Raw genomic sequence first — 144,179 nt, 5'->3', positions numbered from 1 at the left:
GATTTTTTTAGGGTAGTTGTTGTTACAGAATTCTAGTTTAATTACACTCTTCATGATTTCAATCCTTTCAAATTTCTATTGCTTTATGGTCTATGAATTTTGCAAATGTTCTCTGTGACTCAAATAGAGTAAATGTTCTGCTGTTGTTTATGTAGTATTCTAATACACATGAATTAGACCAAGTTTGTTAATCATGTTGAAATCTTCTGTATACTTTCCTTAAATCAAGAAAAGTTTTGGGAAGGACAGAAGAGGACATCTTAGGTCTTGGCTTAGCACTCCTACTTCTTGATAGAACCTAAGCCAAATGGGACCAGAGGATAGAGACATGAATGGATTGATGTCCATGGGTAAGTTTCATCTAGACATGATGTCCTATTGCAGGTATTTCTAAAACACCTTCACACCAACTCCTAGAGAGAGATGATCTCCTCCCACCTTCCTAGATGGGTTCCCTCTGTTAGTCTCATAGGGTGAGGGGATTTTGGAAGGATGAGAGAAGAGCTTAGCCCTGGGGTTATACAGGTGGGTAGAACAAGGCAGAGCAGTCCTTCATGTGTGGGAAGCCAGCCTATTGAAGACATGAGCTTCAATTTTCAGGATATATCTATTCTGTGTTCTGTTTTCATTAACTGTAGCTTCAAGTCCTTTGGGAAGGGCTATAATTTAGGTATTTGCTCCCCTAGTCTGGTCTCCTGTTTCCTCTTCCCCTTCTACAACTACCCACAACACACACACACACACACACACACACACACACACACACACATGCACACACACTATAGCTGGTGTCAGGATATGCTGTTTTGGCTTTGGGGGAGAATATAATAAGATGAAGCCTCCTAGAATTCCAGCTGTCATGAGGAATGGAGAGTCTTAACTTTGGGGTAAACACTCAAATAAGAAAGCCAGAGATGCTATGTTTCTCTGTATTTGTAGGAGAGGATAAAACCTCTCATGACCTTGTAAGTGAGGAGGAATATCTTGGCCACAGTTTAGGGTCTAAGCACTGCCTCTTTGCAAAAATTCTGCCTACTGTGGCCCAGAGGTCTTACATGGAAAACATTTGTCCATGCATATGTTCCTCAAAATCCTCTTTGCATAAACACACACAGTCCTGGAAATTATAGGAAAGAAAGGCAATCATTTTGAGGTTAGGCCAAGGCATCAAGCACTTCTGCCCAATACAGTAAAAAAAAGGGGGGGGGCTCTTCTGGGATGACCTCCCTCCCTCCCTCCATGGGCCTTCAGCCATTGAAGTCTTCTACAGTTGCATGTGATATTCCAGTGACCACCCTAAAACTGCTCTAGCTCCTTTGTTTTGGCTGTCCTATTGTTATTTGACCCAGCAATTTAATTTCTAGAAATCTTTTCCAACAAAAGAACTGGAAAATTTGAAATAACGTAGCAGTTGTAGAATTGATAGGAAAATCTTTAGTCAGGGTCAATATTACCATGATTTTGTGTACAAAGCTCCAGGCATATTCTAGGTACTCTAGAAAGAGCAGGTATTACCCTCTGGGCAAGATTAGAGAGTAAGAAAGTTTCAGAAATAGGCAATTTGGAAGTAGAATAAGGACAAAACTATGAGGCTTAAAAACTCCACTGAAATTCTTCCTCCTCTTCCCTAAATCCTTAACTGTCCTCCTTGGAATGACCTTTTCAAGATTGCTTAGCCACCACCATTACATTTTAAATAGCCATATTGATTTTTCTTTCCCTTTACCAGTGAAATCCTCCAGGCTCTGTTGACAGAGCAAAGCACAAGCTCTGCTTCTTTCAAGCACTCTTCAAACACAGTGCACTGTATCAGCTCTCTATGCTTTGGTTTGTGGAGAAAACAACTGGTAGATGCTATGACGTCTTTGCAGATTACCTGTCCTTTCCTGCCCAGTGTGGGCAAACCAGGGACAGTTGGAATTCACTTGGGGTCAGGACTTGGGGAGATGTGAAGGCTCCTTTTTTTTTTCCCCATGGTAAAGAAAGGGAGTTGGAGGAAATTCAGAGCTTTGGTTCACTTGTCTTTTCCCTTCATGCATGAGTTGTGCCTCACACACTCACTCTGGTGGCTGCTCTCAGCTTTTGCTGAGATGATGCCTAGGACACTGGATGCCAGGTTCTCACCTTCAGTGCTTGTGACTCAGCCAGAGCCCAGACATGTAGAAGGTGGCACATGGCCCAGTGACATACTGTGAGGACTGACCCTGGTGGCCTAATGCCACCTTCTACATGTTTGTTAGAAACACCTGCCCACTGGGTAATGTCTGCTGAGAATGTGGAGAGAAAGAGGTCACCCTCACCCTCAAATGCCCGCAGAGGGTTTTCCCCCTGGACCTCTGTGGTCAGCAACCCCTGAGTCAACCAATGTGGAGACAGAGGAGGGGAGGCAGAGTATAGGACCACATGGGAAATCAAGGTACATAGTAAGGAGATCCTTTGCTGGCCTTCCTTGCCAGAACAGAGAGATTAGAAGAACCTTGGAGGCAGTCTCCTCCTTGTACTGTGAGAACTACAAGAGCTCTGGATCTCCCTCCCTGTCTTCTTTCCTTCCTCCCTTCCTCCCACCCTCCCTCTTCTCCTTCCATTCATAAACATCTTTTTCTCAACATGTCTTCTGTTGCAGGCACTGCCTTGGGTATTGGGGATCCAATGGTGAACAAAATAGATTCCTTAATTCTCAGTCCAATGGTGGAGAAGTTAAGTGCTGTCCCAGAGGCTGGAGTGTCCAGGGTGCTGTGGGAGTGCATGGATGAGCATGTAGTGAGCTATAGGTGGTGGAGGGTGGGGGCGGAATTGGGAAGGACTTCTTGAATGAGGTAGAATCTTAAACTACAAATAAATATTAACCAAGCATAAAAGTTGACAGACTTCAAGGTGCTCATGCCACTCAGCTTCTTCCTCAAATGTTTTCTCAGTTCAAACCTTCCAGAGCTAAGAATAGCATCTCACTTTTGAAGATCCAAAGTGTCTAAATCTTACAAACTGAAAGGATGGTTTGGAGCCATGCAGGGCTGATAAAGGCAAATATAGATACAATGAATAGGCATTGATGTTTTATTTTTTTGATTTTTTTATAATAATAATTTTTTATTATATTATGTTAGTCACCATACAGTACATCCCTGGTTTTTGATGTAAAGTTCCATGATTCATTAGTTGCGTATAACACCCAGTGCACCATGCAATACGTGCCCTCCTTACTACCCATCACCAGTCTATCCCATTCCCCCACCCCCCTCCCCTCTGAAGCCCTCAATTTGTTTCTCAGAGTCCATAGTCTTTCATGCTTCATTCCCCCTTCCGATTACCCCCCTTTCTTTATCCCTTTCTTCTACCGATCTTCCTAGTTCTTATGTTCCATAGATGAGAGAAGCCATATGGTTTCTCTTATCTATGGTTTCTCTCATTGATGTTTTAAAGCAATTAATTAAACCAATGGAAATCTCTGGGCATTCAAAGCATTTTGCCTCAAGGTTACTATTAAATACCTTTGGGTAACATTCAACAAATATTTGTTAAGAGCCAGTTTTCTTCCAGGTCCTATTCTAGGTAATGGGATAGAGAGAGTGAAAAGGACAAACCCTCTCCCCTAAAAGACCTTATACTTTAGTGGGGGAAAATGGAAAATAAACAGCAGAGCCCCCTTTCTCTCTCTCTGTGTATATATCTATAGATAGAGATAGATAAATGTTTCACACACACACACACACACACACACACACACATGCACACACAGTCAATAGGGATAGTTAATATAAAATAGAGTAATTCTAAGTTTGTATTGTCCAGTATGGTAACCACTAGTCATACGAGACAATTTGAATACACTTTTAAATTAATTAAAATAAAGTAAAAAATTCAGTTCCTCAGTCTCACTAGCTATTTCAGTTGCTCAATACTGATATACGGCTAGCAGCTACAATATTGGACAGTGCAGATATAGAATATTTATAACCACAGAAAGTTCCACTGAATGATACTGTTCCCACTTAGCTGTTTGCATGGCTAACTTCATTTTCCTTTAATATTAAGCCTCTTCGATTGTGTTTGTCAGGGTTCTCCAGGGAAACAGAGCCAATACACATATGTAAAGAGAGATTTATTATAAGGAATTGGCTCAGGCAGTTGTGGAGAATGACAGGTCCCAAGATCTGCAGGGTGACCCATAAACTGGAGACCCAAGAGAGCCAGCTGTACGAGTTTGAAGGCCTGAGAACCAGGAGAACCATCCCAAGGCTGGCAGGCTTGAAGCCCAGGAAGAAGTTTACACTAGAGTCCGAAAGAGTAGAAAAAAGAGTAGAAAAAAGAGTAGAAAAAAGCTCATGTCCCAGTTAAAGGCAGTAGGCAAGAGGAATTCTCTTTCACTCTGGGGGGAGAGCCAGCCTTTTTATTTCATTCAGGTTTTCAAATTATTGTATGAGGCCCAGCTGCATTATGGAGGGCAGTCTGCTTTACTCAGTCTACTGATTTAGTTAATCTCATCCCCTAATACCCTCACAGAAACACTCAGAATAATGTTTTTTTTGTTTTTGTTTTTCGTTTTTGTTTGTTTTTAAGATTTTATTTATTTATTTATTTGACAGAGACAGCGAGAGAGGGAACACAAGCAAGGGGAGTGTGAGAGGAAGAAGCAGGCTCCCACCAAACAGGGAGCCAGATGTGGGGCTCAATCCCAGGACCCTGGGATATTGACCTGAGCCGAAGGCAGACGTTTAATGGCTGAGCCACCCAGGCGCCCCCAGAATAATGTTTGACCAAATATCTGGGTACCCTCTGGCCTAGTCGAGTTGACACATAATATTAACCATCACACCAACCTTAATTCATGGTAACACTACTGACTGTGACATTCTCAAGCACTGTCAGTCTACACCCAACCGTCTGGCTACTAAAATACCAACTCTGCTTTCATTTCATTTCCAAGGAAGTAAGTCCTGTCTCCAGAGGGAAGAAGCAGCTCCCACTCGAATTCTATTGCATGATAGTTTAGAGAATTTCCTTACAACAATATAGAACAAAGAGCTTGGATTTATGGTGACACAACATGGATTCAAGTCCCAGCCCTGACACTTGCTAGCTGTATCGCGTTGAACAAGTGACTTAACAACTCTGAATCTTGGTTTTCTCTCCTGTAAAACCAGATAGACAACACCACCCTCACTGTCCTGTAAAAAATAAATGAGGTAATGCAAAAGAATATCGGAGAGATGTGGGCTATGCCAATACCTCTATAACGTAACTTCGAAATGGGAGACCGTTTCACTGTGAGATGAGAGGGCATAGGATATGTTCTCTTCATCTTAATTTACCTCTAGCATACCTGCCATGTCACGGTAGATACGGAATAAAATATGAATGAATAAATGTATACATGAATTTTGTTCCCAATCATTTGTGAGCTTTTAAAAAATAGACACCAAATTTTGTCTTCCTATATTTAGTACCAATGCTATGTTCACATATTAAGCTTTTGAAAATGTCTTATGATAGATTATCAGTGTTTGGAATTCAAAAAAGAAGACTTTGTTCATACAATTCAAATCTTAGAGATTGACTACTCTATAAAAATGTGAAACTATTAGATATTCATTTTTGTGTCATTCCTCTTAGTGTGTCAGAGATTAAGATCACATCAATAGCTTTTTGTTACATTCATACCTTCCAACGACATTTTCAATTCTATAATTCATCCACTATAGAAGTCATTACATATCACTTGGGGAAAGAGAATAATTCTGTTTCACTCAAAGATAGCACGTTGGTCTCTTTTACTCCCTCTGATATCACCTATAAAATAATTCCTGATTTTCTATTTTTCAGTTTAGTGTGACCTTTCTCTGTAATGAATAAAAATGTGCTCATCAAGTAATCTCAGTGAATTTTCTTTCTGAAAATAAATGCCATGACTGTGAAGAGACTTTGCTGTATTAATGAAAGGAAGAAGGCTGAGTCACCAGTGGCTTATGATTCATTGACTTAGCAGGACAGTGAGTCAGTTGGGCCCTGACCAGAGATGGTGCATATGACAAGGGAGCCAGGTAGACCTCTGACTCTCGAGTTGCCAGTATGGAATGAGAGAGCAGATCTATGATCAGGACCAGAGAAGGGAGGCTCTGTGGGTTAAAGAGGTAGATGGACTTCCAGAGAACAGCCAAGTGGGCTTCCAACAGGGATGATCCAGGCTAAGGAAACATGTAAAGTTTCACAGAGATGGCAAAGACATGAATCAGTCACATGTGGGCTTGTTTGTGAAGTCTGGAAATCAAAGCAGCCCTACCTCTGGGAAAAGTTTGCAATGCTATAATAGAACAGTCCTTTTCAACAAAGTGCTTAGTAAAAGCAGAAATACTCATTTCTATGGGACTGAAAAGCAAGAAATACAATTGAGTTCAAGAAAACTAGAGGGGCAAGAAACATTTACCAAGCACCTACTATGTGGGTACCACAGAAATCATTCCATTTAATTTTCAACACTCTTAAGGATTATGGTGAAGCATAGGTGTTGGGCAGGATACAATACTGCCCTTTTTAATGATGGTGCTAAGGACAGCGCCATATTACTATGCAAACAGGGGACCCATTTCTGAGCAGGAAGGGATTCTTTTGTCATCTTCCATATACACCTAGTGGGAGTAAAAATGTTCCCAGCTTTCTTGGAGCAAAATTCAGCAATGTTATGCAAATTTGCCTTTGCTGTCTACAGAATGTGGATATACACAACACTATAGCAACAAGGATATTCTTTATGATGCCACTAATATAGAAAACACAGAAATGACTTGACTACATAAAATGAGACTAGATAAAGTCCAGAAAGAGTAATAAATATAATGAAATACTATTCAACCATTTAAAATGGCTACGTAAAAGAAAAAAACTAATAATGCAGTGTAAGAATGTGTGCAATACATGGTTACATGTAAAAGTGATAAAATAGCGTGGATAGTATTATACAATTATCACTAACACAATAATACTCTTTCATTATAGAATAATACCATGTGTACTATACAATGCATCATATTGGGCAGAGTCTCTTGATCATCTAACTAAATCTAAAGACTTTTTTTAAAAATCAGATTAAAATTTGCACTGCAATTCCTTAGATCTCAGCTCAAATGTGACATCCTTCATGGAGATTTTAGGGACACTTTTCCCTGGCTAGGATTTCTTTTTCCCTCCTCTGTGCTCCAGAGCAATTTGTTTTGACCTCCTTTGTGGAACATTGATCCTCCAAACTATGTTATGTCTTAATTCTTCTACTAGGCTGTCAACTCTTTGAGAACTTGCAGAATTCATCTCTTGAGTTTCCTTAGCTCAACAAAAATACACATTTTCTCAAAGTGTGAGAGTTCTTTTCTCCCGGCTCCTGTCCTATTGAATGTAAACCACTTGTTCTACCTAGCCTTCAACACCACTGCTGAAACTCAGCTGCTGCTCTTTTCTTGGCCTCATGGCCAACCTTCTCAACAGATAGCTAGCCTACGTGTACAGTCTTCCTTTTGTGGAATGTCAACTCTTCCACTCATCTGGACTTTGTTCCCAGTGGGGCCACCTTTGTGCAGGTGCTTCCATATCGCCTGCATCTCCTTCTTACAACTTTGCACATGCCTTGATTTTTAGCCTTCTTGATTCATTTTAAGTAGGCTCCATGCTGGGCCCAACATGGGGCCTAAACTCACGACCTGAGATCAAGACCTGAGCGGAGATCAAGAATCAGATGTTTAACCAACTGAGCCACCCAGGTACCCCCTGACTCAGTTTAGAAATGAGTTTTATACAGTGTAGAGTTCAGTTTTGTTTTGCAAGTTCATCTCTAAATTGTGTTCTTTTAATAGATGAGTTGCAACTAGTAGATTTTTTTTAGGATTGATTTGGCCTATTCTTAACTCCGTCATATGAGTTTATGTTCTATTTACTTGTGTATTATGTCATATATCTCTGTGGTCCATTTTCTCTGCTATTTGTTTTTTGTATTCCTTTCACAATTTACAAAAGTTTGTATTTTTATCCTAGTCATTACCTCTATACAAATGCCTTTTATAGTGTCCTTAGGTCCTTTTCCTTACTTAGGCTTCCGCTAATGATTTGTTCAATTCTAAATTATATACTTCTTTTCTTTTCTTTTTTTTTAAAGATTTTATTTATTTATTCAACAGAGAGAGAGACAGCCAGCGAGAGAGGGAACACAAGCAGGGGGAGTGGGAGAGGAAGAAGCAGGCTCATAGCAGAAGAGCCTGATGTGGGGCTCGATCCCACAACGCCGGGATCACGCCCTGAGCCAAAGGCAGACGCTCAACCGCTGTGCCACCCAGGCGCCCCTATATACTTCTTTTCTTAACTACTACTCATGTGGCAAGCAATTAGATTTTATTTTCCCCTTTCTATCTTCTTCCCCTATTTTAAGATGTTTTCCTAGAAAACATTTCTGTTATTTTATTTTATTTCTTTTTTAAAGATTTATTTATTTATGGGGGAGAGAGAGTAAGTGTGCATGCATGCGAGAGGGAAGAGGGAAGGACAGAGGGAGAGGGAGAAAATCCTCAAGCAGACTCCCCACTGAGCATGGAGCCAGTCACAGAGATCATGACCTGAGCTGAAACCAAGAGCCAGATGTTTAACTGACTGAGACACGCAGGTGCCCCATGTTATTTTAAAAGCTTAATAGGATTTATCTTGAATACAACCATTTTGGATCAATTTTCAACATTTAGAGTTAGACCTTCTTTTATTTTTGAAAATATTTTTTAGGGGCACCTGGGTGTCTCAGTCAGTTAAGTGGCTGCCTTTGGCTCAGGTCATGATCCCAGGGTTCTGGGATCGAGTCCCACATCAGTCTGTCTGCTCAGCAGAGAGTCTGCTTCTCCCTCTACCTTTCCTCCCAACTCGTGATCCCTCTCTCACTCTGTCTCTCTCAAATAAATAAATAAAATGTTTTTAAAAAAAGAAAATATTTTTTAGATTATAATTCCACATGTTAATTGCATTTCAAGTTGAAAGGATTCCTTTCATCATCGAGCCTTACATCGAAAACCGGGGATGTACTGTATGGTGACTAACATAATATAATAAAAAATCATTATAAAAAAAAAAAAAAGAAAGGATTCCTTTCAGGCCATATGCACTCCAATGTTCATAGCAGCATTGTCCACAATAGTTAAATTGTGGAAGGAGCCTAGATACCCTTCAACAGACAACGAATAAAGAAGATGTGGTCCATATATACAATGGAATATTACTCAGCCATCAGAAAGAACGATTACACAACATTTGCAGCAACATGGACGGGACTGGAGGAGATTATGCTAAGTGAAATAAGTCAAGCAGAGAAAGACAATTATCATATGGTTTCACTCATTTATGGAACATAAGAAATAGGAAGATCGGTAGGAGAAGAAGGGGAAGAAGAAAGAGGGGGTAAACAGAAGGGGGAATGAACCATGAGAGACTATGGACTCTGGGAAACAAAGTGAGGGCTTCAGAGGGGAGGGGGTTGGGGAATGGGATAGGCTGGTGCTGGGTAGTAAGGAGGGCACGTATTGCATGGTGCACTGGGTGTTATATGCAAGTAATGAATCATGGAACTTTTCATCGAAAACTAGGGATGTACTGTATGGTAACGAGCATAATAAAAAAATAAATAAATAAAAAGAAATAGGAAGATTGGTAGGAGAAGGAAGGGAAGAATGAAGGGGGGGTAAACAGAAGGGGGAATGAACCACGAGAGACTGTGGACTCTGGGAAACAAACTGAGGGCTTCAGAGGGGAGGGGGGTGGGGGAATGGGATAGACTGGTGATGGGTAGTAAGGAGGGCACGTATTGCATGGTGCACTGGGTGTTATACGCAAATTATGAATCATGGAACATTGCATCAAAAACTGGGGATATACTGTATGGTGACTAATATAACAAAATAAAAATTAAAAAAATTTAAATAGCAAAAAAAAAATTTTAAAAATAATAAAAATAATAAAATTTCTTAAGGCAGCTATGTACAAATGCGACCTGCCATTTTCTTTTTCTTTTTAAAATGCTTATATTTTTTGGGCCAGATGAGATCTGGGGCTAAGGAGTTTGGATAGCTCACTGGCTTTCTCAGTTCAAGACAACCCTCTCAATTGGTATGCTGATGTACAGTTTCTTTAATGGGTAGGGTGAGGAAGGAGGGAAGTTAGTTTTCTAATTTTATGATCCTTTGGTTTCTCAGTGACCCTTAATTTCCAACTCTTGGCTCATTCTTTTCATTCACCATGAAGATTCCACGAGATGACCTTCCCTTTTAGTCGCCTCTCTATGCCCCAGAGCAATGCCTTCCATTTTGATCCTGTGTCCTTCCACACATCTTCCTCTCAATTTCCCCACAGCCACCCCAATCCCATCCTACAGCCAATGCTCTAGCTTGCCAGGTTTCGGATCTCTTCTCATTTTTCTCTGCTTAGGGTAGGACCATCTCTTTCTGGTGAATTTTATTTTGTATTTCATCACAGCTAGGCTCCTGTTATCTTCTGCTTTCCATGCAGTCTCTGGCCATGTTCCATTTGGGTATGAATTTTGGAGCTGGCTCTGGCTTTGCTATTTTGAATATTTATTCTCTTACTTCCATATGAATTGATTATTTTAGTAGTCCTTGTCTCCTGGTTATGCTATAGCATGACTTACATATGGTTTCTTTGCTTTCTTTAATGGTCTATATGTTTTCTGGAGGATGTATAATAGATTCTAAATTAATGAGGGTATATGGCTACCATTATCCTTCAAAAACTAGGACTCCATTCACATCATTTTTGAGCACCTACACTCTTCAGAGAATCCCAAGTGTAAATCAGATACAAAGTTGAATTCTGGGATAAACTTGGGAGTATAGTATATTGGGGGCTTCAGAACCTTTCTGCTCAGCCTTTTTTCCATTCTTGGGACAGCCCTTGAAGGAAATCAGTGGAGCCCTTCCAGAGAGCAATATAAAGATCCTTGAACTTGATACTTACTACAACCCTTCCAAAACTAGGGATTCTATAGGTACATGATCCAGGAGCTTGCCATTGACACTTAACTAATAAGAAGATTCAGTTCCTTGGAATATTATCACATGCAGCTTAGTCAATTGATTATTTCTTGGATTTTCCTCCTCTTCTTTGTACTCCAGATTGTCTTGCAAGCAATCATAGAGATGCAAGGAGGAGGGTACACAGATGAATTCATTCCTGTGTATTGTGAACCCCTACCAGTGTGCTGAGCTGAAGTCCCTAATTGTTAGAAAAATTGTCACTCTGTTAGAAAGACTCCTGTCCCTGAAACAAAACTTTTTAAATGTTTTCTCAATAATCATTTTCTGAAGTCTCCGTGCTGGATCTGCTAAAAATGGCTCTACAACATTCCCCCCTGCTTCTTGCTAATTAGAGTCCATAAGCTTCTGTTTGCATTAACGAATTTTGAATTCCCTTCTGAGTGTCTGGTCTGATGATCTTGATCCAACAGTAAGAAACCTTTTCTAATCATGGTGCTTCTTACCATGAATATAATGCTCTCACTCTTTTCCCTAAACACTTTCAAATCCATTATCTCATCAGACCGTTCTCCTTGAACTTAGCTGGGCAGGCATTCTCAAAAGTGCTTTATTTTTCATAAGATAAAACTAAGGCCAAGAAAAGTGAAGTGAACGTGTTGAAGTTCTAGTTGAGAAAGAAGGCCAAGAAAAGTGAAGTGAACTTGTTGAAGTTCTAGTTGAGAAAACTAGATTTATAATTCATGTTTCCTCATTCTCAGACAAATGCACATTGTCCACTAGATTTCCCCAAATTTATAATTAATGTAGATTAAATTAGAGGGTGGCCTCTTTCTCTCCACATTCTCAGCAGACATTACCCAATGAGTGTTTTTAGCAAACATACAGAGGGATGCTCAGACCATACCACCAGGGTCTGTCCTCACAATATGTCACTGGGCCATGTGCCACCTTCTACATGTCTGGGCTCTGGCTGAGTCACAAGCACTGAAGGTGAGGACCTGGCATCCAGTGTCCTGGGCATCATCTCAGCAAGAGCTGAGAGCAGCCACCAGCGTGAGTGTGTGAGGCACAACTCATGCATGAAGGGAAAAGACAAGTGAACCAAAGCTCTGAATTTCCTCCAACTCCCTTTCTTTACCATGGGGGAAAAAAAAGGAGCCTTCACATCTCCCCAAGTTCCAGCCCTAAGTGAATTCCAACTGTCCCTGGTTTGCCCACACTGGCCAGGAACGGACAGGTAATCTGCAAACACGCCATAACATCCCCCAGTTGCTTTCTCCACAAACCAAGGCATAGAGAGCTGATGCAGTGCACTGTGTTTGAAGAGTGCTTGAAAGAAGCAGAGCTTGTGCTTTGCTCTGTCAACAGAGCCTGGAGGATTTCACTGGTAAAGGGAAGGAAAAATCAATATGGCTATTTAAAATGTAATGGTGGTGGCTAAGCAGTCTTGGAAAGGGCATTCCAAGGAGGACACACAAGGCCTTGGAGGATGCCATGCCCCAAACCTCAGAGGTGAAGGAAAGTCCAAGGAAGCAAACTTCCAGAAAAGATTGGATGTTTCTACATTCATCTTTCCTCTACCTCTGAATTGCCTTCCTTGGAAGATTTCTTACCACTGTCATCCTATACGGCACCAACAGTAGGTCCCGGGTCTGTAGTACCTACCTTGTGTCAGGTCTATTCAGCACTTAGTCTGTCTTGGGAATATGCTGAGCACTTTACACCTAAACAGAGATGCAAATATTATCTCCAGTTTGTATTTAAGGAAACTCACGCTCAGAGAGGTTAAGTAACTTGGCCATCTTCACACAGCTAGTGAGAAGAGAAATCCAGTTAAACCCAGGTCCGTCGGATTTCAAAGCACACACCCTTTACATATTAGCATGTCACTCCAGTGAAAGTCACCAGAAAACAGAATTCTCTGCTTCAGTAATTTGGAGTTGATTAGTAGTTTTGGAGCTTCTCCTAAGTATTTCGCTTGGGCATTCGGCTGTATTCAGTTCCAAAGCTGCTTATGGGTCAACTCACTAGTCATCTTGGCAAGGATAACGGGCATATAAGGCCCAGGCTGCAGAGCGGTAACAATTTTAGTTCTTGGTGACTGATTTAGTCTTTAAATTGCCTGAAGTCCTCAGTGCTTGGCCTAACAGTCAGGCTCCATTTCCCATTTAGGAGAGGGGCTGGTGCACACTGAGACTTTCATGTCCAACTCAGAATTTGAAAGGGAACATACAAGCACCTACAAGTTGACTGTTTCTCTTGGATTTTTTCTGTATCTATAAAGAAGTTCTGAGGATGAGGCTATCAGTAGGAGTGAAGAGAAGGTGGGAAGACAGCAGTGGCAAGCCTGATGTAGTTTCAAGAAAGAGAGATTGCAAGAAAGAGAGAATGCAGAAGTAAAGGGCGGACCTGGGAGATGGTTGGTGTCTGCCTTTATGCCTGTGGGGGTAGTGTGACACGATGATGGAGAGCAACCACATGTGTGACAGGGGGATTTCTGTGGTGAAGCTCACCGTGTGATTAAGCTCAGTAGCTCCATGGGGCGCCTGGGTGGCTCAGTTGGTTAGGCATCTGCCTTCTGCTTGGGTCATGATCCAGGGGTCCTGGGATGGAGTCCCACATTGGGCTCCTTGCTCAGCAGGGAGCCTGCTTCTCCCTCTGCCTGCCGCTCCCCCTTTGTGCTTGTGCACACACACTTTCTCTCTCTCTTTGACAAATAAATAAATGAAATCTTTAAAAAAGATAAATTAACTGAAGAGCTCCAGTGCTGTGTTACCTTGATAACAATATTTCTTTCAATATTTACAGAGTTAATTTTAATCAGGATGAATGTCGGTAGTAAAGAATTAAACATGCAGGTGGAATGGTAGAATCCACTAAACTCCACTTCTAACAATTTTATTTAATTTACCTCATCATTATTATAATTAACAACCAAATAGCCCAGAATATGAAATAATGCTGTTCAGGGCTCATTTCTATAAGATAGCTGTTTTGAGATTTGCTTTCCTGAGGAAAGCATCTCGCACACATCATCCACCTGGACTCACAGGTGGAAAAAAAGAGGTGGGGGATGTTCCTCAAAACTTCCCTCCACCCTCCTGGATGTAATTCCTGGCAGGCTTACTGCTCAGCTTTCTTCCTCACCAGGCAATGTTCCAGCAAGGCTTCCTTCGGGATGGAGTTCAGTGGGCACTTAGCAGGGCCCTCAGAATAAGAATGAGAGATGGGGCCCTGCTTCCGAGAAAACCCAAGAAGGAATTCCCTGGGCAGGGAGCCTGGCCTTTGTCCAGAAGACCCTCTCTTGGATTCTGTTCAGTGCCCTAAGTGACTCTCCAAGCCATAGGCTCTCCACCAACATGGCGTAGGTAACTGAACCTGTTTGCTCCCCAACATTTGTTGAGAATCTACACATGCTCTATCCATCCTTATCTCTGAAACTTCCCAGCCCAGAGTGGTGTCCAACTTGCAGTTGTGGAGTGGATGATCTGGCCTGGGGCTGAGGGACAGCAGGACTCTGCAGACAGAGCATGTGACCCAAGTTTCTATTTGCAGAAGAACCACACTCGTCTGTCTTGAGCCCTGGGCCTTGGTAGCCAGGCCAGAATCTAACTGCAGCCTCACAAAAACCCTATGAGGGCCGTAGTTTTATTCCATTTTTAAAAATTGTGTTTTCTAAAAAAACAAAACAACTAAAAGAACACCTAGTATAAAATTTGCCATCTTAATTTTTTAGAGTGTAATTGAGCAGTGTTAAGTATACTGTATTTACATTGTCATGTGGCCAATCTCCAGAGCTCTCACATCTTATAAAATCAAAATTCTGTACCCATTGAATAACTCTCCATTCTCCCACCCAGCCTCCACCCAGCCCCAGCCCCCCACGACCACCATTCTACTTTCTGCCTCTATGAATTTGACTACTCCAGGAACCTCATATAATTGGAATCATACCGTATTTGCCTTTTTGTGACTGGCGTATTTCATTTGGTGTTATGTCCTTGAGGTTCATCCATGTTGTAGCATAGGACAGTATTTCTGTCTTTTTAAAGGCTGAATAATAGACCATTGTGTATATATACATTTTGCTTATCCATTCGTCCATCTATGGCACTTGGGTTGCTTCCACCTTTAGGATGTTAGTAAATAGTGATGCTATGAATGCCACTATATGGTTTTATTCTCACTTTTACAAATGATGGTACTTAGATTCAGAAAGGTGGGGTAACAGCCCAAAGTCACATAGGTAGCTAGTGATAGAGCCTGAGAAACTAAAAGACCAAAGGGGTAAGGGGACTGCTCAAACTTGTGAGGCAAATGCTGCTCACTGGAGGCCCAGCTCCTCTGGTCTCTGCCAGGGGGAGAGGCCGAGAAGACAGCTCTATGCGTCTGGGCTCCTCGGCTGAGATCTTGCAGAGGCTGCTGTAGGGATGTTCTTCAGGGTGATTGTCCTCTCCCTGCACCTTCCCTCCACCCTGCCCAGTGAGGAAAGGATGAACTGTCGCCAGTTCCAAGAATGACTGGCTGGGCTTGGAGAGAGAAGAGACCACCTTCAAAACTCTCCTCCTGGAGGGTGAGCAGGACCGGGTGGAGTGGGAAAGGGCTGGCTCGTGAGGGATGCAAACAGCTGCCAGGCATGGGGAAGCCTGGATCTATATGCTCTGAGCTAGAAGGAGCCACTTTGATTTTGTTTTTGTTTTTAATTTATTTTCGTGAGAGAGAGAGAGCACTTGAGCACGAGCAGGGGGGAGGGGCAGCAGGGAGCCTGGTGCAAGACTCGATCCCAGGACCCTGGGATCATGACCTGAGCCGAAGGCAGATGCTTAACCGACTGAGCTACCAGGGGCCCAGAAGGAGTCACTTTGGAATGCAGTCCTTGGACTGGCTGCATCAGCCCCACCATGTAAAAATGCAGAATCCTGGACCCCACACTAGACCGACTGAATCACTTCATGCTACAGGGTCCCAGAGGCCTGAGTTAACATTAAAGTCTAAAGAATGTCATCTTAGAGCTTTTCAAGGCACATACACATTTATAACATTTCTTCCTCATTTTTAAGCTTCACAAAGTCCGGACATGACAGGAGCGATGGGGCAGGGAAGCAGCTATCTGCTTTTTCCCGTGCCTCTGGGGCCTCAGGCCTCTGAGACAGAGCAGAGCTCCCCTGGGAAGAAGGGCGCTTCTTCCTGTGCCCCCCTGAGTCTCATGTGTGGCTCCAAGTCCCGGAGGGAGGTTGCTAGAGCAACAAGAGAGTGTGTGAGAGGGGCAGAGACAGGAAGGGAAGCATCACTCTGGGTGAGTCAGGCATACACTCTACAGACTTACATCACTGAACCTCCCTGAGGAAGTCGCTGTGTTTACACCATTTTGTGGAGAAGAAGAAGGAGATTCAGGGAGGTGAAGTGCCTTATCTGGGATCACACAGCTCAGCAGCTTGTTCCCCTGGGCATGTTCCCCAGTGTGGCTGTTTCCCTTGCCACCTACTTCTCCATAGGTCCCAGTGTTGAGTTCTCGGCCCTATAGCCTTAGGACATTCAGGCAGGGCCTACAAGGTCAGCCCTCACTCCAGGGCTGGAAGCACAGGAAGTATGAATTTAAGGAGGTGAAATGAGGAATAAGTGAAGCATGCACTTTAATCAATAGCTTGGTTCCAGGCACTTATATGGGTCACTCAATAAGCATGTGTTGAGTGAATGAATAAATAAAGAATAGATGACGGCTCCATCCTCTCCTCCTTGGAGACTTGGAGACACCTGTGAACATGTTTTCAGCTTCCTCTCTGTGCCTGGGGCTAATGCTCAGGCAAAGAGAATATCTCAGAGACTGAATGGTCTGCTCTCTTCCACACTGGCCACACCGTGGCAGCCCCAGGCTCTCTGGGAAACTGGCTGCCAGCTCAGAAACCATTGCTAGAGAATAAAATGACAATTCTTAAAATGGGAAAATTTGCCAAAAGCTTTAGAAATCAAGAAATCCAAAGTTTCGGTCCAATGCAATCATGTGCCCCCTCTTTTTATGTCTTTCAAGAAACAACAAAGAAATGCAATGCTTAATTTTAGATTTTATTTTTGAGCTGGTCTGTGCTATAATTGCATACCATCCAATCCCTTTCTATGCTTTCTCTGTTTTATACTTCCTCTGCACTGCTGCGGGGAGATTCCTGGGTTGGTTTGTTTTTGTTTTGTTCCCCCCCACCCCCACCCCGTCCTGCCCTGAGAGAACCTCCATCTTTGTAGCAAGAGGACCAGAAGTGGAAGAAGCCCCCCCCCCCCCCTCGGTGCTTCGCTCAGAAGACAGCCTAAGGCACAGGGAAATCTGTCTTCATGGCCAGAGGAGCCGGGAAAAGGGACCTCTAGGAGCTGGAAAGCGTTGGGGAGATCCTAGGGAAAAGAGAGCATTTTCGTGGGATCTATAGTTAATAATGGAATTACTAGGTCACAGAGTTTGGGCTTTTCTTGCAGTTTTAATTGCATTTCCCTGATGATTGATTAGCATTTCCCTGATGCTGAGCATATTTCAAATAATGTATATCCTTTAGTGTAAAGTGCCCATTTTTCTGTTGAGTTCTCTAACTTTAGAAAGATTTGTGGATGTTCTTTTTGTTGCTAATATGTCGCAAATACTGTCTGCTGTTCTGTTCCTTAAGGGAGTTCATTTTTGTTTCTTTTTTTTTTTTAATTTTAACAAGGAGGGAAGATAGGGGCAGGGCACCCTTCTCTAAAAGTTCTTAACTTTAATGAATTCCAACTTATCCATTTTTTCCTTAAGTATTCCTGCTTTTTGTGATCTGCTGAAGAAACCTTCGCCTACCCTAAAATTAGAAGAACTTACGGTATCTGCGAGAAGATTCAATGGCTTGCCATTCACATTTAAGTCAATTATCTGTCTGGAATTGGGTTTTATGATTAGGGTGAAATTGGGGATCTGACACGATTTCTGGAAAAGACCGTCCACACAGCAGTGTTACCTTTGTGACAATCAGGTGATGCATATGTATGGGTCTGTGTTTGGACTCTACATTCTGTTGCATTGATCTATTTGCCCAAACTTATATTAATTAAGGTAATTGTATAATGAGCCTCACTGTCCTCTAATCTTCGTTCTTCAATATTGACTTGGCTATTTGTGTCCCTTTGCATTTCCTTATAACATTTAAAACCAGTTTGTCAATTTCTTCCCAAGAAACATCCTTCTGAGATTTGACTCTGATTGCGTTGAATCTTCAGATCAGTTTGGGGAGAACGGACATCTTCATAATATTGAGTCCTCTCTTTCATGAATATTGTATATTTTCTTATTTTTATAGATAGTCTTTAAAGTCTCTTGTTGTGATTTTTAGTTTTCAATGTGGAGGTCTTGCACAACTTTAGTTATACTTATTCCTAAACCCTAATACATTTTATGCAATTGTACACTGTATTTGTAAAATAGAACTTAAATTTAATTTTCTATATGGTTTGTATAAGGAAATACAGTTGATATTTATATACTGACCTTGTAGCTCAAGGAATTTTTAAATTCACTTACAGTTTTTTAAAATTCACTTATTAATTCTCATAATTCTAATAATTTTATTAATTCTACAACTATGTCCTTGCCTTCTCTTCCTTATCCCTCACCACTGGCCTATTTGGGGGCAGCGCACAGAAGAGAGATGAAATGAAGTCTAACTCATCTTATATTCCCTTATTAGCCTAACGCTGCCACAAATGTAAGAGCAAGCAACCTTACCCTGGGTGCGGCAGACCATGACAAGGACTGTCTCTTTAAATTGGCTGCAGACTCCTGCTTGTGCTTGCTTCATTAGCAGAAGCAGCCCCAGCTCCTGCAAGCCAAATTCTAATTTATCTCGGTTTGTTGTCATCCTGTGACTCAGGCAAGAGGCTGCATTTCTGTTTCCAATTAAGGCTTGATTAGCTCCCAGGCAAGAAACTTGGGTGAAAAGCTGGTAATAGAGAATCAGGAGGATTAGACTTGGTAGAACAAAACAGAGCTTTTAGCATACCCTGGCCATCCTTTGTCTAAGTTTTCCTGTGCTTGTGGCTCTGCCTCACAATTGCAATAGGAAAAAAGAGCAAAAAAAGAGCAAAAAGAGCAAAAAAAAGAGCAATAGGAAAAAAGATCTCTGGGAGGGCTCTACATTCCTCCTCACTTCTGCCCAGCCCACAAAACCTTTACAAATGTCATGCCATGACCAGGGAGTGGGACACCCTCAGAGACAATATTGTATACAAGGAAGAACAGAGATTTTGAAATTAAGCCCCTTTAAATCTGAAGCCTGCACTCACTAGCTAAGTTACCTTGAGCCCAGTATCTACCTTCACTGAACCTGTTTCCCTACGTAAAGAAAGGCGACACTGCTACCTATTTGGCAACATTGGCCCCACCCCTAGCACGGCACCTGTTAATGTGAGCTGGGTCTCAGCTTGGGCTCTAGAGCTTGCCACACTCATTGTCCATTGCCTGGAGACATCTTGGATTTGAGTTTGCAAGACTTGACTGCGTCCAAGCACCTATTATTTCTGTGGGGAAACTGAGACCCTGATGAGTGAGAGAGCTGACTGGGGCCATCTTTCTCTCCAGTACCATTTAAAACAGCCCCATCATCTGCGTCCTCTGTATGCCTGCCAGGGCAAAAATTCTTGGTGGGCAAAGGGTCAGAATTAAAAGTACTCCTGAAGGGGGTGCCTTGGTGGCTTAGTCGGTTAAGCATCTCACCCTTGATTTCCTCTCTTGTCATGATCTCAGGGTTGTGAGATCAAGCCCCGTGTCCTTGGGCTCTGCACTCAGCAGGGAATCTGCTGGGGATTCTCTCGCCTTCTCTCTGCCCCTTCCACCCATGCGTGGGCTCTCTCATCAATCAATCAACCAATCAATAAAATATTTTAAAAGAAATAGGAATAATAATTTTAAAAAAGAATTCAAAGAATATTTTGAACATTATCATCATTTTGCTTTAGTGAAACTGAGGCAGGTAGACCTAATGGCTGGGCAGAGGCAGTGCCCTGACCAGATAGATCTCAAGCCCCTAGTGCCCAGTGAATCCCCCTTGAAGATGCTAAGATGTCTCTTTGCCACTGTTGAATAGTTTGTGACTTTGGAGATTGGTGTCCTGTGGTCGGGGAGGCTAAGTCTTGGAACCAACAGAGAAATCAGGAATGACTTCATGCCACTGTCTCATCACTGTCTCATCACTGTCCCATTTCTACTTGTTTATTGCTGGGCCAGTCAGCTGCTCTGATCATATTTTTTTTTCAAGAAGGGCTCTTTCCAGGTTTCTAGACTAGCCAGAATTACTGTGCTGTGCTTGCTTTATTGTGCATTCTTTATTGAGATATGATTGACACATAACATTGCGTGAGTTTAAGGTGTGAAACATGTTGTGAAATCCAATCATTTTTCTTTTTTCTTTTTTTAATTGAGGTATAATTGACATGTAACATTAGTTTCAAGTGTACAACATAATGATTTAATATTTATAGATACTGTGAAATGACTACCACAATAAGTCTAGTTATCATCATCACCATACAGTTATAATGTTCTTCTTGTGATGAGAACTTTGAAGATCTACTCTCTTAGCAACTTCAAATGTGTGATAGAGTATTATTAACTGTAGTCACCATGCTGTACATACAGCCCCATGACTTCTTCTATAAATGGAAGTTTGTACCTTTGTATCAAATATTTTTAATGCTGGACAGTGAGGAGCGGGAACAACCAGACAGACTTCTGCTGTCAGCTATACCCTCGTGTTCCTCCCTCTGTTGACTGTAGCTTTTGGAGCATGTGGGAACATCCCAAGACCTATTCCTCCCCCAGAACCAGTTGGACCCAGATGAATCTAGACTGGGGATCAAGGAACTTGGATTGCTGTCCAGCTCATCCTGCAAATACCACTTTTTAACAGTTGAGGAAACCTATTCTACTGGATCTTAAAGCATCTTAAAGATGACCTTGTCCTACAGTAATTAAAGGGAGATGTTGTGAAAATTAAAGAGCTACTTCAAAATTGTTATTCAGATGGAAAATAGCAGTGGCGGCAGCATGAAAACCTTACTGAATACCTAAGATACACTGAGCTTGGTGTTAGCACCATGGGAATAGCTGTATCATCAGCCCAGGTGGAGACTAGATTCATGAATGAACTCTAAATATGCAAGGAAGTCCATGAAAAGATAGGCATCTTGGCTGCCTTTCTGCAGGTGTAGCCCCCAGAAGAGGTCTCTCAAAATACTTTGAGGAAAGAGATTTTATGTCTCAGTCAATTTGGAAATTCTCTCGCTCTCTCTCATCAGCTCCTTTGGGAATTTACAGTGGATATTCATTGATTAAACAATGTGGTGAATTCTGCTGCAGGGAACCCATGAAAGCCATGATTTCCCACATTCCCTTGACTACAGAACTTGTTTTCAGTAACATGTACTGACATGAAGAAGAACACATTTTGGGAGTGCTGATCTGGACCTTGATATCTTGGAAGGACTGTCACAAGTATGACATGCCTGTGAAAGATAGCAATATATAATAACAGCTCAGTGGAGACATGAACAGGGTCCACACAAGAGAGAAGACAAGTTGCTGGAGCAGGGCAGTCTTAAAGATAGGTTTAGAGAGGAAGAAGATGCCACTGGAGAGCCTTGAATGCCAGGCTAAAGGGTCAGGACTCATAGGAGAAGCTGGTGTGTCATGTTCCTCAATGGGCTCCTCCTGAGAGACCTGTTAGCTTTGCATATGGTTTCCCAGGACCCTCAGTGTGCATACCAAGCTCCCTTTGCTACTTCCATTTCCCTGGAATGAGACCATCAAGTTGGGTGTGTATTGTCTCCAGTCCTGGCTTAGACCAATGGCTCTCAAACTTCAGCATGCATTAGCCTAACCTGACAGAGTTGGCAAAACAGATTGCTGGGCCCTACCCAACGTTTCTTTTTTTTTTTTTTTAAGATTTTATTTATTTATTTGACAGATAGAGGAAGCCAGAGAGTACAAGCAGAGGGAATGGCAGAGGCAGAGGGAGAAGCCGACTCCCTGCTCAGCAGGGAGCCTAACATGGGGCTCGATCCCAGGACCCTGAGATCATGACCCAAGCTGAATGCAGAGGTTTAACCGACTGAGTCACCCAGGTGCCCCTATTTCTTCTTCTTCTTTTTTTTTTAAGAGAGAGAGAGAGAACATGCATGCAGGGAAGGAGAACAGCAAGAGAGAGAATCCCAAGCAGGCTCCACGCTGCAGCACAGAGCCCAACAGCGGGCTTGATCTCACAACCCTGAGATCATGACCTGAACCCAAATCAAGAGTCCGACGGTTAATGGACTGAGCCACCCAGGTGTCCTCTTTGAATTCTTTAAGTGAATCTATTTTCAGCACAATAACAGTATATTTTGGGGGGCTTGCCCCCATTTGCTCCACCTAGATCTTAAGGGAAATTGGCCTTTGGGGTTGTTGTGTTTTCTGGAAGTAGGGAAAATCTCCAAGGAAGCCTCCCTCTAAAGAAACGGTGCCAAACTCTGAGCCAGAACCAGAGCTGGGAGCAGTGAGTGGTGAATGAGCTGAAGGAAGGACGTTTGCCCTGAGGGCAATGCTGGTAGCAGCGCTGTGATTTGCAATTGTGATATTAAACCTCAGGCCACAGCAAGGAAGGGGAGCTGAACAGAAATCTCTGCATCCCGCCAAGCTGGTAGCAACCCTCTGGCTACCAGCAAAAGCAGATGCATACTGTGTTCATCTGTTCAAATAGCTGCAAATATAGTCCCCCTGTGCCCCACTAGTCTTCCTTTCCAGGATTTTTGTGTTTATTCTTACAAGAGTATTTTTTAGATAAATTTTTGTATTGTGGTATCAAATTCCAACATGGTTTGCAGATTGTTTTGAGAAAGATCGACATCTTTACAATGTCGACTTTTCCTGTGTCTGGACAGGATGTGTCTGGAGACTGTCCTCAGGTAAAGGAGTTTCTCATCCTTGATACAGGTTATCACTGTGCTTTGACAAAGATGGTTTCAATGAGACTGAGCAGGCAGATCAGAGGGAGAGCTGGTTCAATGTGGACTGAAACAAAAAGGCATTCCATTTAAAAGCCACTCATTGTGGTCATCCCTTGGGCAAGACTCTGTATCGTGTGCTGTCGTGGAGAATACAGAGGTAAGTGAGTTACCCATTAGGGTGGCTACTATCACAAAAAGCAGAAAACAACGCGTATGGAAGAATGTGGGGAAATCGGAACACTTGTACACTGTTGGCAGGAGTGTAAAATGGTGCAGCACTATGGAAAACAGTATGGAGTTTCCTCAAAACACTAAAAATAGAATTACCCTATGATCTAGGGACACCTGGGTGGCTCAGTCAGTTAAGCATCTGCCTTCAGCTCAGGTCATGATTCCAGGGTCCTGAGATTGAGTCCCACATCAGGCTCCCGGCTCAGCAGGGAGCCTGCTTCTCCCTCTGCCTGCCACCCCCCCTGCTTGTGCTCTCTCTCTTTCTCTCTTTGACAAATAAATAAATAAAATCTTAAAAGAAGAAGAAGGAGGAGGAGGATGAGCAGGAGGAGGGGGGGGAGGAAGAAGAGGAGGAGGAGGTGAAGGAGAAGGAGAAGGAGAAGGAGAAGAGTCACTCTATGATCCAGTAATTCCCCTCCTGTGTATATTCCCAAAAGAATTGAAAGCAGAGTCTCAAAGAGATGTTTGGGCAGCCATGTCCACAGCAGCACTATTCACAACAGACAAAAGGTGGAATCAACCCAAGAGTCCAGGACAGAAAAATGGGTGAACAAAACGTGGCATATCCATAGCTTTAAAAAGAAAGGAAATTCTAACTGATGCTACAACATGGATGAATCTTGAAGACATGTGCTCAGTGAAATAAGCCAATCCCTAAAAGACAAATACCGTATGATCCCACCTATATGAGGTACCTAAAATAGTCAAAGTTATAGAGACAGAGAGTAGGGTGGTGGTTGCCAGGAACTGGAGGGGAGAGATGGGGAGTTACCCTTCAATGGGTCCAGACTTTCAGTTTCACAAGGTAACAAGAGTTCTGGAGATGGAGGGTGGTGACGGTTGCACAACAGTGTGAGTGTCCTTAATGTCACTGAACTGTACATTTACCAGTGATTAAGATGGTAAATTTTGTGCGTATGGGTCTTACCACAATTAAAAATCAAAATAAAATAATTCGTAAAAAGATGAGCGAGAAAACGTGTGTATGCTCAGGGAACCCTGTGAGGGAACATCAAGGGCGGGAGTCCCAGAACACAGGCAGCCAGGGCAGTCAAAGTGTGTGGAGAGCAGCCGTGTGGCACAGGCCTGCCTCGACCGAAGACTCACTCCCAGGCTCACAGAGGCTGGCGGCCTTAGGGAAGGACCCCAGGCTGATAGAGGAATAGCCAGAAGAGTCTTCCTGAAAGCAGATTCTGAAGACTACAACCACACTTACTTTGTCATGTGACACGCTTGTGAGCTCCTGCAACGTAAAGATCACTCCTGATTTATGAATTTCCTCCTTTTCTCCTCCTCTGTGTTTACCCTCGCAAGTCTTTCTTAGGTGCTCTGACCCTTGGCCTGGCTACTGACAGATCTATAGCTCGGGCCTGGGCCTGGCAACCGTCCATAGCACTCCAATAAACGCTGCAGATTTTCCCTGCTCCAGAGGCTTCCATTTCCCATTCTAGAAGGTCATATTATTTATTACAATGGGAGGCAGCACATTTTGGAAGGTAAATCTGTTAGCCTGCAGGAACTGCAGAGTTGACACTTAATTAATTGAAGGAGTAGATGCTGGCATTAAGCCTCCAAAGAAATCCATTAAAATGTATCTAAATATAATCTAAATACTGAGGAACAAAAGGGTCTGAAGTGCTTTCAGCAGAGTTCCTACAAAATCATGAAGATCTGTGAAGCCAAGCTCTGCATCCTGGTACCAACAGTGGCTCATAAATACAAAAAGGTCAATCTTCTTTGTAAAACATTTTTTTTTCTGTTTTCGAAAATATATTATGCACATTATGTATGCTATGTTTGTTAACATACATGAGTGTATAATTTATTTTAAGATGAATTAGTACATACATATTTTTAAAGTCTTGCTGATAATTTCTAATATGGTAAATATCAGTAGCTATAGCCCAAATAAGCAAGCTTTTCCGAGGAGTCCTCCATACCTTGTAAGAGTGTAAAGGGATCCAGAGACCAACCACTGGGGGGGACCCTGATGTTGAAGTCCCCCAGGAGAAAAGGAAAGATGAAGCAAAATGTCTACAGTAACCTAGCGCAGGTGCTGAGTCCCCAGATCCCAGTGGCTGTAAACAGGAGGACAGACAGTCCAAGGCAGGTGTAAGATCTATGTCCTGACACAGATGCGGGCCATGAGGGAATTGCCGGTTGCTGAATGTGTCGTGACTTGTACTGTCAATATGGCCAGTCAGCCGCTGTTCCTTCACGCCCTCCTGTCCCACTAATTCTCCTGTGGGACTGAGAACTGAGGGTTCTGAGTCCTCTCTGCCTCCATCTTCCGCCCCTGGGAGAGTCCCCTGGAATCTGGCCAGGCTCCTCTCTTTGGTGAGTCCCTGTGTGACCTTGTCTTTGCACAAGCCATCCATGGAGGCAGTTGTCCTGGCACGACCAGACGCTCTCCAGCACTTGTTAGGCACTCAGTAGAGAACCATTATGATCATCGTCAATGTTAGTAGAGAAAACAGCCTCTCAAGTTCAGTTTCTCTATCTCCAAAATAAGGATAAAATTCCTGACTTCCCTGCTTCCTAAGGTTGCTTCCAGAAACAAATTGATTAATGTGTCTATCCAACATGTGCTCGTGGCCCAGACGTCGAAAGTGGTCAATACAGAGCACAGGCGGGAAGGCAGCTTCCCCCTGGAGTCGGGTGGTTGGATGGACTCCTGATGACGTCATTTACTAGTGAGCTAATCTGGGTGACGTTATTGAATTTCCTTGTGCATCTCCAGCTGCAAAATGGTAGAAGTAGATGAAGTTCAGGCTGTGGTGAGGATGAAACGAGATAAGGCATGGAGCACTGTGGGCCCGTAGCCGGAATATGGCAAGCATTCAGTGGAAACTCTTCCTTGTAACATGAAGAGAGACTCTGGGTTTTTATTACAAAGCTTCCCGGACAGGGATATTGTCTCTGTCTCTGCATGTCCTGCATATGGTTTTTTCACTGAATTCTCATAGCAACTTTGTGAGACGAGTCTTACTACCTGCATCTGGCAGGTAAGTAACATGAGGCTCTGAAAGGCCAGGTAACCAGGTCACACAGCTCACAGGTGACAAAGCCAGAATCCCATTCAGGGCAGTTGTGCTCCCAAACTCTCCCTCCTTCTCACTTCAGCTTCAGCTATGGGATCTTCTCTGAGTCGCTGGATGACCTGGGCCACCCCCTAAATCCAGCCCCACCTTCCCAGGGCCTTGTAGATCCTCTGTCACCAGAAATACTTCTGCGGGAAGAGTGCTTGCACTGTGGGTGGGCTCCTGGGAGGAAGAAATTCCTGTCTATGCTCAGGGCTCAGTCATTCAGTAAACGTTCCCTGAGGGCCGACTGTGTGCCAGGCCCTGTGGGTATTGGTGAACCACACACACGCACACACTCACACATTCTCACCACACATTCTCACACACCACACACACACACACACACACACACACACGTGCTCATGTTCCTTCCCTTATTGATACTAAGAGAATACTGGTGATACTAATTTTGAACCTACTAAGGCTAATTTCAAAGTGGCCCAAAATGCCATTGACTGAGGGAAGAGCCATGACATTTTTATCTCCCCATAGCCTCAGGCAAATACCTTTACATGAAGAAACGGTTTGCTGAGCAATGTAATAGTGTAAATGAAATTGTTAGGGAAGCTGTTTAGCCTACTCAACCGAATAACTCCTTCTGAGTATTCTTAAATGAAGCATTTTATAAAAAGTAACTTAATGTTAATTATAAATCAGCCTTATCTATTTCTTAGTGGATCTCCCTGAGCCCCACATACTTCTTTAATGGCATAGAATAATCCAGGCTTTCTCCAATTCAGCCTCTATTGCAGAATTGGTACGATTTCTATGTTTGTATACACCAGTCATCTTCAGAAAAAGGTATTCAGCCTATGTCTTTGTCCACTGTTACCTTCACATCACCTGTCATTCTGCCTTGTGGAGACTTCCCGGAGCCCCGTCACCACAGAGGAAATGAGGCACTTCCACATGAAGAGCAGAGACAGGAGAGTTGAGGGGGAAACGCACTGGGTAGACGACTTCTTCCTTACTGCGCTTTCCCTCAGCCACAATTGTCTCCTTAATGAAGTAAAGTGAAATATGAGTACTATTACGTCAGTTTCTAACTGAAACTATTGCCAGGTCTCTGAGAACATGGCTTTCCGCAGTCTGCTCCTGAGAACGGGGCTCATCCCTCAAGCAAGGGAGGGAAATACGACATCTTGTACCACAGAGAATTAATAGTGATTTCCTGGAAGTCAGTGCCACTGTCTTATTAATGTCAGTTGACAATTTGCAACAACGTGGGTGGAGCTAGAGTGTATTACACTAAGCGAAGTCAGTCAGAGAAAGACAAATACCATATGACTTCACTCACATGTGGAATTTAAGAAACAAAACAGATGGGGGCGCCTGGGTGGCACAGCGGTTAAAGCGTCTGTCTTTGGCTCAGGGCGTGATCCCGGCGTTACGGAATCGAGCCCCACGTTAGGCTCCTCCGCTATGAGCCTGCTTCTTCCTCTCCCACTCCCCCTGCTTGTGTTCTCTCTCTCGCTGGCTGTCTCTCTCTCTCTGTCAAATAAATAAATAAAATATTAAAAAAAAAAAAGAAACAAAACAGATGAACATAAGGGAAGTGGGGGAAGAGAGGGAAGCAAACAATAAGAGACTCCTAAGGATAGAGAACTAACAGAGGGTTGACTGCTGGAGGAAGTGAGTGCGGGATGAGCTGGATGGGTGATGGGGATTAAGGAGGGCACTTGTGATGAGCCCTGGGTGTTGTATGTAAGTGATGAATCACCGAATTCTACTCCAGAAACCAATATTATACGGTATGTTAACTAACTAGAATTTAAATAAAAACAAAACAAAAAAAATCAATGTTGGGTAACGTAGTAGCAGTAGTTTATGTTCACTGGGCGCTTACCATGACAACCAGAGTTCTAGATGCCCTTCATATCTCAGGCCTCTTAATCTCCAAACAATTATAAAGGTTGTACCATGATCACAGTAGTCCCCCCTTATCTGGGGTTTCAGTAACCCACGGTCAATTACGGTCCAGAAGCAGATGATGGTTCTCCTGTTGGATTTTCAGAAGGTCAGTAGCAGCCTAACACTTTATCATGGTGCCTACACCATTCACCTCGCTTCATCTCATTGGGAAGGCATTCACCATCTCATATCCTCACAAGAAGAAGGGTGAGTATAGCACAATAAGGTATTTTGGGGGAGAGAGAAAGAGACCACATTCATGTAACTTTTATTACAGTAGTATGTTATAATTCTTCTATTTTATTAGTTATTGTTGTTATTCTCTTACTGCGGCTCATTTATAAATGGAACTTTATCATAGGTATGTGTGTATAGGAAAAAAGTATAGATAGGGATTGGCACCATGCATGGTTTCAGGCATCCACTAGGTATCCCCTGCAGATAAGAGGGGATGCTGTGTTCTTCTTTTTCAGAGAAGGAAACTGATACAAGAATTTTGGAAGCTTACACAAAGTCAACAAAAGAGCCCTGTCTCCCACACTCTAACCACAAACCACCATGAAACACAGCCTCTCTAGAGATCTCTTAGTCTCTCTCGAGGTCCAGTACCTAGACGCCAACTTTCCAATCACCCAGGAGTTTCTGTGTTCAGGTTCTATTTCAACTAACTCACTAGGTCCTTGTAAACAAGTTAATGTAAATAAGTTAATGTACATTAGCTTATTTAACTCAAACGATATTGATCTTTTTTTAAAAGATCTTATTTATTTATTTGAGAGAGAGAAAGACAGGAAGAGTGAGAGAGAGTATGTGAGTGGGGTGAGGGGCAGAGGGAGAAGCAGACTCCCCACTGAGCAGGGAGCCCAATGTGGGGCTTGATCCCAGGACCCTGGGATCATGACCTGAGCCAAAGGCAGACGCTTAACAGACTGAGCCACCCAGGCGCCCCATGGCTGATATGGATCTTCTTAAGAAGAGGTCATGTTAGCTTCATCTGTAATAGGTTTGAGATGACTAACAAATTTGCTCCATGCCACGTTGCTATGTTTTATAGAGTTCGGCCTCCAGTGGGCGGCCTCCACACCCTCCCGCCCTGTGACAACAGCAGCCACAGCTGTGTCAGAGAAGGGACATAGATAATCGGAGGCAGGACAGCAGGAGCAGATCAGCTGGGATCATGCTCCCCGGCCTTGGTCCCCACTAGGACCTCAGCTACAACTCTGGGCTCCTGGATCCGGGTCAGCCCTCTGACCCCGACCCCTTCTGTTCTGAGGTTTACGTAAGGCAGCTTCCTTCAGGCGGTGAGCAGCAACCAGCTGACCCCTGGGGGAGCAGGGGTCAGGCCGCTTGAGAACAGAGAGGAGAGAACAGATCCCACTCACAATCCAGAACCAACCTCTGCCCATCCCTGGGGTTGCAAAGGAGAGCCATCAAATGCCGAGATGGACAATCTTTCATCATCGGGGAAAACGCACTGAGCCCTGGTGCCTCCCCATCAGCCCCACATTTCTTCCCTGTCATTTTCCTGTGCTGTGAGTCTCTTTCATTCTAATTCCTTATTACATTTTCTTTGTATTCTTTTGTGTTGCCCATGCCTCTCCAACTGCCCCCAGATCTTTGTGAGAAGCTGAGACGTAGGGAGATGAACAACAATGGGTAAGGTGTCCTTGACACTGTGAGTCCTCCCATCCCCTCAGAGAACCGTTATAGCATCACAAAGGGCCTGGCCCTGGAGTTCTCTGCCCCAGAACCCCTAAAACTCCTGTTTGTGGTTACTGTCTCTGGATTTCTCTTCGAGCCATCCCAGCCGGTGACCATCTGAGAATTGAATATAAATCTGGTGCCTCTCTGAGTGCGAGCATCTGCAGGAAACACGCGGCTGTCTCTTAGGTCTGCTGGGCCAGAGAGCCTGCCTGGTGTCTTCTGCCTCTGCCAGCAACAGAACGTACAGTACTATCAGTTTCAAACAGTCTTTGGGCAGAGAATGCCTTGGGCACCTGAGGCAGATATCCTATCATAGGCAGGGCTCTCAGCCAAGACACATTTGAATACCATTGATAATTGTGTGAGCAGCTTTGTTTCCCCAACGCAGCATTCTTTGTAAGCAGGGATCCTGCTAGCTGGGCAAGAAGCCACCATTCCCCCACATTTCATGGAGGGGGAGTTAGAAGTGTGGATGCGTCCAGGACACTAACCAAGGTCATACCTTGGGTCTATGATAGAGGTGACTTCCCTCTGTAAAGCTGGTGTCCTATTTACCAGGACATTTGCCCACTGGCAATACCAGTGCTGGGTAGAAGCTGTATTCAGTCTGTGATGCTACCACCCTGCAAATGTGCTCATTGGAAGAAAGCTAGTGATGAATCCTTAAAAAGAAATATTCTGCCATAAAGTACATCTACCACCTCCATATCAATGCATGTCTACCCATGGAAGTCTCCCCCCATCCGCCACCCCCCACACACTCACCTTGCTTTCCCACATGTTTACCACTTCTGGGAGCACAGAAGTCCAGAAGGAGGCTCTGCAGGTGGGCTAGGTGGCAAGCTTAGATGCCTTTTCGGTTTACAGGCAAAGTGTCCTATGTTTGATAGGTTTATGTAGGGCTCTATCAAACAAAAGTAGCAACATCAAAACCAGAAATTAGACCCATGTCCCTTTTCCTCTTCCTCTGTCATAACTGGTCAGCTAGACATGGCCTGGTAGGCTCCTATGGAAGCTGAGTTTTTCCTTGAGATGAATTAACAGATTATGAAACCCGGCCCATGCGACATCTTTCAGAGGTTCTAATGAGGATTGAAAGCTGCACTATTCCTGTCCCAGGTAGGCCAGTTGTTACTTCTCTGCCCACATCATTTGCTGGTGGGAGAAGTGATCATATCCACAGGTCCCACTGAAGTTGGCCATAGTTGACGAAAGATGGATATCCAACCTAGAGGTGGGGAAAGCTGGAGTAGAGGGCACACCCATGGGCTGGGTGGAGTCTAACAGGTTTCTCTTTCAGAATGTGCATTATGAAACTTAGATGCTGTGATCAGATCCTGGGTCATGTAGATCTAGGCCCATACTGCTGCTGTGATGGGCCAGAGCCATACTCATTGAGTAGTCTAGTGAGTGTCTATCGTGGGGAGGAATCAGAAGAAGCAGGAATAGAAGAGGCCTGAGGCCCGAGAGTTAGAGACCCCAGGTTCTGACCTAACAGGCTCTCTCCCATGAGCCTGGCAGTCTTCACTTTCAGCCATTAGAGGCTTGCGCAGTTACCTTTTGGGCCCTCATAAATAATCTCCCTTTTTTTTAACCTACACATAAAGGTATTGTTTCTTGCTGCTCTGCGTAACCCAAACAAGGCAGCTCCTTACCCCACCGTGAAGGTCAATGACTATGGGATGTCTGGTCAGGCCAGCCATCTGCTGCTGAGAGCAGGAGGCTGCTGCTCGAGCCATCACTGTCCCCTGAGCTAATGCTATGTCTCAAGGGTGCACACACACACTGGCCAGGTGACAGGGATGTTTGTGGAGGCAGAGCTGCTGTAGAAAGTTCTCAAGTAGAAAAAGCAAAACAGTTAAAAGGAAGCAGATCTAAGGTATTTCTTTGATTCTGAAGCATACCTTTTTTTCCTACCTGGTTTAACATTTGTGAAATCAGGATGTGTCTCACAAACACTGTCTCCCAGCTGGAACCATTGTAGTTATCATAAACCAACGTCACCCCGGCTGTTCACGACGCAGTGGCATCAACTGAATTATATGCATTGTCAGAGCCACAGATATTGAGTTTGTTGTTGAAAAGATCTTTAGAAAGATTTCACTATGATTTGGCAATCAAACAAGAAAGTCATTGTGTTTATAGAAAGACATGGAAAAGGAGCACAGGAGTATATATTTTATATTAACAAAGCAAATATTTGTTTTCAAAGGAATGATTGCAATCTCATATTTCCTTCAAAGCAATAACTGAGTGTTTTGGAAATCCACAAGTGGAAGAAATTGTGGTACATTTTGTTACCGAGATCAATGCCCAAGAATGGCTTATCAGCCACCAACACAGCACAGCTAAAGGTAGAAAGAATGCCAAATCCCTCAGAACAGATGAAAGGCATTCCAGAGCACCACGAAGCTGGTGCACCCAATCCATGCATTGAGCAGGAACATTGGTAAGGCTGTGCCTTAGTTTATTGGCAGTGTTTTCCTTCCTTTTTTAGTGGTACAGAAAATAATGCTATGACAGAGCTGATGGAATCTTAGATGAGATGAGATACAATAATAACAGCCATCAAACTGTGGCTGAACAGGCTACCCTCAACCAACAAGAAAGACACAGGTACCTTGCTTCTCAGCCACGTGTTTGTCCATCAAGGGTGACAATGGGGGAAAGCAAAGTATTTGACACAGATCTGCAGAACTGCAAAGTCAAAGGCTTGGTGACTACTTCAGTTTAATACATGACATGCACTGTCTGTGCTACAAACTCAGTACAAGCACCAGATGCTCAGAAACTTCCATTCTGTCATGGTTACCTATCAGTTTTAATTGGCATGTGCAATAAAGACAAAGGATGGCAATACGTGTCCCTTTCTTCTCTTTACTTCAGACTGAGTAGATGCTGCTCTGGGCTCCATGTGTTGGCATCCCTATTCCCCTACTGCCTTTCCCAGCCCCTTCCTTTGAACTCCCCACAGCAGCAGCCCATACATACTGGACAGAGACGTTGAAGCATAAGTTCAGTGTGTTTGCGTGTGTCTGTACATATGTGCACAGAGACAACATTTCTTCTCCCTTCCCAACAGGGTCTTCAGAAGTAGTGTTATGAAACCATGAGTTCCTCTCAGTGCACACATTTTTAAAAAAATCTACCAAGAAAATATACGTGTGTGTGTGTGTGTGTTTGCCCTTGATAAACATCCCCAATCCAAAATACCTCCATTTTCACCTGTCAAGAATATACTTTGATGTACATAGAGATTGGGAATACTAATATTCTTTTTGATAAAGCAACTTATGTATTGTATAAAATAAACACCGGAATTGAAAGGCCAACTTTGTCATAATTCAGTTGTCCTACATTCTCAGATTTGTGTATGGATTTTGCTCTGCCCCACAAACTCATATGTTTACTATTATACCAACTTCAATAAGTTTTATGCAGTAAATTTTAAGACCGATAAAGCAAATATGCAATCATCATTTTACTTCTCCATATATACAATGGAATATTACTCAGCCATCAGAAAGAATGATTACCCAACATTTGCATCAACATGGATAGGACTGGAGGAGATTATGCTAAGTGAAATAAGTCAAGTAGAGAAAGACAATTATCATATGGTTTCTCTCATTTGTGGAACATAAGGAATAGCAGGGAGATCGGTAGGAGAAGGAAGGGAAGAATGAAGCGGGGGAGGGGGGGAGGGGCGGTGTACACAGAAGGGGAAATGAACCACAAGAGACTATGGACTCCGGGAAACAAACTGAGGGTTTCAGAGGGGAGGTGGGTGGGGGGATGGGCTAGCCTGGTGTTGGGTATTAAGGAGGGCACATATTGAATGGAGCACTGGGTGTTATAAGCAAACAATGAATCATGGAACACTACATCAAAAACTAATGATGTACTGTATGGTGACTAACATATCATAATAAAAAATTTTTTAAAAGTATCTTAGGTACTCTTCCTTGTGAATTGTCAAGTAATTTGAACCAGTTAATTAAAAAAGGTTGGGATTCTTACTGGAATTGTGTGTGTGTGTGTGTGTGTGTGTGTACACAGAGTTTGGAAAGATTAACATTTTCATATATTTTCCCCACCAGATATATAACATATCTCATTTTATATTTTATTTTCAATAATGTTTTGTGGCTTTCTCCATTTGGTTTTTGTAGCTTTGCAAGCTATTGTATTTTTTTGTTGCCAGTGAGAATTGAATCTTTTTATTTCCATTTCTAACTTAGTGTTGTTTATGTAGAGAAAGCTACTAGCACTTGTATATCGCCAGCTAATCCACTCACCCTACTGTATCATTAAATAGAGTCCCTGAATTTTTCAAAGTATACAATTTTAACACCATCAGATAAAATTATTCTTTTCCAAAACTTACATATTTTAATTTCTTATATATTGAGTTAGCTAAAATTTTGAAAGTGGTTTTAAGTCATACAGCACTCCTTTCTAGCTCCTGATTTTAATAACATTGGCTTTAAATTTCTTACGATGATTGGCATTCGTTTTTCATGATTAGTTAATACACTTATGTTTTCACTTTTGCTTCTAGGTGTTTTTTTTTCCTTTTTGAGATTCAGTTAGCTCATAGTACAATGCTGAGAATGTAAGTATATAATCCACAAGTTTTGCCAATGTCCATGTCCATGTAACTCTTAGCCCTAAAGTTTTGGTTATTTACTGCTGCATAACAAATTGCTCCCAAGCTGAGTAACTTAAGAAGAATTTATTATTTCTCAAGACTCAACAGGTTGACCAGGCATTCTGCCTCACATGGTATCAGTCAGTGACTGGGATGGCTGGAAGGTCCAAATAGGCTGGCAATGGGGACTAGCTATGGGCTGAGACTACAGACCTAGGCCTCAGTTCTCTTTGATGTGGGCCCTTTCATGTGGCCACTTGGGCAGCTGGGCTCCACAGAGTGTTCCAAGAGGCCACAACTAGAGTGATGCTCTATTAAGGCCCAGCCTCAAAAGTTACTATAATAGGCAACCTTTTCTTTGGTTCTTATTTATGACAGTTTTACTGGATAAGGTGAATTTTTACTTTTCTTCTTTTTCAAAAACTAAGCCACAGCACAGTAACACATTTTATTTTCTGCAACTCATTTAGTTGAAGTCTTACAAATTGAAATTGCATGTGTTGAAGACTAAAATTCAGTTATTATGAAAAGGAACTGATGGCTCCAATTTTACCAGTCAAATCTCCTTGAAACCTAGAAAGGAAAGGCCAGCATCACCTCTTCATCTGGTTGGTCAGAAAAGGTCACAGCACTAGGCTACATTCAATGGGAAGAGAAGCCTTATGGTAGGAGGGTGACGAACTCACACTATAAAAGAACATATGGAGTAAGAGGGACTGACTGTTAGGATAGTGTTTGGAAGCACTGCCAGGCTGGTCTGGATATAGGACATATCTGTCATCCCAGACAGTTTCCATGTGCTTCCTTCTTGTCATTCCCCGCCCATCATAAGTACCAATGTTCTGTCCCCACCCATCATAAGTACCAGCTTTATCTGTCCTTAAACACCAGGTAAACAGAGCCATGTACTTATTCATTGTACCATTGATGGATATTTAGGTTGTTTTAAGGTTTTGTCTATCACGAGCAGTGCTATGAACATTCTTGTGAGAATCTTTTTGGGGATATACATTTTCAATTCTCCTGGGAAACACCTAGACATAGAATTGTTGGGTCAGGGGCACCTGGGTGGCTCAGTCAGTTAAGCATCTGATTTTGGTTCAGGTCATGATCCCAGGGTGCTGGGATCGAGCCCCTCGTTGGGTTCTCTGCTCAGCGAGGAGCTTACTTCTCCTTCTCCCTCTGCCCCTCCTCCAGCTTATGCTCATTCTCGCTCTCTTTCTCTCATACATAAATAAAATCTTTTAAAAAAATTGCTGGCTTATATGGTAAGGGTATAGTTAATTTTATGATACTCTAAAACTATTTTCTAAAGATTATACCATTTTTTACTCCTCCTATGAGGTGTGAGTGTTCCAGACGCAGAACATCCTTGCCAGCATTTAGTGCTACCAGGCTTTCCCATTCTTTTCAGTGTCTTTCACAAAATATTTTTTTGATGATGTCAGATTTATCAGTTTTTAAAAGTGGATCATGTCTATGGGGATTTAAGGAGTGCATTTGTGATAAGCATGGGTGATGTATGGAATCGTTGAATCACTATATTGTATACCTGAAACTAAACACTGTATGTTAACTATACTGGAATTAAAATTCTAAAAAATATTTAAAAAAATGGATCATGTCTAAGAACTATTTGTTTTATCCCAAATCATGAAGATTTTCTCCTGTGTTTTATTCTAAAAGATTAATAGTTTTATATTTTACATTTAGATCTGTGATGTATTTTAATTTTTTTATTAAGTGTGAAGTTTAGGTCAAGGTTAATTATTTTGTGTGCGATATCCAGTTTTTCCAGTGCCATCTGTTGAAAAGAATAATATGACTCCATTGAATTGTCTTTGCACCTTTGTCAAAAATCAGTTGGTCGTATATGTATAAGCATATTTCTAAACTCTCTGCTCTGTCCAGTGGATCTTTGTGCATATTGCTTTGCCAATACTGTACTGTTTTGATTAGAATATCTTTATATTAATTCTTAAAACAGGGTTGTGTAATTCCTCCAACTTTATTTTACTTTTTCAAGTCATTTTGTCTATTTTAGTTCCTTTGTCTTTACATACAAATTTTAGAATCAGCTTGTCTATATCCCCAAAACTCCTACTTGAATTTTTATTTAAGTTCCATTAGATATGTAGATAAGTTTGGGGGAATTCACATCTTTACTATGTCAAGTCCTCCAAATCATGATTACAATGTATCTTTCCATTTATTTAGGTCTTCTTTGATTTCTTTCTTCAGCATTTTGTAAGTTTCAACATAGAGATGTTATACTAGTTGTTGTTAGATTTATAGTTCAGTATTTCATTTTTGGGAACCATTATAAAGGATATTGTTCTTTACAATTTCAGTTTTCAATTGTTCTTTGCTAGTATATAGAAATACAATTGAATTTTGTGTGTTGTCTTTGTATCCTGCAAACTTGCTGAACTCTCTTATGTTCTAGGATTTTTCTTTGCAAGATTTTCTACAAAGACAGTTATGTCATCTGCAAATAGGGACATTTTTATTCTTCCTTTCCAATCTGTATGCTTTTTGTTTTTCCTGCCTTGAAGAGCTAGCCAGGACTTCCAGTGCAATGATGAATAGGAGGAGTAAGAACAGACGTTCTTGCCTTGCTCCCAGTCTTAAGGGGAAAGCATCCAGTGACAGATACCAAACCACATATCCAAGAAGCTCAGATAACACCAAGCAGGATAAATCTATACATAAAAAGGGAAAAGGAAAAAGGAAAAAAAAAAAAAAGAAAACACACCTACACGTATCATAGTTGAACTTTTGAAAACCAAAGACAAAGACAAAATCTTGAAAGCAACCCAAGGAAAAGAGACAAGTCGCCTATAAGAACAAGGATAAGAATCCTTGTTGATGAGAATCACCAATTCTCATCAGAAATCATGACTTTTTTTAAGTGCTTTTTTTTAAGCACTGCCATTGTGTGATTCTATACTCCAAAAATATCTCTCAAAAGTCTAGACTTTCTCAAATACTGAGGACACTCATTGTCCGTAGACTTACTCTACAAGTAATGTGAAAGGAAGTTCTTCAGACAGAAAGAAGTTGATATAGCCAGAGACTAAGAACACAAAGAAATGCAGAGCATTGGAAACGGAATAAATACAAGTAAAATAAAATCTTTATTTTTTATTGCTTCTCTTATCTGTTTAAAATCTGTTTAAAGCAAAAGTTATAACAATGTATTGTGTTATAGCATATGTAAAAGTAAATTGTATGACAGATGGCACAGAGGATGTGTCTTAGTCTGTTTGGGCTGCTATCACAAAATGCCACAGGCTGGGTGGCTTGCAAACAACAGAAATTATTTCTTAATGTTCTGGAGGCTGGAAGTCTGAGATGAGGGTGCCAGTATGGTTGGGTAAGGACTCTCTTCCAGATCACAGACTTCTCATTGTGCCCTCACAAGGCAGAAGGGGCTAGGGGACTCTGTGGGGTCTGTTTTATAAGAACACTAATCCCATTCATGAGGGCTTTACCCTCATGACCCAGGAAGCTCCCAAAGGCTCCACCTCCAAATACCATCACACTGGCCATTAGAATTTCAACATATGAATCTGAGGAGGAACATAAACATTCAGACTATAGGAGGGCAAGCAATGTAACAGTGTTATACTACATGCAAAGTGGTATAATATTATTTGAAACCAGATATATATTTTATAAATTATAAATTTATAAATACATATTTTATAAATTGTTACCATTTATTTAATGTAAACCCTAGAGTAACTACCAAAAATGTACTCAGTTAAGGCCAGAAAAAAACAGAAAAGGAGGAAAAATCACAAGAACAAGTAGAACAAATAGAAGACAGCTAGCAAACTGGCAGATATTAATCCAATCATATCAATAGTCACTTCTCGGTGTGAATAGTTTAATATGCCCATTAAAAGACAGATTGACTAATATAACAAAATAAAAATTATTAAAAAAATAAAAGACAGAAACGATCGGATTGGATAAAAAAACAAGACTCAACTCTATGTTATCTAAAGAAAACCTACTTTAAATATAAAGACATAAATAGGTTAAAAGTAAAAGGATGGGGAAAGATGCACATTTTATTTTTCTTTTTTGTATAATCAAAAGAAAGCTGGAGTGGTTTCATTGATTTTGGACAAAGTAGATTTTATAATGGGAAGATTATCAGCAATAATATGAAACCAAAAATCATAATTTTAAGTCTCATTAAAATTTTATTAAAATAAATTTATTAAAATATCACAGAAGAAAAGAAAAATTAGTTTCCAGGAATCTTAACACTCAAACTGAACTTAATTTCACACATGCTTTTACTTAGATTTTCTTACTGTATGCATACATGTATTAAATAATTAATGGCATTTTGTCACCTAGAAATATTAACCAAAGTCACATATCTTTCGGTTTTGCACAAATAGCTTATAACTTTGTAAGAAGATTTCATCTTTTTAGGTAAAGTGGTAGGGAAACATTCCAGCAGTTTGTTGAAATGACTTAGGCTGTAGGCATGCAGTGTGCTCTCTTCCTGTTGTTGCCTGAGTCAAGCACAACTGGGAATCCAAGTAGGAATGAACTGAATTACATTCCCTGGCTATTGGAATACTTTATATGCTTGTCTGAAGGTAGATAAGAGAAAGGAAGCTGAGTTTGTTTACTATTCTTGCAGTATTTTTTCTCTCAGAGATATTGGAACCGGTGCAAGAGCATTTGCACATATCTGCCAGTAGATTTTAAGTCACTTTATCTTTGGGTTACAAGGTAATATTGCTTTGTAAATTCATGTAGGGTAAATTGACTGGTAATCCTTGATTTTGAGGCTGGATTATTTTATTGCTAATGTGTAATAATATTCAAAGGGTTTATAAATAATGAACATACATTTGTGACTTAGGGCTATTATAATGCCCCAGCAACCAATTTCAGCTAATCTGATTTAATTGACATTATGTCAAGGTTTTGAAGTTCTTAATAAAGGGCCAAGAATAAAAGATTCCCAAGGGTGCCAACTACAGGTAGTAATGATTCTAATATGCTCCCTAATCCATTTATAATGAAAAAGTTATTGGCTAGATATTATAAATGATTAAAGTACCTAAAAGAAAATAATATATGTGGGCAGATTGTTACCTCAGAGTACCTTAAAATAGATTCCTGGGTGTTGATAAGTTTAATATTAATGAGATTCATGCAGGACTGTAGGCAAATAGTTACTGCAAGTGGTACAGTACAGCTCCTCTGAGTGGGGAAACCTATCTGGCGGTGCAGAGAATTGGGTTCTGGTTTTGCAGTACCATCTTGTACAGCTTCAGGCAAGACACTAAAGCTGTGTGCATGTGTGCCTCCATTTCTTAAACTGCGAAAAAGTAGCAAATGATTTCCCAAAGTGATCTGTAGGGTCAATTCAAATGAGGAGATAGCTAAGAACTTATGCAGGAGATTAGAGAGAAACATCCCAAATGTGGGTGAGGAACATGGGGATCAGCTCATAATGCAGAGGCAAATGCCTCCATCTCAATTATTCTGCTGCTTGCCTTGGCAACAGGACTCTTGATGTCGGGTTTTACATGAGCAACTGTCTTTTTACCAAATGAGAAGATACTTGAGAAATGTCAACACCTGATAGTGGTGTTCATGTTAAACCACTCTCAAAATAAAGGAACTTTTCACCTGCAGTCTGGAATTATGAATACAGTACAAATTAACCAAAGTGCATCATTTGAGAAAGATGAGTTTTGATGATACAGAATCAGAGAATCAAAGTGATTATTTTTTTATCACATTTTCCTTTATTTTCAAAATGTATTTTTCTCTAGGGAGAAAAAAACACCTGTATAAAAATATTTTTTAATTTTTTTATTTGAATTCAATTAGCCAACATATAGTACAACATTAGTTTCTGATGTAGTGTTCAACGATTCATTAGTAGTGTATAACACCCAGTGCTCATCACATTACATGCCCTCCTTAATGCTCATCACCCAGTTACCCCATCCGCCCCACCCACCTCCCTTTCCTCAACCCTCAGTTTGTTTCCCAGAGTCAAGAGTCCCTCATGGGGGCGCCTGGGTGGCTCAGTCATTAAGCGTCTGCCTTGGGCTCAGGGCGTGATCCCAGGGTCCTGGGATCGATCCCTGCATCGGGCTCCCTGCTCTGCTGGGAGCCTGCTCCTTCCTCTCCCACTCCCCCTGCTTGTGTTCCCTCTCTCACTGGCTGTCTCTCTCTCTGTCAAATAGATAAATAAAATCTTTAAAAAAAAATTCCCTCATGGTTTGTCTCCCTCTCTGCTTTCTTCCCATTCAGTTTTTCCTCCCTTCGTCTATGATCCTCTGCACTATTTCTTACATTCCACGTATGAGTGAAACCATATAATTTTTTAAAAAAAATAAAAGAAGATAAAGATGTTGCAATGGGAGGAGATTAACATTTATGGACCACTTTGTGCACGTTATGCCTTGACTCCTGACATCATCTCCCACATCTTCACTGTGAAGCAAAATTCAAAGAGAAGTAAAACCAGTTTGTCTAAGCTTCATCAGTCAGATCTCCTACTTGTTTTGACCAGCTCCAAGCTCATTTGCTTTCCAACATATCACAGTCCATGAAAGAACCTAAACAGAAGGCCAAGAACATAGTTAAATTCCTTTGAAAACGATCCCATTTCCCCATGAAGAACACTGTCTCAAAATATTTACTTTTAGTATTTTTAGTCTTCATTCCCCATGGTAGACATGGAGTCTTGAAATTTTTAAAGCTCCTTTTAAACTTGACCTATTTCTGAAATTTAAAAGGTTTATTTTGCAGTCAACAGACTCTTAGAAAATGCCAGTATGACTACCGACATTTCTAAGGGCTCCCCACATGGAGTTTCACCTATTTTAGCTGAACCTCAATCGGTCAGAGCTCTGTGTACAAAGCTTTGCTTGCCCAAATTCCTCTGTGAAGTGAAAGAGAAACCCAAGACAATAACAATGCCTTCCATTTGTCCTTGATGTTTATAAAGTTTTAGGTTCGGACTTTGCAGCTACAAACTTCAAACTATACTGTGGAACCAAGAATTCCATATATGATTAAATCAAGTTACAAACACTTGATAGAGACTTTCCCAACCTAGAAATACTACCAAAATTTGGAAACTCACAATGATGCTGAAACCAGAATTTGATGGGTAGTCAATTGCCAGACTCTAGTAAAAGTTTTCACTCTGATAAGGCAGATGGGTGTAGCCAAACAAATGTCAATAGGAGGACTGTGCTTTATCCCATGTACCAGTCCTGGTTGTTGGCATTTGTTGTTGTTTGAAAGAAAGTAAAACTTTTTCCCCTTCTCCCACTGTGTGTTTTCTGGAGCAATCAGACATCAGGGTAGCTGTCTGTCTGCCAGCTGGGTGCTGTATCTTAGGGTAGTCAATGTATTATTCCTGTGTCTTTATTCCATGGAAGTCTTATATGCCCATGTGGAGCCTAGAACTTCTAGAAGATGTCAGGGCAGGGGTGGTAGAGAGGGACTCCAAGACTGGTGGCTTTCTAAGAAATTTAGGATTCATGGTGTAAGAACTTGGGAATGAGAGAAATAAAATTTTCCCTCCACAGCCAGATTGTAAATTCATCAGTTAATGAAATGGAGAAAACTTACTCTATGGAGTGAGCACAGATCTCTATTTGGCAGGTCCTTACTCTAATCAGATCAAGTATATTGGCACCTAAAGGAGGAATCTCCATCAGAAGAGGGCCTGCACCAGCCATGTAGAAACAAGAGAAGCCAGGTAAACAAGAATGGTGAGAAACTACCTCTGTTCAGTGGAGAGAGCTTCACACCCAATAGACCTAGAGCATTAGAGTTGGGTGGTGAAGACATCTTTACTTTGATGATGGATGTAGACATGGTGAATCATTGTTAAGAGACTCTGGGTATTCTTGGATGGCCACTCTCAGACTGTCCCAACCATAAGAGGAAAACATCCAGCTATGATGTCCTAACGGCATTGAATATTTCTTTTATTTAACTCCCTTTATTCTGCTTTTACCTTACCAGTCAACCATAGAATTACTTGGCTCCTTGCAAAAGACTGCCCACGGGGAGTTTATGGGCTCCATTGGGCTTCAGAATTTTCTCTCCATGGTAGTGATTTCTCATTGCAAGTCAGAGTTGGGGCTCTGATTGTGGTTTAGCTTTGAGATAATTCTGCTCCAGGGAAACAGCATGCTACTGATTTAGACTTTATTCTACTTCTTGAGACAGTTCTTGGAAACTATTAATCTAGCCTGTTTATTTTCAACTTCACTCCCACTTATGAGCTTTATTAATGTGAAACCTGCCTGACAGATGAATCCATTCTCAGGATGCTGATAACATAAGCACAAATAAGGAAGCTGAGGACCAGTGAAGGGGAACAGTGCCACCAAATGAGGTCTTTTCTTCAGGGAAGACTTTGTGTCCCCTTGACACAACCTGCCATCACCACAGGACTAGGAGCATGTCCACCGCCAGAGGTACATCTCTGTAGGTGGCAACAGAGGGAGAAAGAGCATAGCAAGACGCATGGCTCAGATTATCATTTCCATCACCCTTCATCCAGTCCAGATCATCAAAGAACCAGGCTCTGGGATGGAAAAACCTCCTGACTCACAGAGCAGTGATGCTGGGAAGACTCTGAGTGGTTAAGAATCCTTGAGGCTATAGCACAAGTGCGCAGCTGCACATTGGTAAAAAAAAAATATTACAGAAGAAGAATACAGAAGAATTTCCTCGGATGAACTGGTGTTAGAAGGAAGATCAAAAACAATATCCCGTAATTGGTAAAATGGCATGTGTGCTTCAACAGAGGCACAGAAGGGAAAGGGTAAAGATGCTTCAATATGGACATGAGTCTTCTAATAGATGATAGAAGAACAGAAGAGACAAGGGGAAGGTCCAGAAGGACGGGCTACAGGCAACACTGGCCTTGACTTGGAAGGATTCAGGGATAGGGATGCACCCGTCACAGAAGATCATATGTCTGTGCCTCCCAGAGGAAGGCCCCCTCTCAAGTATCACAAAAGAAGGAAACTAGATTTGTTGGGTTGAATAATCCTAGAGGGATTTCCCCAAAGTCTCCCTTTTTTCCACTGGGTATCCCCACCATCAAAAGACTCTCCAATATAGTTTAATCCAGAAGATCATCTTGGTTTGTTTCTGTGGCACAAAGCAATGGCTGTTTCTTCCCCATAGTTAGGAGGGCTTGGCCACACAAGGGCATGGAGAAGACACAGCAGGTCCACAGGCATCTAGGGACCTAAAGCTTGCCCCTAAGTTGGGAGACAATGATTCAGAAAAAAAGCTGGAGAGACAGGGTAACACTCCACCCAGGACATGTGATAAGAAGCTCCATAAGGAGTTATTTCGGTCCTACAACTGAAAAGGAGTCAATTGTGCTTTATATCCTGGACTTGATCATGTGCATGCAATGGAGTGAGTGTTTTCACCAGAATACTTCCAAAACCTGTGCTGTATTTGTTCAAGCAAGAGTCTTTCCATAAACCTGAGAGAAAGAGTGAAGTTATAAATATAGTCTCTAAATACACATATAAGATAAAATTTGACTGAGAGGACCCTCAAAGGGCAGGTTCTATTTATTTGGAAAGGAAGAGGACTGTGTTCCATATGACAATCAGGCAGAAGGACTTGAGAGAATTGAAATGTTCCATAGGAATTTTTAAGTGGAATTCCAAAAGCTGCACAAAGTGACCCCTCTATAGCTTCAAATCTTTAACAGAGGAGACAAACATCTTAGGGGGTTCTGTGTGGACAGGAGTGAAATGACTGAGTCAGGCAGCATAGAAAAGATGACCACTGACATCTGAGTTACACATTCAGTGCTTGCTTCGGCAGCACACATACTGAAATTGGAATACTAGCATGGCCCCTGCATAAGAATGACATGCAAATTCCTGAGCTACACAGAAGCCTAGTTCTTATCTTTGTCCAGGTGGCTCTTTCAGTCAGGAATGTTCTCATTCTCTGCTTATCCAAATCCTATATGTTAGTTGTAGCCTCCTCCCTCATGAAGCAAATCCTGGTTCCCCCAGTCCTGGATGCCCCAGGGCCTTGTCGGAATCTCTTCTGTGAAACTTACGACTTTGTATTTGACACCATGCTATTGCCGTCCATGTCTTACCTGCCTGGCTAGAGCACGCTTTTAGGGAACAGGGGCCTTGCTGCATCAGCTCCATGCCCAGTGCCTGGCACAGTGCCTCAAATGCTGAGGTGCTCGGGCTGACAGTCACCTGAATGAAGTCTTCCTGCTCCCTGTCAATACACGTGGAGCACACGTCAGCACACGACTGGCTTGGGAAGTACTGGGATCCTTCCAGAGCTCAGGCTGCCCGCAGGGCCATTTGGGATGCACTCAGTTCTTTCCTTCCACTGTCCCTGCCCTTCAACAGCCCATTTCCAGGCATCAAGCTGACACCAGCAATTCTTCCTGTGATTACTCTCGATTCTGAATTTTCTGCCCTGACCAAGTAGATTTCATCAACTGCATTTCTACATTTTCAGCAGTTTTGGTTTCCAGAAAGAAAACTAAGGACAGAGCAGAGAAGTGCTTCATCTCTGTGACATGCCTGGCAGCAATCTGGGACAGGCAGCCCTGATTATTGCCTATCATTGTTGACAGAGTGAGGTGAGGAAGAGCCTCAAGCCTTCGGTTTCCAGGCTTCCCTTCACTGGCTCTTTTGCCAGGCTTCCAAGGTCATGAGGATGAGGTGCCACACTTCTAGCCAGCAGGAGTTCAGAGGTTTTCATTCGGCACCCCTGGGAGTTCAGTATCCTGTTGCCAGACCTACAATCTGAAGAGCAAGTGTTCCACTGAGCATGAGCCAAATCCAGCTAAACTGGGCCAGGCTTTGGAGTGCACATGCTCCTGCCTGAGCCCTGCCTCTGCTCCCAACTGCCTTGGTAACCCTGGGAAAATTACTCAGCCTCTCTAACTCTGGAAAAGAGAGACTTGGCTTCCAAAAAGGGGTTCCCAAAGGTGTCTATCTCATAGGGGAGTGTGAAGTTCAGCTGACAAAACTGATATGAAAATGTGTTCAAAGCTGTTGGGTGCTGCACATGTTAAGAAAGTTATTCCAGTCTCAAGTTCAAAGAGAGACAACCCTCAAGTCATTTCGTGAGTCTTTGGACCAAGAAGTGGAAGATGGGATGGCGGGTAAGAGATATATCTAAACAGATGAGGCTTCTTGTAACATGACTGGGTCACACACTCACCCATCTATGTACAGTCATTGTTCATTCAGTCTGCAATTACTGAGTGCTCACTACATGCCAAACACTGTTCTAGGTGCTAGATGCAAATCTGAAGGCAGGGAGATGCCAAGGAATGTGATTTCTGTAATTTAAGCTAGAGATGATAATGCCCTGAGTGAATGCATGCAGCAGAAATGAAGTGCATAGATTTAATTGATATTTGGGAAGTTGGCATAACAGAATAAGATTTTGGGAATGAGGGAGAGGGATGTTGGTAAGAGAAGAGATAGAGTCAAATTGCCTCCTATTTTCTAACTTGAGCAAAGAGGTAGATGATGGTGCCAAACACAGAGTAGGGGTGGGGGGCATGAGAGAAGAGCAGTTTGGGTAAGGGACATGATGAGTTCAGGTTGGGTCACAGTGAGTTTAAAGTCCCTGTGGGACATCAGATGAAAAATATTTGTTAAAGACTAGGTCTAGAAATTGAGGGAAAAAAGCTGGAGTCAGCAAATGGACTTGGGAAATAGCAACATACAGATGGGGATGAATGGGACTACCCACTGGGTATTTATTACACATAGAGATACAGAGATGGAGGGTCTCTGCCCTTAAGAAGTTTACAGTTTAATGGAGGAGACAGACACAAAAGTTGATCCTAATATGAAAATAGCATAGTGCACAAAGGGAGTACAAAGGATTGTGGAAACCCAGAGAAGGAAGATATTAATTCTTCCTGGAAAGGTTGCAGAAAGCTTCCAGTAGAGCTGACATTTGCTTGGGCCTGAAGGGTATGCCAGGCAATGAAGAGGCTGGGGGATGTGGGAGTAACGCAAAGAGCCAGAGTGGAGGAACTGAGAAAACAAGCCCAGGGGAACTGTGGCATTTGTACAGGTGCTGGGCACTGTGAGGTGGGGAGTTACAAGGTGGGGAGGGGAGACATGAGGTTGAGAAGACATATTGAAGTCCAGGTATGCAGGCAAAGGGGCATGGTGGTAATTCTGTGGCCTCTGGAGATTTTCTTCTTTCGTTTGTTTGTTTCTGTTTCTTTGTTTTGTAGGGAATGAACACAACAAAATCTGCATTTTCAAGGGATTATCCTGGCAACACTGTGGAGGCTGGACTGGCAAAAGAGACTGGTTAGAGCTTTTGTGTCAGAGCATCGGTGCATTTTCTGTTGCTTTCTTCCCTTGCTATAGAGATCCAGGACTGGAAGAGAACTAGGGCTTGTGGTCTATCTGAGCATTAACCCTTGCTGAGTCTTTGTGCAAAACACTTCACTTTTTGCAGATATCAGTGGTAAAATGAATTCCACGATAGACTTACTTTCTTCAGTATATTCAGGAGGGTGCAAACAGAAATATGTGACACAGGTTGAAAAGTATTCAGTGGGTTTTATAAAGTGTTGCTTTTCATGCATGGTAGGGCAGGGTCTTTGGTAGATCAAGTCAAGAGGCAGAAAGTGTATAGCATAAGAACTCATCTAAGTTTGGCCATGGAAAGCCATCAAAATTAGGAAGAGAAAAGTTTGTTTCTCTTGTAGAGGCAACTATCTGAAGACTCTGAAATGTCTAAACCAATTCTCCTCTGAGAGACCGTGGATCTGCCAGAGCCCTTTCAGGAAAGAGTAAAAACCTATGATTAACATGGTCCTTAGAACCTTGAATGAGTGTCATCTGACAGAATGAGAGGTGAATGGGAGGGGTAGGTTGCTGAAGTTGGAAAAGATCTGGGGATTTGGTGTAGAAATGGATTCCTGAGAGCTCATTCTAGATGGGCTTCAGGGGGACTGACCATGAGTCAAGAAGAGTACTGTTTTCTCCCATCTTCTACAGCAGAGCTGTCCAATAAAAATATGATGTAAGCCCCATATGCAATTTTAACCTTTCTAGTACCCACATTTTTAAAAGTAAAAAGAAATGGGTAAATTCAATGTTAATAACATTTGATTTAGGGGCGCCTGGGTGGCTCCGTCGTTAAGCGTCTGCTTTTGGCTCAGGGTGTGATCCCGGCGTTATGGGATCGAGCCCCACATCAGGCTCCTCCGCTATGAGCCTGCTTCTTCCTCTCCCATTCCCCCTGCTTGTGTTCCCTCTCTCGCTGCTGTCTCTCTCTCTGTCAAATAAATAAATAAAATCTTTTAAAAAAATAACACACTATATGCAAAATATTATTTAACTGGTAATCAATATTTTTAAATTAATATGATATTTTACAAGTTTTTGTACAAAGTATTCAAAATCCATTGTGTATTTTGCACTTAAGTGTTATCTTAATTCGGACTAGCCACACTTCAAATGCTAAATAGCTACGTGTGACTCATCACTAACATATTGGACGGTATAGTTCTAGACTGTATGTGGTGTTAATCATCTCATGATAAGGTAATTAGTTCTACTCTTGGTGATAAATTGGCCCACACTTCTTGGTATTGCAGACATAACTGAAGATCACATGTATTTTCTTCCAAGCAGTACTGTTTTTGAGAATTTTTCATTAATGTGACCCAAAATGCTACATTTAATTTCCTAATTAAAACATACTTCATGTAGATTGTTGGAATATAAGTTGGAAATTGCCCACCACTCTTCCACCACAAAGAGACCACTCTATGTATGTTTCGGGAAGTAGGTGTGCAGCTGACAAGACTATTAGAAGCTATTCAATAACCTTCTATGTTTGGAATCTTGGTTAATTTAGTGAATGTCTAATACCTAATTTCACTGTAGTCCTTCCTCATTGAGTTCTTAGGGTGATAATCTTATCCAGGTTTCGACCTATTTACTGATCCACCTTTTCCCTTGGTCCGAGGAAGGAAATATAACTATTTCAGTTCAGAGATGAGTGTGTGACAGATGTGAATTTCCATTTTAATCTTGCATTTATTGCCAGGGACTCTCTGCTCATTGACCAAGCTCCCTTTAACCCAATGCTTTGGCCACTAAAGACTTGCAGTAGAGTGGACAGCCACAGCAGGAGTGGAGAAGTGGGTTCCTGAAGGAAGAAGAGAAAGTAACAGGGAAAACCATCTGTGACATTTCCAAAGTCACTTCTTATGGAAAGAGACAGAATTGAGTCCAGGAGAACCCTTTAGGATGGTGGGATCTTAGAGATCATGGTAAAGAGGACCACCCACTATTTTAGAAGGCACTTTTGTGGGAAATAGAAGGAAAAAATGCCCCCTCTTAGGAGATGCAAACTCATAAATGGCACAGCCCAGTGAGAATCATGGGCTGGATTTTAGCCCTCACTCAGTGCTCCCCAAGCCAGCTATCATTGTGCAGTGTATAATCTGCCGAACTGGGCACTACATCCCCGACAGTACACCATTCACACATACACTCTTCTGGGCTTGTGAGAGGAGGTCAAGATCAGCTGTTGAGGGCTTGTGGAATGGGACTGAACCCCTGGATGCTAGAACCTGCTGACCCAGGAATAGCACTGAACAGGGCCCTGCTGGGGCCACAGAGGTCGATGATGCGCTCTTACCCAGTGCTTCTCTTCTGCTCCTGTTTCATTTCTCTGCCTTACTGAAGACTGGAAGTCCCTAGGAACCAGAAGACAAACAGGGTAATGGAAAGTAAAGAGCTCTGGCTCTGACAGTCAAAGAGGATCAACTCAAGGCAAGTCACTCTTCTTACACTGAGTCTTCCCTTCCAACTCTGAGAGCTCATCATTCTCCACATCTAATTCCTTAATTGCAAAAAAGCCTGGTACCCAGGATGTTAGAAGAATAGGGGGTTAAGGGCACTTCACAAACTGAAGGGTAAGAAAAGCAGCCTGTGCATGCTGCCTTGGCCCATCCTTAGGGAGAGGATAAACAACCACACACATCTCCTCCCAGGGCTGGGCCAACAAGATTTCTCTCCTGACCTGAGGCCAACACATGCTCAGAACGTCATCTCTGCTCCAGCCAGGTTGGCAGTGGCCCCACCTTGACGGGCCCACAACAGAGCTACCATTACTACTTCCCAGAGCACCCAACCAAGGAACAACTGCTATCCAAAACTCTCAGGTTTGGGTGTGAACATAACTATTTAGTGATGACTGCTTACCAGGAGACTGTGTAGCCCATCCATTTGGCAGACTCAAGGTAGTACTCATGGACGCAGCTACTATGTCCTGGCCACGATGCTTCAGAACTGCCCTTGGACGTGGTGAACTGGCTTACACTGTACCAGACACCGTGTGTATGTGTGTGTGTGTGTGTGTGTGTGTGTGTGTGTGTGTGTGTGTGTGTGTGAGAGAGAGAGAGAGCGCACATTTTGTCAACTGTGAAATGAGATATGCTGCCCCTGAAAACATCACTGAATGTTTTCACAAACCCGCAATGTGGGATGAAGTATTATTATGAACATTTCACAGAGAAGTTTACATGACTTGTCCAATGACCAAGTCAAGATTTACACTCAGGTCTTGCTCATTCTAATACCTTCTTAAGGACATTTTTTTTTAGTTTATTCGATGTGAAGAATCAATATGTGCATGAAATATTTAAAAAAATAAAACCATTTTTAATTAAGTTTCCTAACACTGTTCAGCTCCCCACATAGCAAGAGTAACTGCCACCAAATCAGCCAATATGAGCAGTTGGAGAAGACATAACAGGTGGGGTCTCCCAGAGGTCATGTGGTTGGTGTGCTGTGCCAATGAAGGCTGAGTGGCTTCACTGGCACCACTGGCTTACTACTACCGTTCCCTATACCTGCTGTGTCCGTTCACACCTCTCTACCCTTCATGTTGTTTCTACTACCTAAAATGTCCTTCCATGATTTCTTAGATGTAGCTACTTTCTGCTGTCTTTCAGGCCCTGAGTGCCACCTCTCCTTGGAAACTTTTCCTGATGGCTTGGCCTCACCTCTTTGCCCCTCAGCTATTCTACACAGCAGTATTCTGTTACCTTCCTGGTCACCCACTCATTACAGTCTAGTGCCCAGGCCCTAGCTAGGAGATGCTCAATAAACATCAAATGAATGAAGGCAACATCAGATAGATGATTGGAAGAAATAGAATTTAAAATCCCTTCTGTGTCCGTCAATTTAGGCTAGGCTGTGCTGCAATAACAATCTCAATGTCTCAGCACATGAAGGTTTATTTCTAGTACATTAACAATGTGCATCTGATGCTTCTTCTGGGAGCCCCCTTCCAAGTGGTGACCCAAAGACTCAGGCTTCCATTAGCAGCCATGTGGAACACATGACCTCCCTGTTGCTGCAGCAGCTGAAGAAAGCATAGGAGTCACACTCAGCAACCCTTCAGCTCAAAGCCAGAACTAGTTACATAGCCCCATCTATGTAACTCCTGTAACACACTGTTATTAGCCACGACTAGTTGCATGACCTCATTTAACCGAAGGGGGACCAGGGAATACGGGGGAGCCACAGATATTGGATGAGTAATAAACGTTTCAGCCACAGCTTTCGATCAGCGACAAACCACAAACTCTCTTTTTCATATAATAAAATACTCTTGGGATGGTTACAGAAGAACCGGAAATACTAAAAATAAACTAGGATCTTGCCTAGGGGTGTCAGCTTAGTATTATAGATGCAAAACATTTCTGTACATCATATTCAATTTGTTAACAATCCTTTTCCTTTCCATGTTGTAAGTTTCGAGCTTCACAAATCTGTTTTTGTTTTTTTTTCCCTGGGGCAAACTAATGGAATTCCAGCACTTGGCTTTGGTATTTACAAGCTTTTCTAACAACTGATGAAATAGGTCTCAGTCAGGAGGAAAAATGTTCCTCTTACCCTAGAGTTGCTGAAAAGAGATAGTGGCCTGTTTCATAAAATTGTTCTTGCAGATGCTATTTCTAACAGAGGAGACTTATAAGAAGTTTGAACTTTAGCAATTGTTGCTCTAGTCTATGAAATTTGTCTTTCACCTCTGAAAAGTCTGTAATTATGAATTATGAATTAATTATTAACTCTGTGTCACCTTGGTAAGAATATTTAAATTGATATTCTGGGGGAGAGGGGTTGACTACAAGGGGGAAATTTTAGGGTATATGGTACTGTGCTGGTCCAGAGATCTTCAGTGTGATTTGAAGAAGGGTGGTGGGTTTTATCACTGAATAAATAGAGATGAGTCCGTATTGATTTAGAAGCAGAAGCCATGTCAATAGACAATTCAGCCCTGTGCTGGACAAAACAAAAGTGGCAAGGAGGTTTTTATATTTAGCAAGATAAGAAGGATTGAGCACTGCCATCAGAAAAGATACCTGAATTTTGCAAAACAAAGCAACAAAAGCAGAAAATGTCTGAGATTCCCTTTTCTGAGAGAATATGTAATAACTGGATTTTACTTCCCAATATGGTCAACTTAATATCACAACCAATTCTTGGCAGAGCATTTCTTTATTATTATTATTATTATTATTATTATTATTATTATTATTATTTTACGTTAGTCACCATACAGTACTTTATTAGTTTTTGATGTAGTGTTCCATGATTCATTATTTGCATATGACACCCAGTGCTCGTTGCAATACATGCCCTCCTTAATACCCGTCACTGGGCTAACCCATCCCCCCAGGCCCCCCCCCCTGAAATCCTCAGTTTGTTTCCCAGAGTCTTTAGTCTCTCATGGTTTGTTTCTCCCTCTGATTTCCCTCCCTCCATTTTTCCCTTCCTTCTCCTAATGTCCTCAATGCTATCCTTTACGTTCCACATATGAGTGAAACCATGTAATTGTCTTTCTCTGCTTGACTTATTTCACTAAAATAGAGGTACCCTATGATCCAGCAATTGCACTACTGCGTATTTACCCCAAAGATACAGAGGTAGTGAAAAGAAGGGGCACATGCACCCTAATGTTCATAGCAGCAATACCCACAATAACCAAACTGTGGAAGGAGCCGAGATGCCCTTCAACAGATGAATGGATAAAAAAGATAAGCAAGGAGATTGGTAGGAGAAGGAAGGGAAGAATGAAGGGGGTGGTAAACAGAAGGGGGAATGAACCATGAGAGACTATGGACTCTGGGAAACAAACTGAGGGCTTCAGAGGGGAGGGTGGTGGGGGATTGGGATAGGCCTGTGATGGGTATTAAGGAGGGCACGTATCACGTGGAGCACTGGGTGTTACAAGCAAACAATGAATCATGGAACACTACATCAAAAACTAATGATGCACTGTATGATGACTAACAAAAAAATAAAAAAATAAACAAACAAACAAATAAATAAAATGTCAAATGTTCCAAAAAAAAAGAAGATGTAGTTCATATATACAATGGAATATTACTCATCCATCAGAAAGGATGAATACCCACCATTTGCATTGACATGGATGGAACTGGAGGGGATTGGCAGAATACTTCTGCAGATAAAATTTAAGTTCATAGTCCAGGACTGAGCAGCTGGGAAAAAACAAATAAACAGAGAAAATGGGGAAAAAATGTTTATTGGGATACAAGGCCATCTTTCATCCTTTAAAATACAAAAGATATTAATATAATCATACTATATACATTCTTTTGTCCGTTATTCTTTTCACTTGTTATTATGCTGGAGAATCAACCACCATTTATCAATCTACAATTAACTCATTCTCAGACTGTAGATTAACATTCAAGTTACTTCCAGTTTGGAGCTATTAAAAGCAATACCATTATAAGCATACTTATACTTGTGTCTTGGTGCACATGAACATAATTTTCCTTAGGTTATGTACTAAGGAGTGACATTGCTGGGTGATAAGAGTTTGCATTTCTTCAAATCCACTGGATAATGCCAAAGGTTTTGCAAATCGTGGTATCAATTCATGCTCTCTTCAATAGGAAGTGAAAGTTCATGCTGCACATTGACTCCAACACTTGATATTGTCAGAGTTTTATCATCTGTGCCATATCTGTTGGCTGTGTGATGGATATCCATATGTTTAATGATTCTTAATTATAGTTTAAGGTATCACTTAATCAGTTTAAGTTTGAGAGACTTTTCACATGCTTATTGGCCATTTGCACTGCCTCTCTGAAGTGTCTTTTCAGGACTTTTGCCCATTTTTTTTTAACAGATTTTATATTTGCAGAAGTTTTTACATCTTTGATATTAGCCCCTTCTCTCACTCTATGTCTCAAACAGTCTCTTTAGAGTAACCTAATGAAAGGGTTTTTTTCTAAGATTTTTAAAATTTACTCATTTGAGAAAGAGAGAGAGAGCATGAGCAGGGGGGAGAGTCAGAGAGAGAAGGAGAAGCAGACTCCCCGCTGAGTGGGGAGCCCGACGTGGGGCTTGATCCCAGGACCCCTCGACCATGAACTGAGCCGAAGGCAAACGTTTAACCGACTGAGCCACCCAGGTGCCCCTGAACGTCTTTAATGTACTCAGAGTTATTAATCATCACATTGTTGGATAGCATGTTTTATATCTCATGTTAAACATCTTTCCAGGACCACCTAGTTAACTCAGTTGGTAGAGCATGCAACTTTTTATCCCAGTGTCGTTGAGTTCAAGCCTCACATTGGGCATGGAGCCCACTTAAAAAAAGGTAAAATAAAAAAATTAAAAATAAAAATCTTTCCTTATACAGGGTCATGAAAATATTCTCCTGTATCATCTTCTAAAATCTTCATAGTTTTCACTTTAATCCATCTGGAACTGACTTTTCTGTATAGTGTCAAGATGTGTCAGATTCCTTTTTATTTTATTATATGAACAACTACACCTTATTTATTGAATCACTATTTATTGAAAAGTCCTTCTTCCAGTGACTTGCAATGCTTTTTCCTTATAAATGAGACATTCATATAAGAACAGGTCTGCCTCCAGACTCTCTCCTCTGTTCCACTGGAATATTTTTCTCTCCTTGTTTCAATTCCAAACTGTCTTTACTACTAAAGTTTTATATCAATCTTGATATCTGGTAGGGCAAGTCCTATACCTCATTTTTCTTCTTTAGAACTATCTTGGCTATTCTTAGCTCTTTGCAATTCCATATAAACTTTACAATCAATTTTCCGAGTGCTATATAAAGGAAATCTTCAAAATATGGAAATCCATTTGGAACGTCTGTATCTAGATATATAGATGTAGATACAGAGATTTTACACCCAATAAATTATAAAACTTCTTTATTAATTCTAATTTGTCTATAGATTCTTCAGAATTTCCTGTGTACATATCTATAAAAATGACCACTTTGTTTCTTAATTTTCCTTTCTCATTAAGACCTCCAACACAATGTTGATGCACAGTGATGATGGTGGCTTTGTCTTATTCTGGACCTCGAAGGTGAAGCGTTTAACTTTTCACCACGGCAAAGGGCATTTTCTCTGACTGTTCAAACATACTTTTTATCAGATTTGGGAAGTTCTTTCTAGTATATATTTCTTAATTTTTAAATCACAAATCAATGCTCAATTTTATCAGATGCTTATTTTGTATTAACTGAAATAATCATATGACCTTTAATCTGTTAAAGTGGTGGGTGGCATATTATACTAATTAATGTTCTTATGTTAAACCACCATTATTATCTGGTATTAGCCTTACCTAATCATTATGTACTATCCCTTTTTTACATGATGGGATATGGTTTGCTAATAATTTAAACCCATGTTCCTGTGTGATACTTGGGCTGAAATTTTCCTTTCCCAAGCTGCTCTGAGATGTAGTGAAGTCAAGCAATCTTCTTGAAGTGAGTTGGGAAGCAGTTCTTCTCTTTATATTATCTCAAAGAGATCTTCTAAATTAGAGTTATCCATTCCTTGACTGTTTGTTGAAATTACTAAAGAAGTTCTTTGGACACCTAATAATCTTTGTGGTTGTAGGACTACATAGGTATTTGCTACCATATTTCTGAATACTAAATATATCTGATATTTCTTGATGTATCAATTTTAGAGCATTATGCCTTAACTTCCTTTTAGGGTATTTGAGGTTTTAACTCTTACATCCCCCAATCTCACCCCTCATGTATCTTTCTAAGAGTTATATTATGATTTTTGCTTACATTTTTATAAATAAAAATTTTTCAAATACATTATATTATTGCTACAGTGAAACATATCCAGGTGAACATTTAGTGGAAAAATTAAAGGCTATAAATAGTCTCATGTCACTTCAAGTCAGGTTTTCCCCAAAATAAGTTCAGGTCAGACCATGTTATACAGCTAAATGAGCTTCCAAATTTTTTTCTCTGCTTTTCAACCTTTGTAGATTTTGCAATTGCAGATGTTTTCAAGTGTTGAACCTCTAGGGAGGATTTCAGGTAAATCTAGCCCAAGATATTGAACTGGAAGGAATGAGACAGGAATGCAAGGACTTTCTACAACTCAGGCACAGAGCTCTTTCCCCTGGGCTCCAGGGCTCATGAGGACGGAGAAGACATGACATCTAATCCCCTGGGATGGGAGGTGAAGAAACCAGAGCCATGTCTCCAAAGCTGAGGAGGTGGGAAACAGGATGAGAGATTGCAAGATGGGGAAGGGCTTTTAGACTTGGAGTGTGGCAGGACAAAAACCCCAGAGCCAAGAATAACCTTCTTTTATAGTTCAGTGTGGTCAGGGGGTTAATTGTGGAATGAGAGTAAAGGAGATAGGGCTAGAGAAACGGACAGACGCCAGGCCACGGAGGACCCCTGGGTGTGTAACAGTCTATCCTGTCAGGCTAGGAACCTCGGAAAGGTTTTAGCAGGGGAGTAGAGGCTCAGAACCAGAGCCTGGCTCCCAGAGTGCTGGCAGTGGGGAGACAATTTGGGAGGCTGCTCATAAGAAATCATCAAACGCTGTGGTTTCTGTTCTTTTTGAGCCACTTCTTCCTTGGGCAAGAAACAACAGAAGATAATAACCACATGGAGAGAACACACTGCCATCCTTCCAGTAAGTGCCGATGGAGACATCTGCTGGAGTGCGTCCTGCAGTTTGGACCGTCTGGCAGGGTAGCTGAGCTGGATCTCACTGGTTACATTTCATCTGCACCCTTTTGCCACGGATCCATGTATTTTCCTGAATATCAAAACTGAGGTGAAGTGAATGTGTGCCTTTCCTTGTTACAAAGACTTGGATGAATGTCTTCTCTTGGGGTAGAGAATAGAATTTCCTTCTGAGGTAAAGTGACCACTATGCATTAGATCCAGTCCATGAATTTCCTGCTGGTTACTGGCAGGGCAGGTGGTAGAAGTTAGTGTTCATCACTGATTGAGTTGGGACAAGAGCCCGTGCTGTGGTCTGGGTCTGCAGAGTTCAGTTGAGCATCAAGAAAGAACTTTTTTCTCCTATTCTTCACCCTCCGAATTTTCCTCTTTGAGATTTAACTTTTTCTCTTGCGGAAATTAATATCATGTTTGCAACATTAAAGGTCTTGACTGACATTTCCTGCTCTTGCAAGTTTTCAGTACAAACTGTTCAGCTTGAGGACAATGGAACCAAATCCTAGGGACACAAATAAAATACTTTCTTAAACTTTTTATGAGCTACTCTGTATCTTATTCCATTCTAGTTACCATGGGAATTTAGCTAAGTAATACTTGAGTCATGTTTATTGAACAATGAACTAGTTTATAAACAGTCATTGACCATGGAAATATAAAGCATCCGAGTACTGTGCTCCAATATTTTAGTAGGAAGATGGAAGTTTAATTCTGCTACTTGTTCATGGAGGAAAGCTCTGAGGTGAATGCTTTACTTAAGGAGGCTTTGACCAAAGCAAGCGAACAAGCAAACGTAAAAGTAGCAGATGAAATCCCAGCCACGCCACAAAGAGTAGCCAAGGCCAGCTGTGCTTGCGTCAGAAAACCACTTGTGCGTGTTTTGCTTCCAGGCTAATCATGCTGATTGATTTCCCCATGTTGGGTGGGGGCCAGGGAGATACCAAATTCCCTTAGTGTCATCTTTAGAACAGCACAAGGGTCAGAACATGGATATTGAGGGTTATACTTCATATGGGTAACCTGAGCCCGACCAATCTACCATGCAGCTGTACTCAGTTCATCTTGCTCACCCCAGAGATCTCATTGCTACGCATAGAGCAAATGATTGGTAACAAAGTGGGGATCTGGAGAGGGCTCCAAAGGAGGTTTATCCTGTCCAGAGAATTGAGTGTATCACTTCATGCAAATTTTGACTTTTTTTTTAATTTATGGAGAGAATTTTTATTAAGCCTTTATGATTGGAGTCTTATTTCCCACCCATTTCTCGGCAGGCTCTGAGGAAATGGTAGATGGACTTATCTATGAGGAAGCAGGGTTCAACCCAATTCAATTTCAACATGTGTTTGTAGTTCACACAGAATGTACACAGCTCTGAGCTTGATCTGTGGGAAATTAAGAAATGAACCTCATGTGATTCCTGCCCTATTTCCTGGAGATTGGTCTAAATAGGAAAAGACACACACAAGGTTCTTTGATGTACTTGATCAAGGGGTCTGCACCCATCTGACCAAAAGCTCTGGAAACCTATGGGCAATTATTTAAGACACAAATGGATAGCATCTGTCTTGGTACCCCCTCCCTTATCTCATGCCAATTTCACAAGTAATGGGGGAAAACGAAAGATAGAGTATATTTATAGGATCATGCTTCAGTTTGAAATTTCTCACTCCAAGGCACCTGGCTGGCTCAGTCAGAAGAGCATGCAACTCTTAATCTTGGGGTTGTGAGTTCCAGCCCCACATTGGGTGTGTAAAGATTACTTAAATAAAAATAACACTCTGAAAAAAAAAGAAATTTCTCACTCCAGCCCCTGCCACCACCTGCCAAGGAGAGCAAAGTCAAAGAAAGAGAAAGTGGAAGGGAAGGATTTAGGAGCCCATTAATGCTGCCTTTAAAATATACAATTTTATGATGGTGGAAACCTACCCCCCCCCGGATGTGAATGTTGTAAATGAATAAAATCAGAATACAAATTGTAGATAATTTTTGAGTAAAACAAATTTGGGTTTAAATTATCCCTGTCACTTTTTAGCTACATTATTCTGGGCAAGATACTGAAACTCGCTAACCTTGGTTTTCTTATCTGTAAAATGGGGAAGATAAAAATTAACCTCACAAGATTAAGTGAGAATTAAATCACTCAATTAAATGAATTAAATGAGAACTAGTGTCTATAGCTTACTTAGTTCCCAAGTCAGCCAGATACAAATTTCTGTAGTAAAGGTAGGGGATGAAGACTGACTGCTCACTCCAAATTCCTTCTGCTGATAACCCTGTTTGTTGTCTTGCCTCTCTGTGCATCTCACTTTGCCCCAAACAAGGAATGGTCATTTCCCCCTTCATTCCTCAGAGCATCATTAGCCCAAACAGGTCTATATAATGGGTCTTTACTTACCTTACTGAAGATTCTAGAATTATGGTAGATAAAGGAGTAAAAGAGAAGATGTTTTTCTATACTGGGCTCCCTCTTACCTTGAAAGCCTGTCCTGTTGACTTCTGGTCGACCTTGTTGCCCTCTCCTCCCTGCTTTGTTCTTGGTATGGATAAGCCTCTTCCCCAGTTTCCCAGAGTGCCAACATCAGCCTAATATGTATTACAGACTTTGTGGTTAACTGAGAAAAATGAAAGATGATTGGAGCAGAGAAGGGGACAGGAAACATCAAAAATAGAGTTATTTGACATTTTACTGTTCCTCACATCCCCACCACAGTCTATCCATACGATGCCTTTTCCCAGGAGACTACTTACCAGTGCCATTCTTGTCAAGATTTTCTCCATCTCAGTGCTTCTTCTAGTTCTGAGGAGCCTCCAGTCCTCCTTGTCAGAGGGCAATTCCTAAATTTGGTTCTTTATTTCTCAGAGCAATTGATTTTCCTTCTGTTCTACTTTCCTAAGTTCTCACATTTCACAACCCTAAAACCTATGTTTTCCTAAACAAAGGAGTTCCTTTGTTTACACTCATTTTCTTTATTGTTCATTTACAGTCATTTTACTGGGCCTTATTGGGGAAACGGAGATAAACATGTGTGTTCGTTCTGCCATATTTATTTTTTGAAGATTTTATTTATTTATTTATTTATTTATTTATTTATTTATTTGAGAGAGAGACAGGAAGAGTGAAAGAGAGAGCGTGAGTGGAGTGAGGGGCAGAGGGAAAAGCAGACTCCCCACTGAGCAGGGAGCCTGATGTGGGACTTGATCCCAGGACTCCAGGATCATGACCTGAGCTCAAGGCAGATACTTAACTGACTGAGGCACCCAGGCACCCCTCAGTCTGCCATATATAATCAAAAGCCTAAAGCTTCATTTTTCTACATCCCATGCATATTACCAGAAATATGAAATAAAATTTCAAATGTTATTTCAGACAAATAACATTTGATTACTTCTTGGAAGTCCTAAAGTCTTTGGAGAGACCAGTGTACTTGATGTTTATTATGAGGGCTGCTTCTTCCTGGTGATATAGAAGAATATACTTTATCCCTATGCATAAACATCTCCAAATCACATTACAAGATAGAATGGTTTTCACCTGTCCAGGGGGCTCTGGTTCTAGTCAACGCAGCCACAGAGTCAGGGTTTGCTGCTTTGGCATGGGGTGATCTTTACTTTTCAGACCTTGACCAGCAGTGAGGGGCATCCCTTATTCCTATCTTCTCTGGGGTGAACTCCCATGAGTTCCTGCCCACCAGTCAGAAGAGGGTTGATCTGGAGTCTAAAGACTGGGATTCAAGTTCCAACTTGGCAATGACCAAATGTGGGAACTTGAGCAAGTCACATGGCCTCTCTGTGCCTTGGTTTCCTTGCCCACAGATGGATCTTGCAAAAATTTTGTGACAAGTAAATGGATGAAATATGTGCCTGGCATAAAGTGTTCAATGAATAGTGATCTGGATATTCTCCATGCAAGTCTATTATGATTCGCAACTGCATTGTTCCCTGTTATGGAAATAAATCCACTCGGTTGCATTCCTTAACAAGATGGTGAGCTTTTAAACTGAGGGTGTTTGTAGTTTCCATTGATGATAGAGCCATAAAATTTGCATCACTATCTAATAGATTACCTGAGTAGGTTTGAGCAGACTTCTCCAAACTTTAATGCTCTTGCTAATCATCCAGGGATCTTGCTAAAATGGAGATTCTGACTCAGTAGGCGTGGGGTTGGGCAGAACATGTTGCTTACAGATGTGTGGGTTATGGATTTTGGCTGCTATTGGTATCTCCCAATCACAGAGCTTCAGGTCATGCCCAAACCTTATATCTCTTATCTGTATCCCATCAGTCAGAAGGGCTGCAGGTGAGACAGAGGAAAGAAGATGGAGAGTTTAGGAGACAGAGATAGAGAATAGGGGAGGTGGGGTGGAGTGGTGAAAAGAGCCCCAGTGTGGGTATCAGGTATATTTGGGGTTGAAGTCTAGACCTGCCACTTGCTAGTTTGACAACCTTTGGCAAATTCATGTAAGCTCTTTGAGGCTAACTTTTCTCAACTGTAAAATGGGTATAATAGGGGTGCCTGGGTGGTGCAGTCATTAAGCGTCTGCCTTCAGCTCAGGGCGTGATCCCGGTGTTCTGGGATCAAGCCCCACATCAGGCTCCTACGGTAGGAGCCTGCTTCTTTCTCTCCCACTCCCTCTGCTTGTGTTGCCTCTCTCGCTGGTTGACTCTCTCTGTCAAATAAATAAATAAAATCTTTTAAAATAATAATAAAATGGGTATAATAATCCCCACCTCACAGTACTGTAAAACTTGAACAACATCATATTCACACACCTCTGTCACTATTCCAAAGAGTTTCAACAACACATAGATATAGCATGATGTTCCTTATTAGTCTTCTCTGGCCACATTCAATCCATCCAAAATACATCTCAAATAGGTATCCACCTCTTGTCCTTTGGTCTCCTTCTACTTCTTTTACTACCCAACTGCTCTCTCCATAGGGATCCCACTCCATTTGGCCACTGTCTTTTGGGGGACTGGTAAGACCTAATCTCAACTTCTTTCTAGGAGGGGTAGAGTAGAAATTCTATGAGACAAATAAACACACTCTTGATAAGATTGATGACCTTTCTTAGCAAAAGTTCAATATAAAAGTTCTCACACGAGTAAGAACAAGAAAGAACAGAGGCACTGAAAGAGAGTAAACTCCCTTCTCCAAAAATGTAAATGACACTGAAAGTGAGAAGTCCCAGTAAACTGTGGCCCCCTACACTTGTCCTATTCCTTTTAGTCCCAAACCATCACCACACTTAAGAATAGAGTATGCAAAGTTCTTTCTCTAATTCCAAGGTTTGCTTAACACCTTCCTGCATATTCTCTTCTTAGCATCTTTTTGCAAGTCAAGACTTTTTTGAGTTAGGGCCAAGCTAGCAAAAGGAGCTCCAAGCTATATTTGCCAGCAAAACACCATCAGCTGTCGTCTCTGGAATCACGTGCTTGAGCAGAAAATACCAGAATGCCGAGTTAGCACAGTGTAATCCATTCCAGTGATCTGTAAATGGATTAACCACTTTGAAGAACTTTCCTGCTGACCCCAGTGTTTCCTCTTTTCCTTCTATCTAGCCAGGTTCTAGGACAGTGCAGAATTGGGAACAATGCTAAGACCACAGAGCAGAGACTCCTGGAACCCATGCCAAGTGTACCCTCTATTGGCAACGAAGAGACTTGGTATTAAAGTAAATACCTAATTAGCACCCTCTTCTTGACATGTTGTATTTCTGGGACAATAGTTCAGAAGAAAAACTACAAAAAACTGCTTTCATTCAAATGTGAAGTTTAATGTTAAAATGGGTGATGCTGTTTTGCTAAACTGAAACATCGATGTTGTTTTAATAATAGAAAAACGTATTTGTGAAGTTGTTTGGTCTTTCTTACTTGTTGGCCTATTCTACTTTTCTATTTGAGCATGCTGAGTCATTGTTATTTTTTCATTTAACAATGATCCATTATTATAATGAACCAATCAATAAAATTGTGCAGTCTAAAATAAGGAGAATGTGTTGAAAATCTTCCCAGATTCTGCTACTAAGCTGTTTTTAGTTGATGGCACAAAAACAAGATCTGTACAAGGTTTTTACTCTCTATGAATGTATTTCTGCCTGCTGCGATCTAAGTCTGAGTTCAACTTGTCTATCATATACTTTGAGTGAGGACTCAATGCTTCTAACTCTTTACTCTTTCCAATCCACCTTCAACTTTCTTAAACTCTTTGTTGTATGTAGCTTATTCAGCATAGTATATTATCATGCAGCTTTTACTTGCATGATGCATTGGTCCTATAATACTGTTCTGTTCTCTTCTCATTAGCCCAAGAAGTGAGACTACAAGAAGTGAAAGTGAAAAATAATACAACGAAAGTGAAAGACTACAAGAAGTGAAAGTGAAAAGAAATACAATGAAAGTAGTTAAGTACATCATTCTTCTGCAATAATTTTTATTATGCCAAATCAGAATTTCAGTTTGCAAAATGACTTATGACTCTAAAGACTTCTTGTATAACAATGCTTTCAACTACATACACTATCTCTGGTGAAGAGAAAATTTGTCTTTATAACATGAGTACAATGCTAATTATAAGTCAACTGTCGTCATTTTGACAACACCAACCTAAAGTTTCCAGAGAGGCTTAGCAACACATTAAAAGTTCAATGCTGTCACTTCAAGACAGGGATCACTCGGTACCAACATAACTGTCAACACATCTCAGGAACTGCAGGGCAGAAGCTGGTTTGAGTGTGAGTGTGTCATCCACATGACTGAGAATATGAGTAAAATAATCCTTTCAAGACCATCAGCTTTTGAGAACATAACATTTTCAAGAAGGTTGTCTTTTGAAAAAAGAAATTTTAAAAATTCTCCCAGAATTATTCCATCCACAGATACCACTACGTGGTAAACACTAATCTCTGTCATCTTCTTCATTGTTCGGAAGAGGAAATAGGCCAGGAGAGAAGGGAAAGAGCAGACTCAAGGACACACAGCTGCTTCATAATGCAGTTAGAACTCAGACCCAGCAGCCTTCCCACCCCACCCAGCCCTGTCCCTGCATCATTTTGGCTCTTAGACCCCAAGAAGCAAGTTAGGTCTCACTAAAGTCAGATATACAAAATGACGATGTTAAAAGATACTTATTTGTTTTTAGCTTAGTTTTTAAAAATATATATTCTGTGTCTCCATTAAAACATGGAAACCTGGAATTCCAAGTTAACATTACCGATTCATGGAGAATAATTTTGTTTCTAAGCTGCAATCAGAGCTCCCTCTAATGGCTATTTATTTGGACAGCAAATTCTCGGGAAAATGAAATAAGCCCTGTTCTTTTAGAACCAAGGACGTTTTTTATTTTTGTTGTTTAATGGGTCATTATTTGCCTTTGCAATTAGATCACTTGTATCCACTTCAGTCTACAAGTATTAAAAACCTGTGATTTTCCCACCTCTGAAAATCATATCAGTATAAGTGAAAACAAAACTTACTTGATGTTATGGTTAATTTTATGTGTCAGCTGGACTGAGCCACAGGTCGCCCATATTTGGCCAAACATTATTTTGAGTGCCTATGAGTGTTTTGGGAGTGAAATTAACATTTGAATAGACTGAATAAAGTAGATTGCCCTCCGTAATGAGGATGGGCCTCAGTCAATCAGTTGAAGGCCTGGAGAGAAGTTCTGCCTGGATGCAGGAGCTGGAACATCAGTTTTATTTGCCTACAGAGTTGAACTGAAACACTGGCTCTTCTTGGATCTTGAGCTAGCTTTTGGACTGAAACTTCTACTGTCAGTGTTCTTAGTTCCCAGGCCTTCAGGATCAGACAAGAACTACACCATCAGCTCTCCTGAGTCTCCAGCTTACAGCTGCAAGTTTTGGAACTTTGCAATCTCTATAACTATGTGAGCCCATTTATACACACACACACACACACACACACAATTACACAAAATCCATCAGTTCTGCTTCTCTTTGGAAGCTCTAAAACACTTGATTTCAAGGTAATTTTTTAAAAACATAAAAAAAAGTTTGGATCCTTCTCTTAAACAGTCAGTAACAGTGTAGGGTAGCTCTCCTTGAAGCGTCTGTCTTCCTACCATCATACATGATTTTGACTAATTAGTTGTCAAGTCATGCTGACAGTGAAGAACACAAAAAAACTGAGATCTGTGATCACCGCATTTTAAAAGTATCATATAAAAATAATATAAAATATAAAAATATATTCAATAAAAGTAATATCAACTCTATTGATACTGTATTTTACATCTTACATTTACTATCACATGTAAATGGATCCTCACAGCAATTCTGAGAAACAGAGCAAATATCCTGAGCTCAATATACAGATTTATAACCTGATCCCCGCAGATAGCAACTGACTCTAACATTGTGCCTTTTCCATTATAACCACATCACTCTGAGGCATTCCCTACCACAAACCAGTAAGATAACCTCTCCAGTTATTTCTCTAAGCACATAGGCTATTGATGCTTGCAGTCCAAAATGTGCTATCCAACGGCTGTTTTCTGATTGACTTGGCTCACTAGCCCAGAGCACAACGTAAATAATCCCAAACTTAGGGTTAGAATTTCTGCTTAGAAAAAGTGACTTTCCTCCATTGAATGGGCATTCACTATACCTCATCACTGTATAAATAAGTGATTAGGATCCCATATAAGTGATTTGGTTCCAAAGTGATTTGGAGTCTAGGTAAAACAGTTAAATTATATCTTCCCACCTAAAGTGAAACTTCCTAGAAGTCAGGAAGCATATCTTAGTCGTGTCTGTCCTCCAAAGCCCTTGTTCAGAGCAGGTGTTCTACAAACATTGATTATATAAATAAATGAATGCTTAAATAATAATATTACTATCTGGTTATTATTTGTTGTGTATCTACTAGGTGTCAGGACCTTGGCTAAAGAGTTTACACTCATTACTTGTAATCTTTTCAACCATCCTCTTGAAAAGATAGTATTTTTTATTACACAGATGAAGAAATTGAGGCTCAGAGAAGCCATGTGCTCAAGGTCTCACAGATGAAAGTCATCTTTCAATCCCTCAACTGCTGCGTTTCAAAGCCCTCAACTGCTCATTTCCAAAGCTCATATAGTCTCCACACCACCCTGAAAATTGCCTACCATTGATAAGAAAAAAGGCAACTTCCAAGTGCATAGAAAGTATATTAGTAACATCATGTTGGTACATAATCTTCAGAAATGACCGAATAATCCATGGGTCAGTACTAGGGCCAACCTATCTGATCTCAGTAACCTGGAGAGCTCCTCCTTCTCCTTCATCAGGTCTTTTTTTAAGGTTTTAATTTTTTATTTGAGAGAGACAGAGAAAGAGAGTGAGACAGATCACGAGCAGGGGTAGAAGCAGAGGGAGAGGGAGAAGCAGACTCCTCATTGAGCAGGGAGCCCGACTTGGGACTCCATCCCAGGACCCTGGGATCATGACCTGAGCTGAAGGCAGATGGTTAACCAACTGAGCCACCCAGGTGCCCCATCATCTGGTCCATTTGAATAAGGGGAGTGTAAGAGCCTCACATAGATCTGGAAGAAAGAGAAGGTTAAGTATCCTCTCTGGAATATAAAAACATCACTCATGGGGGCGCCTGGCTGGCTCAGTTGGTAGAGCATTCAACTCTTGGTCTCCAGGTTGTAAGTTCGAGCCTCATGTTGAGTGTAGAAATTACTTAAAAATAAAATCTTAAAAAGAAAAAAACATTCATGTTTCAGTGCCAGGAGCAGGATAGGGGTCTGTTCCCCTTTGCAGTTGTGTGTCCCAGGCTGGCTCACCTGGTCTGAGTGCTCTTAATGATCCCTATGGCTTTGGGTAGTTGTTCTCAGAACTATTTTACAATATAAAAGGGAAAGTTTTTGTAAGACCCAATATTTTATTTCTATTACTTTATTTAAAATCTGTAAGAAGTCTAGCTTTATTTAAAGACTCCTATGCATCCTCAGTGTTTATTTTCTAAGAGCTTCTTTTGTTTCTAATCTTTCCCTTCTAAGTCACATTTTAGCTATAAAGGTTATAGTCATCAGCAAGGGTCAGTAAATTTTCACTGCATTCCAGATGACATCAAGGAATTTGGCAGAAGGAGGACCTTTCCTTCCTGGAGGAAGGAATTCACAAAGTAGCTTTTTAAGGTTATGTTAGACATATTAAGGTAAATTGTTAATGATACATATAGAAATACACTGAGCAAATACATATCACTAGTATTTTTTAAAACAATATTTTGCATCTTTCTAATCAACTCTTATAAAATGAGTAAACTCTAAGACAGCATATCCCAACATGTGCTCCATGGACTATTAAGAGATGTTATGTGTAAAAAGGATTATGCAGTCAAATCATTTTGGGAGGTACTGTAGAAACCTGTTTGCTTAAAAAGGTAGAATCCTCCCCAGAGTTTCCTAACATGCTAATGGGAACTATTACTCCCCATAAATGGAATACAATACATAGTGTATTAGGGGAATAGAACCAATGAGGAAACAGAACCAATGAGGTACATATATATGAAAGGAAACTAATTATGAAGAATTGGTTCACATGATTGTGAAGGCTTAGAAGTCCCAGGATCTGCTGTCTGAAAGGTTGAAAACCCAGGAAAGCCAGTGGTATCATTCAGTCCAAGTCCAAAGGCCTGAGAACTAAGGGAGCAGATCATGTAAATCTCAGTCTGAGGGTCTGAGATGAGAACAGGTGTCCCAGCTCAATAGTGAGGTAGAAAAAAAGGACAGATTCCTTCTTTCCCCACTTTTAGCTCTTTCTAGACCTTCAACAAAATGAATGGTGCCTACCCACATTGGGAAGTGCAATCTGCTTTACTGAGTCACCAATTCAAATGCTAATCTCATCCAGAAACACCCTCACTGAAAGGCCCAGAAATAATGTTTAATCTGGGCACTCCATGACCAGTCAGGTTAACACATCAAATTAACACATAAATTTAACACATAGTTTTTTGCCCCCAATTGTTCAATTGCAGAACCAATCTATGTATAGTAAGGTGAAGGGCTGGCATTTGTAAAATACCTTCGGGAAAGGTGTTTTGGTTCCTTGATATTTAATGAATTCCTTCTCAGCCCACAGCATCATTAGCATTGTATTGGTACTCTGGCAAAGCACTGAAACAAATTTGGTAAATGTCGACTGAACCCATTCTCTTCCTAATCCAGCAAGTTGCCAACTGGCAATGAATTTCAGTTGGCAAGTGGCAATATCAATTGTCTTGGTATTTTTCTTCAGTCTGATAAAAGTTTGCAACACATTTTTGGCCTGAGGCCCAATCATTATTTCAACTTTCTGTGGACCACTCAGGAAAGCACTAGGTTTTTTCTTTTCTTAAACTTCATCAATTTCTGCCTTTATATTCATTGTTCTTTTCTTCTGTATTTCTTTGGATTATTTGCCGTTTACTTTTTAACATTTGAGTAGAGTGCTTGTTTCGTTTACTTTCATTCTTTTTTTTCTAAATAAAAATATAACGCTGTTAACTCGTATCTCAACAGAGCTTTAACTGTATCCTTACGATTTGTGTTTTCTCCTGAAAATATTGAAATTGGGGTTTATATTTCCTCCTTTTTTTTTTTAAGAGAGAGAGAGACAAAGGCCAGGGGCAGAGGATGAAAGAATCCCAAACAGGCTCCACACTCAGGGCAGACTCCAATGTAGGGCTCAGTCTCATGACCCTGAAATTGTTAGGAGTTAGTTGGACAGTTAGGTAATCAGGGCCAGGGTCCCCAACAAGAAAACATGGAGTCAGGATAGCTAAGACAAAACAACAGGACCATCAGCACATGAACATTAAGCTAATAGGTAGATGGATGAGTGATCAAAGCCCTGATTGGCACACCTTAGTGCACCCTTGTTGCTTAAGATAGTTCCACAAAACAGCTCATAAAAACCCCTAGACTTAGAAACTCTGAGGGCAACCCTCTTGGGTCCCCTCCCTCTTCAGGAGCTTTGTACTATCACCCAATTAATTTTGCTTTGCTGCTCACCACTCTTCGTCTGGTCTACCCCTTCATTCTTCGAAGTGGTGTACCAAGAACTGTAGGCACTAATGAAAAGAAACCCTGAAACAAGATCATGACCTGATCCAAAGTCAAGAGTCAAACACTTAACTGACTGAGCCACTTAGGCACCCCTATATCTTCTCTTTAACCAAAGAATTGAGAGAGGCAAATGGTGGTGGTAAAAATAAAATTTTTTACTTTTTCTTTATTTTTTAGTAGGTTCTATGCCCAACATGGGGCTCAAACTCACAGCCCTGAGATCAAGAGTCACATGCTCTACCAACTGAGCCAGCCAGGCACCCCTCACTTTCTATTTTTTTAAATTAATTTACTTTTTTTTAGTAGTCTGTGGTGGTATTTTAAATTAGAGGGGGGGGAAGTCTTTTGGGATTTTATCATTATTAATTTTTTTCTTTTCTTCTTTTGCATTGTGGAACTTAAGGATTTTTCCAACTTTAATGAGGTATACCTGACAAATAAAATGCCATATGTTTAAAGCTCACAATGTGGTGATTGATACACACATGCATTGTGAAATGATTCCCACAATCAAGCTAATTAACATCTGTCCCCTCACATAGTTAATTACTTCCTCTTTTTTTTTCCTGAGGATGTTTAAGATCTATCTTAGCAAATATCAAGTATATAAAGCAGTATTATTAATTATAGTCACTATGCTGTACATTAGATCCCAAGAATTTATTCATCTTGTAACTGGAAGTTTGTATTAACATCTCCCCATCTTCCCCACCCTCCAGCCCCTCCCAACCACCATCCCACTCTCTGTTTCTATGAGTTTGAGTTCTTTTTCCCCAGATGTGGGTGATCCCACAAAGTATTTTTGTCTTTCTCTGTCTGGCTTATTTCTCTTAGCATAATGCCCTCCAGGTTCATCCATATTGTCACAAATGGCAGGATTTCCTTCTTTATATGACTGAATAATATTCCTCTGTGTGTGTGTGTGTGTGTGTGTGTGGCACTTATATATATTCATCCATGGACAGATACTTATGTTGTTTCCATACCTTGGCTACTGTGAATAATGTTGCAATAAACATAGCAGTACAGATCTCTTTGAGATAGTGCTTTTGTTTCCTTTGGCTATATATTCAGAAGTGGGATTGCTAGATCATAGGGTAGCTCTATTTTCAACTTTCTGAGGAAACTCCATACAATTTTCCACAGTGGCTGCACCAGTTTGCATTCTACCAATGGTGCACGAGGGTTCCCTTTTCTCTACGTCCTTACCAACATTTGTTATCTCTTGTCTTTTTGAGAATAGACATCTAATAGGTGTGATGTGGTATCTCATTGTGGTCTTCATTTACATTTCCCTGTTGATTACTGATGGTCAGCATCTTTTCATGTGTCTGTTGACCACTTGTCTTTGGAAAATGGCCAATTTTCTTGATCTTCCATAGTTACCTATATTTTCAGGAATAGTAGATCCATACATGTCAATTAGATCTATCTCACTAACTGTGTTATTAAGATTTCTGTATCCTCGCTTATTTCTTTGCCTACTTGCTCTGTTATGGACGGAGAGAAATAAGATAAAGTCATCTACTATACTTTAATCTTTATTTGCCTTCTTATCCTGTAATTTCAGTTTAATAAATGTTAACATTGTGTTATTTTGTGGATAGATATTTGTTACTTTTGTTATCAAGTGCACACTACCATTATATGAAAAGCACTAGTCTCACTCAACACTCTTTGGCATTAACTAATATTCTTGTTTGATATTGAGATTGTGATCTTCCTTGTCTTTTTTTAGTTGAGGAAGGGGGCGTGTTTCAGGTATACCTTTGCCCTTCCTTCTATTTTTAGCTTTTCTGAAATACTCTATTTTAGAAGTTTTTCTTATATAATTTGCTTTGTGGTCTAATCTGAAAATATTTTAAATATTTTTAATAGGTAATTTGAAGCTATTTAGTAATATAACAAATATATTTGGCCTTTGGTCTGTCATATTATTAAATGTTTTGTGTTCTCCATTCTCTTAAGTTCTGCAATGCGTATTTGTTTATTTGTGTGTGTGTGTGTGTTTGTGTGTGTGTGTGTGTATTCTTCTTCAGAAGGTTTGTGGAAAAGATGGGGTTATAGTAGCCTGAACTTGTCCCTTCCTCCTTCAGGATGCCTGAGGCAGTTTTTACCCTGGTTGGAACTCTTCTTACAAATACTCACTGATGGAATTTACTAATTAAAAGAAAAAGAGGGTGTGTTGGGGTAGGTTGAGGTTGTAACTGCTGGCTGACCTGTGAGCTGGGCCTGGGCACTCAGAGCTCCTTACCCTCTCCCCTGTCTTTGGAATGTGGGTTCCACTTGCTTCTCCTGCTCCCAGAGGCTGCTCCAAGGACATGGCCTCAAGATGGTGATGTGGTGAGAAGACCTGCAGTGTATGTGTGACTGAACTCAACTAAGGTCTCTATATAAACTTTCAAGGTTTGGTGAGTGGGTACCAAGATCCATATATCTTGTTGCCTACCAAGACAAGCCTCATATGTAAGTTCCCTTCCTTATTAAACCTGCCACCTACCAACCTGGAGTGGCTGGCTAGCCTCTTTCTTTCATCTCTCCCTGGCCTCCACGTTTGGAGGCTGATTTCAGATTACACCTGGGAAGCTCCCAAGGGGCTTGCAAAACAACAGGGTATTATAAGGTTGCTTTATACTGAGTTATTGCTATTTATTTTCTTCTTTTTTCTTTTGACAGCTCACATCATATGTCTTCCCTTAGGTTTTTGTATTCCTGCTTGGTAATCTTCCTTCATCAGGGCAATTTATTTTTTAAGAGGTTTTTTTTTTTTTCAACTCAAGACAAAATATTTGGTTAAAATGTTCATCTATTGCCTTGCAAGTTTCTTTGTTATTCTTTATCTGATCAATTTTGCTGATTTTTAAAATTTTATCATTCCATGATTCTTGGTCAACTACTTTTTATTATTCTCAGCATCAATTAGTTGGATTTTCCTATCTGTTTTCAGCAAGTATTTTTGTTGTTTAAGTTTTAGGGGGTTGGGGGGAGGGATTAGGGTTTTGGGGTTTTTTTTTGGTGTTTTCTCCAATTCGCCTTTGCTTTCTTTCTATCATACATTTTCTTTGTTGATGTTTAGAATCAAAGATCATGTATTTTCTAATAATAAAGACTTTAACCCTCTACTTAAGGTTCTACCAGGCATTTCCTCTCCCGCCCCGACATAGTCTCTGTTCAATCCTCACCCTGACTTCCCAGATCCTTCAGCTCCTGACATGTGCAAGAAATGCTTTTGTACCACTTCAGTGTGTATCCTTACCTACAGGAAGTACAGTTTTGAAATCTACTACCATACAGCCACCTTTCTACTCTCTTCCCTTAAGCAGCCTCTGAGCTTATTTCAAGTGCCCTTGCAGCCCTAATTTCTTGAAACTTAGATCTTAGCTGTCTTTTTTTTTTTTTGCTTAAGTGATATTTAATACATTCCCCCCCTCATCTGTTGCTTTCTTATAATATACAAGAGAAGATTACTGTCTCACACAAATAAGTTCATATTGGAATTTCAGGTATATTCATCTTTAAAGAGATTTCTTTTTTTTTTTTTCCCCAACAGTTCCTGAGTAGAAACCCAATTCTGTGGCTCTCATAGAAGAGTTGGCTTTCTCTCAAAACAAAAGAAAACAAAAAAGCAAAACAAACAAAACAAAAAAGTTGTTTTTCTCTTTGCCAGAGAGCAAAAGTGATGCACGTCTCCCAGTCTTCCCATTTCCCTTCATCTGAAAATGAGCAGACATTGCTGTGAATATAAAGCAGGACTTTGCTATCTTCATTCAGATGTCTTGGAGATTATTCAATAATATCAAACAAAGCTTTCATTCATTTTTCAATATTATATATTAGTCTAATATATGAATTCCCAATAATTAATCTGACAAGTTTTATTAATAAAATTCAAGTCAAGAAATCTGTATTCAAATCTGAAGGTAGAATGACATACATTAATTAGAGATGAATAACATTTCAAGGTAAAGGAGAAAAACCCTGCCTTTTATTATAAGAAATGTTTATAAATATAGTGGTTTTTATTTTCTCTGTCTTCATGAAAATATCCATAACTAGAATTCCAGGCAAGCATGGATGTCTGCATTCCTCAGTTATCTACATCTATAATGTGCCTAGTCACATGAAGGGTATCAGGTTACCCAGATTACAATTATAGAAATACCAGTATAGACGTGAACAATGTCCAGGGTGCAACCTAACTCCTGTAAAATCTTGGCAAATGTTATCCAAATGTAACCTTTTCTTCAAAACCCAAACAACCTTCTACCTTCCCATTTTCCCTTCTATGTATGACAGGCATCATTTTATACTTTGCTGTACACCCGTGTACTATTGCTCATTTACTTAATTTCTTTTCTGTCACCTTCCATAGACTTAAAGAAGACACACTCAATAAAGTAGAAAGCTATAAATACATAAAAGTTGACCCAGAAACATAAGAACTAGAATGATCAGTAGGGGAAGAAAGGGATAAAGAAAGGGGGGGTAATCAGAAGGGGGAATGAAACATGAGAGACTATGGACTATGAGAAACAAACTGAGGGCTACAGAGGGGAGGGGGGTGGGGGAATGGGATAGACCGGTGATGGGTAGTAAGGAGGGCACATATTGCATGGTGCACTGGGTGTTATACACAACCAATGAATCATCGAGCCTTACATCGAAAACCGGGGATGTACTGTATGGTGACTAACATAATATAATAAAAAATCATTATTAATAAAAAAAAAAAAAGTTGACCCAGAAAAATTCAGGAAAGAAAACTGAAGAAGAAAATTAAAACATGAATATATAGACTATTACTTATTAGAAGTGGAAAGTGGCAAGAATAGTTTATTGTTCACCAAAATCAGGTTTTCTTCTTGGGCATGCATCTAGCTTGTGTTCCCTAGCCTCCTCTGCAGCTGGAGGCCTATGCTTGAATTTCATTCAATAGGATGTGAACACACATGATATGTGCTACTTCTGGGCTGTGGCCCATGAAAACCTTCCTTGTGTCCTCTTCCATACTCTTTGCTCCTTCTTGCCTGAGAAGGACATGACAATAGTGACATCAGAAGCCCTGTACTGAGGATGGCAGAACATCTGTTATGCTAGGGTCTTAAATAACTGTGTGGAGGAGAGGTGTCCAGCTAACCCACATAACTTCCCAAGACTGTCACCTGAGCCAAGGCACAAGTTTTGATTGTCTTTGAGCCACTAATCCTGTGTGTTTGTTACTTCAGCCTAGTATAGCACAAATAATACATGTGATTGACACAAAGTACAATAAACCCATATTTTCTATTTGGATTTCTATTTGGATTTCAGCAGGTCTTTTAACAGGTAGGCAATAATCTAGACAAATGTTTACCCAGCATGTTCAGGGCATGAGTTAGTCTTGGTTTTCAACTTTGGAGTAGGTCTGAGCTGGCACAGGGGAATAATTGACTTTCCAAAGGGTTAAACCCAGAACACTTGGGCAGTGTTGCCATGAGCCTCAAGAAGCTTTTGGGGCAGGAGGTGTTCAGTTGAAGGACATTATCAGTTCAAATAATACAGGACTGTAACTGGAGATTGAGGAGCCCACATAATCTGTGAGTCATTGAGTTACAACCAGGAAGAAGACTGTGGTCAGTGTCTGGAGTCAGGCACTGGCAAAATCAAGAACCCCAGGGGATAACAGGTCAATATGGAAGTTGAGAAAGCCAGGATCCAGGCTGCTGGGTTCAAATCCCAGCTTCATTACTTACTAATTATGGAGCCTTGAGCACCTTATTAATGTCTCTGGGCTGATTAATCTCCTCCTCTATAAAACTTGGATAATATATATGTGTCTCAAAGGGTTGTTGTGCAAATTAAATACATCTAAAGTTCAGTGTCTGGCACATAGTAAGCAATCAATAAATGATGACTATTTTCTATTAAGATGAATGAGAGAGATGATAATGGAGCACACCTGGGGGAATTAGGTTCTGGCCTGAACCAGGGTTTTGCTCAATACAGATTCTCATTGGAAGCTGTTGCCTCTGACCTTTGATCTTGCCCCGCCCTGGGTGTGAAGTTTGGAGAAGCACAGAGGAGCAAGCCAGCCATTTACATGGGGGAGGAGGCAACAACAGCAGGAATCACCCATCCCTGAGGGAAGGAACTCCAAGGTCTGTCAGCCTCGGAGGGGGACACCAGGCAGTATCAGTTCATTGAGATTTACCAGGAAAAGAGGGCTGAAGAGTAGAGCTTGCATGGGTGTCAGAGTTTCAGATCCTCGAAATATCAGCTGTAGGACTTTGGGGTGAGTCTTTGAGCCTAATTTTTTCTCATCTAAAATAAGATAGTATTTAAAGAGCTACATTATGACTAAATAAGATAATATATTATCTTATGAAATACCTAATAGGTCATAGCTCAATAAATCTTTAACACATGTCAGTGAAAGGGAGGAAATTGTGTCTATATGGTCTGTGATGATGGGTAAGTGGCTGGGCCAGACATGGGAACAATTCAGTTTATTCCAAAAACCACACTTGGAAGGATTACTAGTTGTGAGTAAACAACAATGTCCACCATGTGCTCAGTTGGCTCTGGTATATAAATACATTTAAGACTCTGTGAACAAGTGTATGTTCCATCCAGTAGGCCAGCCTCAGAAACTTCTATTTCCTCAGCAGTATCCACTTGTTCCCAGGGCTGCTCTTGGCCATGGTCTGGGACACCTTGCTCCTCCCTGCTCCAGATGTCTCCCCATGGCTCCATCATAATCTCCACTGCCCCCTGTTTTGTGGCTCCCAGTTCACAGACAGAAGTTATGGGTGGTGTCTGTGTTTGCATTCTCTTTAGTATGGAGCTTTCAACAGCTCCACTCTTGTGCTGCATCCTCCTTGGAATCTTCCTAATGCCTGAGTTCTTGGGTACAATGAACATCTATTGCAGACTTTTCAAAGAAACTCTAATTCCATGGAAGTGGATTATCTCCTCCTTTGCTCCTATATGCCTCCTACACACTACCCATGCCGAATCACCTGGAGGTCCTTAATGCCCCTGCAAACACAATATAACCTCAGCTTGGAATGGCCGGTCCCTGGAAAGGATACGGATGGAGCAGATGGACCTTTGTTTCATTTACAGGTGGAGAAATCTACTCTAAGTCCAACAGATGAATTGCTGTCTACTCTTTCAATGTTAGACTCAATTCCCCCATCAACTCTTTCCTGTATCTTCACAACAGCCTCCTAGATGTTTCTCCTGCTAGTCTCTCCCTACTCGAAGCTCTCCTCACAGCCTCCAGAACGATGTAACTTGCTAAAGAGTTCTTAATGATAGAGAGTGTCTCAAACACTGGGTCAGGAAGTGTGGCTTCCAGTGTAGTTTCTCTGAGAGACTCGTGGGAACTCACTTACCCTCTCTGGGAGGTAAATTAGGCCTGTTGGACTATATGGACTCTAATGCCTGTACTTGTTCTAGGTCTGTGATTCTAAGGAGTTATTTTAGAACCTCTGCTGCCTTATGGACTCAGATGATGCCTATGTATGGGGACATTTCTGATTCTAAAACTTTACTCATTCTTATAAGAAATGGTAGGATCCATTCTGTGTAACACTAATGTTAGTGAAGAATTAATTCAAGCAAAATTCTTTCTGGGATATAGGAGAACAGAGAGAGTTTGGCCCACAATGAGAGAGATGATCAATCTGATCCACTTGTGTCTTGGGATGGGGGCATGGAGGACCATGGATATTAGAATTTAGCCAGAGGAACAAAGCTAGAAACAGATGGCCCAGGTCCTCAGTGTCAAGTAGAAGCCACTGGCCAGGACCTAGAGGGAACACTGTATTGGGCTACATAAAGGTCGATAGTAATGGCAAGAACCAGGAAGAAGCAGGGCATCATCAGAGACTATGTAATAAAAATCCATTCAGTATGAATAAGGAAGAAAAGCAAGAGAAGTAGGAGAGTGAGGGTAGGAGTGAGTGAACTTGTAAGTGGAACATTATTTGGACTATGGACTCACCAGCCTATGACTACAGAAAGGAGACAACATTTATATTTCTGTTCCAAAGACAACTCCAGTCCCCACCTTGTTAAGGTAATACCCTTAATTTTTCTGAGTGTTCACAGCAGGGCTGACAACCCAGCCTTCCTCACCAATTACCATTAAAGCCAGCCAGTCTTCCCTTCAAGCTGGTGTTCACCATCTGCAAAGGTCCCTGTTTTTCCTGCTTACCAAAGGCCTAGAGATGGAGCCTTCTGGATTTACGTACATCCAGGCAGCAGGTGTTCAGTGGTGTCCAAAACAGTATCCCTCAAATAGCCACAAATTCTGTGATTTAAAGAGCCAGTAAAGAAGGGACGTTCACATGTTGACAGCCTCCTTTTATTTCCTGTCTCCAGGGGTCCCACCTAAGATGGCAGGAACAAGGACAGTTTGGTTATAACAGTAGGCTCTCTCCATTACTACAAATCCTGTTTGACTTATAATCCTCACAGTGAACCCTAGAGCAGAGAAGATTAAGCAGGACAAACTTGCCAATCCCAAGTAATTGATGCTGACCATGGGTAGTGCTCATAGGGTTGAAGCCCCCTTTCTTGGATTTATGTGTTATACAAGGCCAAAACCTTCTTTTCTTTGTTCCTCCCTAAGTCCCATTGAGTTTCCACCAAGTACCTCCATCATGCCTCCACCAGACTGTCCCACAGCGCTGCTGACTTCTGCCCCAAACACACCTCCACCTCCACCAAGTGGCTTGACCTCCTACTTGCATATTTTGGGCACTGTGCTGCCCTTTGTTGATGATAAATCCGTTGTTATTTGGTTTTATTCCAATTTTGCATAAACCACAGTATATGTCTAAGATACGAATTTTGCAAAAAATATGATGTTATCATAGGCAACAACTGGTGCTAAAATGACCTTTTCTTCACTTGATTTATCATACCTTTAATTCTTACAGACATCAACTGGCATTATATTGACCCATTTCCCATATTATTTTGGTGTTTTGGTTGTTTTTAACACAAACATCTTTTTCCTCATATATTTGTGACCAAACTTACTCCTTATCATTCTATTTTCTGTTCCTTCATTTATTTCTTTTGCTTCTTTAACTTTAATTATTTTTAAGGCTTTATTTATTTAAGTAATCTCTACACCCAGTGTAGAGCTCAAACTCACAACCCCAAGATCAAGAGTCATATGATCCTCCAGCTGAGCCAGCCAGGCACCCCTGATTCTTTAATTTTAAAATCTCCTTAGAATATCCATTAAAATTTACATTTTTATGGCATATTTTCCCTTTATTTTATCATTTTCCTTTTATTTTTTAAATATCTCTGATATTTTTTTCACCAACATGCTTTTTTGTTTGCTTGAGATTGCCCACTTAAAATTTTTTGTTCATCAGTGTCGGTTTAACATTTTTCTGACATCTGTAGGATTTTCTCCCCTTGAGGTAAGGCCTAGTAAAGTCTACTGCAGATAGAGAAGCTGGGTCTGATTGGCCATCTGAGGTACACAGCCACATGGTAATAAAAGCAATAAAGAGATAGGATGCAGAGCCCCTGCCTATGCAAAGTGAATCATTGTTGGATAAGTGGCCATAGCAACATGACATAATTTGCAATAGTGCACATGTGCTGGCTAGTTGATAAAACTCAGTGCAGCTTTTGGGGGGATGCCTCTATCTATGGTGCAACCACTGCTGGCCATACTTAGGTAAGATAAGAGAAACAACTCTTTAAGGTCATCCCTGGAATAACCAGAAATCCTGGTTCTCTCCAATCCACTGGCATCCTTGGAAAATCACATAAATCACATTTCACAGAGATTTTTGGAGTAGTGATAATGTCCTGTGATACCCCTTCTGACTGTCCTACTACAAATCCTTCTCTTTGTAGAGAAAAACAGCATCTGGTATTTTCAAACTGTTGGTTATAAACTTAAGTGTAGGTCTCACAAAGTTTGTATTAATCAATACACAGCATTTTAAGTAAAAAATTTCAGAGACCAGGTATATTTTTCAGGCAAATCTGTTTTATCTTCTTTTTTACACCATTATGGACTTACAGATCTCTGATAACCTAAGGAAAATTGCTTTCTTTCAACATCCAGGATCTACAAACTAATCCTGATTTTTTCCCCTGCCCAGAAATATGAAATCAAATATCCTCCAAGGGCATTTGTCTTTTTCACTAGAGAATAGTTTTAGAAGCCACAGGCAGTAGTTCTACAAATAAGCTTGTTCCACATTCTGACTGGAATTTGGCAGGATGATAGCAAAAATGTCCAACAGCATGAATCACCGTAGGGATAGAACAGATAAAGCATCCTCTAAAAAATGTTCAGAATTCTTATTGATATTTCCAATTCACCTCTATTTTAATAAGTTCTTCTTGCCTTACTCTGCAGAAGAGTTTATTTATCCATTTCAATTTTTCAACAATCCATTTTCCCTGTTTCCATTAATATTAATTAAAAAAAAACATAACGCTCTGTATTATCATACCAAACCATTGGTCTAAATATCAGTGTTGCCTCCCCCAAGTTCAGAAGGCTCATATCTTTTCTTCTGTCTTGACTTTCAGCTCAGCCATTCCGAAACTGGCTCCGCGGTGTGCAGTTCCCATCAATTCTTTGGTCAGCACTGCCTTCACACCAATCTGCAAGGGAAGAAGCCCTAGCCTTTGTCTAGGGGAACACCAAAGAAACTAGAGTTCAGAGCACTCAGTGTGATACACTGATACTTTGTTTGCATAATAAAAGATAATAAGCTATGGACAATACACAAATACCTCTTAAAATTTAAAAAAAATCCACTGTCATTTATCTCCATTTGAGCTCCCAATTTGATTTGATTTGATTTTTCCTTTATATTTGTTCTTTCACTAGGGCTTTGTATATCTAAGGAGCAGAATTTTTAGAAAAAAACTGCATTTCATGCCCATGGGTACAAGTGGGTACAGTGACTTACAAGAACCAGCTGCATTCATTCACCCCCAATTCAGCACTCAGTGACATCAAGCCCACAGCATGCAATCAGCCATAGTGGAAGAGTTTACACCATGGAACTTGGCAAATACTATAAATTAGGGCTTTCCACCCAAAGAGCTGGCTGTTAAGCATTTAACAGGACAACTCTGGGTTCAGCTTTGGGACAACTCAGTTTTCCCCAAACCAGTCAAAATGTCAGAACATAAAATCAATTAACGTACAGAATTATCAGAGTTAATATGCCAAACATTATAGTCAAGGATCCCCACTTGAGAAGTTTACATAGAATAGCATTTGGAGCTTTATGTAATTTTTGCAATATTCACGGCATAGTGCTTCCCAGGACCAACTCTAAGAAGACAAAATAATAATAATAATAATAATAATAATAATAATAATAATAATAATAATAATAATACAATTGGAGTATAGCACATTTTAGTTATAATATCCATTTAGTTATCCACCAGTTTCAAGTAATTTCCAGATATTTTTGATCCATCCCCAGGGGTTTTATTTCCACAACAGACAAACACAGAGAATTCAGTAATTTCTAGTTATTAACATTTCTGTGGTAATATCCAATTTTTTATGTGAATTAATATACACCATGCTCTTTCCTTCTTGATTTTGCACTTTGTAATAACTGTACCTTCTGGGTGATGTGGAAGATAGAGCCAAGGAAGCTCTCAGTATGAGGCCTGGCTTTACCAAAATCTGAAATGGGCTAAAGGAATTTTAAGTTTCCTTATTGGGTCTGAGTGGGGCTGGCCCACTAATTTGTTTTTTCTAGTGGTCTGTCATGGTGCCCCTGGTGTCATTCCCAAGAATGTAATGACCTCACATATCTCATGGTTAAAAAGTGTTCATAGTAGAGGTTCTCATTTTGTTGTTCTCTTAGCACCTGAGTTTAGGCAGGAGAAACATTTCTACCTGAGGGCTCTGTGTAGTTCAATTCCCCTGCCTTTTTATTGCCACTTGCCCAGAGAAGTGGCCTCCCCAAGTGAGGAAGCCAAATGCTCTGACTCCTCCTTCCAGCTGCCTCAGGAGTACTTGGCCTGATTTTGCTTTGCAGAGGAATGGCCTTCTGAGATGGATCTTACCTGAGTCTAACGTTTTTCCTCCCTACTCTCTGGTTTCCCTCTTCCCCCAGCCCTACACCTTGAGCAGACTTCCTCTGGCATTGCCCCATATTCCCACTTGCCTTTTAAACTTGGCTGGGTCTGGCTGTGCTCACTCAAGGACACAGAGCCACAGACTTGTTGGAGCTTCAGGCATCTGCCTGTGCTTGGCTACCCAAACCCCAGCACAAGACTGCTTCGGATGCCCTCGCTCTCCTGTACTCTGAGTTTCCCTCTAATAATACTGCCCATTTTACATCCCTCCACATTCTACAACATTCCATTATCTTCTACTGTGCTTTCCTACCTATTACTACAGGAAGGTTGGGAGGGATGGTGTATTCTAACTCTACACCTTTGTCCACATGTCAAAAACCTGCTGAAGCCACAACCCAGGTCCAAAATGAGCAAGTGCTCTGTTTTCTTGAGACTTGTAACCTTGGAGAGACCCTAGGCTGATCATTAGTCTCCCACTTATCCCGCCAAACTCATGTGTGTCTGGCTAATATTGTTGATCGTTTCTATATAGCTTTTAATTTCTGTTGTTTCTTCAAACCAGGAATAATTTCAAATCTTCCTTTTGACTTCCAGGGGGATAGATATTTCTTGGATAAGCTTTCATTTTGTTGTCATTTTTAAATTCTATTCCATTATAGAGAGCATTTGAGATGTCATGGTTTCTGCTTATTGGGCAATTATAGTACTGTAGGTCATTAAAATGTACACATAGGGCATCAAATTGCATTTACCATCTCCTATTTGCTTTTTATATTCCTCATTTGTCTTACAAATTTGTCTACCTGGTGTAGGTATATATGATTTATTTGTTTTAACTGCTGTTAAAGATTTTATTTATGAATATACCATTGTTGATTTACTCATTCTATTTGTGGATATTTTTATTAATTCTTTCTCTTTCTCTTTCTTTTTTTCCAATGGCAAACAATTCTTCACTGAATAGATGTATGTGCGCCTCTTTTTCCTATGAACTTAAGTTTTCTCCAGGATCAGTACCTAAATTATAATTGCTTGATCATAAGTTATATAATATCCTGTTTTGCTAACCTCTCCAGGTTGCACCCCAGAAGAGTTATAATAGTTTCTAAATTTTTATCAGGGGTTTATCAGAATTTTCCCCAAATCTTTGCCAACACTTGATAATTTTTTTATTTTTGCCATTATGATGGTTTACAACCATATCTTTTTGTGTGTGCATCTCTGAAGAAAGATATATATCTTCAGATTGAAGAAACTTGAGTCCTAAGAAAATAAATAAAAATAAGTCTATACTTAGTGACATCACAGTGAAAATTCAGAAAATGAAAGACAAAAAGAAAAATCTTAATCCAAGGGAAAATAACAGTTTACTTACAATGGAAGGACAAGTAAACTGACAACATATTTCTCATTGGCAGTGACAGAGGTCAGAAGACAATAGGGTTGTATCTTCACAAGGCTGTTGGGGGAAGAAAAACCTGTCACATTAGAACTCTATGTTATTCTCCCAGGGCTTGTATCTGCACATCCTGAATTGGCCTCCCCCACCTTCTTCAGAAACAGATACCTCCCCTTGACCAAAAGGCTGGGTAGGTGTCTGAAGCTGGGCAAATCTTACAGCCTCATGCCATCTGGTCACATGACTGGTTCAAAGACTAGGTATATAAACAAAGAAAGAAAGAGCTCTCTCTCCATGCATCTTCTTCCTTTTGGTCTGTTCCATCTAAGAGTACTGAGAGGAAGTTTTTGAGGGAGAGAGAGAGAGGCGATTTAAAAGGTTCTAGTCAGAGTTCATTTTTTAACTGACTGGAGGTAAAGGAGTAGTAGACTGCAGGTAAGATGTATGGACAGGAAAAATGTAGCCCGACCTCTTTGAGAGATGGGAGAAAGAGGCAACCAAAAAACAGCACCAGGTGAAAGCACTGACCATCAGTGGATGAACTTTAATAGGCCCCACCTACCAACAATTAACCCAGGAAACAGAGCATCTCAATGTGTGCATACTCCCTCCACAAGCACAGAAACTGTAAATTTGATATCCTTGTATTGTACATCTATGTTCTTTTTATTCAAACTAAAGACAACATAGTCCATTTAAATCACAAAATTTTAGATCTGGAAATTTTCTTAAAGGCACCCTTTCTTTGTATAGATGGGTGAATCAAAAACCACAGATTAAGGTGCTTAGAGTAACATAGCGGTGTAGTGACAGACATAGAGACAGAATTTGGATCTCCTAACCCCCAAGTCACTTCTTCTCCTAGTCACACCACCTCTGCACCCATATGGACTAAATTTTTGAAATGGCTTTCCTAATGTGCCTGGTATAATTCTCTGTCTGTACTAGGCATGTTCTAAATGCTGGCTATTCACTATGTCCTTCTTTTCTTTTCCCATGTCTCTCCATTTTTCCTCTGCTAGAAAGCTCTTGGGTTTAATGTTAAAGCTGATGTCCTACAACCCTGCCATTAAGCTGAAGACCCCACCCCTGTGTATGAGGGGGGTTAGCCCATACCATCATTAATAGCCAAATGGAGTGGGAAAAGGTATCTTGGAGCAGATAGTACACTGATTTGGGAAAACCAAATGTGACCCAGGAATTTGGTGTGGACTCTGCTCCAACTCCTCCTTAAATTCATGCTCGACATGTTAAGGCATTCCGAAAAGAAAAAAATCCTACTAAAAAAAAAGTGAAGCCTTCAAGAGGCACTGGAGCAGAGACTACCTCCACTTAATACTTAGATTTTGCCATCAAGTCTGCTTTATTCTCTTTTCAAAGTCTTTCTCTTCATATGCCTTATTCCTTTGGAGTTTCTTTCCTGCCTCCTCTGTCCTGAACTCCTCTTCCTTTGTCCAGAGCAATTTGCCTTCACCCAGGGGATTGTAAACACCACTTGGCAAGGCAAAGTTAAGTTAGCCAAATATCTCATGTTTCTCAAGGCTGCCCCACCTCAGGGAGCTCAGTTTGTTCAGTCAGGGGTATGGATAGTGCATGCAAGGTTCTCTGCCCAGAGTATGGGACTAACACATTCTTTTCTCAGTCCAGTGTGACTCCAAGTATTGTCCTGTATCAATAAACAGACCACCTAGACTTTATTTGATCACGATACTTAGGTTCCTGAAGTTCTATATGACTAAAAACAGGTAAGCTGACCTCTGTCAACTAGTGCTCTTTATAATATTCCTTCTGAAAGTTTATTTCCATGTAAGTGTGCTGATTAGACTCAAAAATTTTATCATTTTTGGTCTGCGTGACAGCCCTGAGAAGGGAAGCGTGGCTTAAATGACTTGCCCAAAGTCATACAGCTAGTGAGAAACAAAGCCATGTCCCAGCTCAGTTTTTGTTATGCACATAAATGCTCTTTCCAGAATCCAGTGTTCTTGCCATTTTCCTGAAACTTTCTTTGAGCCACTACTTTGAACACCAACAATTGGAAAACTTACTAATTTACTATATTTGCTCCAACATGAATGTATTGAAATTTTGCAAAATAGCCAAGATATAGATAACAAGATAAGGAACATCAAGAAATTGAGTATAAAATAGAGCAAGCACTCACCAACACAAGGTATGTTCAATGCACCTGTGAGCCCTGGCTTCCAGGCCGGTATGGGTAGAGGAAATGGTAGCATATCTTGGGTGCACTCCATTATCCTCTTGAATAGTTGTGTGAGCTTGGTCTCTAAAGCTCCAATGATTGGAAATTTCACTCTGAGACTTTACTTAATACTCGATAAATCTCTAAGTGATTTTTTTTCTCCAATATATTTTCATTATTTATTCAATCAACAAATATCAACCCTATTGGCCAGGGACACTCGTGATGAGCACACTTATCCCTGGACTCAAGTGCAGACACTTTTCTCTTGATCTCTTAGATACAAGGACAAAAGTGCTTAGTGCTCCTGGGTCCCAAGGAAGGAGGGCTCCTAAAAAACACGGATGAAGAACAAAGTTCAGGTAGCCCCCTAAGAATTTTAAGTGGGTACTCAGATTTTAAAACAAAATGAGTTCTATATCTAGGAAGAAAACAACACACACAAGCCTGATTTTTTCCCCTGTATAAATAATGTCCTGGGATAAAGGCACCTCGGTGGCTCAGTCAGTTAAGCATCTACCTTTGGCTCAGGTCGTGATCCCACAGTCCTGGGATCAAGCCCCAAGTCAGGCTCCCTGCTCAGTGGGGAGTCTGCTTCTCCTTGTCCCTCTGCCTCTCCCCCAGCTTGTGCTCTCTTTCTCCCACTCTCTAAAATAGATAGATGATGATGATGATGATGATGATGATGATGATGATAAATAGATAGATAGATGATAGGTAAAAGATGATGATGATAGATGATAGATAGATAGATAGATGATAGATAGATAGATAGATAGATAGATAGATAGATAGATAGATAGATAGATAAAAATAACAAATAATGTCCTGGGATAAACAGGTTGATGGCATAATGCAACCTTTATGAGAAAGTCACTATACAACATTGTTCTAAATCAGTTATATCCCAGAGAGGGTTAAAAATGTTCAGAACACAGAGCTGCCTTGAGAAGCAGCTATATGAAGATTTTCTGGGTGATATATGTAGACTAATGCTTTTCCATTTTCACAGCAACTTGAATTTTGCAAGTCAGAAGAGAGAGGAAATTGGAATGGCATGCCAACCAAATCTCCTTCTGTATGGCTAAGAGGCATCATTAGGTTTACTTACCTTCCACCTGCATATGATTTTGAACAAGGGGAAGACAAGGAGTGGAAGGGAAAGAAACCACCTCCCCCAGGGCACATGAAGCAGCAGAAGAAAAGAAGCCACAAAAAGGAAAGACTCTCTCTCCCTCCCCTCTGCTACCCACATACACATTTGGTGCCAAATGCTCCCAGATCTTCCTTTGGACTACACAAATTCTCTTATTAGAACTCTAAGAGTTCACTGAAGTGAAACTTACAGCAGAAGAAAGAGGGGGGTATCACATGAGAACCTAAGTTCAAGTATTTGACTAAGGACTTTCAGAGACATGAGACAATGCAAGTATAAGCAAATTAAAACTGTAGGTGAAAGCAAGTTAAGGAGGTAGAAACAGCCGTGACATAGCCATCCTAACTGAGATGAGCACATTTGCAAGGCATGGTGGCAGCTTAGCACCAAGCCATATGAGAAGGAGAGAAAAACTGGAATTGGAGGGAACTGGAGCCAGAATGAACTTGGCTTTGGGTCACCACCCCATCTGGATCATTCTTGGTCACCTGACAGTGGGGATCTGCATAACTCAAAGTGCTGCTGGTTTGGGCAGAATCTCAGCAGCTGGGAGCAAGATCTGGGGAGGACAGTGTGAAACCCAGAGCAATAAAAATGTATGAAGGCTTTTGGTAGCTCTGCTAGAAATCTAAAAACCAAGTTCTTTTATGAATTTAAGTTGTAGGAAAACATGAGTGAGAAAGAGATGCAGGATGGAAGAAAGACAAGAGCTGGAGGACAGGAAGTTGTAGCCATTGGAGGGGGTGGAATGGAGAGAAGGCTGTGGTCTCCTCCTGCCCCTGTCTGTCCCTGCCCTCCCAGCTCTACCTACTGAGATCAGCAAGAAAATCAGGGGAGATCCCAAGTCTCAGAAAATAGCTGTGGCTTAGGAAAATAATGGAGTCGAAGTTCTGAATAAATGTGCTCTGCAGCTGAAACCACTTGTTCTTCATCTTTGCATCAGAGGAGAAAAATCATAGGGAAGGAAATTAACAGGATCATTTTAAAAATAAGAGTTAGTTGGCAGATTACCACAGTAAGAAGATAAAGAGTCAGGGAAATCAGATGGTACCAAAATCCACATTGACAAGAGTTGAAGAAAACAGACACCATTTATATTCCAAGCCAAATAATGAGGTGTCAACAAGGCATCAGCTGGAAGACAAAAGTTGGAAAATAATTTTTTTTTAACTGCTTGTAGCCAAAGCACTAGTTGAAAATTAAAGACAAAATCTTGCAGCTGGCAGTAGAGATCCATAATGATCTCCATCAGCAGAAAACTAAGATTCTGTTAAAGGGTCTGACTCAGAAGGCTTATAAGCCACAGAGAAAGAACAGAGGCTGTCAGCTGCAGAAGGGGGTGTTCACAGGGAATTCAAGAAATGGGGAGTGAACATAGTGAAAACAGATTGTGTAGAAATCTATTGGATTACCATGTGAGGGTAAAGAAAGCCTAAGATACCAGACTTTTTCTTTTTGATGCATTAAGATTTATTCCTGGATGTTGCCTTCCTGAGACAGAAATTGCAAATAGCAAACCCAGAGTGTGGTGTACTTCAGAGATTTCAGACATAAAACCAAATCCAGGAAGATCACTAAACAACTCCTACCAATAAGAGGTCTGGGAAGCCAGGCTGGTTCCCATGGGACACTACCTATGAGTACTGGGGCAGTCTACTCCCCACTGTGCTATTCACTTTTTTCCTGCTATGGAGGAAGCATGCCTGGAAGCAAATTAGCTGTGAATGGGCTGCCACCCAGGTAGGGCAACCTGTGAGGTGTCAGGAAAAACTTTACCCCTGATCTTTGTGCACACATAATTTAATTGATGAAAAGTTGCCAGAATGTCTACTGAGTCTTGCACCCACTGAATGGGTAGTCTGTCATTCTACCCAACCCTCTACGATGGTGGGCACAATAGGAATATCTCCATTTCAGCATTAATCAGATTTGCCTAGAGGTCAACGGGGAGCTGTGCGTGGACCATCACCTGTGCCAAAGGACCATTTCCAGTATGTGATAATATATCTGGCCCTAATACAGGCCCTAATGTGGCTTCATTAACAAAGACTGAGCCCAAAATCTCTTACTTTCTGCAGTGAGGGCTGGTTTGGGTAATGCTGATGCAAATAACTTCCTATCTTTATCAGGAATATCTGTCATTAACTCAACAGATGAAAGACTTCCAACTGCCATCACCACCTACTCAAATATGGACCCAGACACTCCCAACCTTTCCTCTTTGTGAGCTTATACCTCCTAACTAAAGGAAATCTTGGAAACCTAGACCCTCTTGCTGTAAAAGTACCTTCATTCTAGGCCTAATTACTTGAAATTATCTGCCTTTCTCTCTACAAAGTATTTATAGCCTTGGATTCTAGAGAGGAGCGCACCATCTCTCCAGATACCACCACTGGGCCGCACAGGCTTCCAGCCTCAGGTTACGAATGGACTTTTGGGACAGTGCATGTGCTTCAAAATCCAATACAAATATTATTTTGGTACTTAAATTTAACACTTTTTTAGAACTGAGTTCTATTGTTCTGAGATCTTTTTGAACCAAATGACTCAAATCTGATAGATATTTGATTTGCTATGAAAACCACCACTTACGCTATAGCCTCCCATTTTTTCCACTTTCTGCAAGCCTATTTTATGTATTAATGTATTATTAATGTAGCTTATTTAGTTAATATAGCTTATGCAACAGAAATGGATTTTTAGTACCATGTTGAATATAATACTTTTATATAAATTTGTTTAAAAATAAAGTATACAATGGAATATTACTCAGCCATCAAAAAGAACGATTTCTCAACATTTGCTGCAACATGGACGGGACTGGAGGAGATAATGCTAAATGAAATAAGTCAAGCAGAGAAAGACAATTATCATACGGTTTCACTCATTTAAGGAACATAAGAAGTAGGAAGATCGGTAGGAGAGGAAAGTGAAGAAGAAAGGGGGGTAAACAGAAGGGGAAATGAACCATGAGAGACTATGGACTCTGGGAAACAAACTGAGGGCTTCAGAGGGGAGGGGGGTGGGGGAATGGGATAGGCTGGTGATGGGTATTAAGGAGGGCATGTATTGGATGGTGCACTGGGTGTTATACACAAGTAATGAATCATGGAACTTTACATCAAAAACTAGGGATGTACTGTATGGTGACTAACATAATATAATAAAAAATATTATTATAAAAAATAAAGTATAGGTATAATTATCAGGACTGTTTGCTAATCTATGTACTTTTGCTCATCCATACTTTGGATAAACCTAGTCAGTTGATCATAAGTCAAAACACTCAACTTGGTGGTGGGTGACTTCTTGCCTAGGGGGAAATAAGTTGTCACTGAAACACCAGTTAAGTAAACCCAAACCTATGATGTAATGCCAAATAGTACACTCGTTGATTCAATAAATCATTTAGAAAATCACTAGTATAAGTATTGTACCAGTATTTGCTCTCAGTCATGACAGTGGAGATTGTCAGACTCTTTTATCTCAGTGGAACCCTTCATCTATATAAAATTAGAAGTCAGCATAGACCCTAAAGGCTGTCTTAGTTAATGTGGAGCTGCAGCTTGGAGGCTTGTTGGCTCCATCTCCCTCTCATCTTATGGTATGGTACCTCAAGTGCCCCAGGGCTCCACCAATCTCAGTTTGGAAACTTCTAGGTTGCAGCATGATAGCAAAAAGGCCAAAGTCATGTTTTTAGTGGTCATGGCAGCCATGGCCAACCTCTCCCATTTACAAACCCAAAACACCATGTAGTATAGAATGGATGTATACTTGATATTTAATGGAAAGAAGTTATTTTTATCACTATACTTAACCAACACTCCTGTAAGTGTGTACTTATGTTACAAACAAGAGTGAGTATGTAAAATCTCTCCAAGTTATAATTGTACACTCTACTGTTGGGTTAACAGAATCATCTTTGTCCATTAAGAACACTTCATTTTGTTTAAGCAGAGATAATAAGTACCTGTTAATGGTGTTATTAGTGGGTTTGAGACATGTGCTATGGAGTCAGTCCAGAAGCCCTCTCAAGACCTGGAAGGCCTGAGTTTCCACATCTCTCTGGTGTTGGAACAGAGTCCAGATGGACATTGAACAAATTACTGTCTCGGAGCACAGTCCCATCTCACTGTGATTTGTCAGAATTTTTGCAGTTTCCCATAGTGAAATCTTCCTTGTAATTCTTTATTCCTTGAGAAGATTAGACTCTGCCTTTCTTTCTCTGATTCTTTCATCTTCCATCTGAGACCATATGGGACTTAAGTTTAGCTCTGGGATTTATATCTAAATATGAAATTGTAGGCAACCACTTAGTGGCAAAATGTTGCCTTGAACTGTTAGTTAATTAATTAAATTCCTCTGGAGAAAGGTTTTTTTTTTTTAAAGAAGATTTCAAAGATCTGAAATGATTTTTTTATAATCCTCTCCACTGTCCTTATATCTCTGACCCCCAACACCACCAATTACCCCATCATGAACAGGTCACTTCACCTCCAACATCAAGAGAAAACCAAAGCCACAAGCTACTGCCACTGACCCTGCAAACCCATCAAAATCTACACCCTCCTTTCTTCCTTCCCCCTTTTCCACTGAAAAGGAACCCCTACTCCATGCCTGATCCCCTCACTTGTGCCTCAGATTCCCCCTCCCACTTCCTCCATTCTTGACTCCCTCAACATCTCCTCCTCCTTTTCACACCCACTCTGCTGCTTCCTTTCCAGCAACCTTCACCATGCTCAAGCATCTCCTGAGTTCACAGAACACCCCAGCTACTGGACTATCTTCTGCTTCCCTTCATGGTCAAATTCCTGTTCCTCACCTCCCATTTACTCCAAGAGTATATGTCCCTAAAATGTCACCAATAGTTCCTTATTGCTAAATACAATAGATACCTTTGACTTCTCAAGAGTACCTAAACTTTTGAAAAATTATTCCTATTTAAAAAACAACAAGCAAACATCTATTCAGTCAACAAGTGTTTATTGAGTTCTTCCTAATGTTGGAAACTGAAGATGTAGCAGGAAACAGGTGTTGGTGATCATCGAGGTTACATTAAAAGCAGAAGGAGAGCCAAGCAATAAACAAGTAAATAAGTGAACAAGATAGTTCCCAAGGGTTATAAGTGCTGTGAAGACAAACACAACTAACAAATCTAAAGTGGTGGAATAGAGAGTAACTATGGAAACCACAGTGAGTTTCCAAGGGAAACATCTCTGAGATGATATTTGAGCTGAAGTCACCAGTGCAAAGATCTTGGACAAGAGCATCACAGGCAGAGTGAATAGCAAGAACAGAGCCCTGAATGAGCACAAGCACTGAGTAGCTATGACAACGTATTGTTTATACATACAAAAGGAGAGAGCAGAAAGAAGACAGGAAAGTGTTGTCTTGCTGAATAAGGAAAGGGCTTCTGAATCACGAATGGGGTAGATGAAACCTGGAAGGGCAATAAGCTTTGTATCCTCAGGTCTCTAGCTCCCCTCCACTGTCCTCCTAAGTAGAAAAGTGTTGGAGGGGTTGAGGAGGAGTGGGACTTGAATGTACTGCCTTTATTTCTCACCCTTTGGTCCCAACTTTAAAGCCAACAAACAAATCAGCCAAGCTTGGGCTTACAACAAGCTGAGATAGTTTCTGGCGTGGACTCTGCTAGAGCTTCAAGAGAGATGAGCCCACTCCAACCCCTCTCCTTCCATCCCCCAACTCTGAGATGAGTAGGAAAGGTGGTCCAAGAGGAGTTCCTGCAAGGCTGCTGCTGGGCAAACAGTGGAACCCTAAGTCAAGGTCAGCCCCCTGAATCGAGTCTATTGGTGTGTGGTCTTCACATGTGATCAGTTTCAGCGGTCAGAGTCCTCTGTGGGGGAATGGAATTGAGTGAGACTTGGAGGAGCTTTCCAGGATTTGTACCTGGGAAAGAAAATGAGAGCCCAAAACTATTCCCCCAAAGCCAAGTTCCCCAACACATACACAAACACACACACCAATCCACAGGAAGGCAAGATGATCTGAGAGTCCTCCATTTAACCCAGGGGCAACCCCCCACCAAATGTGTGTGTGTATGTGTGTGTAGGGATGTGGTCTAACCAGGGCAGAGTCAGGGGATTAGTTCCTATTCCCCTGACTGAGAGCCCATACTTAAGGTTAAAGTTCTTCCCAAGAGTCTGGGGCTATGGATAGTGAAAGCAAATAAGAGATGAGGTCAACTCCTAACCTTACTCCATTATAATTGGGTTCAGACCTGCACATATAATGGGTTAACCTCCTACACAAGGAGGGAAGTCTTGGACTGCTTATCTACCCTAACTTGCCTCTTCCCCACCCTCATCCTCCCCTTAATTCTCCTTTCCCCAAGGCCGTACAAGGCCAAGTTCCTTTCCTAGTTTGCTTGATCCCACTATAGTCTGTGGAGGCACCAACCAAGGACAACATAGAGGGACCAGGACTCAGCTCCTTTCAGGAATTTGGGGCAGTATGGTCTGGAAATAGCAACTCTCTGAGTACCCCTTCTGGTCCTATGAAGGGCCCTGGAGCCACCTGCCTGTGTCCTGAGGTGGGAGCATGGGAGAGCAGCATCTCTGCCTCACAGATGGGCCCTCTCAGCAGCCTTGTCTCCAGGAGCCTTCAGGAGAAGGGCAGGGGGTAAGGCACTGAGTAAGCCTAGATAACTTGCCCAAGGTTACAACTAATTGAAGCAATTAATTCTGGAGTTGGAACTGTCCAGATGGGTTGGATACGGCTCAAAGCAGCGCCTTAGAATATTTTCTCTCACCCAGGCAGAGACCAGAAGAAGACATTCACAAATCCCTGTGTGAGGTTGGAGACAGGGGCTTGGGGAGTGGGAGGGAGCTACTTCTTCATGACTTTACTCTCAGCTCTGACACAGCACATTGGCTGCATCTAACATTTGGATTTAGACAACTCCTACCCTCCTTGGGAATTTCTTTGCATGTCTGGTTCATCTGCTAGCCTAATATCTTACTCAAAAGAACTTGGATCTTCCCCAGAGCCAACTGTGCCTCTGACTATGTGCTAGTATAGGGAACTGATTAAGGATGTCAAATGGAAACCAAATGGCACAAGGAAAGAGAGGAACCAGACAGAGGATTGGTTACAAAGAAAAGGTCAAGGATCAAATATCAAACTAGGCAACAGGATGCTAAGGACAGAGGGGAACAGAGATTGGAGGACAACACAAGGGCTGGCACCTGACCATTCTGATTCAAAGACCCTGGAGGTCTGTGCATGTTCTGGGAAAGAAAGGACTGCAGCTGAGACCAAAGAAGCCATGCACTGAGCTCTGGAGACTAAGGGGCACTGCTGGGACCCACCAACTGGAGTATGACGCACAGAGATGCCCCCTCTCACCTCCAGGCAGGCTGCCCGGCAGCCCCTGCACCGAAGGAACTGTGGGCATTGGTAGTTGCCACATCAGCAGGTGTCTGCCCCTGCATCATGTTTGAAGCTGGATAACTTGCCCAAGGGCACGTGAGTCAAGAAGCAGTGAGTCCAGGTCCTGAGGTGGTCCATTCGCTTGAAACTCCTCCCTCACTTTTTCCGTGGGGTGGGCTTGGTCTTCCTTTTCAATCTGGTTTACAAAGAGAAACAAAAATCCACAGCATTTCTAAGTGATGAACACTCTTTCTGTGCTCAGTTAACATTATTGTGAATTTGTAGACTACCTTCAGGGTTATTATTTTTCTGGGAAATCTAGCCTTAGAATTCCTTTTCTGAACTTCCCAATTCTGGTAGTATCTGGCCAAAATAATACGATAACTTTTTCCTGGCCTAAGCCCAGGAAAGATATCCTTTTGAAGTTCATCTATTTTTACGTATAAAAATTATTGTTTTTCTGTTTAATCACTGCAGATTATTTTAAGACACAGAAAAACACAAAGGAAATAAAAATACCACCCCACTCCTTAAAAAGAAAAAGGTAGTTTTACTGCCTATAGACATGAAGATATGATGTACACATACATACATTTAGGGTATTTGAAATCACATTATAAAATTGTGACCATATTGATGTGTTCCTATTTCGATGGGAACAGGCTGTGTTCAGGAGATAAACAACACCCAGTAAAAACATAAATATGTGGCCCCAGACAACAATTGCTTGCAAGCTTGCTCTCCATTGGAGGGATTGCATTATATTAACCACAATTTATTTAGACAGCAGAACTCTATGTGACCACCTTGGAAATAAGGCCATGTCAAATAGTTTCAGAACATCATCAAAGTTCTTAATTTAAAAAACAAACAAGAAAAAAACACCAAGATACATGCATTAGGAATGCGCCATACTCTTAACACTGAAAACTAAACTTATGAGAAACACAGCTTTTCCTGTAATTTGGGGGGGGGGTGTTTAAAATTGAAATAAGATTCATATTCAGGTGTTAGCAATACCATTTTCCAAAACTCCAAATTATATATCAAGCTAACAGGGCTGGATACCAAGAAAAATAAAGAAGAAATACTTTTTTGAAGCTTATAGAATGAATTGTAGCCTGATAAGTTTGGACACATCCCCAGAAATTTGAGAAGAGAATCTTCTTACATTTTCTGGATTGCTTCCATGAACTCAGACATGACAGATTGCTCATAATAGAACCCCCCATAAATCATGCTAGATATGAAACCCTGGGTGCTGGCATTGACACAGAAGCCCACAGATCCCAGCCACTACCCTTTGCAGGTAGGACTGCAATCAGCCACTGTGGCATCTTAGATGGTGTGAACACCTTATTATCTAATTAGCCCTCCACTGGCAATGGCAGCCACATGGGTGTCACTAGGGGTGGCCAAATTGTGCAGCAATAGCCCATGACCTCAATTCAACCAGAGGAAAGCAACTGAGTTGGGAAGGATCTGCTAGTGGTCAGAATTAAATGACACAATGTATCTATCAAATAACAATTCTAATAACATCCACTTAACTAACAGTATAAGATGATGAACTATGCACTTTACATTAATAACTGATGAGGAAGATAATATCCTCATTTTACAAATGGGACAAATATAGCTTTAAAAGAACAACTTTGACAGACAGCAGAGCCCAGACTCAAACCTGATATCAGAGTCTTTGCCCTTCCCACTGTGCCAGAATGACAGGTAAGTTGTATTTATAGGTCTTATTCAGTCAATAACATCTGCCAAGCCCTGAGTCAGGCCCTGGGGATATTAGTGTAAGAGTCCCAGGTCCTGACTCATGAACACTCCAGCAAGGGAGATGCACATTATTGTGTCTGAAATGTAGTAGCAGAAGTACCAGACAAGACCAGGGGAGAGGTGGCCATCTGAGAGCAGGAAGTATGAAGACTCTTAAGTCAAAGGGCTATGCCAAGTCTCCTTAGCAATGACAATATGATGATTCTGCAGACACAGGAGAGAAGGAGTTCTATGCCTACATGAAATACTCTGTACATCATCGCCAATGACCAACCCAAACAGGAAAATAACAGGTCATTATTACACGAAAGTCAAACCATATATAAAATGCCCTAGTCATCTTATTGTAGCACAGCTTTGAGGGATGAAAATTATAAAGACTGTCCACATAGCAGACCATCTAATTTGGGCTTTAACCTCCTTTAATGTTCCAGAAAGCCAATTTTGCAAGGACTTAATCTTGTTAAGATATTTCTCTAAGAAGAAAATGTTCTAAGTGAAGTAGTAGTTTAAACCATACAAAAACTAGGCATGCATATTGAAAAAGAAAAAAAAAAGCAGAAAAAAAATTCACAGACAACATGATTGTCAATGTAGAAAATCCCAGAGTCTGTCCTAGAAGAAAGCTAGATGGAGTTTGACAAGATCACAAGATACATGATCAATAGACAAAAATCAATTATATTTTATATATTGGCAGCAAACAATTGAAAATTGAAATTTTAAAAAGTACTATTTTAATAGTACCTGAAAGTATGAAGTGGTCTATTATAAAGCAAACAAAATATGTACAAAATCTATAGGCTGAAAATGCAAAACAAATAAAAAGGCCTAAATGAATGGACAGATATACCATGTTCATGGATTCAATATTGCTACAGTTCTCATCAAGTTGATTTATAAACTAAACAACCCCATTCAATTCTATCAGAATATATTGTATAAATTGACACAATGACCCTAAATTTTGTATGGAAAAGTAGAGGAACTAGAATAGTCACAATCAATTTCAAAAATAAAGAACAATGTTGGACTATTCACACTTAATTGATTTCAATACTTACTATAAGGCTATAGCAATAAAGATGGTAAAGGAAAGATACATAAATTAACAGAACAGAATAGAAAGTCCAGAAATAAACACATATACTTAGTCAATCAATTTTTGACAAAGTTGCAAAAGTAATTCAGTGGAGAATCTTCTCAACAAAAGGTGTTGGAACAACTGAATATCCACATGAAAAAAAAAATGAACCTCAATCCATACTTCACACTATTTATAAAATATTAATTCAAAATGGACAATAATGTAAATATAAACCTAAAGCTTTAGATTTCTAGAAGAAAACAGGAGAAAATCTTTGTGACCTTGAGATAGGCAAAGAATTCTTACATAAAATACAAAAAGCATGATCTTTAAAGGAAAAAATCGATAAATTGAACTTCATCAAAATTTAAAACTTTGGTTCTTCAAAAGACACTGTTAAGAAAATGAGAAAGCAAGTGAAGCAAGCCCAAGACTGGGAGAAAATATTTGCAAAATATATATTTGGTAAATATATTAAATTTGTTATATTTGATTATACATTTAAAATATATCCAGATATATTTTTAAACTCCCAAAACACAATAATAAGAAAAAAATAACAACCCACTTTCTAAAATGGGCAAAAGATTGAGCACACACTTGACTAAAAGATTGAGCACACACTCATCTTTGGTGGATGATGTATAAGTTCATTTAAAGATGCTCAACATCATTAGTCATTAAGAAAATACAAAATAAAAACTACAATGAGATAGCACTACACATTTATTGGAATGGATAAAATTTTAAAAGCTGACAAAATGCAGAGTATCCCACATTGCTAATGGGAGTACAAAATATAGTATAACTACTCTCTAAAACAATTTAGAAGTTTCTTACACGTTTAAACATATACCTACCATATGGCCCAGCAATACCAGTTTTAATTATTTACTCAAGAAAGAAGAAAATTTACACTCACATGAATGTTTACAGCAGCTTTATTCATAATCACCAAAAACTGGAAACAATCTAAATACCCTTCAACTGGTTAATGGAAAACTATGATAGGTACATGCATATAATGGAATACTACTCAGCAATAAAATTGAAAATACTGCTGATTCATGCAACAACATGGTTCAATCTCAAATGCATTATGCTGAGTTAAAGAAGCCAGACTCAAGAGGGTACATACTATACAATTCCATGTATATAACATTTTAGACTTCTAAGACAGAACTATAGGGACAGAAAACAGATTGGTGGTTGTCAGGGGCTTGGGGATTGAATGCAAAGAGGAAGTATGAGGGAAATTTGGTGGGGGGAGGAGATGATGAAAATACCCAACGTCTCAATTGTGATGATGGTTACATGATTGTATATAACTGTATGCCAGAAAGGTCAAATGCTGCTGCATGCAAATTATATCTCAATAAACCTGATATATGTAGGGTATGTGTGTGTGGGGGTGTATTACATATATATGCATGACACTTTCGGGGTCCATGGCTTTCTCCTTTATCTGAATGCATGTAACTGAACTATGACTGCCCAAAAGTTAATAGTGCTAGGTGATATGATGAACACAATCCTGCTTATACCCAACTACTACTGCCCTGATGTGTGTTATTTTCCCCTTGGACTCAGCTGCCTGGAAACAGACATGGAGGAGATGGCTGGATTCACCCAAAGTTAGAGTTTTCCCAAAGATATGAGACAGATATTCAGAGGGTAGGGGGCTATAGGGTGTTTTTGAAAGAGGTTAAAATGTTGAGCCATGGCTTCTAATTTAGAGAGGGAGGAAAGTGAAGAAAGGAGTTTGAATAGACATTTTTTCAGAGAAGACAGACAGATGGCCAACAGGCACATGAAAAGATGTTCAACATCACTAATCATCAGAAAAATGCAGATCATCAGAAAAATGCAAATCAAAAACACATGAGATATCATCAACACCTATTAGAATGGCTATTACCAAAAAGACTGGAAATAACAGGTGTTGGTAAAGATGTGGAGAACAGGCAACCCTTGTGCACTGTTGGTAGGAATATAAATTGGTGCAACCATTATGGAAAAGAGCGTGGAGGTTCCTCAAAAAACTTAAAATAAAACAACTGTATGATCCAGCAATTTCATTTCTGATTATTTAGCCAAAGAAAATGAAAACACTAACTCAAAGAGATATATGCACCTCACTGTTCATTGCAGCATTATTTACAATAGCCAAGATATGGAAACAACTTAAGTGTCATTGATGAATGAATGGATAAGAAATTGTGGTTTATATATACAATGGAATATCATTCAGCCATAAAAAAGAATGAGATCCTGTCATTTGCAACAACATGGATATACCTTAAGGGCATTACACTAAGGAAAATAAGCCAGACAGAGAAAGAAAAATACCAAGCTCATAGATAAAGACAACAGGTTGATGGTTGCCAAAGGTGGAGGGTGGGGAGTTGGGGGGGGGGATGAGTGAACTGTGTTTTTTTTAGTATAAATAAATTGAATAATATATAATACAATACAATACTATACAATATAATAAATATAAAAATCAAACTGCCAGGTGGAAAAAAAGGAGTCTAATGAATGGAGAAAGAAAAACAAGGGTCAGGGCTCTAGAGGTGCCTAGTGAAGTTTAAGAACAATTGCTGTGGGGACATTTGACAAAGCAAGCTGAAGAAAAGCAGACTTGATGTGGAGTTGAATGATTCCACTGGCGATTGTGGAGATGATCATTGTTTCCCTCCCTGGAGAATAAACTCCATAAGAACAAAAGATTTAGCTGCAGCTCCATGAATCAGAGCTCAGCTAGTCCTCAGTACTTGCCACAGCCTGGTCTCTGGTACGCAAAACCTATCTTAACCTTCTCAACCCCCCAGCTTTCTCATCCTTGGGTAGAACTTGCCTTCATCGTAATGACCATTAATGGGTCTCTCTCTCCTTTGCAAAACTGAATGACTTTTCCTGCTCCCGTCAAAGGCCAGTCCTCCCACACATACTGTGAAGGGGCTTTACTCTAACAACAATCCCCATTCCCCCCCTTTTGTTTTTAGTCTCACTCTCATGTCCATATGCCTTCCCATTGGCTCTTAGTGTACTCTAAGTTATAGTTTAAAAAAAATTCTAGAAGTAAAATTAGCAGTCATTTGTTCAGGGGATGTTTGAAAGTTAAAATAGTGCTTAGGTTTTCAACATGCGTGAAGGGAGGGACAGTAACATTACTTGCTGAGATAAGAGGAAAAGCAAGTCTTCATGGAAAAGAAGTCAAGTGGAAAGAGTTGGGTTTGGCAACATCCAAGTTGATCTGCTGGACAGACAGGCCCATATGTGAGTTTAATGTCAGGACTGGAGCAAGGTTTGAAAGTCATCAGTGTGCTAGTCAAGACAGAAGGAGAAATCGCCCAAGCAGCAGGCTCAGGATAGAATCCCAGGGGATGCCAAGGTTTAGCAATTAGCAGAAAAGGAAGGATTCACAATAGAGACAGAAGGAAAGTCCACAAAGAGAATTAGGAAACAGGAGGGTATAGAACAGAAAGGCAAGAAAACAGAAAATTTAATGACTGAGTGAGTAGTCAACAAATTAAACAGACAGCACAACTGATATAAAGACTGGATTCAACATTCAACAAGTAAAGCAACACAAAGACCATAGGTAAGCTGTTAGAGCAGATGCTACTGATGCCTTGTATATGATCGCTCGCCCTTACCTCTATGTGCACACTGGCCAAATTTCCAGATGCCTTTCTCTGTCTGTAGGCTATTTCCTGCTGCTGAAGCCCACTTTGCCATCTGCTTGGCAGGCCAGAAGTCAAGGAATTAACACCTCAACCCTCAGTATCATTGGTTGACCAATGACTGACAGGACCTGGTGTATAAATACCCCAGCTCCTTCACCTGCTGTTTGGATGGGAAAACTGAGTGCACATCCTACACCAGCTCCTAGCGCTCCCTAGCAGGATTAAGCCCCGGGAGCCCACAGTGAGAACTGATTTGATAACACACTATCAGCTTCTTCCCTTCCTGTCTCACTTCCCCTTCCCTCCAGCATTTCCCTCACCCCCTGCCCCAATAAACTGCCTGCCCTTGCATTGTTGCTGTTGGAGGAACCTGCACAGGAGAAATTCCAGTGACGTACTATGGGAAGAATCAGAGCACTGTAAGTTGAAGAGTAAATGCAATGTAGAGAAGTTAAGGTGATGATTTTACAGTATTTTTAAAAATTTGCATGAGAAGAGGAGAAACAGGACAGGGTCAGAGGCGAACTCAGTTATTAAGAGACAGCTGAACATATTTAAAAGCTAATGTGCCTTCTCTTTAGACAATAGAAAAAGGCTGAAGTTGTCAGAGAGGTTCAGCAAGACCCTGGAGGAAACATGAGTGGGGGGAGCAAGATCACACGGATCACGCATGAGTAGGGGAAAGGAAGGGTTGATCTGACCAGGAAAAAATGCTTCCTCCTCTGAGGCTGACAGGAAGGACTAAAAGACAGATGCATGTCCTGATAAACACATTGGGGCTGGTGGAAGAAAACTAGTCTGGAGAGAGGCAGGTGCTCATCCACTGACGGTAGCACCAACCCTTAAGGCTATAGGTTTTTCCTAGCTGTGCTCAGCAACTCTCTGTATCCATGATTGGGCTCAGCAGCTGGGAGTTGGAGTAGTGCATGTGGATCATCACTTGATCTAGGTGAGGGATTTGTGGGATGAATGTGGGCAAGCAATAGTATTAAGGCTGTTAGAGTGGTTAACCATGTGGTCTAGACTAAGGACATGGAACCAAGCAGGAGTTGTCAGAATGGAAGAGCGCACACAGCTCATTGAACCAGAGACCTCTCTGGCTAACCCAGGCCTCTGTGAGTGCCTGCTCTACACAGACACTATGCTATGGGGACCACCACAATGTGTAGAAGCCTGCTCCTGGACAGGAAGGGATTTATGACTTAGGTAGAGCAAGACTCAGTCATCCAAACTCATAAAAGCAATAATGTGATCTGAGAAGCAGGCAGAACCACCAGAGCCTGATCTAAGAGCAAAGTGCTCAGGCCCTTTCCCTAACTCTGCCATTACCTGGGAAATGATCGATGAATTTCTGACTCTGTTTGGCTGATGAGACCAAAAAGAATAGATTGCCAGGGTGTAAACACTGGGATGCAATTAAGCATAATATACGCCTGGGTAGGGTTTTTTCCACAAGCATGTAAGAAATAAATTCTTTCTAAGACATGAGTACAAAGTCAGTGTTGTTGCTTGTGTAAATACAGGGAGGGCTCAGAAAAGGGACTGGAAGGGCTTGTATAGCCAGTCCTGTGCAAAGAAAGAGAAAATGATCCACGGTTTTCCAGAAGAACAAAGTGCAGAGTGTACTTTTTGACATCAGGAAGGACAAAGTGAGGACAAGGCATGTCATAGAAAGTGTCTGGAATAAGTTTGGGTCTGCACACCTGAAAAGGAGACAGGTACCCCCATCTAACAGCTGAAGTTTACCCCCAATACCTGGTTCTGTCAGTGCACACTCTCAGACCATTAGACCATCAGAGTAATTGCTCTGGGTCAGCGCTCTTCAGAAATAAATTCTAGCTTGTCAAGTATGTAAATGTTTATAGTTGCATTGTTGTTTGTGTGTGTGTGTGTATACATTTCAAATATATATATATATATATATATATATATATATATATATATTATCTTTCTTCTACTACAGTGACAAAGGAAAAGTAGAATGGTTTCTACTCCATTACCAATGTAACCAGCAAGTTGTCATTCAGTGGGTGTACTTGTCCTAACCTTTAGAAGCAATGCACTGCCATTCCTAGCTCAGGACAATGCATGGTCAATAAAATACCAAACCCTGCTTGCTTCAATTTGAGACCCAAAGCTAAAGCATTCTGTCTCTGAAAGACCAAATTCTGTGGAGAACCTGAAACCACTTAAAACCTTAACCCTTGGGGCACCTGGGTGGTGCAGTCGTTAAGCGTCTGCCTTTGGCTCAGGACGTTATTCCAGCATTCTGGGATAGAGCCCCACATCAGGCTTCTCCGCTAGGAGCCTGTTTCTTCCTCTCCCACTCCCCCTGCTTGTGTTCCCTCTCTCGCTGGCTGTCTCTCTCTGTCAAAATAAATAAATAAAATAAAATAAAAAAACAAACCTTAACCCTTTAGCAATCAGTTACTTTCCTGGGCTTTGATTTTATCATCTGCTGAAGTAAGACAAGAGGATAAAAAAGGAGCTGGAGGAGGAGAGGGACTAGGCAGAGACCAGGCAGGATGGAAGCAGCCAAACTTGGGGAGGTTCCTAGAGGGAAAAGCAGCATCACCGAGGGAGGGGCCACTCATAAATACCATGAGCAGCTGGACCGGGGGCATACATCATTTCCTTTGATTGCCCAGAGCTTGGTGCAGTGCTGTGCACATGATCTTGATGAATAGGCTTGAAAATACAGGTAGAAATAGATTGGTCCTCCAAGCTTCTGGTGTGCAGGGCTCAATTTGGTACAAGACTTTTTGTGAAAGAATGAGTCAAAGGCACACACGGCACTGCTCAAAGCTGTGTGACTGGCCCCAAATCAATCACAAAACCACAGATCCCCTGCACCTAAAGCAGAGCACCAAGGAACCAAAAGAGGCTTGGCCCAGGAAACACGTGTTAACCCTAAAGGCAAGGATGACCTGTGAAATCCTAAAACCTGAGGAATTGAAAGTAGAATAAATCAAGAGGAAGATGCCAGGGTTTCCTCCCATCAGATATAAGAATGCCACCATGTTCAATCAAGCTGCAAGGAATTATACCAATCAGATCCTAAAATTTAAATATTCTCTGGTTTTGACATCTATCCAAGGGGGCCACTAAGGATCCAATAGGCCTTTGTCAATATTTGTTTAACCTTTAAGGTCAAAACTCAGGAATGGCACCATTTCAGTAAGTCTGCTTTGAAAACTCTTTTTTGATCCTTTCTCCAAGTGTAACTTAGCAGCTCTGCTTAAGAGTGAATTTTTCCCCCATTAACTTTCTTCCCACTTCTTTGGTTTGGGAACAGCCAGCCAGCCTCAACAGAGGGAATAAACAATGTGGTGAAGCAATGGCTCTAATGTATTTCCTCAGGACATTTGGGAATCTGAGAAGGAAAAATGAGTGTCTTGAGAAGGGCTCAAATGGTGCATCCTCAGTGTTGTGGACCATTACGAACAGAAGCTTTTGGCTCCCTCATCCCAGGTGAGCAAGAAGGACTGAGGAGGCAAGGACAGCCTGATACCTAATAAGAACAGTTAACTGAGGGAATCAAGTTACACCAACATTAGGATGTCTCTGGAGTTTAAGTGAATAAAACCGACAGATGAAGTTGGCCTTCATGGTCTTCCATCTGTCTGTGTTCTGCCTTAACTCCCAGCCACCCAAGCAGCCATCACGCAACTCACTGAAAATGGTGGCTTGAAGCCACGCCCACAGATGACATGCCTTGTATCCAAGTCATATATCCATATAGCACAACTTACCTGGCCGGCCCCCTTGGACTCAGGGAGACCCTGATTAATGACTAGGTAACCCAGCATACAAATTCCTATTCCCAGGTTAAAGACTGGCAACCTCCTACCTCCTTCACATATTAACCTTACCTGATCTTGTATCTTTGTAATGCTTTCACTTTTAGTGTCATACTTGTGGCCCCTTCCACATGTATTTATTGCACATTACAGATAATGTGGATCATTCATTTATGAATGGGTTAGATCAGTGCTTCTCAAAGGGTGGTCTGTGTACCACCTGTGTCACTATGCTGGGGTGGAGGTGCTGTTTGTTGGAATTGCACATCTCCAGACCTCATCAGTGACCCAAGGAATTAGATTCTCTGGGGGCATCTTTAACATGCTCCTGAATTGATTCTTCTGCATGGTAAATGTAAACAGCCCATGACATGCACACACAATAACATGCTATGCAGAGTAGGTGTGAGAATCTCAAATACAATTAGCACCCACTATTAACCTGCAAAACAGCTTCATTTCCAAATATTAAAAGGATTAAAGATTGGCCTGCCATATGTTTGGGCAAGGAGTATACAGGAAATCTCTGTACCCTCCACTCAATTTTGCTGTGAACCTAAAACTGATCTAGAAATGAAGTCTATTAAAAAAGAAGAAATCTGACCTGTCTCAGGTGGGACAGACAAACAGGTCTCTGGTTCACCTTTTCTCTCTGCATGGCCTCCTTTTATTCTCTGTTTACCCTAGCCTAACCTCCTCTGTGAGGCCCCAGACGGGCAGCCTGCTCCAGGGTACCATAGCCCAGTGTACTTACTGATTATGACAATATTAAGGCAATCATGCCCTACACTTTGACCAACTATTCTCTTGTTCATCCTGTTGAGTCATGACCTAGTTTGTTCACTGCTGTATTCCCATCCCCCTGCATGATATATGGAACTCTATGGTATGCAATCAAGTTTGTTGAATGACTGAATAAATGAATGAATGATCTTGCCACTGAGATTAACATCAGATGAAGTATGTCAGGAGGATGGATGAATGAACTGGCTGAATCTCTCCATTTTTACAGATGCACAGATATCCCTAGAGTCACCCTTCCTCCTCTCTCTGAGGTATAGTGACAGAGGGCCTCAGTCTCACAATCTGTTACTGGTATGGATACTGTGAGTTGATAAATTAATCAACTGTGGTCCTCATAGACAAAAGAAGCAATGGATACTGCCATCTGAAGTACTGTACCAGCAGCTCTATGAGGAAAACACAAGCCACACTAGGTATTTCAAATGAGGGGATTTAATGCAGGGATTGACACAGGTTTGGTAAGGCCAAGAGAGGGCCATTAGGGTAACCCAGATGTTAGTAAACACAGAGGGAGCTACTAACCTTAGGGCTGGGGGAACAAAAGGGAAGAGATGGTGTTACCAGAACCTAGAAGCTTTGATGGGGGACCCCCCACGGCTGGTGCCTGGCCCTCTCTGGGGGCTGCTGCGCGGCGGCTGCTTGGGCTTCTGAGGGGGGCGCTGCTTGGCTGGTGGTGGCCGGACCTCTGGGCGGGGGCGTGGTTGACGCTCGGACCTCGGAGGGGACCGTGGCTTGGCTGGTGCTCTGACCACCGCGGGGGGTGCAGCTGGTTGTTGCTTGGGCTTCTGAGGGGATGTTGCACGGCGTCTGGTGCTGAGGGGGCCAAAAGAAGCTGGAGGCTGGAGCCATGGCTCTCTTCTGCTGCTTAAGGGATACTGACACGAGCTGGAAACAGGGAGGCAGACCCTGCTCCCCCTCCCACCTTCCAATGGCCCTCCAGTACCTTCCAGTGGCAGAACCTAACTGGGAGTGGACTGCAGGGCACTGTGGGGAGAGCAGCCCAGAAATCACAGAGTGTAACAGGAGGGGGGCATGTTGCTGAGAGACCGCAGGCCAGTGCCCAGCCAGGTGTGGAGTGGGCAGTGCAGACCACTTACCTGGTCTTCTGGCAGGCACAGCAGATCCAGTCCTCTTCTTTCTTCTGGTAGAAACAGCCACTTTTACAGATGCTGTATTTCCGATCCACGATCTCACGCTTGGAGTTGAGGAAGGTGAATGGTGGGCAGCAATGTATGCTGAAGTGCTCTGAAAACTTCTGGTTCTTGGAGAGTCTGGGGCCCTCCTTAGTGGTTTTCTGACTCATCTCACTGGAAATCATTGAAGCAAGGAGTGGTGGGGAGACATAAAACAGCACATCAGGCAGGGAACTTTCTACTCAAGAAGCCTACTCCCTGCTATTCCCATAGTCCAATATTAACATTCAGCCTTGTCCTACACCCTGAATCTGGAAGACCAACTTCTTGCCCAACTCTATGGAAAGGAACTAAATTAAGGGTTTATTAATTTTTATTTGCATACTTTTTAATCATGTTTTCTGAAAATGGACACTTTTTCACTTACGTTTTAATGACCCATTTAGATGGGAAAAATTACAAAACCAAACATATCTGTAGTAAAATATTAGTCTAAGTTTAGGAAAGGCCTTTTCTCTAAAATAATAATAATAATAATAATAATAATAATAGTAATAAACAATAGTCTGGTACTAAAAACATAATCACCATTCATACAAAATTACTCCATAGCCATGAAAAAGAACGATCAACATGTTTGCATCTCACAAACAAAATGTTGAACAAAAAAAGCTCGACACAAAGGAATACAAGCTGTATAACTCAACCTACATGAGGTTCAAAACTAGACTAGCAAAGCTAGTCTATGGTGCTAGAAATCAGAATGTAGCTGTGTTTGAAGAGGTGAAGTCTGGCTAGGAAGGGGCATCAGGGAGCCCACTGAGGCCAGAAAATGTTCTGGGTCTGGATCTGAGAGGGATCACTTGGGGGCACATGCATGTCAAAATTCATTGTGGAGCACCTGGGTGGCTCAGTCGGTTCAGCATCCAACTCTTGGTTTTGGCTCAGGTCATGATCTCAGAGTCGTGAGATCAAGACCCACCCCTGGCTCTGTGCTGGGAGTGGAGCCTGCTTAAGATTCTCTCTCTCTCTCTGTCCCCCCCGCCACCAAAAAATATTCAGTGAGCTACACACAAATTTTGTGCATCTTTCTATTTACTTCAGCTTATTTCAGTTAAAAAGAAAGAGGAGAAAGGGGATGAGTGGATGGAGGAGGAGTCAAAGAGAAATTTGAGACTTGAAAAAACTCACAAACAGGGATAAAAAATTTAATTACTACAACATGCTTTTTAGGAATGTGACAAATGCAGAAATAGTCCTACCTAACATTACAAACACTGTAGCACACAGGGGACTTAAAGGACTATTTATCAACAAAAGTCAACAAATATACACAGGTGACATGTGTGTATTAGATGCTGAGAATGTCCTTGATCTCAACAAACCCAAGGTCAAGTTGGACACACAGTGGTGCTGTATGTAATTACAGTGTGACAGTGATCAATAGAAGTATGTACAAAGGTTGAGGGAAGTGCCGAGAAGGGAGGGATTCTTTGAAGATAGAACAGATGATCTGGGTTTTAGGGATGAATACATTAAAAACAACTAAGTTACACTGAGGGGATATTCTAATTCTGGTTTTTGATGGGGCCATCTTCTGTAAATAGAAATGAGGGCTGAGGAGCAAGTTGAGTGCAGTTAAGAAAATAAAATAAATTTTTTTTTTTTTTTGCATCTCAGTTTGTATAGTCCATACCATGCGTTAAACCTGTTAGGTGTGTTGCAAATGTTCTTTCCAGGAGTTGCACCTGCTTTTATTATGCAAAAATATTTTTATGTAGTTAAGTTTCTTAGTACTTTAACCACTCCATCAACTTTTATACATAGTCAAGTGTATCCCATTGTAAAAGAAAAGTCCCTCTCGATCCCACTTTCATATCTATTCTCTTCTCTATAACTTCTCCTCTCTATAGGAAAAGTTCTTGAAAAATTATCAATACTCTTTTTCTCCATTTCTACATCTCCTCCTCTGTGTACTCCAAAATGGCTTCTGTTCCTTCCTTCCCAAAGAAAAATGCTTCTCCATAGCCTCCCAGAGACCTCCATGCTGTCAAACCAGTTGTCTTCTTCTTTGATTCCTCTCTCCATCTGAAGGGTTCCTCTCCTGTCATACTAGATTCTCCTAGAGTCCCTTCTCCATCTCCAACCCCTCTTTACCCCTTGTATAAATGCTCACCTGCTTTATCCAAAACTTTTAATGTTACAGTTCTTCAAGATACAGTAAACACTAAGTGATTAATGGGGTTACCTTCAACCATTCAATTCAACCCTTATATACTTAGGTAAAGCCAGCACAGTGCTCAGCTGCTGTCATGGACACACAGCTGAATCATGCTTAGTCCAGTCCTCAAGAAAGTTATCCACAAGCTGGGGAGATAGGCAAGGATGCACATAGGGTGTTGACAGCCACAAAACCCATTTATTGGGCCAAAATATGTACCAGACCCTGAGGAAGTAAAAGGGATGGATCAGATAAACATCCTGCTAACACTGAGCTCACAGCGTAGATGGAGGAATGTTGCATAGATGTCAGTAACCAGGATACAAGGAAAGCATGCTCTGCAACATGAGAATATGTGGGTAAATTGATGTGGAAGGTTCACAGGAGAGGGGCAATATGCTGGGCTGGGGAAGCAGGTAAAGCATCATGGGGACAAACATTACATCTCACCCTAAGGTTTGGACAGTCAAAGATAAGAGTTTGTGGAGGGATGGGGATGGTTGATACCTAAGAAAGACACAGAGGGGTCAACTACACTCCCTCGGAGAGGCCACCCTGTCTGCAGTACAGGATGCAGATGATAAGGCAGGAGAGGAGTTACCTATCACCATGAAGGATTTAGTCCTGGTGACTAGGAGATTGTCATGCCATCAGATCATCAGTAGTCTAAATAGACGAGATGGTGGGAGATCATCTCATTGTCTGGGATACTGTGAGTTGAAGGCACTCAGGACATTCATGGGGAAGTGGGCATCCAGAACGCAGCCACTATGGCCTTCATCTTGAGAGTCCCTCACCTTATGGAAGAGGCACAGCCTTGGGAATGGATGTGGTATGAACTGAGCTAAGCGAGAAGCCAGGCCAGGGAAGGCTCCCCCGGCGGTGGGGAGGGGGAGTAGTGGGCCTACCTTCAAGCTGCCAGGAGAGGGACAAGGGAAGAAGGAGAAGCAGAGGCAGCCAGAGAGGTGGGAGGAGCCGATGCCTCTTAGATGAGGAATTTCCAAATTTGTAGAGAAGGACATGGTCAGCGGTACCCAAAGAAACAGTTAGTGCAAACAGGCATTTTTAGACCAATGAGAAACTGAAGTTGATTCTTAGGATCTGATTCATCATAAGACCCTTAAAGCTTTGCCAAATTCCTACCCAGGTCCTGCACAATGTGGCAAAGTTCAGCTCAAGCATCTGCTCTCAGGGGAAATGATGAAACACTCCAGGACTAACCTGCAGGAGTCATTTCTTTAGACTCTCAGCACATGGAGACAATGTTACTCAACCTTTCACAGCCAACCCGGACATTCCCCAATTCCTCCAGCTTCCTGGAATCCTCTTCTCCCAAATGGTTCAGGCATTCATCACAAATAGCAGAAAATCTAGCACATGTTCCAAATTTTTAAGAAAGACTAGCATGGGCTAAGAGGGAGATTTAAAGTCTCCTGTGACTCTGAATTCCTGCTCTGCCTGAATTCTCAATTCCCACCCACTCGACGCGATGCCTTGGCCAACCCCATGCCTATCCAGACCTTCACCTAGAGAACTCTTTCCCCAGCACCGTCAGGAGAAAGTTCTCAAATTCTCTTTCCATGACTTTATTCATCCTCTGCCTTCCCCTACCATGTCCAGCAGGGGGCAGCCTCACCTCCTGCTATCCTCTGTGCGTGGTTCACGACAGAAAAAGCAGTTCTCTTCCCTGGACCCTGACATTCTTCTAGGGCAATGAGCTGAAAATTCATACCCTCCTTCCCTTAGTAAAATGTTTATAGTCTGTGGAAAGGTTCTGGCTACTATTTCTCCTGGTAGCAGAAATACAGCGTTTAGCTGGAGTACCTGATTAATTGCAAATACGCACTGCCTCTCCAACTCTTTGACCCCACCTTGCTCCAGTTTAGGAATGCTAAGCCCCACATGCTAAGCAATAGCGATACGCAGGTGAATCATCCTTTCCCAACACTCCAGGCTTACTGGTAATTTAGTTATAACCACAGCTAAATAACTCACATCAGAGGCAAGAACTCACATTTACTGAACATCTATTGTATGGTGGTTTCTTCATGCGCTTTACCTGGCTTTAGAACACGGGCATTATCACCAACAAACTAAAGATGAGGGAAGCTAAGGAACAGGACCAACTTCATAAATCCGGAAAGAGACAGACAAGGGATATGAATCCATGTCTGTGTGACTCTAACATCCTGTGTCCTTTGACCAAGCCCAACACTATTTGTGCCCCCTGTGCTCAGCCCTCCTCTCCCCAGAAGCCTGGACTTTGGGGGACTAGAGAGGGTCCAGGGGAATAGGATAAGACTGCATAGATGCAAGGGTCTCTGTCCTAGGGTGAGAAAACCTGTAAGTTGGAGAAACAGCTCACTGAAGAAGGAAGGGTAGAGAATGGGTTTGGGAACGTCATACAGCATGGCAGCCTGGACCTCCCTGCTAGAGCTAGAGGTGCATGATGGGACGCCAGAATGTAAACTCTGAATGTCCTGAAGGCAGTGTGACCCCTGGGGGCTTCCTCCATCCCTCCCCAACCAGCCCTTAGTGGGTTTTAAAATCTATATTTATTGTTGAGAATTAGAAAATTTGGATGGATAAAAATAATAAAAATTCCTAAAATTGTATCCCATAGTTAACCACTTACAAAATATTTAACATTTTTTTTCTTTGATAATATTTACATATAAATATATATTTAATAAAATGTAGGACCATATCTTACATACTGTTCAGGTTTATATACTTGGAAAATCATCCACTTTCTTTCAGTTTTATAGATATACACATTATTTATAGTATTCGTATGGCTTTTAAAATCAGTGATAAATTTATAGTTCTAGCTCCCTTTATAGTTCATATCAATGTGCATCTTGTCTCATTTTTCTTGAGTCATCTTGCCAGCAGTTATCCTACTTTATTACTCTTTTCAAAAGCAAGCTCTTGGTTTTCTTGCTTATCTTTGCTCTTTTTTCCCCCCTAGTTCATTAGCTTCTGTAGGCATTTATTAGTTCTTCAATCTTTTGGATTTGTGTCCTTGTTTTTTTCTCTATTCTTTTTTTTTAAAGTTTATTTGTTTTTTAAGTAATCTCTGCACCCACCATGGGGCTCAAACTCACAACCCCAAGATCAAGAGTCACACGCTCTTCTGACTGGGCCATCCAGGCTCCCCACTCTATTCCTGAGTGAGTCAAACATTTCTCACATATGTTTTTATGGCTATAACTTTTCCATTAAGTGCAACCTTAGCTGGATACCACAAATATTCATGTAAGTCATTTTTACTTCATTTTAAATATGGCTGAGTTCTTCTTTGATTCATTCATTATTTATAAAAACCTGTCACAAAATTTCCAAGTGTACAACGATTTCTAATTTTTGTTTTCAAAAAAGGTATCACCTAATTGCAGAGCAAAGGTAATATGAACTATCTGGCAGGATGAAGAATTTTAATTTGAAACTATAAAATATAGTCTCCACGCTTTCCAGATGTTTCCATATACTCTAAAACTAAAGAGGAGGAAAAGTGGGGCAGGTATTTGAAGAAGGAGAAAAAGGGACTGAAGGAGAGGAACAAGAACTTCCTAACCCCCACTGTTTATTGAATACCTGCTATGTCCCAGATGCTCTATATCCATCATTTCTAGCTCCCAAAATAACCCTTTTAGGTAGTCCCTACTCACCCCATTTTAGAGATGAGGAAATTGAAGCCTGAAGAAGTAAACGCTCCAAGATCATATAATAATAATAAAATAGCAAACTCCTCACAGTCAATATGACTAGCTGTTTGCCCAATATCCACTATTCCCCTTAATAGCAAATTTGGATTTTGTTTGGTACCATGATATGCTCAGGTAAATATCACAGCTTCCCGTGTGATCATGTTCTGGCCAATGAGATGTAGGCAAAAAGTCCATAAGGAGCTGACCTTTCTTTAATAATGAGGCTTTATTCAAGAAGAGACTCTTCCCTGGTGTGTGCATCCTGCCCAACCCAGCTGTCCCCAGCTCCCAGGAGGTAGTAGATTATTTCAAGCCTTTGGGCCTTGGTCCATAGGGCTCCTTCCCCCTGCATCCTTCCCACCCAACAGTTACATAGCAAACACCTCCATCATCTTTGCCGAAAGGGAAGTCATTTCTTAGAGCCTTTCCAGAGCTTCCCTTTCCCCAAAGAGAAATGATCACTCCTTTCATGCCTTGACCTTGTGTGCTATACATAATTCTAGGGAAGCATCTGGAAGCTTTACTTTACCCTTACTGTTCCACTGCCTTCTTAAATTTTCTGTCCTTAGAGCCTTGTTCAATGCCTGTTTCAGAACAGGTGTTCAGTTGATACTTGATTAAAATGAGAAAATGAACAACGATGTCTCCCACAAGCGCTGCCTGTCTCCAGATGTCCCCACAGGGACCTCTGCTCTGGCTCAGGCAACAGTATCTGTTCAATGAGAAGGGCAACACAGGAAAGGACCTTCCCAAATGACCTTGAAAGTTATGAAACTGGTTTCTTTAGAAAAAAATTTTTTAAAGACTCTGTGAACCCACTACATTTTTTCTTAATTCATGCAAATTAATTAGCAAGCTTTAGTCAACACACACATTTAATTACACATTCTAGAGATGGCATTAGCATCTCTATATAACCACCAGCTGTGTTTAAGCATAGCTTCACTATTCCTTAAGGAGACTGCAGGTGGATATTGGAACCCTAAATTTAAAATGGATTTTCTTCCTTTCATCCATCCTTCCTTCCTTTCCACCTTGTTTTCTTAAAAGAGAATTGGGATGTGGGGTAGTTATTTAATAGAAGTGGCATGTGGCCCTTGTCCTGGGCAGTCTTCTGGCGAGGAAAGACAATGCACATAGTGAGCTGACATGCTGCAGCCATGTACTCCTTACAGCCACATGGCATCACAGGAAGTCAAACGTGGAAATGGGTACAGGCTCTGTGAAGTGAAGAGTGGACGTAGGTCAGTACTTGGGAAACAGAACAGTCCTTCAGTTCTTGTCAGTCAGAGCCATGAGCAAGGGCCTACACTTGTCTCGTTTAAGGAGCTCAACATGGGAGAGACAGGAGGCAAGCCTTCACCCTGACTATCAGGGTCTGAAGCCTATGTGAGAAAAATATTCTGGCTTCAGAAAGCAAAACTCCAAAGAAAGATAATGATCAGTCCCAAGGACTTAAGGATTAAGGAATGGGATGTTTAATATATACGTGGGAAAAAATTTTTAATTAGAAACCAAAGCAAGATAGGGCACCTGGATGGCGCAGTTGCTAAAGCGTCTGACTCTTGGTTTCGGTCAGGTCCTGATCTCATGGGTCATGAGGTCAAGCCCCAGTTCAGCTCCATGCACAGCACAGAGTCTGTTTGAGTTACTCTCTCCCTCTCCCTCTGCTTCTCCCCCCCACCCCGCCTTGCCCTGTGCTCACTCTCCATCTTTCTCTTTCTCTCTTTCAAATAAGCAAAAAAATCTTAAAAAAAATACATCAAAGCAAGAAATTTTATTTTATTTTTTATTTATTTTTTAGAAAGAAAATTTAAATTTATTCAAAATCATCTCTGTTGTACCCCCCAAAAAAGAACTTTTTCATTTTGCTATAATTATATAATTGGTACAGCATTATAAGCCTATACCATGCTGAATATTGGCTGGGAAAGGAGAGACAAAACTAACTTTTGAATTTATTCTGCCTTGACCACTTCTGGCATAAATTATATCTTCCTGATAAGTGGTCAGTTACAGTTCAGCTCCTTGGGACACCTGGGTGGTTCAGTCAGTTAAGCATCCTCCTTCAGCTCAGGTCATGATCCCAGCATCCTGGGATCAAGTCCTGCACCGGGCTCCCTGCTCTGCAGAGAGCCTGCTTCTCCCTCTGCCTGCCACTCCCCCTGCTTGTGTCTCTCCCTCTCTCCAACAAATAAATAAATAAAATCTTTAAAAAATAAAATAAAAACAAAGTTCAGGTCCTTGACAGAACTATTCCCTACCTCCCTCTGATCCTTCTAAAGGTGGATAAGGGTATGGGGAAGCTAGTAGTCTTTATGGCGATGAGGGTAGGGTGGCTAGTCTGGGTAGTATCCTTCTCTGCTCTCCGTGGAGTGCCATGGCATGAATGACACAAGTTACTGCTGACCACAGCAGAGCCACTGGTCATCAGGGTCCCTGCTCAGTAGCCCCCTATTCTGGTCCAGCTGTCCTCTCAGCTCCTCCACGTCTACTTGAGGCAACTTCTGGTTCCCATGGATGTCCCGTGTTACAGGTGGGGAGTCAAAAGCCCTATCTTGGGGCCATAGGTCTAGACAATTCCCCAACCAAAGCTGTGCACTCACTCATGGGCCACACTCTCATGGGTCATGGGACCCATGAGGACAGGCCTCCCCCAGGGACTTGCAGCCTGTCCTCACTGTTTCTGTTCAAGTGTGTCAGTAGGACACCCCCCCCCCACATGCATACACACAATTTCAAACCTATCTGGATGATTCCACCACACCATAACACACCCCCTGCCATGATTCTGAGGTTTCATCTGGAGAAAGAAAGAGAACAGGAATGTTTGCTCCTTAGCTGTCCCTCTCTCCCCCTAGCTTGAATAATCTTCGCAGAGTGCAGAGTTCCTCCATAAATTCCTATAGTGGAGAAGGCTTAAGCAAATAAGGACATGCTCTTCCTAGGCCTTTTCTTTTATTTACCCAACTCCTTCCCATACGAGGCTATAAATTCTCATTAAATCCCCCACTGCCACCCTCTCTGCCTTCAAGTGGTTATGAAAACAGTAAGGAAGAGATGGGAGTAACCAGGAATTACAATTGCATAGACTGGCTCAAGAACAAGATGAAATATCTGATATTTAAAATACTAAATTAGGTGCACCTGTCTGGCTTAGTCAGTGGAGTGTGCAACTCTTGATCTTGAGGGTGTGAGTGTGAGCCCCACGTAGATATTACTCAAAAGTAAAATCTTAAAATTAATACATAAATACATACATACATACATAAACAAATAAAAACAAAATACTAAATTATTTCAAAGCATGGAGAATTAACTTCAAGTGCTTAGAATACTTATAAATCTTGAATTTATTTTCTGTCATGTCTTGCCTCCATTTTACAATTTAACTTTTATTCTCTGAAAAGCAAAGCCCTTAAGAGCAATAAAATTTTTTAAACTTTCATTCTATGAGAGGAGACAAAAATAAAATACATTTTCAGTAATAATGTGAGAATATGGAGGGGAAATAGTAAATGGGTTTTAACTTACTGGGAGGGATATTCTCCGGGGAGAATGGTAGGAAAATCCCCAACTTAATTTCTGCATATTCCCCAGCAACAGGGGATGGTCTTTCAAGAAATTGTCAGAACAGAAAAAGTACAGCATTCGTTATTCTATACATTCCTTAAAATCAGGCTAGCTTATGAAAGGACAGAAGATGGGTATGGGAATCTTAACATTTTTGTACAAATATAATGGAATCAGTAAACCTTTGATTTTTGTTCAATTATTAATATTCTTACAATTGATTAATCACGGAACTATTAAGTAGCCATTTAAAGACTGACCAAATAGTAGGCAGCCCTTTTAAAAGGTGGAAGAAGCTGTATTAACATAGAAAATACATTCGAAATATCAAGTGAAAGCCACTGGAAGCTAGATTATTATTGCATGGCATTGACTCAAGGAAGACAGACATCCCAACTAAAGCTAGCTCACCGCCCATGTGATAGTGTCTCAAGCACCCCCAGACATCTCCAGTGGTAGCAGCCTCAGCAGGGGCTGGGACAGGAGCCAGGGGGCCCTCAGCAAGGTGGCAGCACACTCAGACTCCATCTTCAAGAGATGAGATACTGGTCCTCTGGAGACCTCAAGCAATCTCGGGCAAATTTGCAAGCTGGTGAGCATCCTCTGAAGTGTCAGGAGGAACAATTTGTGGCCACAAATGACAGAAGGGGCCAGGTGACATCAGGCTCCACATATAAAAATGATACACAGAACAAGACTGAAGTAAATGTAGCCAAACACAATACTAACACCCAGCCATTCATTTGAACATTTGTTGAGTGCCAAAGTGCCAGGGGTGAACTAAAACAGAGAAGGACTGGGTACTCACGGAGCTCAGGGGACAGGGAAGGAGACTTACCAGACCATCTCAGGAACAGTATAGCCAACGTGTGACTGCAGTGTAACAAGGGGTCTGGAGGAAGGGGTACTAAGAATATAGTGGCAAGACCACTTTTAGATTGGGGGGCTAAGGCAGGGATCCTGAAAAAGGGATATCTGTCTGAGATCTGAAGAATAAGTGGGAGTCAGCCATGCACAGTGGAGGACATAGTTCCAGATAGAAGTACTGAAACTTGATGTACTGGAGAAAACAGAGAAAGGGTAGAGCTGGAGCATCGCAAGCCTGCAGGGTAAGGTGCGGGAAGGCCAGGCAGGGCCTTGGAGGTGAGCCAAAGAATAGGAAGAATGGAAGGCATTGAAAGATCTAGACTGGAGGAGGTAAGCTTTCCCAGGCTTCTTGCAACGTAGACTGGAGACAGGCAAGAGTGGAAGCAAGGAGGCCAATGACAGAGGACAGGGACTCCAACCAGGGCAGGGGAGCAGAGGTGGGTCTTGGAAATCAAATAGGACTTGAGGATGGGTCAGATGTGGGGTTCATTGTTACAGCTTGAGCAAATGCCCAATGGAGCCATTTACCGAGGTGGGGAAAGCTGCAGTGGTGGAGAGAAAGGGTATGGTTTTGAACATTCATTTATTCAACATATTAACTGAGAGCCTACTGTGTGCCGAACATATTAAATTTGAGATGCTTATGAGAATCTAGTGTTGATAACGACACATGGCAGAATAGAAGCATGGCAGATGCCTTGAAATTGGTAAGGGTCAGAGCATAAGCTAGTTTCCTACAAGTAAACAGTTTGATTGTGTCCCATCTGTTGTTATTATTACAAATGATGGTGTAGTGAATAAAGCTGTGCACCCATCATTTCACACACATGCATATAGCTGAGGGATGTATCTCTAAAAGTGGGGTCACTGGGTCAAAGAATCTGTGCACTTGTAATTCTGCAGATTTTGATAGATGTTTTCCAATTTCCTCTCCATGGAATTTGTACAAATCATTGTTCTACAAACAACGCATGATAAAGCCCCTTTCCCCATCACCTCAAATATAAGAGTAGGTTATTAAACCCTCAGATTTTTGCCAATCTGATAGGTAAACTGTTTCATAATGCAAACTAGCCAGGGTACATCTCAAATGTTTCAGATTTGGGAAGTCTGTAAGTATGACTTACCATATTAACAGAATAAGGAAGGAAATAAGATCAGTAATAAATACCAAGAAAGCATTCACTAAAACTCAATACCCGATCATGATAAATACTCTTAACATAGAAGGAAGGGAAGAAGGGAATGTTCCTAATCTTACTAAAAGCTAGCTACCAAAATATCTATAATAACAGCTTACTGTGGGTGAAATTTGAGAAACATTTTCATCTAAATCAGACACCCCCAAAAGGATGCTATCACTACTACTATTCAACGGTGTACTTGAAATCCTAACCAGTGCAACATGCAAAACAAAACACTGAAACTCTACAAACTAATTAGAACTAAAAAGAAAGTTCAACAAGATTTCTGGACACAAGATCAATATTCCAAAATCAAAATAATTTCTATTGATTAGGAGTTTCAACTAGAAATGTTGGGGCACCTGGGTGGCTCAGTCCTTAAGCATCTGCCTTCAGCTCGGGTCATGATCCCAGGTTCCTGAGATCGAGCCCTGCATCCGGCTCCCTGCTCAGCGGAAAGCCTGCTTCTCCCTCTCCCACTCCCCCTGCTTGTGTTCCCTCTCTCGCTGTGTCTCTCTCTGTCAAACAAATTAAAAATCTTAAAAAAAAAAAAGAAATGTAAAATAAAAGAATCCATTCAAAATGACCACAAAACCACAGGACACGTTCAGGTAAAAAAATATATCTAAGACCTTCATGAAGAAACTTGCGAATCTTTTTTGAAGGCTGCAAAAAGAAACAGTCAATGTAAGTATGCTGAATATCTCCCAATAAATCTATAAACTTGGTGCTGTTCCAATAAATATCAAATGTTCATGTCATTGACAAGATGATTTCATCGTTCTTATGGAACTATAAAAGACCAAGATGAGCCAAGACAATTTTGAATAAGCATAAGGCCTTGTCCCACCAGATGGAGACACCTATCATAAGCTATACTAATTAAAACAATAGAGTATTGGGGTGCCTGGGTGGTTCCATCAGTTAAGAGTGGGACTCTTCATTTTGCTCCAGATATGATCTCAAGGTCCTGGGATTGACCACCTCTGGCTCTGCCCTCACCGGGGAGTCTGCTTGAGGATTCTCTTTCCCTCTACCCCTCTCCCTGCTCCCATTCTCCCTCTCTCTCTCTCTCTCTGGCTCTCTCTCTCTCAAATAAATAAATAAAATAAATAAATAAATCTTAAAAAACAAACAAACAAACAAAAAACTATTGCCTTTGAAATAGATCAACAGGACCGAACAGAAAGCTCAGAAACAGACCTATATAGGTATAGTAGTATGGTTCATCAGAGGGGGCGTTTTTTTTTTTTAACTGGAAAATGGATGGACTACTCAAAAGGGAGACAAAATGCAAGCAGACTAATAACTCCAATAAGAATAATATAGCAAACACCTGTCCAGAGATACCAGCAGGGCTTTATGTATTCAACTCATGTAGTCCTCACAACCTCCCAAGAGCCCCGTGGTGCAAATGAGAAAGCAAAGATACAGAGAAATCAGATAACCTACCCGGGACACAGAACTAGTAAATGGATCCCCAGGATCCCAACCAAGGTAAGCTAGTCTGTGAGGCTTCTAACACAGCAGACGTGAAGAGAAAGAAAACCAACCATAAAGATTATGATTTTATAGAACAAAAGTTACCACGAAGTTACAAGGTGAAAGACCGGTGCCATTATAGAAGAAAATATAGGAACACATAAAAATACAAAGTTTTCATAATCAGAGTGTTAAAAAAAAAAAACGATAAATTTTTTGAAAATATGAAAACAGGCCAAAAAAAAAAAAAGAGAGAGAGAGAGAGAGAGATCTTTAAAAGCCAGTAATTCTAGGCAACTACGCTCAACTCTGGAAGACTCAAGGACATGACAGCAAGGAAATGTAAATCGACGCCCACTCCGACGGACTCCCCCCCCAAAAAGAGCGGGAAAAAAGCACTTTGGGAAAGGGAAGCCAGAAGCAAGGGATCAGCGGGTCTGGGAGACGAGCGGGGAATTCAGCGGACAGACACTGGGCAGGAGCTCCGCGGGAAGAACCGCCCCGGGCTGTGAGAGCTCAAGCTGCTGGCACGCGAAGAATGCTTTGTGGAAGAGCAGTTTCTGGCATAAAACCCGGAGGTTCAGAGGTCTCACTCACCTACCATAGCCTTCCAAAGGCTGCTCACCCCAGCTCCTCCTGTACGGAATAAAGTATTCCTCCGCGCGCAAATTCCTTCCACATTCACCACCTTCCTTAGACACCCTTAATGGTTTCTAAAACCTTGATAATTGCCTAGCCCAGGGGTAATGCTTTCCTCTGAGTGTAGATTTACACAATAAAAGGCAGTGGCTTCCGTGTTCATCTTCCCAAGCCACAAAGTTCACGTAGGGAGTAAACTTTGGTTGTGACTACTGCATGCTGTCTCCAAGGATGTCTTGATCCATTTGACCTCACTTACCCGTTTGTCTATCTCCTTAGCAAACCAAAATGTTAACAAATCAATGGAATGAACGTTTGAACAGTGGGTTCTTGAACTGGGAAACCAGTTCCAGGAAGTAATGGAAAATTTCATACAGATATTTATTTGGAATCAGGGTGCTTTTCCATAGAAAGCAGCATCTTGCCAAACTGCAGTACTGAGTTGGGGAGCTGCTGAGGCTTTAAAATAACAGCATAAAAGTGCCTCTATTTGTCTAGGGGTTGACGACCCATCTGGAGAGAGAACAAAGCCCTGATTGCTTTGCTTTCTCTGCCAGGCAACAAGGACACGGTATAGTGGTCCACTCTCTCATAGACTATTACAGCTATTACAGGAAAAGGAACAAGTGTACCCAGGGTTGGTGTCCTTAGCACATAGATAATATATTTAGCAAATGTTTTGGGAGTAAAAACCTTGCTTATTATAGTGGAGCCAGGTAAACATATAAGAAGCACAGTAATTTCTGAATGTAATTTTGATAACATGACATTCTTTTTTCTAAAAATTATGCAATACATTGCTGTAGCATATGGATAGATGAACTTACACTAACATTTTATACAGTTGAATAATTCCACCATTTTCTATAAACGGGGCAGGAGGGTTCAGGAGAAAGAACAAAAGGCATGAATTTGTCTCCTCATGTATCCATTTTCCTACTCAAAAACTTCAGAGGCTTCCTCCAGTTACAAGCAAAGTCCTTGCTTCTCCTCATGATTTGGTGCCTGCCCACCTTTTCCCTGCACAGGGAACCATCTTCCATATTTGCATTGTCTTATAGAAAAACCTAAATGTTAATTTGGCCTATGGTCACAGCAAGGGGGCAGAGGGGGGAACCTAGATTACCTGATGAGCTGATTTATTGCTCTATGACAGCTCAGGGAAGGTGAGAGCTGCTAAGCTGCCTTGGGTTCTCCAAGGGCATCAGTCTCAGGGACACAAAGAAAAGAACCAGTCAGAGAGAAGCTGAAATAAGCACCAGAGTGTTGACTACCCCTTTGCCTGAATTTTGTGTCCAAGGCCACAATCTGAGTACCCAATAGCAGCTACACTGGTAGACTTCCACAGATGGATGAAATGTCACTTACCTTTGTTCCATTTTGCAATTTACATGCCTCCATCTTTATATTTACTATATTATATTGAAATCATTCATCTAATCAAAGAAGCAGGAATGAGAGTCAAGGACGGGTCCAAGGTATATAGTTCAAGGAAGTAGGTGAGTGGTGGAAGCATCTACTGGAAGAGAAGCTTCCGGGGAAGAGGCGGAATCATGAGTTCAGTTTTAGCTGCAGTTGAGTTGAGGTGTTTGAGGGGCATCTAGATGAAGATATCAAGTGAATAATTCAAAAGAGAAGTCTTGGGTAGGAGACAGAATTTAAGCTGTTGGGAGTATAGGTCGAAGCTGAATCCAGGGGCATCGATGGGATTGCCTGGTGGCTTCTGCCACTCTTGCAGAGTGAGGAGAGGATAAGACTGTGCCTGGGGGCCCTCTCACACTTATGGGACAGGTGGAGGAGGAGTGTTTGACAAAGGGTAAAGAGAAGAGTCAGAGTGGGGGAGGGAAACTGGAATGTGTGGTATCATGAGAGCCAAAGGGAAGGAGGGTTTCAAAAGAGTGAGTGGTGAACTTGGTAGAGTGACTCTGAGAGGTGGTGTGACATGAGGACTACAAAGAGTACATCGAGGGGCACCTGGCTTGCTCAGCCAGTAGAACATGTGACTCTTGATCTCGGGGTCATGAGTTCAAGTACCACATTGGGGGTAAAGATTACATAATAAATAAAAGTTTTAAAAAAGAGAGTACATTGAATTACGTTATATGGAGAAAACTGGTGACTTTGATAAGAACTGCTTCCATGGAGTGGTTGAGACAGAGGTAAATTAGAGTGTTTGTGAAGAGAATACGGGCTGAGGATATGGAGAGACACTGTAGGCAACTCAGGCCAGAGATTTGAGAATGAAGGGCAGGAGAGTGGTGGTAGCTAGAGGAGTATGTGGTTTCCAGACTTTTTTTTTTTGGTGTGGTGGTGGGGTGGTTGGTTGATTTCTTGATTTTTTTGTTACAATGAGATAAGAGCAGCATAAGTGCTGATGGGAAGGGTCTAAGAGAAGAGATTGAAATAAAGTAAGAGAAAAAATAATTAGTGTCCTTGACGAAACCCTGAGGAGATGCAGTGCAGAGCACATGCAGAAGTGTTGGCCTTTGTTGGAAAAGGGAAAGCAGTTCGTTTTATGAAGTTCCCATCTAATGGATTCCATTTTTCCTGTGAAATGGGTAGCAAATGTACCTGAGAATGAGAGAGTTGGAAATTTGAGAAGAATAAAATGGGTTTAAAAGAGATGTTGTAGACATTTGAAGACCAGGCTGCCAAGTAGTAATAATGGCCTGGGTCAGGTCGCTGACCATTAATGTGTAGTGGTAACAGTCTGCCCCACTGTGTTTTTCCCTAGTTGTTCTCAGCAGCCAGGGTGTAGACAGGGAGAAAACATATGGTTCATCTAGGGTTGGGAGAGAATTTGCAGGAAAATAATTGAAAGGATGGATTCCAGAATCTACCAGTAATAGAAAGAAAATAGGTAGAAAGGAGCTACTGATGAATAGATTCATAAAAGGATGGAGAAACGGAAGGGAAAGTCAACTCAAAGTACCTAGTGGAAGGATAGTTGTAGTGGAGTACTTAACAAAGCAAGTTGAAGGAAAGGAAGGTTGTGAATGAATGCTAGATGTTTGCACCATTGGATTCGGAAATGGAGTAGTCTCAAGTATTGCCAAGTTCCATAACATGCAATGGATGGATGAGGCAGAGTGGGTAATTCACTGGAGTGGAGAATAGTTCAGTCACAGGGACATAAAAGTCACGTGCGCTGATGGATGGAGTTGGAGTGGGTGGGGGGGAGGCTGACCACAGAAGCATCAGTGGAGGAGGCAGCACTGGAGGTCAGGTGAAGACCTGAACAAGAGATGGAGCACAAGATTCAAAGTATGGAAGACTAGCTAGAGAGGGAAGGAGTAGTGGCTTGATAGTGGCAATGGGAAGGACACTGGCCCACTAAAATCTGGAGCCACTTGGAGTGTAAATGTCCCCCATTTGACAGGCTGACAGAAGAAGCCGTGTTCTCAGAAGAAAGAAATAGAAGGAATCTCCAGTGTAGGGTTTGAAGATACAGGGGAAGGAAGCCTTTCTTTCATGGAATGGCTCTCCCCCCATGCATCGTACATGAGCTTACCAAAAGTGGATGAATGCTGGTTGAGGTCATTATCCCTCTGATGCAGAGAAATGTTTTTTTCATATTTCTACCTCCCAAAACCTAGGATACTGTGAAACACCTGGAATCAGTTTTTCTAAAGTGTTTAACTCTTATTGAAAGTTTGCTCAGTATTTTGCTGATTCTGCATTCTACTTTGACATTTTGAATAGTAGTGATCTTATACAGTAATTTAGATGCAGATCCAAAAGAGTATAAGAAATTAATTTGTACCTGTATTTTTGTCCGTACACATCTGGTGTTTAGATCTCTGTTATGAGCTTGTCTTGGTATCATTTGCTCCTTTTTTTCCTAAAAATGAAGCAGTAGAATATGTTCTGGTTAATTTCGTGTTTTGGTTATTTAAGTTGTAGTTAATCCAAAAGTATTATACACAGAGCTTCATTCTCACCATCCTAGGAAGGCTTATGACATTTGATTTAGATGTTATCTGTCATTTGGGGGCTAGGGAGAGAATATATAACAAAACTGTATGCAAACTTTTAAAGACCATCTTATCATTACAAAGGAAAAATGCTATATGTCTAGGTAATTCACTGCCATTAAGTAAACACTCTTCGATCACTTCTCCTAGTAAATCTGAGATCTACAAATCTGATTTTTGCTTATAACACTAATGAATGAAAGTCCTAAAATAAATGAAATTTTAGAGTCTGGCTTTAAAAACCCAAGTCATAGCAATTAAGTAAAGCATCTCAAGAAGGGAGTTGGAATGTCCTCCTCCCATACAGCTCTGGAAGAGAGATGGATTTTTTACATTAAAAACTTGAGGAAGGAATCCAATTTGATGAGGCATTAATTTGAGAATTTCACAGTATCAATCTTGTTTTCCCATACAATATGGAGATTTGTGGCCATCCATAACCATTTGTCCCCTTCTTTCTTACTATATATCAGATCTTGGAAGTGTTGTTTGAGCAAAGAGCTCTTCTAGATACAAAAATAACCTGCAAAAGAAACCTGTCTTTCTGATTGGTTGTTCTTTTAAGGTTCCTGGACCTAATTCCAATGTCGTGGGGGAGGTGTGTGTCCCCCCATCACACACACACCACCAAGCAATTCTGGGACATCAGCAGGGTGTCAGGGAATTCAACTCAGTTCTGACACTATCTGCCTGGAAATAGTATCAGATTCCACAGGTTAAGAGTTCCGTCCCACAAGACTGCCTCTCACTCCCCCCACTTCAGACTCCAGACCAGTAGCAAAACCCAGGCTGTTACCTGTGCTTATGACAGATGGGCTACAGCTTGGAGGTTTTAACAACCTCCTTAGGTTCCCTTAATTTGCTAGAGTGGCTCACAGAACTGAGGGAAACACTTATTAAATATCAACAGCCAGGTGAAGAGATACAGTGGAGGAGGTTTGGGGAAAGGATGAGGAGCTTCCATGCCTTCGCCAGGCACATCGCTGTCCCCCCATCTCCAAGCATTCACCAACCCAGAAGTTCTCCAAACATTTAGGGTTTTATGGAGGTTTCATTACCCAGTCATGATTGACTAAGGCACTGGCCAAGGGTCAACTCAACCTCCAACCTCTCTCCCCTCCCCAGAGGTCAGGGAGTAGGACTGAGAATTCCATCTCTCTAACCACATGTTTGGTTCTCCTGGCACCCTGCCCCCATCCTTATGTTACCTAAGGGCTTTCCAAGCTCATCTAATTAACATAACACAAGATACATTTATGCCCTTGTAAGAAACTTCATAGGTTTTAGGAGCCATAAACCATAGACAAAGACCAAACACACAACAGAAATATATTTTGGTCATGTAAATGACCAAAATATATTTCTTATAAATCACAATATCACAGTTGTCTTAGTTGATAATTTGTCTTAGTTGATAACTAATCATAGCAATAATGATGCAATTGACAACTCTGTATTGCTAACCATAAAAATTATTGTAAGATTTCTCTGTCAAATCAGATGAGCATGTTCCTTTTAAATTTAAATTGATTTTTAAAAATAAATTACAAAACTAAACTATTGGGACTACACCAAAATAAAAAGCTTTCGTACAGCAAAGGAAACCATCAACAAAATGAAAGCAAATGGGAGAAGATATTTGCAAATAATATATCTGGTGTAAAACAAGATTTCAAGATAGAGCAAGCCAGCCTAGCTAAGAGAGTCTCTTTTAAAATAGAGAGGGGGCCCTTGGCTGGCTCAGTCAGTAGAACATTCGACTCTTGATCTTAGGGTTGTAAATTCAAGCCCCATGTAAGGTGTAGAGATTACTTAAAAATAAAATCTTTAAAGAAGAATAAAATAGGGCCAGGAGGCCATATGGGAGAAGGAGTTTATGCACGCGCTTCTCAAGGAACTATGAACTTTTTGCCAGCTACAAGCCCTGGGACTGGAGTTAACACCCTCCTCACCATGACCCCTGACTCCTGCCCATTCTTCACTTCAGATGGAACCAATGAGATTTGACAAGTTTCAATCCCTTATTTGTGTATTAACACAACCAATCCCAGCTGACCTAGTTTCAATCCCTGTTTTGCCAAACAGCCTTGACTAAGAAGTGCGCTTGTAACCTTTTGCGTTTATAACCCTGCCCTCTCTTTCCCTTCCTGTGAACGGAATTCAGGTTTCTACCTGAATCTGTGTCTCTGGAATTGCAATTCAAATTGCCCAAATATATGCTTCCTTGTTTAAATTTTCAGTGAATTTTTTCTTGGTCAACACCCATAAGGGGTTAATATTCTAACTACATAAAGAACTTGTGCAACTCAACACCAAAAAAATGAATAACCCAATTAAAAAATGAGCAGAGGACCTGAAAAGGTATTTTTCCAAAGAAGGCATACAGATGGCCAACAAAATGCATGAAAAGATGCTCACCGTCACTAGTCATCAGGGCAATGCAAATCAAAACCACAATGAGATATCCCCTTACACCAGTTACAGTGCTTAGTATCAAAAAGACAAGAAACAACAAGTATTGGTGAGGATGTGGAGAAAAGGGAACCCTTGTTCACTGTTGGTGGAAATGTAAATTGGTGCAGCCATTGTGGAAAACAGTATGGAGGTTCCTCAAAAAGTTAAAAATAGAAATATAGTATGATCCAGTAATTCCTCTACTGGGTATTTACCTGAAGAAAATGAAAACACTAATTTGAAAAGATATATGCACCCCTGTTTATTGCCACAGTATTTACAATAGCCAAGATATGGAAGCAACCCCAGTGTCCCTTGATAGATGGATAAAGAAGATGTGGTATGTACATATCCATATAATAACTTGAACTATTACTCAGCTATAAAAAAGAATGAGATCTTGTCATTTGTGACAACATGGAAAGATCTAGAGGGTATTATGCTAAGTTAAATGAGTCAGACAGAGAAAGACAAATACTATTTCACTTATATGTGGAATAATAAAAAATCAAAGCCAATGAAGAGAAACTCTTCCTTAAAGGATAGTTCCGGGGCACTGGGTTGGCTCAGTCAGTTAAGCGTCCGACTCCTGATTTTGGCTCAGGTCATAATGTCAGGGTTGTGAGAGCAAGCCTCATGGTGGGCTCCATGGTGGGCTCCATGGTGGGCATGGAGCCTGCTTAAGATTCTCTCTCTCCTTCTCCCTCTGCCCTCCCTCACGCCTCTCTCTCTCTTTCTAAAAAAAAAAAAGAAAGGAATAATTCCAATTAGTAAATGTAGAAGCAATGAAGGAAATAGAAACTCATCATTAGAATACCACAGTAACAATTTTTGCAAGCAATATTCACTAGTGGTTGCTAAATATAGCAGGTGAAAGTTTAAAGAGAAACAAGGCACTTGCGTACTCTCAAAATATCCCCCTCCCAATTAATATTTATTAATTAAAAACAGGGCATCTGAGTGGCTCAGCCAGTTAAGCACCTGACTCTTGATTTCAGCTTTGGTCATGATCTTGGAGTCCTGGGATCAAGCCTCACATTGGGCTCTGCACTCAGTGTGGAGTCTGCTTGTTCTTCTCCCTCTGCTCCTCCTCTCTCTCTTTCTCTATCTATCTCTAAAATAAATAAAATCTTCTAAAAAACAAAAATTGTAATTTTATAATGGAAATTCTGGCAAATACCACCTTAACCAAGTGCTCAACATTTAATCTTAAACCCTCTGTGGTAGGCAACATGGCCCTCCCAAGCAATTTCCAAATCTTAGTTGATGACACCTATGAATTATGTATCTTAAATTCTTTTTTTTTTAAAGATTTTATTTATTTATTTGACAGAGATAGAGACAGCCAGCAAGAGAGGGAACACAAGTAGGGGGAGTGGGAGAGGAAGAAGCAGGCTCACAGCGGAGGAGCCTGATGTGGGGCTCAATCCCAGAACGCCGGGATCACACCCTGAGCCGAAGGCAGACGCTTAACCACTGTGCCACCCAGGCGCCCCACCTATGAATTATGTAATCTTATATGGCAAAAGAAACTTTGCAGATATTCCTTAGAATAAGATTATCCTGAATTATTTGGGTGGGCCCAATCTAATAACATGAGTCCTTAAAAGCCAAGAATTTTCTCTGGCTAGAATCAGAGAAATATGACAAGGGAAGAGGTCAAAGATATTTGAAGCATGAGAAGAGTTCAACCCACCATTGCTGATCCAAAAATGAGGGACCTGAGCCATGTGGAAGTGAATTCTGCCAACACCTAGAATGAGCTTGGGTGTGGATTCTCCACCAGAACCCCTATGTAAGAGCCTAGCCAGCCAACAATTTCATTTCAGCCTTGTGAGACCCTAAACAGAGTACCAAGCCTACTGGACAACTGATTTACAGAACTGTGAGCTAACAAATGGGCATGGTTTTAACACACTCAGTTTGTACTAATTTGTTACAGAGCAATATGAAATGAATATTCTCACTGCTGTGCGTCACTGAAAACCCATCTATCTCCATAATTAACTTTTGAACTGGCATAAGAAATAGATACACATTCCATGAACCTGTCTGCATCAGATGTCTTGGGTCTTAAATGCTATTGCTTCAGAGTCTGAATGCTGCCCTACTTTCCCCATGCCCATTCACTCCAAATGTGGCTCCTGTGTATTAACTATATTTTCTTTTCTGTATTCTTGATACCCTGGCACCTATTGATCCTGGAGACATTGCCCTCCCCAGGCTAGCTAATTTCTGGGGGCAGCAAAGGACTCCCCTAAGAGTGTGACTTTCACATGCAAACCAACCAATCCAGAGCCTACACCTGCCAATTACCCTTTTTATCAGGGTCCCACGATTAAGCCAACATTCCTCTGTCCTAATCACCCCAAGGCCAGGAACCAGAGAACTCAGGACACCCCTTACATCCCAGAACCCACTGAAATGATTCAAACTAGCTCATCCTACATTTACCTTGTCCTAGTCTGTTTACCTCACCTCACCCAGTCCTTCCTGCAAAAAAATACAATAAAGCTTTTGCCCATCTTTTCCCTCATTCCCTCTGGCTCCTGATCAACCCCAGTGCTTCCTCACCTGGCCCTGCATGGTCAGGCATGCATCCTCCTTTCGGGAACTGTAACAACGGCAATCATCTTCTGATCTGCTGTCCCCATCATGCATGAATGAAAACAAAATCCTGAGTACATTTTCAAACAGATTGGTCTTTTAACCACCCAGAGCACAGCTAACACCACCAGTTTTTACCTAATGCACTAGGGGTGACAGAGCAACTGAAACCAGAGAGGCCTGCAAAGCCAATAAAAGAGGTCACTTTTGGAGCCTACACAATGGAACCTAATCCTAGGGTCCCAGCCCAGCCCAGCAGACTTCCAGGATGTGGAAAGCAACTCAACTCCCATCCATAAGACTCTTCTGGCCTTCCAAACCTTCCACATTCTGGCCCCCAATTCTTTTGGCTGAGTCACAAAAGGAGGCCCTCATTTTCTAACCCAGGGTGGCTGATCATGGGAACATATAATCCTTTAAGTAAAAGTCACTTTCTCAAACTCCGGGGTGACATCTATGGACCAATCAAAATAGCTAACACTACATTTTCCCAAAAGCTGAGTTTCTCAACATTAAATAGTAGCATGTTCAGAACTCCAAATTTCTAATCGAATTCCATAGTTAGAAAAGAAAATGTTTATCTACCTCATCCAGGGAGCAGTCCTGTTAAAGCCATAATACATTTACTTGACTACAAAGACCATATAACTGCCCTACATTTATATTTATGATGACTTTGGCATTTCCTCTAGGGTAAAAAATGGGTGCTTTATATTTGGAAATCTTAAGAATCTATTTTAATAACTTTCCCAAAACAAAGGAAGTCTGCCAGGAAGCTGGTCTCAGAACAATAAAACGGCCAGCCACCTCCAAACAGAAGTTTTCCAACTTACAAACAAAATGGAAGTTCTTTCTTTTCTCGACACCTTGCCAACATGCTAAAGGTCGCCAGGGAGGCTGGAGTGGCTATCCAGGACCACTCTTTTGTGAACAGTATCTGTTTCCAGCAGACGGTTTTGCTTAGAAAGGAATGATCACATCCGCGAAATGAACACTCATAAAGCGTTGGACATGAACCTAACACAAGCAAAGAATCTATGTTAAATGCCTCTCTGTATGCCTATCAAGTTCATGTACATATTGTTGTAATTATCATTTTTAATAAAAGGGCAGCACTTACACACTTTTGGTGAATACTTGGGAATTATCTGTAAAAGCTGTGGATTTTAAATTTTTTGTGTTTTCTTATAAGATTTTAGGTACTCATTTAAAATTCTAGTTACCATTAGAGAACCAGACTTCGAGTTGAAAGTCTGTACAGTCAGATTCAAGTATGAATTTGGAGATGTATGATCCGAAATGCAAGCATATTCCTTCTAAAACTGCATAATCTGGACCTAATCATGAGAAGACATCAGACCAAACCCAAACTTAGGGACATTTAACAAAATAACAGGCCTATACTCTTTAAACTTGTCAAGATTATGAAAGAGAATGCCCATCTCAGGTGTTTTCCAGAATAAAGGATACTAAAAGCACATGGCAACCAAAGTGATGCATGATCTGAGACTGACACCTGGAACCGTTGACAAACCTAGATGTCTGTGGATTAGATAACAGTATTTTCTTAGTGTGGGTTTTCTAATTTTGATCATATCTGAAAATTAATCTCAAATGGCTCAGAAAAAAAATAAAATTTGTATGTGTATACAGAGAAAGAGAGAGAATGATAAAGGAAATGTGATAAAATGTCAACATTTGGGTGATCTGGGTACATCTGGAATTTTTGTACAGTTTGCAATTTTTCTGCAAACGTGAAACAAGTTTTTTTAAGTAGGCTCCACACCTAATGTGTGGCTTGAACTCATGACCCCGAGATCACGTGTCACATGCTCCACTGACTAAGCCAGCCAGGTGCCCCTGAAACAACTTTTAAAATCCACTCACTTAGGCATTCTCTTGTTAATCTAAATAAACATAAAATAGCATAGCTATACAACTAACAGTGATCTGTTTTTTCTTCCTGTTTCATTGGCAAAGCAGTAAAAATTATTTTTCCTATTTTTCTGCTAGTATTCTAGCCAAGTTCATTGCTTTATTCCCTTGACACATCATCTTTTCTTTCCTTGTTCCACCCACTACAACACTGGAAAACTCTGGTTTCTAAGAGATTCTGCACAAGACAGAGCATTAACATCTTTCCATGTAAGGTTGCTAATCTACAGGGAGCAAAATTCTATCAAGATTTGGGCTTTCTTGTTCCATTAGTATCCCCCACACATAAACCCAACTGCACGAGGGAAGATATTGTTCCTAGATAAGAAGAAAAAACTCATTTTCAAATCATGACAAATAATAAAAGAAGAAATAGAAAAAGAAGCAGCCAATAGCTCCATTAATCTAGCTCCAGAAACATGAGGCTTTAAACCTGAAAGAATCTGAGTGGGGGTTTGGAACCTCTCCCGAGGCTCAAACAATTTCCAAACGTTAGCGAGAACATTCCAGGAGGAGCCCTCTGCTCACATTAGAATAACCTTGGTGTCCTCTGCCCTTGCTTTCTGCATCATTTTATGTTCCCCCAATCTTGACTGCTATTACAGCAAGTCCCCCCCGGAGTATAATGAAATGGCCCGTACGAAAATGTGCAGTTGCCACCTGAAGATGAAGTACAACCTGAAGTTAGATGAAAACCTATGGAATTCCCTTACCTTCAAGTAGCAGTTGTGTGGAACAGGCTCCACGTCTGTACCAGGTCCCTGGGGGGATTGAGCCTACCTCGATGCATGCAGAATATATAGGGAGAGATTATATATCCGGGTTTTTCATTACACAAGGTATTTTTGATGGGTTCTCAGCCAAGATCCACTTAAAAACAAAAGCTACACAAAGACTACAAAAAGGCCACACAAAGTTTAAACAAAAGGCTAAAGAAAGACCAAACAAAAGCCAAAGAAAGTTTAAACAAAGAGTGAAACAAAGACAAAACAAAGGCCAAACAAAGACAAAAACAAAGACTAAAACAAAGGGCCAAGGAAAATCTAAACAAAAGCTAAGCTAAGCTACAGCCATACTATACATACACACACATACACACACACACACACACACACACACACATCCATACTATATCTCTGCACACACTCACACATTTCAGTCCCTACCTTCCTCATCCCCCATAATCCTGTCCATGTTAAACCCTTCACCAAGGCTCACCCTACACCAACTCCATACATCAAATCATGTGCCAGGTCCAACCAAACCAACACAGCAGATCACCCAACCAAACCACACACCCTTCGCCCAGTGTCCACACATGTGGGCATGGAGACATGCATGGAGGAGAGACAATGAGAAGACATGGGGAGAAGACAGTCATCTATAAGTCACAGAGAGGGATTTGGAACAGACCTCCTCTCACAGAAGAAACCCTGCTGACATCTTGATCTCAGACTTCTAGCCTCAAGAACTGTGAGAAAATACATTTCTGTAACTTAAGCCACCTGGTTTGTGGCACTTTGCTATAGCTGCCTTAGCAAACTAATACACCAGAGTCCCTATAAGTACTATTTTAATTAGTTTTTGTATTTATCAAAATAATACATGCACGAAGTTATTTATAATGGTATTGAAAGACTTATGTTGTGTATCAACTATACCCCATTTTTAAAGGCTTATGTTGAAAAACAGGAGCCCCTTTTGCTACCTCACCCCACTCCGTAATCCCATTCACCAAAGGCAACCACACTTGACTTTTTTTTTTTTTTAAAGATTTTATTTATTTATTCGACAGGATAGAGACAGCCAGCGAGAGAGGGAACACAAGCAGGGGGAGTGGGAGAGGAAGAAGCAGGCTCATAGCGGAGGAGCCTGATGTGGGACTCGATCCCGGAACGCCGGGATCACGCCCTGAGCCGAAGGCAGACGCTTAACCGCTGTGCCACCCAGGCGCCCCCACACTTGACTTTTTTTAAGCTATTTTTTCTATATTTATTTCCACATTGCTAAATAATTCCACAAATAGCCATTTATGTACTTATTTATTGTAGGCTTTTGGCTTCTTAATGAGGGTTTGGTTTTCTTACCCTCTGCTCTCCCGTCTCCTTCACCCACTGAATGTAGTTATCTCAGTATCTATATTCCTATAAATATGTAAATATTTCCTACAGAAACTTCTGATCAACTGTGATTATTTCCTTTCTCTTTACAACTTTGGTTTTTTTTCTGGAGTTAATAGTTGTCCTGTTTTTGCTTTCATTTGTTTATTTTAATTTCCTTGGTTTTTATATGTCACTCATTTTCTTCCAAATATTCCAACAGACCTCTCAAATATCCACCAATAATTTTCTCAAGCATTCCAATACATCAAATAATCATTTCCATATGTTGTCTTCTGTAATTTGCTGTTCTCATGTTGTTTTGAGACTGGATGCTCTCAAAGCCAGTGCAGGGTGAGGGCTTCCGTTCATTGTTTTGCTGTAATGGATAACCTGGGCCCGGATCCTCTCATTTTTGGTTTGCTCTCTCATTTTTCTGAAGCACATCCTCTAGTATCTTCCTTAGAAAGGAGACACACACACACACACACACACACACACACACACACACACAAATTTATATATAGTGATTCTTTTTGAGTTCTTGAATGCCTGAAAACTGCTTTATTCTATTCTCACCACTTGGTTGCCTGTTTGACTGGGTATAGAATTCTGGGTTGAAAAATTAGAGTTCCTCAGAACTCTGGCTGTTTTGTTTTTCTGTATTTCTTTTTTCCTCCAGTGCTGTTGTAGAGAAGCTCTAGACCTTTCAGATTCCCATTCTTTTGTGATTTTTTTAAAAAAACTCAGGAAATTTTCAAGATCTTATTTTACCCCCAGTTGTGCTAAAAGTTCCCCATTCCTTCAATATGAGTCTTTTTTCATCCACACTTGGTAGATCATTGTCCCTTGGAAATTCATAACACTCTATTCTGTAATTTTTCTGTTGTTTTTATTAATTTATTCCCTTTCATTTTCTTGCTTCTGTCTGAAAACTTTTATTACTTGGCTATTGAAAAGTAATGACAGAAAACTAAATTGATCCTCTAAATTTTTCTCATTCTTTTCTCTAGTTCTTTGATTTTTAGTTTTACCTTTATGAAGTTTTCTTATTTTATTCACTATATACCTCCTATTGAATTTTATATTTTCTTTTGGAATCAGATTTTTAAATTCTAAGACCTCATTCTTATTTGCTGACTTGCCCTTTTTCAAAGCACATAGTCTTTTCTCTGAACTCTAAGAAAATAGTAATTGTACTGTGTGGGGGTTCTTTGCTTACTTTCTGTTTTGTTTGCTTCTTTGTCAGCTTTGTTGCTTGAATTGAGTTAGTGAGCTTACCCCATTTTCCTTCATCCTTCTTTTGTTTTCATCTCTCCCCTTCTTGCTGAAAGCCTTTTCCTTTGTCTGGCGATCTTTCACTGTCCCTTTCTGTCTGTTAGGCATTCAAGAGGTGACTGGTTGCTCCAAGTACAAGCACAGGGCTTGTTGATGAGTAATGGAACGGGCAGCCATACTGGCCTTTATGTGAGCAGTCCTCAAAACCTAAGTCGCTGGAAGATTTTTCCCTAGGGTCATTCAGTTTCTTCAGGGAAGAGTAATCTGCTTTCCTTCCAAGGAAGGTACGGGAGTTTGAACATCTTGCTACTGATTCTGTGATCAGGGGAGGCAAGAGACCACATGACTGTGTGGATATGTCCCCTTTCCAAGCCCTGCCCATTTTTCCTCCGCTCTCTACAGATTCTGAGACTGGGAATTTCTCCATAATAAACTTCCAGGGACCAGACCAAGTTGGTGCAGTGAGGCTTGAAACCCATTAGGAATGTTGGCTTCACCAGGCCTTTGTCCTGCCTCCGCCCTGCCTAGTAGCACACAGGTTTGGCTTGCTTTTTTGGAGCATCTCCCCTGAAAGCACTTCAGTTGGAATGTCCCCAACTCTGCCAAATCACTTACCAGCCACCACCCACTCTCTATGTCCCAAAACTGTGTTATAATCCCTCACTTTTTGGTGTCTCCTTTTCTTGAGGGGCTAGAACCTTTAAAAAATTCTCTACGGCCCTTCTGGAATAAAATATTTAATTCTTTACTTTTTTAAAATATACTTTTTACTGCTTTATTTTTTTGGAAGGGAGACTAGATAAAATAAGCATGTGTAGTTAACCTGCCACTTTTTTTAAACACATTTTTTTTAAAGATTTTATTTTTAAGTACTGTCTACACCCAACATGGAGCTCTAACCCACAACCCCAAGATTAAGAGTCACATGTTTCACCAACTGAGACAGTCAGGAGCCCCTAGCCTGCCACTTTTTTTATAAAGATGTATTCATTTTAAAGAGAGAGAGAGCACACACGCAAGCAGGGGAAGGGGCAGAGGGAGAGGGAAAGAGAGAATCTTAAGCAGACTCCCCGCTGAGTGCAGAGCCATGACATGAGCCGAAATCAAGAGTCAGACACTCAACCGACTGAGCCACCCAGATGCTCCTAACCTGCCACTTTTAAAGAAAAAACAAAATAATTGTTTTAATTGAAATAATAATTTACATACCATAAAATTCACAATTTTGTGGTGTAAAATTCAGAGATTTTTAGTATATTCACAAGGTTGTGGAGGCATCACCACTACCTAATTCTATAACATTTTCATCACTCTAAAAATAAACCCAGACTCTTTAGCAATCAGACATAATACCATTTTATGTCAGCACGTAGAGAGTCAAGCATACAATGGGTTAGAGGTTATGGCAAACATTTTGTTAGGGGGATTACTGAAAACTAGTATAAAATGAGTAAATTATCTACGGAAGAAAGTTATCTTAGGAAAGCCATTGGTGAGATAAGGACATCCCCATATTTCACCTAAAAACTGAAAGGTACATAAAATCATATCCACAATTAGACAATCATTGCTTCCCTAACAAATTTTGCGTCAAAATATGTGCTCTAAAGTTGTTTTTTGATTAAAAGGATAAAAGACAAGTCAGAGAGTTTCAGGTTCATGACAGCAACGCTGTTTTTCCTGTAGAAATATGGGAGGCAAAGTTTTATAAATAGCTGTAAGACCATTTAATTATTGTAAGATGGTATTTACTAATGATTGGTTGATCAAACCTGAGAGAAACAAACCTAAATGATTTCTCATTTGCCCTTCAATCTTCACTTTCAGAGCAAATCTGTCTCCTCCCAAGACTTTGACCTTGATCTTAAACATTTTTAACTACACAGTGTCCAGCTTTCAATGGTAAACAGAGGATTATGATACCAGCCAAGCTGCCAGCCACTCAGACAAAGCCTCTATGTGTTCCCAAGCTCTACACCCAATCTCTCCCGCTCCCTCTGCACTACGCTAGGGCCCAGTCACAATTGTGTTCTGGCTAGTGGGGACCTGTGTAATAATGTACATTGTGTTCCTTCATTAAGGGTCTGGTTTTGTCCAACTTGCTGTGTTAAAACTCACTCTGTGGAAGACATGCCTTTGCTGCTTAGCTTCCTGGGCCCCGTGCGTGGATTTACCCCTTGTAATATTACCACTAGAGAAGGAGAAGGTGGACACGGGGTAGCAAGATGCAAGGATCCTAGCAAAAGGGGAGACTCAGAATGTGTCAGCGTGATGTGTTAAAGAAAACCAGAGCCCAACAGTAGTGTTAAAAACAGATTTTATTCAGGAACTATTGCAACAGGGGGAAAGAGACCTCAATTTAAAACTGAGCTCAATTCCAAATACAATATGGACAGTGGGGATTTACAGCCAAGGAGCAGGCTAGAGGAGCCAGTGGATGGAAAATTACCAAGAGGTAATTTTGGGTGGCAGGATACTTCTGGTTAAAGCGACTTGACCGGATTCTTGCTGAAGACAAGCCAGGGAAATCAGGCATCACTGGGGGTCATGGGGGTGAGGAATTTGGTCAGATAAAGAGTGGGGATTCTTCCTAAACTGACTTAGCAAGTTTCTTGTTAAAAAGGTCAGTGCAGGGATGTCTGCCTGGCTTAGTCAGAGGACCATGTGACTCTTACTTTAGGGGTTGTGAGTTCAAGTCCCACATTGAGTGTAGAGATTACTAAAAATACACTAAAAAATTTTTTTAATTAAAAAAAAATTGGTCGATGCAAAGATAGACCCAGAAGTCCCCAAGCTGAGGCCTAGTTGGGAATGGGTACAGAAGAGCCTGACTGAAGTTGGCTAAGGAGGGTGCTTCACATGTCCGCATGCTGCAGAAAAGGATCGGTTAGTGAGATCAGTTATCCAGAGACAAGAAATACACACAGTGATGTGGGAGTCAATTTTAATGGAAACAATCTCGTTTTTACTATCTTTATTTTAACTCTAGGCTCATCAAGCAGCCAAGCATCCATTTTGTTATCCAGTGGTTTGTTCAGAAAATGCCTCGAGAAAATCACAGATCCCATGTAATCTGCTAAAGAAAAAAAAAGGAAAAAGAAAAAAGTGCCGACCGCACTGCTTGGCACACGGTAAACCTCTGTAATAAAACCTCTGTAATAGAAGCTGTCTTCTATGAGTTATTGCCCACTGACAAACTAAAAATCTGGTTTCTGATACTGTAAAGCTAAACTTCACAGTACGTGCAGACAGCACACATGTGACTGAGAACAGACAATCTTTACCGCAGTTTTTATCTGAAGTTCCTAGTGGCTCTCTTCCTCGCCCCTCAACTCCATTTGGCTTCTGGCTGAGGGCAGCCTCGTTAGAGGAAGACCCGCATCTTCCATGTTCCACGGTAGCACTCTCCATGGTAGCCACTTCACCCTCTCACAAGGGTCTGGAAAGAAAACCGTCCCCCCAGGGCATTCTCAGCACCACTAATCACCTGCTGTTTCTCTCTCTCTCAGCTTCTCTATCCTCAGCAGCTCTGTCTCAGTGACTGCCTTGGGCACATTTCTCAGAGTACAACACAACTGCTGCAAGATTTCTTTTCATAAAAAAGATCCCCACCCATTAAGGTTGTTCTGAGTTCTGGGCAACTCTTTCTCTTGGGGTTGGAGTTCAAGCCCCAGGTTGGGTATGGAGATTGCTTAAAAATAAAATCTTTAAAAATAAAATAATAAAATACGATAAAATAAAATAATAAAATAAAATAGTTTTGAGTTCAACACCCGGTAAGGACAGTGACCAGTGAATCTTCACTCAAAGCAAACTTGGCTAGGTTGGCTCTGACTTCCAGGAGGGAGTTACATGGACAGTCACTTCTAAAGGGCTTTGTGAGGAGAAATGCTCAGTTGTTCCTCACAGATATCCCACAGTAATTATCTCATGAGCCATTAACCTCCCCCCATTACAAGAAGAGAGAGAAGAGCTGGAAGCATGACAAACCACACCTTGCTCATTTTCCCATAAAGAGAATTTCACGCGATATTTGAAGTAAAGAGAAGAGTGATGTCTTTCCACTTTATAAAAAGAAATTCCAGAATGAAATTCTGCCCTTGGTCAAGCGAGTACACTCAACACGTGTCATAGCAGCTGCTACTTACAAGGAGAATCCCCCATTCCTTCCAAGTAAAACAACGGTGTGTATGTAAGTCCCCTGCTTTTATCTGTTGAGGTATGTCATTCTGTGGCCTTGTCCTCTCTCACACAGTGCTGCCCAGACCTTCGCAGTGACAGTGGCAAAAGCAGTGACTAGCCAGCTTCAGGGCTGTGTTAGAAGTTTTGGAAATCTTGTTTGGAAAGAAAAAAAAAAGGTTTGCTCTGCACATGAATGCATTCACGGTTTCATCATGTTAACCTCTCCTGCGTGCTCTCTGTTCAACGTGTCCTCCATCCAAGCTAACAAGCTGCTAGGGGCCACACCAGCGGGTCTCAGGTAGCATTCTGTATGTAAAAGGCACGGTTGCCAACTTGGCAAGAAGCCCTGGTGTGCCACTGCAAGCCCCTAGGGGTGCCATGGCCTATGTAAAACTTCGAGAAGAACGCAACAAAAGGCCTTTGTCCAATCCCCCACGGGCCAGTGGCTTGAGATAGTTCACCGTTTCAACAGCAGATTGTACTACGTTCCTTTAGATGATGTCATTATCTTTATAAGGTGGCTTTTTAGATGTTTGCTTGTAAAAGCAAGTATCACAGGAAGATCATGAGAACGGTGGCGTCAAAAGCTGATTCCAAAATTTGAGAAGTTGTGCTGTGCCCAACAGGTGAATATGTTCCACTACTAAGTAATTGGGGCCATCTAAAAATAAAAAATACTGTTCCTTTCAGCTTATGTAGGTTTTTTTCAAATCACCACTAAGTTGTTAGAACATAAATTTTTAAGTTATTTGGTCCTGGCTACTTTGTAAAAGGAGCCCCTAGGTATTTCTTTTGGCCCGTGGGTGCTATGAAAAAAAATCACAGAAACACTTAAGGGCTCCTTAAATCGGGAATCTCTGGTATAAAAATGATAGAAGTGTTCCACGAGAATATTTAATCTTCACTTTCAGTAGAAAATAATTTATTGTCTGTGAAACCCTTGAAGCCAACTCTGCAGACCCTTACGTTTCCTCAGAGAACAGTATGAAAAATTGACAACATGAATTTTTCTAAGCCCTTGATCCAGACACCCTCTGCACTGGGTGTGACAACAGTAAGAATTCAAGAGAGAGGGCCCATGAATATCCTGGGCTCTCTGGGGAGAGCAGTGCCTCAGGAACCACTGATTGCCTACCTAATACCTCTTCCAGCTTTCCTTCCCAGTCACAGCACCCCTCTCCTACTGGAGCTACCAGTGCTTAGCTTTTAAAAGAAGTGGCACAGCCCAACCTTCCCACCTGTGATGGCCAATAGCCTTGAGGGCCTTTGGGAGGTTCTTTAAGGGGGCTCACTTTGGCTGGGAGGCACCCTGTCCTCCTGCCCCTTCACCTACCTCCTGCCTGTAACAGAGGATGCTGGCCATCTGACAAGCGTGAGAATAAAAATTAAGGGGGTCAGAGCACAAAGAGGAGGACCCTGGGACACTGACAATCTCTGAGGTGGGAGGCTCTGGAAGTCACTTTGTAAGAGTGAAAAATATGCCCCCATGTTAATTAATCTGCTGTTATTTTAAGGCTCTGTAAACAGCAGTCACACCATTTTTAAGTGATTCAAGGTGTCCCTGGGTGGCTCAGTCATTTAAATGTCTGCTCTTGGCTCAGGTCACGACCCCCAGGTTCTGGGATGGAGCCCCTATGGAGCTTCTTGCTCAGTGGGGAGCCTGCTTCTCCCTCTCCCTCTGCTGCTCCCCCTGCTTGTGCTCTCTCTGTCAAATAAAGCAATAAAATCTTAAAAAACAAAACAAAACAAAAAAAGTGATTCAAGCTGGCCTCCATGAGGAACGAATGGAAAAGAGGCAACACAGTTGCAACTGATTCCTACTTATCATAAAATATCCTCATCATAAAACTCGAATATATTAACTATCAATCCAGTGTATCTCGTCCAAAGGCTGTGATCTGTTTCAGTGGACAGAGTAAATGATGAGCGTGCTAGCAATCACAGCTACGTTAAATAGGTCTCTGAAGTGATCTTCATATATAACACATTAGTATATGTTACATATATATTAGTGTAGACTGGTGAGGAGAACAAAGGCAAAAGAAATGCAGAAAACATTAAATTTCCTTACAACTTGCAGCCTATTTTCAAATACTTGAGACAGGCAGAGTGTGACAATCCTGGAGGAACTCGCAACTGCCTTAATGTTCATGCTTCGCTACAGGCAAAGAGCAATCTTCGTTGGACAATAGCCAGGCCTCCGGGGTCCTGTAAGTTTTCCTCAACATATGAAAATGCTTTGGGAAACTTCTTTTTTCTCCACCCCTCCCCCAGCGTAAAAGTATATAATCAAGCTCCTCACAATCCTGGTGCAGGTGTTTCTGCCCACAGGTCCTGTCTCCATCCTTTAAGAAAAACACCTTTTTGCACCAAAAACGTCTCAAGAATTCTTGACTGTTCACTCCTGGCCCACATCACGTCAGGTTGCTGTCAGTGGTCCCCCCACATCCCTCTCCAAAAATGACAGAAATATGCTGAGACAGCAGCAAGGTCCACTTCAAAAGTAAGGGGGTGTTTTGAGAAGCCCGGGTCCTGAAATGACCCTTTATCATGGGCACCTACAGAATGTGCAATTTACAGATCACTCCATGAAAGCGACTTCTCATTTGGATAGAGCGACTGTCCTTTTAAAGATTTATTTGTTTATTTGAAAGAGAAAGAGAGAGTACGAGTGGGAGGGGCAGGAGGGCGAGGGGTAGAGGATCTCAAGCAGACTCTGCACTGAGCTCAGAGCGCGATGTGGGGCCCGGTCCCTTGACCCTGACATCAGGACCTGAGCCGAAACCATGAGTCGGAAGTTCAACCACCTGGGCCACCCAGGCGCCCCCAAATGACTGTCCTTTTAAATTTGCTCATTTCTTTCAAAGTTTGGTGCTGATGGGCAGACGTTGAAGTGTTTGAGCCTTCGCAAAACTACTCCGTAAATCAAACCAAGTGTCCCTGCTCACTTTTGTAAATGAATTGTTTAAAATTTTGGTTGTGTTTTTGTTCAATATTAATCTTTTTTTTAAAGATTTTATTTATTTGATAGAGACAGCCAGTGAGAGAGGGAACACAGCAGGGGGAGTGGGAGAGGAAGAAGCAGGCTTCCCAGCAGAGGAGCCCGATGTGGGGCTCGATCCCAGGACTCTGGGATCACGCCCTGAGCTGAAGGCAGATGCTTAACGACTGAGCCACCCAGGCGCCCCAAATTAATCTTTAATTCAATAAACGGAGCACCAAAAGACCTCAGTTTTTAATCACAATTATCATTAAACCCAAGGAACTTGTTCGTCAGTTCCCACCCTGCCCTAGCGCCCTCTGTTGAGACCCCCTGTGCTTCATCTGTCTCCACAGTCCCCAGTGGATGCAGCCACACTTGGCCATAGCACTTCCCTGCTCTGTGATAGGCCAGCCCAGTCTCCCTTCCCCCACTCTCCTAAGTGAACAGGCTTTCTGGGAGTGCCTCCCCAGTACTAGAATCCCTGTCCCTGGGTTTGCCTCAGGGGGTCCCAACCTAAGGACAGACTACAGGATGGTCTTCTGTGAGCCTTGCCCTTTGTTACTTCATACAATGTCAAGCCTCATCAAACCTGGAGGAACTTGTCTGCCTTGTATGCGAAGGATTTCCCCACCCAGACCAACTGAGCCCTAGGTCGTCCTGAACCTTTGTTGTGTGTGTGCATTACTGTTTTTTTTAAGATTTTATTTTTTATTTTTAAGTAATCTTTACATCCAAGGTGGGGCTCAAACTCACAACCCTGAGATCAAGAGTCACAGGCTCTACCGACTAAGCCAGTCAAGGCTCCCATGCCTAAATTTTGGCATGATTTCGCCAAGTGTTTGCTTCCGTTTGCTGCTAAGGCAGATGCTACCACAGTCCTTGTTCCTGAAACCAGTTCCTGCTCTAAACGGTTCGTTAACAGTTGCTGAGACCGGGGACATCCCCGTATGAGGTGTTACCCATCACTCAGTTTTTACTTTGTTATTAGCTTCAAGAAATACTCTTTTTAAAATAATATGAACAGGGGCGCCTGGGTGGCTCAGTCAGTTAAGCATCTGACTCTCGATTTCGGCTCAGGTCAGGATCTCAACGTCATGAGATCGAGCTCTGCATCAGACTCAGCGCTGGGCTTGGAGCCCGCTTAAGATTCTCTCTCCGCCCCTACCCCAACCCCTTCTCCCTCTCTAAAAAAAAAATCAAAATTTAAAATAATCTGAACAGATTATGCATATATGTTAAATCATAAATGTATAGCATTCTCTTTGATTACTGAAGGAAAACTACTTCATGCTTGAATATTCGGAGATTACGAAGAGACACGTATCCAACTGCAGTGATAAAGCAATTAAGCCCTGAAGTCCATACTTGTGAGGCTATAGACCTGGTCTCATGGAACCAATGACTGGAAGAAAGAAATACTGGAAGGCAGGGCACCCAGGCATGCAAATAAGGAACTTGTGGCATCTCTCACCATCTGCAGTGTCTTTGTTAGTCATACAAAGTGTGATTTTACATTCCAATGACAAGTGCCCTCAGTCTCTGTACAGATTTGACCACAGTGGTCATAGTTATTTTATAACATGGGATTCTGATCTCTTCATGAATAATTAACACTTTGAATATTGCTTAATGGCAGTGATTGGTTTAAAACAAAAAAACAAGGCCAAACCCAAGATTCAACAAATACTTTGGTTGAACACAGAATATTTCAGGAAACATATGGGGAAGCTGTATTTTATGGTCAGTATTTTCATTTAAATATTGGGTATTAATCTGATTTTATTTTTTTTTCAGTAGATTTTAGTGAATTACAATGTTCAGCATGGTAACTTGATAGTTTTTATTATGAAGAATTCTAAATATACACAAAATTAGGGGGGAAATTCTGATTTTTTACCTATTTCCAATAACAGCATTTTCCTTTCTTGTTTCATTTACGCCCCCCATTTTCACTCCCCCCGCCCAAGACCCACACACGTTATTTTGGTGGGGGGAGTGGGGAGGATTAGAAGTTTGAAAATCACATCCCAGGCATCAAGTTACTCCTTCCACAAATCTGCACTATATACTGCATGGATCTCTAACAAAGCAAGACTTCTTAAGAGTGACCACAATGCTATTCCCATACCTAAGAATTTAACAATAATTCCAAAGTTAACGTGATAATTCAGGATTATTGGTGGTATTAGCAGGATTGTTGGTGGTATTCAGTAATCCAAATTGGCATTACAGGAAAGCTCTCAGCTGGTAGTTTCTTTGCTGTTGCAAAAATACAAATGGCCACAGGATTTTGCTTCTGTGTCAAATTCACCTGCTAATCTTTTCTGCATATTTGCTGAAGTTTAGAAAGAAGTTGGAGCTGCTCCTCCTCTATTTAGAAATGTTTAAGGAGAGAGTACATAAAAACAAAGTTTCTCTTGCCCCAATTTTTTTTAAGTATTTACTTTTTGGATGATCTCTACACCCGTCATGGGGCTTGAACTCACAACCCAGACAGAGATCAAGAGTCACACGCTCTTCTGACTGAGCCAGTCAGGCGCCCCTCTTATCCCCAATCTTAAGTAAAATGTGTATGCTCTGTTTTGTTAATTCTGACTGGTGTTAGGATTCTGCACAGTTTGGAGAATGTGTTTACACTTTATTTATTGAGGTGGAGAGTAAGGGGACCCCAAGGTTAGTTGAGGCTTCAGTAATAAAATGATTCGATTTTCACGCAGCGTCCATTTTACTTAGGTGCATTATGGAGTAAAATAAGAGCTTTTTTTTTTTTAATATTTTACTTATTTATTTGACAGAGAGTGAGAGCACAAGCCGGGACAAGGAGCCTGATGTGGGGCTCGATCCCAGGACGCTGGGATCATGACCTGAGCTGAAGGCAGCCGCTTAACGGACTAAGCCACCCAGGTGCCCCAGGTAAGAGCTTTTAAACAAAAACAAGAGCTTTTTTTAAAGATTGTATTTATCTATTTGAGTGAGAAAGAGAGAGTGAGCACAAGCAAGGGGAGCAGCAGAGGGAGAGGTAGAAGCAGACTCCCCGCTGAGCAGCAAGCCCGTCTTGGGGCTCCATCCCAGGACCCCGGGATCATCACCTGAGCTGAAGGCAGACCCTAACCAACTGAGCCACCCAGGCGCCCCAAAACAAGAGCTTTTAAAGAAACACCATTCTTCCTTATTTGGGTTCATTTTCCTAGACCTGGTTAGATTGGAATTCAGACTCCTCTCTTCCTCTTCCTCTAAAGGGGAGGGGCTTCTTTGCCGGCGAAACTTGTAAAAAACACTGACTTAAAGAATAAACAAAACATGACCCATTGTATTGAGGGATATTTTTCTTAGCCAATGCATTTCAAGTGTTTCCAGATGAAAAACCAGGCTTTAATTATACAATTTATATTCCATCATGCAAACCTCAGGGCAAGATCCTAACTGGTGCATTTTGGTCACACCAGAACTAAAGTCTTTATTTTGTTGACCAAAATAATTAATTACAAAATCCAACAGTCCAAAAATTAGTAGACTGTCTAAAATACATCCAGTTGTATTTAATAGGCATAAAAAGTACTTTTATGATTTTTTTTTCATGCAATGAGTCCCAGCTTTCAATTATTTCAGAACTGACCATTTCTCTTTGCTGTTCACAATAGCTGATTGGTGCGTATTTGCAATTATCCACAAGACAGATCAATGGACAGAATGTCCAACATATTGGTCAGAGAGCATGAGGAGGGTAGAGATAAACAT

At 41.3% G+C, this 144,179-nt stretch overlaps 1 protein-coding gene, 1 long non-coding RNA gene and 1 pseudogene across 4 annotated transcripts; 1 reads left to right on the top strand and 2 right to left on the bottom strand.

Annotated features, from left to right (window-relative positions):
- Window positions 1–44,422: 44,422 nt before the first annotated feature.
- Window positions 44,423–44,517, top strand: LOC123792882 (U6 spliceosomal RNA; annotated as a pseudogene).
- A 34,199-nt stretch (window positions 44,518–78,716) lies between these two features.
- On the bottom strand, window positions 78,717–93,020 carry LOC148108366 (uncharacterized). Its single transcript, XR_015727833.1, has 3 exons — window positions 92,932–93,020; window positions 82,187–82,270; window positions 78,717–82,074 (listed from the first exon to the last, which is right to left on the bottom strand). It is a non-coding gene; the product is annotated as an uncharacterized LOC148108366 (long non-coding RNA).
- Window positions 93,009–130,687, bottom strand: MOBP (myelin associated oligodendrocyte basic protein). 3 transcript variants are annotated; one of them, XM_087870112.1, is made up of 5 exons: window positions 130,613–130,687; window positions 122,693–122,770; window positions 105,218–105,427; window positions 104,682–104,933; window positions 93,009–93,151 (listed from the first exon to the last, which is right to left on the bottom strand). In XM_087870112.1, coding segments are annotated over exons 3-5 (459 nt in total). In that variant the 5' UTR covers window positions 105,424–105,427; window positions 122,693–122,770; window positions 130,613–130,687; the 3' UTR covers window positions 93,009–93,150. The 3 variants fall into 3 exon arrangements, with proteins under 3 accessions (XP_087726238.1, XP_045654142.1, XP_045654141.1); XM_045798186.1 differs by lacking the exon at window positions 93,009–93,151 and adding an exon at window positions 127,932–127,998 and having other exon boundaries at window positions 104,535–104,933; window positions 130,613–130,669; XM_045798185.2 differs by lacking the exon at window positions 93,009–93,151 and having other exon boundaries at window positions 104,535–104,933.
- Between the last annotated feature and the right edge of the window lie 13,492 nt (window positions 130,688–144,179).

This window comes from Ursus americanus, chromosome 20 (genome assembly GCF_024610735.1).
Source record: "Ursus americanus isolate L20-20 chromosome 20, mUrsAme1.1.p, whole genome shotgun sequence".
NCBI classification, from domain to species: Eukaryota; Metazoa; Chordata; class Mammalia; order Carnivora; family Ursidae; genus Ursus; species Ursus americanus.
This window is presented reverse-complemented; position numbering and strand designations above follow the sequence as displayed.

What these genes read in the sequence shown, in the direction of transcription:
- MOBP (XM_045798185.2), bottom strand. Translation starts at nt 105,423, where the DNA reads ATGAGTCAGAAAACCACTAAGGAGGGCCCCAGACTCTCCAAGAACCAG. An exon ending in TGTGCCTGCCAGAAGACCAG is followed by an intron (nt 104,934 to 105,217) that starts GTAAGTGGTCTG and finishes TGGCCCCCTCAG; the next exon opens with CACCAGACGCCGTGCAACAT.